Consider the following 142,727-nt stretch of genomic DNA (forward strand, 5'->3'; position numbering starts at 1 on the left):
CACAACAACTGTGGAGTATGTATTTTTCATATTAATTCAAGTTTCAGAGCAAGTTCATGCTAAGTCAAGTTTCAGAGCAAGTTCATGCTAAGTCAAGTTCACTTCATGATTCAATTTAAGCTATGTCAATTATGCTATGTTGTACACTAAGTTATGCTTTAATTACTTATGAATTTGATTATGCATTTATGCTTTTACTGTCATCCATGAATCATTAGTCTGTATGGAAGTTTTTTGTTAACTTGCTGAGATTTGTAATCAAATCTCACTGTGGTAGTCCCAACTACCATTCCCCCCGAATGGTAGATCTTGTTACAGGACCTGAAGGAGGATCAGGAGCTGACCAACTAGACACAGTCGACTGAACGACGGTGCGTCGTTAATGTTAATATAGTAGTTAAATTACTACTTGTACGATGGAGTTGCATCTCCAGTACTATTGGATCATAACTATTTTGGAATAGTGCTGTGATCTTAGTTATTCAATGGATCTTTATGTATGAAGTATGTTTTAAGTATTGAGATATTTTCAGTTCGGTGCATAGTATTGCTAAAGAAAAAAAAAATTATCCGCTGCGAATATTGCATAATGTTAGATGCATGTTAGGATTATTGCATCTTATATGTCATGAACGGGGGCAGGTAACCTTGTGTTGCATGTCTCGACGCTTCAAATGTCCGTCCAATCCCAAACGGAATTTGGGGGCGTCACACAAATAATAGTAAAATAGTTTAAGTTATAGCATTTTATCTAGTTTTGAGAAATGAAAGAGGAAAAATTGAATAAAAGAATTATAAAGTTTAAAAAAAACTGAATATAATTTTTTAATATAATTTTTATTTTAAAATTTGTAAAAGTAATATTATTTTTTGTGTCTTATGTTGTTTGTTTTGTTTGTGAGTTTGAAAAAATTATAATGATTAGATTAAAAAGTTAAAGAAATTAAAAATGTACTTTTTTGTTTGAGTGATATTTGAAAAAGAAATATATGAAAATACTTTATAACAATTATGTTACCAAACAAACCCTTAGTTTCTATAGATCAGGATCAATTCCTCATTCTATTTAATTACTAACCAATTACTCGAGCATGCAAAAGTAACAAAGAATGGTATTAATTTTGTGAAAAAAGAAATGTTATTTCTCGACTTTAATTGTGATATCTCAATCAAACCTACCATATGGCACATTTAGAAAGTAGCTAGCAATATTGCTGCATAAGTAATGTTATTTGTTATAACACTCCACAGTTCCATGATATGATAGTTGGCTAGAATGCTCTATATTTGTACCATGTTTGTATATATTTAAATGTGTACCGATATGGTAACTTTTCAGGATTTACCCTAGTCCAATCATTATCCATAAGCGCTCTTGTTGTACAGTTTGGAATTTTAAAGTCTCTACACCACACATCATTTATATGGTATAATTTGATTTGTATAATATTAACTTAACTTGAAAGTACTGAAAGAGAAGAGCTAGAGATATAAAAAGCCTCCTTAGGGAATGAGCAATAGCAATAAACTTTGGACGTACATGTATTCAATTCTCATGAGAAGTTCTAATCTATTTATTTCCAACCAATCCGTTTTCATGATTTTCTTTCATAAGTTATTTTTCTGAACACAAATATTCATGTTGATGGTTTTTGCGTTTAATTAAGAAAAAACTGGTGATAAAGTATTTTGCAAATAGAAACTCGAATGAAACAGTATCTTACCTGTCGAAAAGATAACATGAGGTAAGCAATTTGGTGTCGTATGTGTGAATAGACTGTATGATATAAGTGTTAAAATATAAATTAAATAATAAAATTTACATCTTTCTTATCGATCGGTTTAAATTTTTGAGATGATAATTTTATATGATATCAAAGTAGATGTCCTAAATTTAAATTCTAATTTTACACTTTACTCTATTTAATAAACATTACACGTATTGAGTTCACTATAAAAAAATGTGAAAAAATTATGTTAAGATATAATTAAATAAGATAATTTTTTTATTAAGTTAACTTTTGGGGTAAGGGGTACGGATAAATCGTAATTTTACAAGAAGAAAGATCAACGTCGTCGTCTGTACATCCAGCTGTGTCCGAGAAAGAGATGTTGGAATGTGAATGCCATAATGAATAGGAGGTGGATTATTGTTATTGTGGGATGGACGTGCGGATGATATTGAACGCCGCAGCTTTGCTTGCGCGGACCCAATTATAGCACAATTAATTAATTGTGTAAATACATTATACATAGATCCTTAAGTTTTTTTTTTTTTTTTTAAAGTAGACTTTTATATAAGCTGCCACACTTTCCTTTAGATATCAACGAAATGATGCACTCGACAAGAAGTCTTATAATTATACTCTGTAAAGAATGAAACAGCATCTATCCCATTGCAAAACATTGTAATCATGCAGCTGCGATATTGAAGCACGACTAGTCTAGTACCTTATCACAATAACACGGCCCATTACAAGCACTCTAGCTATAAAGTGGCCGTAGCTAGGAAATTAACATTTTTGCCTTTGTATTTCCTACCAAAACTGGTGATGACGTTACTAACATTAATTTAAATTCTAAATGTGATATTAGAAATTTAGAATTGAATTTGTAGTTTTCTTTGACGTCAATTGAAAATGTAGGGTAGAAGTTATATATTTTTCTCGGTGGTGAAAGCTGCTTAGTTCCTCCATGCGAATTTATTTCTCGTTTTTGAAAGTTGAAGCTAGGCTTGAATTAATTAAGCACGTACGGTCGGCGTTGTTTGACTTGAGGCAAGGGCCGGCTAGAGCGCAGTAATTTGACTCAACACATCAAATAATTCATCAGAACATTATAAATATTGTAAATACATGATGGGAATGACCGACATAGCTGGTGTATGAACACCACACAACCATTTGGTCATCATTCATTATTTTGTATTGGGAAAATCCCACAGACCATTATCGAAAGAGAAATCAGCCCCAGTGCAAATCGAGTCATCCTCGTCAAAAGTGGACCCAACAAAGTGTGCTTCGGGCAGTAAAGTTCTGTTCGCCCAAATATTCAGTTCTTGATCATCAAACCCACTTATGGTGCTACATGCGGCTCTTTGGATATCACCTTCGCAGTCATTTAAAAGATTTTTCTCCCAAATATTTGGCTCTTGATCATCAAACCCACTCATGCTCCATGCGGCTCTTTGGATATCACCTCCACCGTCATTTAAAACATTTTTCTCCCAATGATTCGGCTCTTTATCAAGCTCACTAGTTATGGTGCATGTGGCTCTTTGAACATCACTAATCTCAGAGTCATCTAACATGTTTTTCCACCAAAGATCTGGCTCTTCATCAAGCTCACTTATTCTACATGCAGTTCTTTCGTTGCCTTGGAAGTTATCTAACTGCGCTGTCCACCTTTTACATGTATTGATCACCGTCGACGATGCCATTGTTGGAGAAGTGTTTCTAATTACATCATCCTTTGGTCGAAAGCTGGTTTCTTTGATTGTAGGTTTCCCACTTAACACGGTAAAATTTTTAGGCAGGACCCGAGGTTGAGGTTTTATTACGCTCACTTCCTTCAGGTCAAGTATTGGCTTTTCTTTCATGTATTTGTGCATGTTTATATTCCAATAGTTCTTCACGTCATTAGATGTTCTTCCTGGAAGCCTTCCGGCAATCAACGACCATCTATATATACAAACAAATTAAGACTTCAAATATAAATTAATTAAACAAAATATTCATGTAGTACTTACGAGATAATGCCATGGATTAACTTCTTTTTCTTTTCTACGAAAGGAATATTGAAGTTGTAAAAATTAGAAATTAAAAAATATATATATAAAAAAAAATGGCCGTAGAACGAGAGTGCGTGTGAAAGAAAAAATCATGTATATATTAGCCTTAAAAAAAAGAAATATTTAATAGATGGTGCTACTCGGCCGCCCTGCGTCCACCACTGGACATACTCATGCTAGTGCTAAAAAATAAACTTTATCTTTCATATGGATATATTTATGTATTTTTTGAAGTGTTATATATTATATATATCCAAGAAATATAATAAAATAAAATTTCTATGAAATATAAACTCTATTTGTGTTAAAAAATATGTAAAATATTTAATAATAAAAAATTTATACTTTTTAGAAAATAATAGATAAAAATGATTGGGGCTTGGGATCAGGCACCTAGCTGGTTATTACTGTTATGTCTATATAAGTCTCTTACAAAACGTAAGTTATACTAACTTGATAATATATAACAATTTCATTTTTCACTCAACAAAAGATTAAATAAAAAATTCAACTCAAAATCAAATTGACTTACACGTCAACGTATAAAATCACTTTTGCAGGATTCACGTATAGACAATATTGTTGGGCTCTATGTTTGGAGTCTAATTGTGTCAATTCGGTTTGATGACCCGATTTGATATGGATCCGTTGTCATTTTTAATGGATTGTCAATGAGATTTGGGTCATGGAGTGGACGCTTGAGGTGATACATCCAAGCTAGAGCGATATAATTCCTTGCCAAACATATTGATCTTTTAGAGTAATTGGATAAGAAGAATGAGGATTATGCTCTTTACAATGACAATTAGAGTGTCAAATTGTTCACCAAAAATCTAACATTTCATTCCAGTACTAAACATAACTAGATTAGATATCATTTGGAGTCTAATTGTGGCAATTCGGTTGACCCGATTTGATGAGGATCCGTTATGATTTTTAATAGATTCTCAATAAGACTTACGCCATGGAATAGACGCTAGCTTGAGCTGATACATCCAAGCTAGAGCGATATAATTCCTTGCCAAATATATTCTTTGGAGTAATTGGGTAAGAAGAATGAGAATTATGCTCTTTACAATGACAATCAGAGTGTCATATTATTTATCAAGAATCCAACATTCCATTCCAGAACTAAACATAGTTAGATTAGTTATCATTTTTATGGATCTCTTTTAGGTGATAGACAATTGATACTTGAGAATATTTATGAAAATAATAACCTTCATTTAGATATGTTGACTAAGGGTGTTACACTTGACAAATTGAAATCATGCACAATTGCAAAACTTCATTTGGTTTTCTAGCTTGCTAACATGAGCTACGAACTATAGGGAAGGAGATTTCAATTTTTGAGACATGTGGCTAATACGTGTGGTTGGACTAGTTTCCAAGTAGGAGAATTGTTGGGCTTCTTTGAATGGAGTTTGATTGTGTTTATGGCAACTCGGTTTGATGACTAGACTCGATAAGGAATTATTGTAGTTTTTGGTGGATTTTGAATGAAACTCTTTATCTAACTTCAACCCTTGGAAAAATTCTTTTTACCCCTTTTTTACTCTTAATCCTCCTTGATCCGCTAAGTAAGGCATATTAGATATTGTATTAAATCCTTATACGGCCATTGCACAATATTTTTTATTTTTATCCAAATAAAATTATATGCAACTTTGTGAACATGAACACGTCAAATTTTGTAAACCTTGTGTCGTGTATGATAAATTCTAATTTTACTTCTCTTTTGTTCCTCTTATCGTTCCTAACAAAGATATCATCATGATCATCCATTTTAAAAGCGAGAAGAAGATAATGCAACATGAGCGGGACTGGAGCCGCTCCCCTTGGGGGAAATTCCAGGACCCTAAACTTTCTGTGGCACAATCACAATCACACGAGTATGCATTTTTTGAGTTATATTTGGATCAGTTTTCAATCTTTGACCAGCTGGAGTTATGTACGTATCTATGAGACACTTACCTGTTTCCTAAGAGATTATGGAGCCTGATTATTAGGTCCACTTCATCTGTTGAGAAGTTCCCTCTCTTGATATTGGGTCGTAGATAGTTCAACCACCTCTGCCTACAGCTTTTTCGGCATCTATTTAAACCTGCAAAATTAGTACTTCTCCATTTTCTAGGATTACTGGTCAAGGATGAATATTATAGAAGACAACTTTTCTTAGCCATATTCCAGAGAAAAAGGAAAACTAAATAGTTGGGCTTTCTCTTTCTCTTAATACCTGCTTTGAGAGAAACTAGGTGCCAGTTTCCTTCTCCATGCTCGCCAATGCACTTCCTCAGACGGATATCTTCTTCTGCAGTCCATGCGCCTTTTCTCAAACCCAAATTAGTGACCATGATGTAGCAGACCATAGCTAGCAGTACTGCCTAACCGATCGTTCGTCCATTTTTAGAGGCGCTAAAAAGTACGTGGGCCCACACGTACAGTTTTTTTGGTTTTGATAATGAGCTTATGATTGTCCCGTGTGGGTCATCGATACTAATAGGCCAACAATCCATTTATAATTTATAAATAATTTTAAATATAATAATATTTAAACACATCAAATTAAAAATTAAAATAAAATTTAAAATAATATTATTTTATTACATATATATATATACAAGTTGTTAATTAGTAGGAAGTTTATCATTTTTCCGTGGACATATAGTTACCTCGTATCCAATACCCAACATGGTTCACTACATGTCGGGGGTGATACTGGCATGTGCCGAGCGGAGTGGATCTTTTTCCGTACGGGTGATAATAGCATATGTGGGGCCGGAGTTACCCCGCACCCCATCTCCACATATGCTGGAGGCAGTGTTTCCATCTACGTACCCCGCCCTAGGAGGTGGGGGAGGGGGCCCCCACCCTAGTGTTAGGAGGTGGGAGCAAACACTCTATACGCCCTGCCCCCAGCTACTTCAAAGGTACTGTTATTTTATTGAGTTTAAAAATTATTTTTTTACATTCAAATTATTATATAATTTAAATATTAAATTAAAATTTTTATATATAACAACAATTTAAAAACTGATAATATAAAATTTATATTACTAATTTTCAAATTTATTAGACTTGTTTATAAATATATGAGATTTATTCATAAGATTGTACGTAGCATTGACCTCCTAGACTAATCTTTACTTAGGACTCTAGAGTGATACAAGAGTATTACTTGAATATTGTAGAACTCACTGTTAGATATACCATCAACACTTCAATTGGTCCTCCACCCCGACCAAGTACCTAGCTAAGTCTCTTTAATAAATTTGCCAACATCGAAACAAGAACTTACATTTGCAGCGTGACATGACTTCCTAGTTCTTGAATTTATAAAATTATTTCTGTTGTAAGCTACATTTTAACCAGATGACGAACTTTTTGAGTGCTTTAATGAAACTTAATTAGACGCCAATTTCATTAGCCATGACTTAAAAGAAAAATGACAGTCAACTAGTTGGATTAATTTGACCGTTAGATAGGCTTTGGGAGTGTCGGTAGCACAGTAGAAGCTGTAAGATTGAATCATCCTGCACTATATAAATGACTCGCCATGTGTTACATTCCTTATATATATATATATATATATATTTAATTTCACCTAAGAAACCAGGCGTACATTAAAGGCATACCTTAATTTCTCGAACTTTTCTGCTGGAAACTTTATGCCAACAATATTTAAGAGCCAGTAATTAATTAAAGAAAACTCGCTCAAAGCAAGCAGATGGAGATTCTCAAGATGGAAACTTTTCTTTTGAGTCTCACGTTAGTTAAATTTGATTATTGTATTGCATTAATCTTTTAGATCTCTTATGTAAAAGTTAGTTTAGGAGATTTAGCCAATCTAATAACTTAAATGTAATTTTAAATCTTCAACAAATTGTATATATCTATATATAATATATTTATTTATATAAATATATTAAATATTTTTTTAATATATATTGTAGAGATGGGACGGCGCCGGAAGCTTGTACCTAACATTATTTTTTTTCATTTTAAAGACATATATATATATATATATATATATATATATATATAGAGGACTGGTTACGATACTCTATCCCAAAACAGGCAAAACCAAACAGATAAGGGTGCCTCTATAGTCATCGCTGGGACTCTCGTTAGTTTATTTTGTAGTTTTTCTTTTTGTTTTTTTTTCACATGTTTTTTTTTTGACACTTTTAAATATTATTTTAAGAAAATTACAATATTATAAAAAAATATTTACTTAATCATTAAATAAAAATAAATTAGCCAACGATACTCCCTATATATATACATATATATATATATGTGTGTGTGTGTATTTATATGTTACAATACCCTACCCCAAAACAAGCAAAACTAAATAGATAAGGTATAGCCACCGTTGGGAGCTCTTGCTATAGGCTCCCGTTAATTTGTTTTGTATTTTTTTTTTTACATGTCTTTTTTTAATATTTTAAAATAATTTTTTGAAGAAAATAACAACATTATTAAAAAATATTTATTTAATCATTTACTTAAAAAAAAGCCAACGATAGTCCCCATCCTTTCTATATCACCCGAACCAAAACACAATAGACCATGCACACGCAATAATAGACCAACAATAGTCTCCGTTGTATCATTTCTGAATCCAAGATGTTGCAGTTACCCGTTACAAGTTATCGCTAGATTAAAATCAGTTTTTCATTTGTTTTTAATTTTTTAATTTATATATTTTTATCATTTTAAAATATTTTTAAAAAATATATAAAAAATATTCATATACTAATAATCATTTCTTTAATTATTAAGTAAAAAAATATTAAAAAATATATAAAATTAATGAGCATTCATTTAAAGCGATACATTTAAAACGGCATATTATCATTTCTGAATCTTAAAACCCTAGACAATTCTAAATTCTAATCACGCATAGTAGCTTTATTACAATCAAATATAAATTAAAGAATTTTTTAATTTTAGTTAAAAATTAAATAAAATATTATTTTTAATATTAATATCATTTTATAATTTAAAAAATTAAATTATTTATTATATTTTATATAAAAATCTTAAAAAATTATAATAATAAAATAAAATAAAATAACAGAAAATAGAAAATTTTAATCTCATCTATACAAGATTCGAATCTTGCATGCACAGTGGTGAATATACTCTCTTTCCTGCTTTCAATGGCTCCAAACTAAAGGACAATGCTGTTACCGCTCTCTACCATTAATGTAAAATAAAAAATATTTTTTTATATTTATTTTGATGTATTTTTTTAACACTATTAAATAATTATTTTTAAAAAAAATTTACAGCATCATTTAAAAACATTTACTTAATCATTAATTAAAAAAAAAAAAATTTGCAGCGGTGGGGCTGCATACCATTTTCCCAAACTAAAAGCTAGCCAGCTGATTACCAGCACCAACGTTGTCAGTCTGTCAGATCAATCCCTGACCATTCACGCACCTGTAGTTTTCGAGAATTCTTCGGCTCCTTTAAAATGATGGGTCCGATATAAAATTTTATTTTTATTTTTTTTATTGAGTAATTAAAAAATACTTTTTTAATAAAGTTATGATATTTTTAAATGTTAAAGATAATTAAAAAAATAAATGAAAAAAGCAAACAAGAATTGTACCAATTGGAAGAATCTTTTAGAAAAATACTTCTATGTCCCTTCAAATGTCCCTTTTATTTGCCTCTTCAAAGTGAACGTTGGTCATAAAATTTTTTTATTTAATGATTAAAAAAATAATTTTAAGTATATTGATATTTTTTTTAACTTTTTTAAAATATTTAAAAATATTATAAAAATGTAAAATAAAAAAAAATTTACAAAGAGCGGCACGGCACGGCACGGCCAGAGTTTACCGCTGGGCGGCATAGTAACATCGTCCATCTCTTTAAGTCCATCATTTGCCGGTCTGTACGTTCGGTCTCACACCAGGTACATCCATCATTTGTTCTACTTTTTAATTTACTTCTCTCTTTTGTAAAATTTTAATATCACTTAAATTTTAAGTCTATGATGTTTTGCTGGGAATTAGGTGAGGGCAACGGCCGCCACCTTCTTTTGATTTTTAGGCTCAATTGGATTGAGAATCTCGATTTGGAGGGGTTTTCAGTCTATTTTATTTTATTATTATAAATTTTATAAATTTTCACATAAAATTTAATAAATAATTTAATTTTTTTAAATTTCAACTTATTAAATCTTTAACTTTCATTTCAACTCCTCTAATCTTAACTTACCATCCAAATCTAATCTTATTATTTCCCCCTTAAATATAGGTTGAAACTTGGTTGGATTATTTTAAAATTAATAAATCAATTAATTAATTAAATTCATGATTAGTAATCATTAGTTTATCAAAATGATCTTCAGATATTAGGATATTCATGAACTCGTCCCTAAAGCCATTGAGATCAAATTGAGTACCATGTAATATCTGCATTAATTATCATGTAGTTTTTTTCCCTCTCTAAGCAAGCAATATTATATATAAAACTATACAGTTATAAGATACAAGATTTTAAAGGGGAGTCCCTAACAATCATCTCAAAACAAACAAAAGCAACGCCAACAAAAATAAAAAAGGGGGTTTCAGAACAAAAATTTTGGCTCTATCCAATCCCACTAAGGGAATGCCGTTTGAAACGATTCTAAAATAATGATGAACAAACTATTAAACTACGACTTAAAGCGCAGTTGAGAAAGATGTGCTACTTTTTGTTGATCAGATCTGGTTAAAAGAGATTCTCACGACTACTTTATCTTGATCATTGATTAAGGAAAACAGGAATATTGAGACGTAATAATCGGAAGATGTGCCAATACACCGGCAAAAGATCGTCACCGATTGTGGTGGCTCGTGAGGCACACGCACCACTCTAAGAGCATTGGCATTGGCTTCATCAAAAGCCAAGCCAAATACAAAAATAGATGAATATGTGAAAAAAATGCTGCATTGGATTAGTCAAACCCAGAAATGGATAGCTTTGACCTACAGTAAATGCACCGGGTCTTTCATATTTGAAATGCTACTGTGCACTCATCTTCATATTATTGTACTCTATTTTATTTATCTACCGGTCAATTTTCGTTTCCCTCTCTCCCCGTTTCCTCCCCGCGTTTTCTCTCCCCATTTCTCTCATTTTCATTTCTCCCAATCCCTTCGGCTCTACACTTCGATTCTTCGCAGCAATTCGATTCTTCAACAAGCAGAACACTCGGCTCTACACGAGCTTCTTCTCCAAAGGAAGCCGGTTTCTTTTCTCTCCCAGTTTCTCTCTTTCTCTCGTTTTTAAGCTTTTTTTGATTCTTCCTTGGATTCTTGGTGCAAAATCATTCGGGGGTTTCTTCTACTAGTTTCAAGCAGATCAGATTCGTGCGGAATGCATCCGATTCCAGGTTCGGCCTATTGCTTTTCTCCTGCAACCCTAATCTTGGATCAGTTTTTGATTTCCATTCAGCCCCGATTAGGGCTTTTGCTTTCGGATGTTTGGGTGGAAAAAATAAATGGTTAATGAGCATTCGACTGATGTTGGGTCATTGATTTTGTGAATTTCTTGCAGATTTTCTAAGGTGCAGTCAGTCCCTTCGGTTCAAGCAACCACACTCATTCTGGTATTGTAGTTGTTGGATCTGATGTATTGTTGCCTATAGGAAGATTTGTGTGGCTGTGTGTGAATTGGTTTTGTATGCACTCGGTTATATGGAGTTCTTCCCTAGCAATTGATGAATATGGTTATGTGTTTGTTGGTATATTTGCTTCGGGATGATGAGCAAGTGATATTGTTGAGTCTGTTGTTCATAAATTTTTATTTTTCTCATTGATGAATATTTTTTAGTCTGTTGTTCTTGTGTGTGAGTGGGTAGATTTGACTATCATCTTTGGTTTGTTATTATTGGAAACTACATCCAACATGCAGATCAATTAGATGTAACTGATTTGAATTGGACACTATTATTTGATAATGTAAAGAATGACATGCTTGTGTTCTTGTTTGTGTTTGTTTGGAAGAATTTGGTTTGTTCTTGTTTGTATTTGGAGTTTTTCCTCATGAACAATGACATGCAGCATCTATTTTTAAAACTTGGTGAGGTTGGTAATGTAAAGAATGCCATGATGCATGATTAGTATAAAACATCCAATATGTTAGTTCAAAGAGGTCGATTAAATTATAAGGACCCATTTGGAAAAGTGCTTGTGGATCTACTGTTTTTGTAAGGACCCATTTGAAAAACTGCTTGTGGATCTACTGTTTTAGAACTTAGAGGTTCCTAATAAGCTTTTGTAATATTGTGTGAAGGACGGTTAGCTACATCTACAAGTTGGTTTGAAGAATTATGGATATGAATGTTGGGTATTGTGTATGATGGAATGAATGTGTTTGACCAATGATAGAATTGTAGATGTAAAGTTTAGGTAGAGAAGAATGGTGGTTTGTAGTTAGTTTCAAACATAATATTTTAAGTTGGATGAACAAATTGTATATGTGTTTGTTGTTCCTTAAATTATTATATATTTGATTGTTAGGTAGAAGAAGGATTGGCAAAATGTGTTTGTTGGTAATTAGGTTGAGAAAAAAAATTAGTGCTTGTAAATCAATAATTTAAATATCAAATTAAATTATTAATGTACATATAGTAGGTTTAATTGCAAAATATGAAAAAAAAAATTATTATTAAAAATATAATATTATATTATTATTTTGATGAATCCAATGGCTAATCTAATGTGGGATTATGGATATGAAGATTTTAAAATTATGAAAAACATGTATTTTTCATTAAAATTTGAAGATAGCTTTGATGAAGCCAATGCCAATACTCTAAGTATAGAAAAGGTAGTCGAATCTGAAAGGTTTTGAGGCCGCTATCTTCGAAGCGTGGCGGTAGGAGACTCGTCTTGGCACGGTGGCAAGTTGGGTTTCACGTGCATTGACAACCACATATGAGAGACACGCACTACCCTTTTTTGGTAGTTTTCCCCTTTCGTCCGACAAATTGGTGGATGGAGAGTCCAAAGGTAGGGCACGTGGCCGTCTTCGATATCTAGTGAGCAGAAGATCGAAACACCATGGTGCCATGGACAAAAGTTTAGGAAAAAAATAGAATAAAAAAAAAACCAAATAGAAATAGCTGGAGGTGGTTAGACTGGAGGGAGGGAGAAGCCAAACCTCCACCCCTAGGTAGATAGCGGCTATGGCAAGCTGGGTGCTGGCTTGAGGAAAAAATCGCTTGAGAGAAAAGAGAGAGAGCAACGTCTCCTTCAGCTATTTCAATGTTTGATGTAGCTGTAGTACTAGTATTAATTTATCATTTAAGTGACATATGTACACGCCAATAATTAATGTCCACGCAAGGCTATGTAAGTACTAATTTTTATTTTTTTGCTATATAAGTACTAATTACTAACTCATATCAATAATTTCTGGGTTAAGTTTTTCAAACTGAAATCCACTTTTTCAACCTGAAACAGCATGCATATGTACATTGATTGTTTTACTAACTAGTTAAATGTATGAGAAAAGATTGTATGCGGCCATGGTTAACCGCTATAGTGTACTATTGGACAAAATTTTTTTATTTAATAATTAAGAAAATGATTTTAAATATATTAGCATAATTTTTTATTTTTTAAAAATATTTAAGAAATAATTATTTTAAAAAAAAAAGAAAAAAGAGGGACTTACGACAGAGTAGTACCGCTCTAAATGTATACGCCCTCAGGCGAGATCAAATCATATTGAAAGGGTCGGTCGGGCATGCAGAACCAACCAATTTCCACAATGGCCCAACAGTACTATTACTATTTGTCTAAAATAAATAAAAAAAATAATTAATTGATTACGTGTTTAATGTTTATGCATGCATTATTTTCTATGGAAGGCTATTAAGAAATCCACTTTTTCAACCCGAAACAGCATGGATGTCGCATGATGTACATTGATTGTTGTTATTAGGTAGTTAAATGTACATGTCCTCACTTGCAGGCAGGCCAGGTCAAATTATATTGAAAGGGCCGGTCGGGCATGCGGAACCAATCAATTTCCACATTACTATTTGTCTAAAATAAATTGAAAATAATTAATTGATCACTTCTTTAATATTTATGCATGCATTATTAACTATATACAAATGTTTGATTTTATTATTTTAAGACATGAGAGTGGATGATATAATTAGTTAATTGTACTAATTGAAAGACAATACAGCCACATAATTATAAACACCGAGTAAAAAAATATAAAATGAGAATTTAATATATACTATAATTATATTTCTCAGTTTTTGATTATACATTCGTAGGTTACTGGATTAATTCTTGTCAACTCGCTCGACTCGAAGAAGCACGTCAGGTTTATCTAGCTTCTTATCAAGATATAAAAATCTCTCAATTACTTTTTATATAGATCATTAATTTTAAATAATTTTTTTTATATTTTTATATTTAATTTTAAATTAAAAAGTCTAATATTATATAACAAAACAATTTGGAATCTATATTAATAAATTTATTATTTATCCTAAATTTAATTTAAATTAATATTAGAGAAAATAAACAATATATAAAAATTATACAAAATTTTAAAATTATAGAAAAAAATTCTAAAGAGATATTTCTAAGTATATTAAAATTTTAGAGAATGGAGATTACAATTTTGAGAAACATTCTCTTAATTTATAGAATTATAAATAAAATTTGGTTTTGCTTGACTACTGAAAATTCTCATATGAAAATTTTGAGTTTTAAGATTAAATATTAAAATATTATATTTTAATATTATTATTATTTTAAAATTTAAAATAATATGAAAAAAGTTAAATTATTTATTATATTTTATATGAGATTTAAAAAAATTATAATAATAAAATAAAAATTTTATATTTAAAATAAAAATTTTGTATGATCAAACTTAAAAGACATATTGAAATTTCGAAAAATTGTGGCGGTCCAAAGCCAACGTGGGTACGCCAGTACCGCATCCACGAATTTTAAAAAATAAAGATTGTAAACTTTTGAAAGTATTCTCTTTATTTATAAAACTATAAATAAAATTTAAGATACATATTAAAATTTTAAAAAATTGTCGGGGTCCAAGACTCCAAAGCCAACGTGGGTCCGCCAGTAGTACACCCAGATGTCAAATTGAAAACACATTTGTCTCGTGCGAACAAACAAACAGTCGAGTTACGTATAGATATCATTTGATTTGAGTGAACAGACGATTTTGGGGTCTCTTATAACTGTTTTGACATGAAACATCGGCCATGGGCTCATTCGATAATTTAGGAATGAAATCCATTTGCCCAAAAATAACGTTCTCCTTTTTTAGTAGGTTTGAAAGCGTATCTGCGCACTGACACACATGAAATATTTATATAGATATACATATATATAATATTTATATTAAAAAGGAAATTAATTAAATACCCTACTTATATATTTTGTAGCTGAATACTTTGATATGCAAAGAAGAAATTTTGGGCATGTTTGAGAATATAAGTTATTAGTTATTCTTAAAATATTTTATTACTATTTACAGAATTTTCATTTCATATGACTCTCAAACCATTTTCTCAAATTCTGTTTAGATATTAAGAGATGATTTGTAAATAATAGTAAAATAATTTATCATATTATTTCATTCTTTAAGAATCTCTTAATGTTCTGTTTGGATGTTAAAAATATCTCATATGATCTGTAAATAATAATGAAATGGTTTGAGTTAATATATATGTTTTATTGAGTTTTGAAAAATAAAAAAGAAAAAGTTGAATAAAAATATTATAAAGTTAAAATTTAATTTTTAAATATTGTTTTTATTTTAAAATTTTAAATTATTTTTACGTTTTTTTTTTAAGTTTAAAAAAATTATAATAGTTACATGATAATTAAAAAATATGAAAATTTTGTAATTGATAAATATTTATATATTTAAACTATGTTGGTAAAGAAAAGAATCAAAAGATAATTTTGACAGGGACTACAGGAACTAGAGCATGCAACAGCTAGCTAGCTTTATGTACGATTCCTTTTGAGTCATGCTAGTGGCTCTTGCTGGAGTCCCAGTTAGGTTCTAGAATTTCTTTTATATTTAATTTTTTTTAAATTAGTTTTTAATAATTTTAAATATTTTAAAAAAATATAAAAAACTTATAATAATATTTAAAAAAATTTCTTAATCATTAAAAAAAGGTAAAAAAAAAAAAAAAAAAAAAGGGCCAGCAGTGGCCTAAGATAATATCCTTTAGTTTTTACGCTTCTTTGACGATGAATTCAAGTTAATTATTTGAGACATCACTTCAGTATTTAATGTTAGTAAAAATGTACTTAAAAAGGACTCTTTTCACATGGAAGGCAACTCATAGTACATTTTTTATCTTATTTTTTAAAATATATCATTAAATTTCACTTTTTTATTTTATATATTATTTTTACAATACATTATACATCAATTTATTTATTTTTTCTTCATATCATTTTAATATTATACTTTTTAATATTTTATAAGAAAAAAAAGTACAATAAAAAAAATTAATTTTAGAGAAAAAGTATAATAAAAAATAGAAAACAATTAAAATATGTTTACATTTATGTACAGTTGCTTCTACATCTAGAGGCAGTACTGTACACAAATGTAAAATAGAAAAAAAATAAAACATCCGTTGGATGCATGTTTTAAACTATTTTTCTTTAAATTTTACATAATAATGGATTTTATAAAATCCATTGTGAGTGCTCTGATAATGCCGTGGGCGTATTTGAAAATTGCATCTATTTGATAGAAAGATATACTACCTTCTTGATTAAGTCCGCAGATTCAATATACTGTTTGATGAGTACAATTTAAACAAAGAGGGAGTATATAGATTCTGTACAGGAAAGTACTCCCTAGGTAACAATAAGATAAATGGCAAATCCAAAAAAGCAAGTATAGTGACCATATATCCACCTACCAACATCTAAAAAGGAAATATGCTATTGTTCTATATTAGATGGTGGCAGATAAATATGAGCTATTATGCTTTGTTAGATGTGGGGCTGTGCATGGTAATGGATAATCTAACAGGGCTACAAGATGATAAGTTAGTGCATCTTTTGAAAGTCATAGTCTCAAAAATCATAATAAATATGTCAGTACAGATCTGACCTATAAAAATATTTCCTTAAATTTTTTACATTCAAACATTATTATCAAAATATATCTAAATTAACAAAGTAACAATAGGAAAAAACCTTAAAATATCTGAAGAAAGATGCAATAGATCTAACCTGAACAAAAGTTACACAAGTCGTAGTAGAGAACAAAAGCTAAACAGACCCAAATAAGAAAAAAAGGATTCAATTTGCAGAGAACAAACCTTTGGGTCACGAGGATGACAGCGATAGCAAGGGTTTCAGCATCAAAACAGAGGGATCATCTTCTTCCCATATATACTTTCCTTTCCATCAGTTAACCATTGAGATAGTGAAAAACTTGTGAGACATGGTGATGGTTAGGGTTTCTAAGCTAGGTTTCATGTGAAAGAGAGAGGGAGAGAGATATGGTGGGTCAAGACTCGAGGGGAGGGAGACGGCCGTGTGAGACAAGGCGGTGACTGGGATCTCGTAGCTAGATTTTGAGAGAGAGAGAGAGAGAGGAGGGGGTCGGGACCTGGGGGAGGGAGGGGCAGATTCTTTTCATTTTATACAAACTCAATAGTACCGAATATTAAATACGAAATCCGAATTTGAATCTGATGTACCGATTATTACAATTGCGGGCTTCAACATGAGTTTGCGGCCGAAAATCGTAATTGGAAGTCTTATTATACTCTGTAAAGAATGAAACAGTATCTATCCCATTGCAAAACATTGTAATCAGCTGCGATATTGAAGCACGACTAGTCTAGTACCTCGTCACAATAACAAGGCCCATTACAAGCACTCTAGCTATAAAGTGGCCGTAGCTAGGAAATTAACATTTTTGCCTTTGTATTTCCTACCAAAACTGGTGATGACGTTACTAACATTAATTTAAATTCTAAATGTGATATTAGAAATTTAAAATTGAATTTGTAGTTTTCTTTGACGTCAATTGAAAATGTAGCGTAGAAGTTATATATTTTTCTGGGTGGTGAAAGAATATTAGTTCCTCCATGAGAATTTATTTATCGTCTTTGAAAGTTGAAGCTAGGCTTGAATTAATTAAGCACGTACGGTCGGCGCTGTTTCACTTGAGGCAAGTGCTAGAGCGCAGTACTTGGACTCAACACGTCACATTCATCAGAACATTATAAATATTGTAAATACACGATGGGAAAGACCGACATAGCTGGAGCATGAACACCACACAACCATTTGGTCATGATCATCCATTATTTTGTATTGGACAGACCATTATCGAAAGAGAAATCAGCCCCTGTGCAAATCGAGTCATCCTCGTCAAAAGTGGCCCCAACAAAATGTGCTTCGGGCAGTAAAGTTTTGTTCGCGCAAATATTCAGCTCTTGATCCTCAAACCCACTTACGGTATCACATGCGGCTTTTTGGAGATCACCTTCGCAGTCATTTCAAAGATTTTTCTCCCAAAGATTCGGCTCTTGATCATCAAACCCACTTATGCTCCATGAAGCTCTTTGGATATCACCTCCACGGTCATTTAAAACATTTTTCTCCCAAAGATTCGGCTCTTTATCAAGCTCACTAGTTATGGTGCATGTGGCTCTTTGAACATCACTAATTTCACAGCCATCTAACATGTTTTTCCACCAAAGATCTGGCTCTTCATCAAGCTCACTTATTCTACATGCAGTTCTTTCGTTGCCTTTGAAGTTATCTAACTGCGCTGTCCATCTTTTACATGTATTCACCGTCGACGACGTCATTGTTGGAGAAATGTTTCTAATTACATCATCCTTTGGTCGAAAGCTGGTTTCTAATTTCGTCATTGAGGTTTTATTACGCTCAATTCCTTCAGGTCAAGTATTGGCTTTTCTTTCATGTATTTGTGCATGTGTGTATTCCAATAGTACTTCACATCATTAGATGTTCTTCCTGGAAGCCTTCCGGCAATCAACGACCATTTACACAAACAAATTAAGACTTCAAATATAAACAAAATATTCATATAGTACTTATGAGTTAATGTCATGAATTAAACTTTTTCTTTTCTACAAAAGGAATATTGAAGTTTTATAAATTAGAAATTTAAATAATAATAATAATAAAAATAAAAGAAGTGGCCGGAGATCGAGAGTGTAAAAGAAAAATCATGTATATATTAGCCTTAAAAAAAAAGAAATATTAATAGATAATGCTAGTTGGGTGCCCAGCGTTTACCAGTGCAAAATAAAAAATAAAAAATCATCCTCTTTCATATAGATATATTTATGTATTTTTTGAAGTGTTATATATATTACCAATAAATATAATAAAATAAAATGTCTATGAAATATAAACTCTCTGTTAAAAAATATGTAAAATATTTAATAATAAAAATTTTATACTTTTTAGAAAATAATAGATAAAAATGGTTGGGGCTTGGAATCAGGCACCTAGCTAGTTATTACTGTTATGTCTGTATAAGTTATATATAAGTCTCTTACAAAACGTAAGTTATAACGTATACACAACAAAAAATTAAATAAAAAATTCAACTCAAAATAAAATTGACTGACACATCAACCTGTAAAATCACTTTTGCAGGATTCACGTATACATAACATTGTTAGGCTCTATGTTTGGAGTCTAATTGTGGCAATTCGGCTTGATGACCCAACTTGGTAAGAAGCGTTGTGATTTTTAATTGGATTCTCGATGAGACTTGGGCATGGAGTGAACGCTTTAGCTGATACGTCCAAGCCAGATCGATATAATTCCCTGCTAAACATATTCCTTGGAGTAATTGGGTAAGAAGAATGAGAATAATGCTCTTTATAATAATATTGAGAGTGACATATTCTTTATCAAGAATCTAGTATTTCATTTCAAGACCAAACATAACTAGATTAGATATCATTTTATTGGATCTCTTTTTGGTGATGGACAAGTGATAATTGAGAAGATTTGAGAAGATAATAACCTCCATTCAAATATGTTGACTAAGGGTATTACACTTGATAAATTGAAGTTGTTCACAGTTTCAGTTGGTTTTCCAACTTGATGACATGAGCTACGAACTACAGGTTGGAAGGAGATTTCAATTTTGTAAACATGTAGTTGTATTAGTTTCTAAGTAGGAAAATTGTTGGGCTTTCTTAAGTAGAGTTTTCATTGTGTTTGTGGAGACTCAGTTTGATGACCTGACCCGATAAGGATCTATTGTAGTTTTGGTGGATTTTCAATGAGACTTGGGCTCTTTATCCCACCTCGACCTTCGGAAAAGTTTTTTTTATCCACTTTTTACTCTTAATCCGCATCGGTTCTAATTAAGACATATCATATATTGTATTAAATCCTTATACGACCGTTGCACAATATATTTAATTTTTCATCTGAATAAAATTATCTGCTACTCTGTGAAGATAGGCATGTTGTCGAATTACATAAACCTCATGTCATGTGTGATTGATTATAATTTTACTTACTCTTTTATTCCTCTTATCGTTCCTAACAAAGGATCATCATGATCATCCATTTTAAAAGCGAGAAGGAGATAATGCAACATGAGCGGGACTGGAGCCGCTCCCCTTGGGGAAAAATTCCAGGACCCTAAACTTTCTGTGGGCCACAATCACACAAGCATGCATTTTTTTAGTTATATTTGGTTCAGTTTTCAATCTTTGATCAGTTGAAGTTATACTTATGTACGTATCTATGAGACACTTACCTGTTTCTTAAGAGACTATGGAGCCTGATTGTTATGTCCACTTCATCTATTGAGAAGCTCCCTCTCTTGATATTGGGTCGTAGATAGTTCAACCACCTCTGTCTACAGCTTTTTCGGCATCTATTTAAACCTGCAAAATTGGTACTTCTCCATTTTCTAGGATTACTGGTCAAGGATGAATATTATAGAAGAAAACTTTTCTTAGCCATATTCCCAGAGAAAAAGGCAAACTAAATGCTTGGGCTCTCTCTCTCTCTCTCTCTCTCTCTCTCTCTCGTAATACCTGCTCTGAGAGAAACTAGGTGCCAGTTTCCTTCTCCATGCTCGCCAATGCACTTCCTCAGACGCATCTCTACTTCTGCAGTCCATGCGCCTTTTCTCAAACCCAAATTAGTGGCCATGATGCAGCAGACTAGCAGTACTGCCTTCCACGTTGGATTAACCGAACGATCGTCCATTTTTATCGGCGCTAAAAACTATATGGGCCCTCACGTACAGTTGTTTTGTTTTGTTAATGAGTCTGTCATTACAAGTGTGGGCTCAAATTCTACCTGGCACAGCCCAATTCCCAACATGGTTCTTGCCCCCACATGTCAAGAAAGGTTATAAGAAATTCTTTTAATCACAAAGTAAATATATAAAAATAAAATATATAATTTAATACAGTATGTCAGATTATAAAATAAATTTAATAGATCATATTATTTCACATCAATTTATAAATTTATTTTTATATATTATTTTTATATAGATTTTTGCTACGTACGAACAAAGTCGCGTACTAATTCTGGGTACCAATACTGATTGATTCATATTTAAAATTTAAATTAGCATTATTTTCAATAAAATTTACTTTTTGATTAATTACATTAAATTGGTGCACATATTAATATGCAGTTATGCTTATAACTAGATTTTTCCTTTTATACATGTAACATTTTTCTATATAGATACTGTACGGTACTGCGGTTATTTCCATTTTTTTTTTTTTTTTGAAATCAACAATCAAACCTTTATTGAAAGAAACTTAATACAACTCAGCCATTACAGTATTTTTCCTTTTGTATATCCTGTATGATATCTACTGGACATTCTTCTATCCATACCCTTTCATCAGTAAAAGTAAAAGCTAGTTTAGCTAGCTTGTGTGTTATACCATTTGATTCCCTATACACAAATTTAACCCCCCAATTTGGTCTTTCAAGCAACACCTTTCGGACATCCTCAATAATATTCCCATACTCAGCCCAAATTTCTTTATCACTGTTTACTGCATTAACAATCAACTGAGAGTCCCCTTCAAGTATTACTGAAGAAAAACTCATTTCTACACTTAGAATTGCAGCTCTCCTTAAAGCCAAGGCTTCAGCCACCAACGGATTCTGTACATGATCACAGATGGAGCAGAGGCAAGCCAATAACTCACCCTCTGAATCTCTGATAACCACACCAGCACCCACCCTTCTATTCTTTGCATCTACAGCCGCATCCCAATTAACCTTAACTGTCCAACCTGCAGGTTTTTCCCATTTTGTTATCCTTCTATCATTCGACCCCTTCACAACTGCCTTCTGTTGATCCCTTTGAGCAGAGACAAACTCCCTTAATCCATAGCTTGCAGCTTTTATAATATTTCTCGGGTCATCAAACTTTTTTTCAAACAGCAATGAGTTTCTTCTAAGCCAAATCTTCCTCATAATGCAAGCCACCAACTCAACCTCCTCCCCTTTCAACTGTGAATTCAGCTTATCCCAAACAACCATGAAATCAGTTTCAAGACAACTCTATTTCTGCACAGGGCTTCCTTCTTCTGCCCAAACATCTGTTGTGGCAGGACAACCCCCAATTACATGCATAGTTGTTTCAGGCACCAGTTCACAGATAGGACATTTATCATTCTCCACAACATGCTTCTTATACAGATTCTGTCTAGTGGGAAGTATGTCATGGCTTACCTTCCACAGGAAATGTTTTACCACACTTGGAACATTCAAACCCCATATCATATTCCATCCATTTCCTGGATTACATCCTACTGAGGTTTCCCCTATTCTCCTCATGTTCTAGATGGTAAGCATTCTTCACAGAAAATTTACCATCTTGTGAACTACCCCACACCAGTTTATCTACAGCACCCCACTTACTCAGAGGAATGCAACAAATAGCCTCAGCTTCATCTGCATTGAAAGTGTCGGCAATGAGTTCTTTCTTCCATCCCCTTGTGTCATTATCAATAAGCTGCTGTACTTTCGCATCACTTGACAGGTTTTTAATTTGGGATTGGACACTGTGAGTAATTCTGGTTGGTAACCACTTGCCCTTCCAGATTTTTATACTGCTGCCATCCCCCACTCTCCATAACATCCCTTCTTTAATTAAATCTAGAGAGGACCACAAGCTTCTCCATACAAGAGAAGGACCATACCCCAACTTTGCTTCTAAGAGGCCCTCATTTTTAAAATACTTCTCTTTCAAAACTTTTGTCACCAAAGCATTTGGATCTGTTAACAATCTCCAACATTGCTTAGCAAGCATAGCCTTATTAAAACCGTCAAGGTCTCGGAAACCCAACCCTCCATTCTTTTTTGATTCTCCCATTTTAAACCAACTCCTCCACTGAATTTTCTTATCATCCTACTTATGTCCCCACCAACATCTAGCCAAAAGAGATGAGATCTCCTTACACAACCTTCTAGGGAGACTGAAGACACTCATAGCAAAGGTAGGAATTGCTTGAGCTACTGCCTTTAACAAGATCTCTTTTCCCGCCTGTGAAAGAAAAGAATTCTTCCAACTATTAATTTTCGACCAGATCCTTTCCTTTAGATTTCTGAATGTAAAGTATCTTGATCTCCCTACAATAGCTGGAAGACCAAGATATTTTTCATAACTCCCACAAATTGGAACTCTAGCAACCCTTTGGATCTGTGTTCTAGTAGCAGCAGCAGTATTTGAGCTAAAGAAAATAGTGGTCTTCTGCAGATTTAGGCATTGACCCGAGGCCTCTTCATATACTGTCAATAAACCCTGAATCTTCAGCCATTCAGTAATCTTTGCCCTTCCAAAAATCACACAATCATCCGCAAAGAGTAAGTGGTTTATCCTCATTCCTCCTCTAACTATAGCCACCCCCCTTATGTCCCCTTTTGATTCAGCTGAGTTTATCAAGGCACTAAGACCTTCTGCACAGATAATAAAGAGGTAAGGGGAGATGGGATCCCCTTGCCTAATTCCTCTAGTAGGTTTAATAATCTTTCCAAGTTCCCCATTAACAAGTATTGAGTAAGAAACTGTTGTCACGCATCTCATGATCAAAGAGCTCCATTTTTCACCAAACCCCATCCTTCTCATCACAGCCTCCAAATAGGATCACTCTACCCTATCATATGCCTTTGACATATCAAGTTTGAGAGCCATACTACCAACCTTACTTCTTTGTCTTGTCTTCATTGTGTGCAAGGTTTCATAGGCAATCATAACATTATCAGTTATGAGTCTTCCCGGGATAAATGCACTTTGATTGCTAGAGATAATAGCAGGGAGCACTTTCTTCAGCCTGTTTGCAAGTATCTTTGAAACAAGTTTATAAAGCACGTTACAAAGACTAATGGGTCTAAACTCACTAGCAGCTAGAGGATTTTTTATTTTAGGAATCAAAGCTACATGAGTACAGTTTAAACCCCTTTCTAAATTGCCCTCCCCATTAAGAAAGCTTAGGACAGCCTTACTTACCTCCTCCCCCACGATGCTCCAGTAAGCTTGATAGAAACAAGCTCCATACCCATCCGGACCTGGAGACTTCAGTGGGCCCATCTGTTTCAAAGCTTCCTCCACCTCCCTTCTTGTGAACTCTCTTTGAAGATCTGCATTCATCTCGCTAGACACCCTAGGTTCCACCTCTCTGATACAGGCTTCTATGGCTGCCCTTGAAGGTTGTGTTGAGCAGAAAAGACCATTAAAATACTCATAAAAAACCTCTTCTATCTCTTCTTTTTTAGTCACCCTGCTTCCCTGAGAGTTCAATACTTCCTTAATTTGGTTTTTTTTTCTTCTCTGGCTAGCACAGGAATGAAAGAATTTTGTATTCTTGTCACCTAGCTGGTACCAATTTCTCTTTGCCCATTGTCTCCATTTTAAATCTTCTTGCTCTAACAGGAGCCCCATTTCTCCTTGTAGCTGCTTGATCAACTCAATATTATGAGAGCCTTCATTTTCTAGCTCAATCTTTAACCTTTCAGTTTTCTGTTTCATAGCAGCCCCAAAGTCCTTATCTCTTCTTGAACTCCATCGAATCAAGTCCCCTTGACAGCTCAACAGCTTTCCTTGTACTCTTTTTAAGAAACTATCACCTACTACCCATCTCTTCCATGCTCCATCTACCACAAGCTCTCCTTCTTCATCTCGAATCCACTTTGCTTCAAATCTGAAAACTTTCCTTCTCATCCTTTGCACTGTCAATTCATGCCTCATATTAAGCAGGAGGGCTTTATGGTCAGATTGTGCTACTGGTAAAACCTCAACTTCTCTAAATCTGAAGGATTCAGACCATTGAGGGTTTGCAACTACTCTGTCCAGCCTTTCTTTTGTAAAAGTATTATCACCATGTTTATTACTCCAAGTATACATACTGCCCTTCCACCCCAAATCAAAAATACTATTTTCTTCCAAAACTTTTCTGAAATCTTCCATTTGGGCTTCTGGTCTAAGTTTCCCTCCCACCTTCTCTGCTTGACAAACAACTTCATTGAAATCTCCAATGATGCACCAGGGCTGCTCTGGTGAAGGCTTTAGTAATGACAAAAGCTTCCACGACCCTCTTCTCTTACTTGCTTCAGGATGCCCATAGAAACCAGTAAAAATCCATGATAGATTCTTTTCCTCACTTTTAACTATAGCATTAATATGGTAAAGGGAGAAATTAAGAATCTCCACTTCTACCTCTTGGTTCCACATCAAAACCAATCCCCCTTTTCTACCCAAAGCCTCTACCACAAAACACCCCTCCATACACAACCTCTTCTTTATACCTTCAAACCTGCTTGCTCCTAACTTAGTTTCCATTAGAAAGACCATTTTGGGTTTATTTTCATTCACCAATAGGTGAAGATTTTGAATTGTCCGAGGATTCCCAAGCCCTCGACAGTTCCAACTTAGTATTTTCATAATGGTTGGCGGGGCTGGCAAGCAGCCTCCGCCAATCCCAAATCCACACTTTCATCCCCTACATTAGCAGCCCTTCTACTCTTTTTTGAGATGCCCTCACTGCTGTCATCAGAAAAATCACCTCTCAGACTACGTTTGCCCCCAACTGAGGCCTCCTTTACATTACTTTTTCCTACAATACGTGCCCTCCTCTTCCACCTCCCCTTTTCTAACACCCCCTTCCCTCCACCCATTCCTTTATCATTCTGAAGAAGCAACTGAGAATTGGACTCAAGTTAAGCATACAAGAGACCCTCATCAGGAGTTGTCATAAATCGAGCATCATCCATCCCATCCCTACTTGCATTTTCAATTATCTCTTTTCTCTCAGTTTTTTCTACAAACACCTTATCCACCCCTTCCTTCTTTGCTACATCCGGCCCCTTATTTCTTTTTAAAACATCCACCAACTCATCCTCAAAAGCCTCATCCACTGGTGTGGTTGAAAAACCTGCATTTGACATCCCGCCCTCACCCATACTACCACAATTGAACTCTCTTACTTCCTCAGCATTTTTTTCTTTGGACTTATTTCTATTATATTCTGTAGTATTCCCCCTATCCGTGTGGTAAGTTCGAAGCCAAGTACCATATTGAGATCCACCACCCCTCCCATCCAATCTTGCACATCCTTCTGCTCCATGCACTAATCTTCCGCATTTAAAACAAATTTTAGGAAGTTTTTCATAGCTCAAACGCACCCAAATTCTGGATCCTAGCACATTCGCAGTTCTTCCCGAGCTATTGATTTCCTCAGGTCTAATTCAATCTTCACTCTCAAATACCTTCCCCATCCTATCCCATCTTCACGTACGTCTACTTCTTTTACATTTCCAATAGTTTTTCCAATCTGAGCTCCAACTTCTAAATTCATACAGGCCAAAGGTAAATTACTCAGATGCACCCAAAAGGCTTCATAGTCAAAATTCATCTGCTGCGGAGGGGTAAAACCATCAAATGGTTTCAGTAATAGTAGTTGATTGTCAAACAACCAAGGTTTTCCGTCTAGAACACGCTGTCAATCCTTCTGATTGTCAAAAGTTACTACAAATAGATTTGGAAGAATATCATGAAAAGTGAACGAACCTGCCAATCTCCAAACCTTATTCATCGTAGATCTAATCACTTCCTCGTTAACTTTACGATCTGAGATCAGTTTTCCTACAAGACTCTTATCTCCCTCTGCCTTCACCCTCCCCAAGTGTACTGCATTAAGATCAATCACAGCATTCTCCTCCTCCGTAAGTTGCAGTTTATCCCACATATCCTCTAGATCATCCATCTCTGCCTGAAAGTAGACTCCTCCTCCCCCACTCTAAGAGCAGTCGAGACTATCCCTTCACCCAACTTTTCTCTCCAGAGAAAGCTCAGAGAAGACTAAAAATATATTTATACCTTGTTGAATAGGAACAAGGCGGTTATTTCCATTTAAATGTTTAAAACTATGTCATTTGGAAAATGACTTGCAGCTAGCCATGTTGTATAAAATAATTTGTACAAATAATCAAATCTCATAAACTTTTGTAAAAAAAGTAGAATTCATTTTTAAAAAAGTATAAAATAAATTATTTTTACAAAAAGACTTGTATAAAACTTACATATTTGAAAGTTATACCTAATATTACTTTTTCTTATTTTAAATGCCTATGTATATATATAGGTTATACTCTACTCCAAAATAGGCCAAACCAAATAGATAAGGGTGGCCCTTCAACTACTGCGGAGGGCTTCCGCTTGTTTATTTTGTGTGTTTTTTTTTTTTTTTCCCATGTATTTTTTTAAATACTTTTAAATATTTTTTAAAAAATATTTATAATATTATTAAAAAATATTTATTTAATCATTAAGTAAAAAAAATTACTCAGTGGTAATTCCCAAGTTCCCAAGAATCCCAACAAGAAGAGTAGCATGTTCTTTCTATTTCACCGAACTAAAACACAATAGACCATGCACACGCAATAACAGAAAATCCTAAAACCCACAATTCTAAGTTCTAACATAGTACCTTTATTACAATCATATATAAATCGAAGAAATTAAGACAAACTACCCAAGTAAAAATGCTGGGATCTTAATAATGGGTCCCGAATACATTATTTTTCGTTTGTTTTTTAAAAATTAAGTTTGTTTTTTCTTTTTATGAATGTTGTGAATTTTTTTAAATATTTAAGAATATTAAAAAAAAATGTATTTACACTAGTCGGAACCAAATTTGTGTCCCGGGCAGTAGAGCCACTCGACATATCTTGCATTCGCAGAGGTGAATACAGCCTGTTCTTGCTTTCAATGTCTACAAACTAAAATCTAGCCAGCTGGTAACAGCACCTACGTTGTCAAATCAATCCCTTCAAGATCATTCAGCCATATGTACTTTTCGAAAAGAAAAATGATGATGAAATCTGTTACACACAAAGTGAATAAAGTTCCGACAAAAAAGTTTCCTCCTTTTATTGTTTTCGTTTTTTTCTTATTTTGGCTAAGTAAAAGAGGAGCGAGTGAATGACGCTTTGTCCACCTAGCGAAAAGGTCCATTCATCTGCTCAGTAAAAAGTTCTCTCATCTTCTCCAAAATTAGATCCAGAACATGAAACACATCTAAAGATTGCTTAAGTTTTAATAGTGATAAATGCTGAAATGATTTATATATTTTCAAATATTCAAATGCTGAGTGCTCGCCAATCAAGATGTATACCTGATCCGATCTTGCAAAGCTTGAAGAAATATGAGCTTACATAATAATTATCTATGCAGTTTCTATATTTTCATGTATTTTAATGATAATGTGTATTATGTTCATCAATTTTTAGGCTTTTGAAATGAGTCCAGTGTCTCCGTTTACAGAAAGAATTGGAAGACAAAATCCAAGTTCAACATAATGAAAAAAGTGCTACCATTTCCTTATTTATCTTTTTCATTTTTTTTTTTTCATTTTCTTGACTGAGAGAGAGGAACCACAAATGTAAATGAGGTTGTTTTTTATCTTATATGTTAAGAACGTGTTTTACACCACCAACTATATGGATGGAGGTTGTCTCCACGACCAATCGAGGAATAAGTCTTCTTGCCTAATCGAGAAATATGTCGTTACTCGCTCAAATTCGACAAATACTGCTTCTTGTCCAAATCCTAAGAATACTCATCTCTTCTTGCCAGTTTTGCACTGGCCTACCTTCTCTAAGTAATCCAATACTTTTAACATCACATATGTTAGCAAAGCCTCATTGAACTCGAATGTAAACTTGGATCTATCTGCATCAAAAGGGGAAAGGGATGGGATGCCCCAACCTTCTTTTGGTCAACCTGTGTTTTGTTATGGTAGTTTTCTTCCTCATATAGTATTTTGAAAATAGTTAATTAATTTCAACTAAAAATCATTAATTTGTCAGAATTTTTGGAGATTAGGTTTGGATTCATCCTAGAAAACAATAACGAAATATTATGATAATACGATATATTACATTATTGAAAAACTAGTACTGCATGCTAATAGTTGAGCTAGTAATGCATTCATCATACATGAGTTGTTAATGTTTGCAAAATTATAAAAGGTGCCGAAAGATATTTTAATTCTTGGTTGTTGATGAAAAATGCATCACAAGCCGTAAACCAGCATAATAAACACTAGTCTATCTTTGTCCAAAGGACAAAGGCTGGATTGAGAGTGGTGGTAGGAAGGCCATGATCATCCAAGCAGTACTTCAGAGGGCAAGGTTCTGATCCATCCACAATATCAAAAAGATCATTACTTCTAATAATAGGAAGGAACTGAGACAACTAACGAAGGTAGTTGGTATTGTCAAGCTTGATTGTAGGCAAGTGGAAAATTTTCGGAGCAATGAAGGTGGGAGATAATATAGAAGTAGAGTTAGTAGAAGCATTGGTATTAGCAAGAGCAAAGGTAGGCCCATAGTAGGATCGAGAAATGACGATTAGCCTTGAAGAAATTGATACCATGTAAAATTATTCACAAAATAGGATTTGGCAACTTAAAATTGAGCTGACCATGCATGTATTAATATAGACGAGTTTGTTACATATAATATAAGCTCTCTCTCTCTCTCTCTCTCTCTCTCTCTCTCTCTCTCTCTCTCTCTCTCTCTGCACGCGCACGTACTTGGTGCCACTTTCCTTCTCCGAACATGTCAATGCATTTGGTAAGAAGGATATCTTCGTCTTCAGTCCATGCTCCTTTTCTCACAACTAATGAGCCCTCTATATATAGATAGAGCTTGAGAGTTTTGGTAGTGATCTAACCAAAATTTGGTCAAAATTTAAGTAGAAAATTCATTTTTACAAATTTAACTAACCACTTTTCAATAACGCCAAATAACAAACTCTTCAAATCTATACTATTCTATTAAAATATTAATTTTCACGTTTTTATTTATTTTACAAGTGCACACCCCTATGTTTCCAAGTCTAAATTTACAAGTGCGTAGAGAAAATTGTAGAGAAGTCAATGGAGACAACTTCAACGAACAAGATGGAGCCGCTAAAATATTAGAGCTACCTGAAATCCAAAGAAGGAATCATCAAAACATATACTAAAACCACCATTTGAAGCATAACTCAGAAAAAATCCCACGGAAAACTTGATGAAGTTTTGGATAACTGGCTGAGAAGAAGAGAAAATATTTGCTAATTTGAAGCGACGATAGTGTGGCTTACCGGGAGGCGTTCAACGACAACAATGGGAGATGATGATGGTGTGTGATTTGGGCGAAATGGTTCAGCTACTGGTATTTCAGCTACTGGTAAAAAGATGAGATCGTGGGGTTTGGATGAAATGAGATCATGTTTTTAAGAAGAAGATGAATTTTCTAAAGTTATGGATCGTGTGAAATGAATAGCATGCAGGAACTTAAATTTTTTATATCAACATAATAATTGGTGAGCAACTTGAGCTGACCATATTTAATCAGTAAAAATGATCAAAAGTTAAAAATATTGTAAATTTATTGACTCCATTTTAATAAATTTTTATGCAAACTAATTAAATTCAGGTCAAAATATAGCTAAATTAATTCCACTGCTAGTGCTATGATTGTCGACGGAATATGTCCTTTTTATATCCCCGAATTAGAAGTTTTCCAAAAGTTGGGAGCCACGAGCAGTACTAGGTACTTTGTTTATGTCTTTTTTATTTTATTTTTTATTATTTTTTTAATTTCCTTTTTGGAAAGTCAGATCGGGGGGCCCTAAAGTCAGATCCGGGTGCTCTTACAACATGGTACATTTTGATTCGGCAATGAGCAAGCTCCAGACACGAACAGCCCGATTTGAGTAGTGTTACTGTGCTAGCCTGCCGTCAAGCAGTCAGCTTTGATAGTTAGAACATTTTTAATAGATTATGTACATGTAAAATATAATTTTGATAAATATTAGATAAATTTTAATTTTAATTATTTTATTTATAAAAGTTTTTATATTGGAATATTTATTTTTTTATTATATAACAATAAAATAATATAAGATGAATTTAATTTGAACTATTCACATCAAATCTTCATATTGAATATTCATTTATTTATTATATAGTAATGAGTAATGAATAATTTAAAAAATATTTAGTTATTATTTTATTTTATTTTAATTATTAATTATTATTTTATTTTATTACATTTTACTATTTAATTTTAAAAAAAACTTATGGAAGTTTGTGGATGTAGATGAAGAGAAGAGTGTTATAAAAAACATAAAATAAGTATTTGGTATATGTACAGTAGATATCAAATTTGATATTTTCTTTATAATTACTGTAGCTAAAACTAATAAATTTGTTAATAGCTAATCCATTACAAGTAAATATTCTATTAAAAAGTACATTTACTTTTAGATATAGATAATCCAATAAGACTGTTTTTAGGGTTACCTGTTATTAAATTTTTTTAATATATTTAAAATTATTTTCTTAATCATTTAACAAAGAAAAATATTTTTAAAAAATAACAGTCAAAATGAGGAAACAAATTAAAGCCGCATATTAACATTTTCCTTTAAGAAATTACTTTCTAAAGCTTTTGTTGTGCTTATTGCTTAATTCGTGGCAATGTCACGGTACCGTTAGTATGTTTGTAAGATGAAAATAGATTTACCACACTTTTCACAATTTTTTATGTTGCTATATTTTAAAAATGAGAGCATTTTTACAACACTTATCATTACAAGTATAATTACACACTAATACGTACACCAATCTAATATAATTGATCAAAAAATAAATTTTATTAAAAATAATACTAATTTAAATTTTAAATATGAAGGAATTAGTATTAATACACATATTATTATGCGACTTTTCTTGTATATAGCAAAACTTGCTAGATAAATGTTAGTATCAACTCTTGTTCTCGAGACATCGATATCATCCATATATATAGACCGATATTGTTATCAATCATAGAAAAAACGAACAACTTCTAGAAATAATTAGTATCGATATATTTTATTTCGCAGTGTGTCCTAAATCTAGCACAAAAACTTATGCAGGCTAAGATGGATTAACATATGTAGAGCAGATTTGTACTACAAGCCCAGCGAACCAGAAACGTCTATCCACTGCAGCTGGAGTTCCACCTCCCCGCACTCCACGTTTTGCAGTCTAAGAATCATATTTTGAACAAGTTTGCCGCGGGTCCAGACAATATGGCTCTCTTCTGCAAGACAATTTTGCCCGTTTGGTACTACCCTATGAATTATGGTTCCACTTGGGAGGCCTTTCAAGGGGAACTTCAAGGCTTCAAAAAATGGGCCAATCTCAAACTCAGCATCCCCCATTTTATCATCCAGAGAAAATGTGTCTTTGTCATACACTGACTGCAACCACAAGGAATTCACAGGTCTAAACATCAATCGGTTGAAATGTTATATTCAAATTAGGATGTTGTGCACTATAGGCTATTTGATCCCTGAGGATAACTAGGGAAAATTCCTTCTAGCATTTCTTCCTGCATTCAAAAGGGTGCTTACGTGCTGACAATATTTGAATATCATTACATAATGAAGCAATTGTAGATATGTTTTCTGTAGTGAAAAGTGTACTTCATTAGTTCATTTCCTTCAATGCTAACATGTAATGGAGCTAAGCCTCCAATGTCACAACAACTATAACACTCACAAGTTTGATTGGTAGACTCGGATCTGCAACAGAAAGAGTTAAATCTTCATTCCACTCTGGATTGGTATTCTTCTTCACCACTCGAGTCTTCACTTTCTGCATCATAAAGCTATGATAATCAGTTGAAATAACTAGGGATGGGAATACACTTGGTCAATAGGCCCGCTCTTGAAACCCACCACACGAAGAACGAATGCCCAAGCCCATTTTCTAGAATATAATTATTACCATTGATTAAACAGCTACACGCCACCCACATGGAATCATAAATTCATCATTCAGGAGAAATTCAATAAAAGGGAGGATTCACATATAGTATGGGATTTTCCTCCTTGCTCTCTCTATTTTATTTTTCTCTGTGAATTCTGGTGACGAGTTTTTTTTCTTCCAGGAGGCAAAATTCACTTGTCCAGCCATTCACTAGATAAGGGTCTCTAAGCTGTTTTCAGGCATCATCAATAGCATTGAAGTCTAAAAATACAAACGAAAATTTTTGTGTAAGGTTTTAATTATTGATTATCGATTAGGGGATAACCAAGCTAATAAATTGTTAATCAAGCTTTTAATTATTTGGGTTCCAGATTTTTTGTATAAGCTATTGTGTTCCAGATTTGACCATGTAAGGAAAGAGTCTTGTTCGTTAGCACTACTTGGGAGAGACAACGAAACAAAGCCTGCATATAGATCTTCGAAAGGGAATAAATTGCCAATGTTTTGACTGATTTTTAGAGGGAGCTTGGCTAGCCATGGACGAAAATGGTTCAAATAACAGAAATTGCAGCATTTTGAAATATTAGGAAACGAAGTATATCGTTTGGGAATCAAATTACTGATCTTAGAAACCAAAGTGAGTAAGGTAAAGACAAAATCCTCTGTTATATTAGAAGATAATTAGGGGAGGAGGTGTTGATGATGGAGAGTGTCTGCCAACGATGAATCAGATTAAATGGAACAACAAGAAGTAGGAAGGCATGTACAAGATCGAGAACAAAATTAACAATCTGAAAAACCTAAGAGCACAGTCAACGGGACGTGCAGGGCGGTTTGCCTTTCATCTAGACAAGAAAAGAAAGGAAAATCTGTGATCCTACCGCTAAAATGCTTCGAGTTTCAACACCAAATGCCAAGCGAATAACGTATAAATTTTATAACCTTTTTCCAATCATAAAAGGGCGACTGCAAAGTAAAACAAGAATCTCCGGACAAATCAAGTACCAAATAAGCAACGAATTCAAATTCTAGAACATAAGATCACAAACACACAAACCCAAAACCAAACTGCGTATGTATAAGCAAGAAAAGGACACCGAAACAGCTTTTACCTGTCTTCCCATTTTGATAACAACATAAGGGTCACTGCTTCTCACATCCCTAACTGCAAGGTTCACCCCTCTCTGAATATGAACTCTCAGCAGTCCCGTCTTGTTCTCCATTTCAAAGAGGAAGAAAAAGCCAGAAAATTTGCACAACTTAGCAGGGAACCAAGGATGGGAAAGACTCGTTCAGCTTATAGCTATGGACACGCTTGTTCTCTATTATTCTGGTGAAGTATGTGACAGAGGTTTGATAATCATCAAAGGCCAAACCCTCTCGTGTGTATATATACATCACACCTATCCAGAAAAGGAAAAAAAAAAATATATATATATATATATATCTTCAACACGCGCTTGAAAGACTTTTTCTCTTGGATTGCCGGTTTATTCAAACCTTACTTATTGAGGTCCGCGCTTTAGAAATACAGTTTGATCTGCGAAGAATGGGTCCCCAGGGGGGAGTTCGTGGATGGTGGGTCGGTTTCCGTGACTGATTTGATTTATTGGAACACGGAGGCACCGTTGGCAAAGGCCGGCATTTTATTTTAAAATAATCTTATAATTTAAGAGTGACAATATATGACACGATCTGTTAATTCAACACGAACACGATACGATAAAAGCAGATTAGAGTTTAGCCTTAACGGGTTCGAATCAAAATAAATTGACCTATTAAAACACAATTATTTAACGGGTCACTAACGAATCAACCCGTTATAATCCGTTAAAAAAAATTAAATTTACCTTTATACCCTTATATCTAAAATTCAAAAAACCATGACATTTCCTAACCCACGCCGCCCCCCACTTCACTCTTCAGTTTTTTTTTTCTTTAGTGTTCTCACTCTCAGTTCTTCCTTCTCTTCTCAGTTCTCACGCCCGTCTTTGACTTCAACTCAGAAATCCGTCACCCACGGCGTCGCCAGGCCCACACCCCTTTGCCCACGGCTCACTAGTTTCTCTGTCTCAGATTCACTGTGGCCCAAACCATCGTATTCCTCCTCACACAGGCATAGATCTGCGACGTCCCAGCCTACGGGCCATCGGTCTCTCCCTCTCCTCTTCTTCTAGAGATTCGTGGCTTAGCCTCTTCATCGGTAAGCATTCTCTTCCCCAAGGCACTCTTCCTGTTGAGTTGGCTTCTGGTTTTTTTTTCCTTTGTTTTGCAGTTTTCACTTGAAAGGGAAATCAGTTTTAATCATAGCTTCATTAGCAACCATTTGAGGTTTCAGAGCATAGAGACCAGTAGGATCCGAAAGTGAGAGTCTGTCAATATGTTATTTGTTCTTTCATGTCTTTTTATTTTATTATATATATATACAAGATTATGGTGGTTATTTGTAATATTTGATTATTGTATTGCTGGGTTTCTTTGAAGTTAAGAGTGTTATCGTTATCGTTGATCTATTGATTAAAAACTTTTGATAGTATATATACTCGTTGATTTGCCACTATAACATGAAAATCTTTATTTACTTTTACAATTTGGAGAGATGAGAGAGATTGGGGCTGAAATGATGATGGGTGAGAGGGATGAATGATGTGCCAAATTTTCATGTTTGGCACTTTGTTCAAATGTTGGGCTGTTCAAATGTAAGTCGTAAGTTGTGTCACTTGTAACCCGGATTTGTTTTTTTATTTTTTATTTTGTAGTACTTTGATTTATTTGTTTGTGCATGATTTTCTTTCTTCCTTGATATTGGAAATGTAAAGTTTTGTTTCTTCTTGTTCAAATATATTGTCATTTATATGTGGTTTATCCAAATTACAGTTCAAGCTCTGAGGAAGGAAAAAGAAATAGTATTTCTGGGTATGATTTTTCTGTGTACTGGTTAGTTTGTAAATGTTGATGGAATTGTAGTATTGTAACAAGGAACTGATGAAATGTAAATGGAAGTCTCTGTGATGAAAGGAAAGTAATGCAATGAAGGTGTTTGATGAAAACCTTCAAAGAGTCATACGGCTCATACCCTTTGCTCACCTCCCTCTCATATAGGCAGCTTCCCTATAACTAACTATAGAAAATCAAGGTGCATGAACTATCGCAGACTTCCCTCTTCAATTTCCATTTTTTATGTTTTGGTTTTTTGGTAAAATCATCTAAGGAACTTATCAAAAAAATCATCTAAGGAAAATACAAGAAGTCAAGTCTTCAACACAAGCATTTCTAAAGAAGTGCTCTCAGTCAACCAACCAACCAACCATCAGAACCTATTGTGATGTTATATATGTCGTTTCACTCATTTTTAACATTGCTAGTATGGATGTTTTTGTTCTCTCTATCATCAGTTTTAGATAATGAAGTAAATGCTGTTTATTGAATGAATAATATATATATGTATATTTATTTTGACATTTTTTTTTCATTCTTCATGATCAGATCCCAAATACACTTGTGATCATTTCCCTTAAACATTAGAACAGAAGGGCAAGAAGAAAAGTGGAGACAGATTCTTGCAACAGCAAGTGGAGCCTTTCAATACTCTTTGTTTGATATATTGTATACAGATCCTCACATTTGAGATTGTAACATTAATATTATTACAATATGTGTTTATCAAATTTGGTGCTGTTGGAATTTTAATTTCGATATATTTATTATTTGGATTGTAATTTTATATTTGTAGTTAAGTTTTATTTTATTTTTATAGGTATTATAATTTTAATATTTATATAAAATTAATCTGGTCAAATGAGTTAATGGGTCGTGTTCGTATCCAAATGGGTTGTGTCGTGTTAACATAAACGGGTTGAAACGGGTCATGTCGTGTTAACATAAACTGGTTGAAATGGGTTGGATCGTGTCGTATCGTGTTAATATATTTCGTATGATTTACTAGCGGGTCTTAACGGGTCGTGTTGTATCAACCCGTTATCTTAATGGGTCGTGTTAGAGTTTAGAATTTTGATACGAAATCCTTAACGGGTCGTGTTCGTGTTGACCTATTAAGTGTAATGTACATGCTTTGACACGACACGAATACGATCCGTTAACACGATTTACCACCCCATGAGTCTACATATTATACATTATATTTATTTTAATTTTTTTATAGTAAATATGTAATATATAGATAATAAATAGGATAAATCAATTAGTTTAACTAAAATAAAAAATGATAAAAATAAAAAATAAAAAATTAATTTTAAAATATATAATGAGTATATCTCTTTATTTTAACAGATGATTCAACCCTAAATTTTGCTATTAAATGAGTACAAATAAATTTAATACTCATGGTTCATGGATCATCGATGTTTGACTGGAGATGTGCAAGTGAAAAACGGCGATTGAATTCTGTGGGTATTTGTCCATCAAGAAATCCACCAAACTCTTTGAGTATATAAATGGAATATTCTTCTTCTGGAATATGTCACGATCGTCCATACATGTTAGTAGAGGTTACATATATATGGAATAAAGTTGACTTTTCTATTAGTGCTAAAGTGGACCTAGCCCCGCTTTCTCGGGCATGATCTCTTTGATCAAGTTCGCGAGCAGCAAATACAATACATGTAGCTAAGCTAATTGCTATATTTTAGATTTCTTGATCGAATTTTAAGATTAAGATAAATGTTAGAAAGCGTTTTTCTCTCTCACATTCCATATCTTAAAATTCTTCGCCATGAAAATAAAATACCATGAAAATGAAATCCCAGTTAAGCTCTAGGGTCTGGAAAATAGGCTTCTTTTGATTGGCGACACAGATTGAATGAACACTCGAATGTTGTAGCATGGAGCCTCTTTATTATCTTAATCAAGATAATGCTAATGAGGGGGGAAGTTTCATACCATGTTTGCAGAAAAAGAAAACCCAATAACGAAGTATCCACGAGAACATGAGAAACTAGAATGGGCCACCTGCAAAACAAGGAAATAGCAGGCCATAACGACAGTATATATATATATATATATATGAACTAGTATGGCATCATGGGTTTCTGCTTTCTCTTTCCTTGGATGCCTTCGACATTTTTGACTTTAAGATTGATCCATTTATGAACTTTAGTTACGTTTAGTCATTTGTGTTGTTGTGTCAAGTTCGATCGTGTCCTGATCCATTTAATAAAGCATGTCATCTCCCTCAATTTTAACAAGTTTTTATATAGAATTTTGTGGCGGATTTCCGAGTTGTGACAAAAACTTGTGTGTCATGTTTGAGTTGTGGCACATTTGGGTTTCGGATTATATATAAGTCAATCTAAATAGTAACAATTACCTTGTATAGGATAACTCTCCTAATAAACACCTATTTCAATCTTAGGGAAATTGCTTTGTACAACCCTTAATAGATAATACAACTATTCTTTCTTTCTATTCAAGCCGAGATAATGGGTTTTCAAACATTAAGATCTCATTTGATTATGGATGAGATGAAAAAGCAGGTCTCATGTCTCACCATAAAGTTTCACTCTTCAAAAAATTTTCACTCTTAGGAGTTCTAGTTTTAGGCCCCTTTTTTTTTTCTACACCACACACCGGGTGAGGTGGATTTTTTTTTTAATTGTATTTTTAAAACGTGCGTTTTACCCTCCCACCCCACCCCCCGTGCGTTTTACCCAGCCCTCCCCTCCCCCCTCCAAAATCCCGAATCACTCTTTAAATACGATCATCCCCAGACTCTAATCGCAAATGCTTGGACGTCAATCAGAGATTCATATAAGCTATTGAACAAAAACACAAATTAACATCTGAAATCTTCTTCTGATTCCATCAGGGCTGGACCCAGATGAAACTAAAGCATGGACAGGACGGGGTCCAGACCTGCATTCCCAGATAAGTAATGCTGCCAAACCTCTATGAACCGCTGCTTCATTTGCCAGAGGCAAAACGAAAGAGTCTTCTAATACCATGACTACCACCCAAATCAATATTCATCCACAATCCTCTATCCAAAGCCAACAAGGCAGCAGTCAAATCAAGAAGATACTCCAAGTACTCTTCTACCAAATCAAAGAAAAATAGAATGTGTGTTGGGGGATAAAAAGCACAGAAATTCAGTTGTGATCAAGACCGAATTTTGAAGTCCCAGTTGGTATAAAGACAAAGCATGGCCAGGTCCAAATCAATATGCTTCTTCGGGGAGTGATGATGCATATGATAGTTGTCCCCCAAGCAATGGTAATAAAAAAAACCCAGGAATCCTCTGTAACTGGGATTGGGCAGAGGAGGGAGAATGTAGGCGGGGGAGGGGGAAATTTTTGAATGGATATTTTCTGGGATGGGATGATTCGGGCTTTGGGAGGGGGAGGCCAGGTAAAATGCACGGGGGCGGGGTGGGAGGGTAAAACGCACGTTTTTAAAAAATAATTAAAATAAATCCACCTCTGGTGTGTGATGTTGAAGAAAAAGGAACCTAAAAGTAGAATTACTCTTTCGTAAATTAGATTCATGGTTCATTTCTGAAATGTGTGTAGCCCCCAGAAGTCCCGTGTCTCAAAAGGAGGAGAAGAGAGGCTGTTGATTGTTGAATGAAGCTGTAGTTTGGGTTTGGCTCCTGTCCAAGATTTTTTACACCAACTGAACGCAATCAAGTGTGTATATTTTTCCCTTCAAAAGGATTTCATGAACCATAAAACAAACAAACCAACCAAAAAAACAATAACCCAACCTTGCTGAGAATCATGCTGGCCATTTATTATTAGAAGTTAATTATAGATACACATTCTCTTGATCAAAACAAAACACAAAACAAATAAAAAAAAAATTCTAAGAAGTTACATTGACTAAAAATAACAAAAAACAAAATGGTTAAGACTTGAAGAGTCGGGTAGAAAGTGGAATTAAACTGCTTGAATGGTTTTAATTTCTCTACCACCTCGCTCACTCGTCTAACTCCGTAGTTTCCCATCACTAAACTGAGTTGACTTATTATGGTGAATCGGAGACGATGAGCTGCCAAGCCGAGGTGGCGATGAGAGGCCGGGTGTGCCAGCCAAGCATGAGACACCCATTGTTCTCCTCCACTCTGTACCCATTCCCGCCGGCAAACAAGGCTAACAGCATGCTCGCCTGCCTGAATGCGTTCGATCCGAGGTGGACCGGCTCGAACCCCGCCATTCCCATTCGTGCCCGCCACTGAGTCAACGTCTCGTGCCGCTCGACTCGGTCCGCCCCATCAGACGCCACCACGTTACATATCTGCTCCCCCAAATACACCTCCGACATCAGCAGGTCCTGAGTTGGCGGCACCAACCCGGACCCCTCCAACGAGTCGAACAGGCTCGAGTAGTAATGCAAGGCCTCATTGAAGCGTTCCACGAAGAACGGTCCGTTGTGGTTCGCTTCTTGCTCGACTATTGTGAAGATCTTGGGCTTCATGGACTTGATCGAGGACAGCACCTTGTCGATCGCGCCTGGTCGAGCTAACATGGGGTGAAGCTCGAAGACGGAGTTCACCGCAACGGCCTCGTCGGGACGGACATCGACCATGGAAGGGTCGATGTCCGCCAAACTATTGGCCACGAATCCTCGGAACTGGAATTCCACGCCAATGGCTTCGGCCAATTGAGCCAGCTTCCACCCAACTTGCTGCAAAGCATCCATGTTGTCCGCCTGGGGCGGACCAATACCAGTTAACCGAAACGCCGGAGGCCCCCCAGGCCTTAATGCGAGCGCTTGAATTAGTGCCGGCCACTGCATCCCCTGCTTTAACCCGAAATCAATAACGTGAACTTTGCTGGCGGTGGCAAATGCTTCTAGTATCGCTTGGTTAGCAGTAAAATGTGCAAACTTGAGGTAAGGACAGGTTTCGTAGAAGTGCATCTGCAAGATATCAGAGGACGAAGCATCGAGGCAATCTTGTGGGTAAATTTTGTAAATTCGGCGCGCTAATGCTTCGGCAAAGTATGTGGCGACCTTTCCCATCGCGCCGGCCTGCGAGGCAGCTAGCAACTCGACGCGTTTGACGAGAGCATCTGCAAGCTTCAGGTTGTCTTGTTGGACTGCTTCAGCGCAAGCCATGAGAGTATGGACGAGTTGGACACCGGTCTCGTGCGAATCAACCAGAACAATAGACCGAGTCGGTTCAGACACAGTTCCGGCAGCAGCAACCCCAACTATGGGCGACGAAGATGGCAAAAGCGGAGGCGCAGAATTGGATCCACCTGACGTTTTCAATCGCTTTCGGTTAAGTTCCCCGTCTTGGGTCTGCGGGTAGGCAGCAGAACCAGGAATAGCTCTCAGATCGTACTCAGAGTCGTCGTCATAAATCCGGGCGGACTGGGTCGTCTCAAACTGTTGCTGTTGGGGATTCGTGGTGACGGAGGAGGATTCAGCACGAACGTGAAGAGGGTCATCGATATGGTGGCTCTGAAGCATTCGGTAATTAAGAGTATTGGGCGGATTATTGAGTTCGGAGAGCATGCTCTGGAGCCACCCAGAAAGATCGGAGGGATTATAATGGACGGTGTCACACAAGAGATTTGGGGCAGCGCCCATGACCATTTCCAGCTGCTCCAGCTTATCGGCCACGTCGTTCATCTCGGAACACTTGACCTTGTAACCCAACACCGCCAGTAGTTCATCCACGCCTCCGCCTCCTCCAGCGTCCTGCTCTTCCTCCCATATCTTCGCCTTACCAGAGGACATTGATTGAAAATCACTTTTTCTGATGCCTCCATTGCCAGCTCCACCGGAGATATCTCGGCGGTTCCTCTTGTTCATCTTTACCTGATTCTCACAAGGAGAAGAAAGAAGAAGAAGAAGCAGCAGCCTAAAGCGCTTTAAAAGTCGTCCATGGGGACCAAATGGGTCTTTTCGGCAGATTACTCTCTTTTTTTCTTCGTTTATTCTTATCACTTACTATAAGGGAAAAGCGAGGACACTGAAGCGGAGGAGGAGGAGGAGCTGTGGACTCCTCACTGGACTGTATGAGATGAGATAAAACGGAAGTCATAATAATGCTATTTTTCCTTTAGATAATAAAATAAACTGAATAATAATATACGAATAATTATTTTTATTTAATTATATTTTAATTTAAAATTATTTTTATAAATGATTTTATAAAAGCATTCTCTAATTAAAATTAGATTGTGTAAATAATTATATGCATATACTACCTTTTAAATAAAATAGCGATTCGATTAGGAGGAAAATGGAATGACTATATTACATAATTTAAAAGAAAAAATTATAAATTTTCAAAGTTGTAATATGCAAGGATGATGCGATGCTTATTAAATATTTGGTAAGAAGAAAATAGTTTGATTGACATCTAGTGGATTTTTCTCCAAACATGTTCAATTAAAAATTAAATAGAGGAAATTTACTTATTCCCTTTATTTGTTACAATTAAAGAAATTTATTAAAAAAATATCACAAGATATAAATTAAAGGAAAATACTTTAATATAAAAATAATTTTATAAATTAATTTAAAATAAATCTAAAAATTTAAATAAATTATATCAATTTATAAAATTATTTTTATATATTTATCACTCCTCTGAGCTAAATTAAGGGAAAAAGAAATCTCCGTGGCAGCACGGCGTTGTTAAAAAGGATTCTGGAAGGAAGTGGACAGGTCAAGTTTTTCGAGGACCCCACACACAGAAACAAAGAGGGGAGAGAGAGATATGGCCGTCCGCTCGACTGCACAAATCATTTCTCATGGAAGATTTTGGGGACCGAGAACGAGGTTGTGGGGTCCATTTAGTATGAGAAATTTGCTTTAGCACGAGAAATTTCGTATGTTGTACACTCTCCTGAGGTGGAATGAGAGTGTTTTCCCTCGTACACGGACCACCTGGCAGGAAGTGAGAGAAATCGAGGTGGATGGGGGGTCAACTTTAAAGTCCAACGCACACTCGCGGCAAGTGGCAGGCTATAACCAATGGCAATGAAGGAGAGGTCAATCCCCCTTACGATGCCATGTGGCGTCATGGTATCCAACACGCGCCTTGCATGCGAACCCTAACATCCCAACATATACAGAGAAGTACATAAATTTGTTACCGCGGGACCCCACGAAGTGGGAGCGTGGGGACTCAGAGTCAGACGTCAACATCGGTTCTCTAGCAATTTCACACACCCCCAAAATATTAATATTACGTAATTAATAAAACGGATAAAAAAAATTGCATCAACGAAAAGTTAACGGCGTGAAAAATAAACGGTTGTCCCCCCTTCCCTAATATCTATCTGGACGTGACGTTAGAATAATTCTTTAATTTTTCTAACCGAAAAGAAAAAAAAAATTTTTTGAAAGACATGAGGCGATCACTGACACATGTCATCGTCCCTTGTAAGTTTATCATTTTCCTTGGTCCATCGCCATGTGATTCTGCCATGTTTCTGAGATTCCCTCGTTTGTATGGTCCCCACTGTCTAGTTCTTTCCTATTTCCTATTATTAGAAGATTGATATTTTTATTTAAGAAAAATTTTATGTACTATATTATTATTTTATTTATATTTTATTAAATAAAATATAGTATATTTATTATTATTAAATAATTATTTATTTCAGATTTTTTTATTATAAAATTGTGTTAAATGTATTATATTAGATAAAATAAGATATAAATGAGATAATAATATATAATATAATATATAACCTTGCTTTTTATTTAATATTTATTATTATTATTATTTTTTCTTTTAAGGCGGTGCCGAGTGCGGCTAGACTGTTTGTGGGGGCAGCTAATAGATGTGACAGCGCCCTGCAGCGAGTAAACATTTACCTCCCAAGTCCCAACGAAACCAATCCTAATTCAATCGATTGAATTTGGTAGCTTCCCAGTTTCGTGTAGTTTTTTCATTTTTAAGAAAATAAAGTTTCATTAGCAGTTTTTTTTTAACACATTTTATCTTACATTTTTTTACTTCTTACAAGCACACATTTATTATTAATGAATGATAAAAAATTATTTAATAAAAAATATTCAATAATAATATAATAATATGGTATATAAATTTTATAAAAAATAGATTTAAATAAAAAGATGAGAGGAGAAACATTTAATTTCTATTTATAAAGCACAAATACTCTATTAGCTACAATGATTTAATTTCTATTTATAAAGTACAAAAACATGAATGATTTGATCTCGATCTAAGGCAGTACCAGAATATAAAGAGTAGTCGTGCTAGCTACAATCTGTAGTTGTACACTATTATTTATTATTTAATTATTATTATTTACTTATTTTTTATTATTTTTTATTACTATTCAATAGTCTATTATTATTTTATTTTATTTTTTCATTATTATTCACAAAACTTTGCACTATCCAAATCCAATCAAATGCCTTTCTTTCATTTATATTTTTATCATTAAATATTTAAAAAACAATTACAATATTATAAAAAAAATAATTTTTTAATCACCGAGTTAAAAAATATATATATATATATATAGTGAGACCGGACAACTACCTAATCTAATAATTATCAAAAATTACTTAAATATAAAACACTTTTAGTTTTCAATTTTAATTTTTTAAACTTTTTCATCTAATAATTACTTAATCTAATTATAACAATTTTTTAAAACTTTTAAATAGAACACAAAAAATAATATAACTTTTTTAAATTTTAAAATTAAAATAATATTAAAGTAATTTTTTTAATTTTATAATATTTATATTCAACTTTATCTATCTCATGTTTTAAAATCAAATAAAACATTATAACTCAAATCATTTTACTATGAGAATATCTTTAAACCGATGCCTCCTATCAATTCTATTTATCAGAGTCCAATAGCCAAGCGACATGTAAGGCTACAATTTCACATCCAAGAGTTGCGCTATAGGGGATCGACAGGTAGAGGGAGGCCTTTTAGAACTCTCTCTCTCTCTCCGCCCTCTCTCTCATTTCGTTTCTCTTATTCCCTATACAAAAATCATCCCTAACCCAAAAACACTTCTCTACCCCTTCCGTCTCTCTCCTTCCCTCTTCTTCACGAAAACTTCTCTCTGTCTCTCATTCATGATAGACTTTGGTCAGCCTACTCCGTATGTGCCCAACACTATCGATCTATGTTTTCATCGAGCCTCCTCCATGTTCTGCACTGAACCACTCCACCCCTACATCATGTGATGCTCCGTTGAAACCACCCCAACCCCAAGTCTTAAGGAAGCCACCACGGATTTATATCGGCAACTTAGAAAAGTCGATAGGTCCAAGACGTTGCCACCCTCACCCCAGCCCATAACCACCCTCCATGTGAAATTTCCTGGCACTTCCCATATCTTTCACCTCTATTTTTGGTAATGAAGATAGAGCTTGCCACGGTAATATCACTCCGCACTACCACCCTCCACATGAAGTGCCTCCTGGCACTCAGTTATAACCCATCCATTCCCATGAAATCCACCTCTATTTTTATGGAAGAAAATAGAGTTTGAACCTGAACTAGTAAGAACCATGAATTAACATAGATTATGCACACAAGATTATACCATGATTTCGGACAGTCGGTGTGCGAAATCGGTGTACGCATACAGAGAGGAGCGACAGAATATACACCAATAGTGGAAAATCAGAAATCATTTTCACCACATTCACAAAGTCGGTTTCTTGAGAGAGAATGAGAGCAGAGAAAGGGGAGAGAGAGGTTATAGAGGTTAGAGATTTCGAACCAAGAGAGAATGAGAGCAGAGAGAGGGAAGGAGAGAGAAAGGGAATGAATTTTTTTCAGGTGAGAAAGTTTCAGAGTGTGAGGAGGAAAGAAGATCCTTCACGTGAGATAATGAGAGCAGAGAGAAGGGGGGAGAGGGAGTTCGGATCACCTTTTTCCTTTGCATGAGAGAATGAAAGCAGAGAGAAAGGGGAGGCATTGATCACCTATTGCGCCTTCAACCGTACTTTTGCATATGCCCCCTACGTGGCCACTCCTTATTGGTCTCTGATAATTAGAGAAAAAATGTGGCACCAGTTAAAGGTGTTTCTCTTTTACTATTATTTACATAATTATAATCTCGTTATCTCATTTCTTAAACATCCCCAAGTCCCACGAAAGATTCCAACAACAAAACAAAATATATTTGAGACTTTAAGAATTCCTTCTCTCTCTCTTTTTTCCCTTTTGTCTGAGCATAAATAACAAGAATATTTTGGAGATGAATGCAAACCATTACTTAACCTATATATCACATGCCATGTTTTTTTTTTAATTTTTTATAATCCTATTTGAGATCATGACATCCTAATACCGATATTCTACATCGATCGTTTCTCCTTAATTCCCATTTGCAATGAATTCCTGGTTAAAATAGAAGTCAATAAGATTCCCAAAGTCTTAAGATCAAGATACCATGTTGTCTCATACTCTTTGTTACGAAAACCCACAATTATTTTGAAAACGAAATGCACTTACTTCCAAATCTCGGTGCTGACGCTGCACCCTGCAATTGTTGTATGTATTATGAATAAATAAATAAATAAAAACAGCAAAAGCTTCTGCTAATTGACTAATATACGAGTGCATCTTAATCTTATCGTCCATAATTATTCACACTTGTCGTTTAAAAATCAATTATTATATATTATTAAGTTAATCATTGTTGGTATTAATATTAATGACATGAAAAGAATAGTGAAAACGACCCTTAGTAATTAGGAGATTAATTAATGAGACAAAGAAGCCGGTTTCACAGGAGGGAGTACTGTACGTCTTGACCAGGCTAATTATCAGTAATTAGATTAATTAAGCTAGCTAATTTTTCTCAAACGATAAACTTAATTACTACTCACTTCATAATTTTAACATCATTATTTTTAAAAATATAATATTTTTTCACTTTAATTCAGTTCAAAAGTATTGAAAATTTTGTTTTTTTTGTTTTTATTACTAATTGCCATGTTAGAGTTAAATAAATATAAATAGTAATTTTCTAATTATTTTCAAACTTTGCCGCTCATAGTGATTGGAATGATAATATTCCTTCCAGGCGATGGAATTGGATGCAATAGAGTACATGCGCGAGGCAACGATACAAACTTTTTTTTTTTAATTTTTTTTTTTACTTTGATTCATGAATGGAAAATGAGACTTAATTTGATTAGCAACGAGAGAAGTGAAAGGAAAGTGATATCTTGAAAAACATTAGTAGACTAAGGTACGTGGAGCCCCCAATATTAATATAAGGGATACGGTGTTGATTTAAGGGCTCATTTGAATTAAGAGAGTGTTTCACAATATAAGAAATTTGGTCTTCTCCTATGTGTTTTTTTTTTTTTTTTTCCAAACTCTACATTCATGACAAATACTTAGCTTATGACACGAAAATTGTCCGTGAAAAAAAAAAATCTTTTTTTACGAGATCATGTCCGACAAGCAAGACTTTGTGGCCGGGGAAAGTGATTTTTTGTGGCGATTCCGATAAATTAACCATATAAGATGAGATAATTTTATCATTAAAATTTTTCTAAATTTTTTTTATAAAATATAATAAATAATTTAAATTATCTCGTCTCATCTCTAAATTTAAACAAGCCGGCCTAAATCTATTGCAAAATGGACCAAGACTGATCGGTGATCGATTCTTTTGGTCATAAAATGCATGCCTTCTGTTTTATTTTCATTCCGTCAACCTCTTTCTCTTATTATTTTATAGAAATAATAATTTGGTGTGTAAACACATTACGATTCAATATAGATAATAAAACCATGCATGCACCAATATTTTGTAAGTACTCCACCTTAGCAGTGCATTTGACACGTAAATAAATACTTAAAAATAAATATTTACAATTATATTTGACACAGGTTAATTTTGAGTTGATGAAGTTGAACCCAAAGCTTTTAACCATAAAAACTGAGACCTGCATCATCAATATGTCATATATATGTCATTTGCCAACTTAAAGCACGATCAAGATGATCATAACCGATATTTTATTTTACAAGATATTATATATTGTACGTAAGTAGTCCCAATATGACTTCATGTGACACGATTAACAGTAGGAGGAACTATCATCGTTCAAAGTCACTTCTTTTGGGACGTGTAGATTGGCCGGAAGGAGGAAGAGTCGGACGGTGGAGGGAAGCCACAAAAGTCCAAGACACAGAGAGCTAGAGAGAGAGAGAAGCAGATGACAAAGGGTTGTCAAATCAAAGTGCCTCGTCTTCGATCTCTGACGTAATACTGTTATATTACCCGGCCGGGAACACTTGCGGTTAATTGTTGGGGGGGGGGGGGGGGGAGTTGAAAGAGAGAGAGGCATGGTACAGACCTGGCTCTCGATGATCTCCTGCAACAAAACACAGCACAAAATGCCAACCACCCTTCAACACGATCCGTTCGTACAGCAGCAAACTTACTCCCCATCATGAAACTGTATGCATGCAATGCGATATCATACTGTTTATGAAAGATCAAATGTGCGTAAGTAGTCATTCACGTTCAATATTTTTATGCAAGACTTTTGTAATATACATATATGCTTCTGCAGTTAGGGGCGTAAGTATTTGATCCTTTGGAGGTACGTCGTGGGTCCGACGTGAAGGAAAGACATGGCCCTAGCTCGTGGAATCCCAAGACTTCCTTTTTACGATTTTTGGATTAAAAAAAAAACAAACAATAATATTTTCCTCTTTTTTTCTTATATGTTTATTAAATGCAGTAGGACTTGCCCTGGCTTGCTATGAAGGAGATGAATGGTTAAAGACGTGTTTTACGAAGTCTCAAGCAAGATCACATACAACCAAAGAGGAAAGGGGCTTGGGAGTTCAGAGGAATGCCTCCTATGCTTAAGTCAATGAAAGTAAAGAGATTTCTCTAACAATTCATTCAAATGAGTTCATAATCATACCTAAATGATATAAATAAACAGAAACGCTTCACGCTGGTCGGGTTGTTAATGAGATAAAAACAGCCCTCCATTCATGTAGTGCCACGTAGGAAAAAGCAGTGTTAGACAAATGGGGTCAACCACAGGGAATCATCAATTCATAACCTGATTTCTGTCTGTTTCTTCTTTGAGATAAGTCTGCCAAGCCCTTCTCGCATAGCCCTTCTCCCGGACGCCCCATCTCAGCACGACGCCGACGGACACCTCGCAGCACAACGCCGACGGACCAATGCATCTCAGCACCGTCCGCAGCTCAGCATGACCCCAAAAGTGTGGGATGTTGAGAAATCGACGTGAAGCCGACTGGGAGAAATCGACGTGAAAAGCTTTAGATGAGAAATTGCAGCCTTCCCAGTCTGAAGTTGACGCCGACGCCAACGCCGACGCCGGCTGGCTGACTGTTTTTATCTCATTTACAGCCCGACCGGTCTTAAGGTTATCTCCTCTGAAATCAAAAGCAAAAAAGGAATATAGGCCGATCCTCTGTGCTTCCAGTCTCTTTGCACCACCGCACGATAGCAAGTTGAGTTCCACCGCCACCAGTCGCTTCCCCCCTAATCTTGACCCTCTCCTGTCTACACGATTAAAAGCTCCACCCAATCCCTAACTTATTCCATAAACAACCACCACTGCAAATACAAAACTCCAATGCATCTCAAAGGCAAGCATTTAAAACCAACAGATTTGAATGCACAAACAACCACAAAAATCCGTTTGAGATATTTTTCCCTCTCGATACAACCAGATGCTTCTTCAAGATTCTCGTCTTCCACCATTATTCACTTCTTCTGATACAAACTTTGAGAAAACAATAAAAATCCAGTTCAAGAATCAATGTCTCCTGATTTGGAAATATTAAGTGATTCTCAAGAGAAGATTGAAAATAAAAGTTATGTTTCTTGAATTGGGCTTCTTCAGACCGATGGAAAAAGAAAAAGAAAACAGAGCCTAGAAATTAACTTTGTACATGACATTTTTAGACGAGAGGGGACGAAGGGGCAATCGTGCGAGAGGGGACGAAGTGGTTGAAGCCGTGCAAAGGGACATCAATGCGAGAGACGGATGCAAAGGAGCTGAGAGTGAGAGAGGAGTGGTGCAAAGAGGCTAAGAGTGGGGGCTGAGAGTGAGAGAGGAACGGTGCGAAGGGGCTGAGAGTTCGAAGGGGTAGACGAGTGGGGGCTGAGAGCCTTTCTGTAAATTTGAGAATCTGATATTGTGCATCTACATAATACTTGTCATGGGAAGGCTACGTGTCACTTAATTATTGGCAGGCTGTTAATTGGGTAAGGACAAACGGACCGGTGCTAAAGTTTTCTCATAAATAAAACTCACAATGCTTTATGTTGTTACACAATAATTATCTTTCTCGTTATTTAAAATTCAAACATTGGGATATTAGAGCTTAACTTAGCTCTAGATGAGTATACAACCCTTTTATCCTGAAATTCTTGAGCAATTATTCCTCCAACGCTAGCTAGAATACACTTGGATTGTATCAGGCCTTGGATAAGCTAGGTCATCAATTCCAATCTTGAAACCCAATCCCAAATTTTAAATAGATTTTTTCTTAAAGAATATATACTCTAACACACACAGAGTGTAGTAGTATACACATATATGTAGTGCTTAAGTTATATATAAAAAAGTACTACTAATTAAGATGTGGCTCCAATTACTAATATATATATATATATATATACACGAGTACTTGATGTAGTAATTATTAATTTGTATGTTGAAATTCAAATATATGATGAGTTTGGGAAACCCACACCAACAGTGCCGAACATGTAGTACTGGACTGGTCTGTCACTGGCCAACTGCCAAACCCTATAATATTTAAGGATCATGCATGCATCCCTTTCGAGGTGCATACATACATATACACGACAAAAAACACAATCCCTCCCACGTGCTCCATGTTCCCTATTAGATCTCTTCTGATCATCACTCATGATCTGAGCACCAAAAAAAAAATATATATATATATATAGAAGGATGGATTCGAATCTTAAAATCAAATCCCAGGCTTTCCCCATTTCCCATATCTGCATCGATCTATATAATTTTGGGGGTCAGGGTCAGAATTCAGAAATGGAAGGATCATCGTCTTGTTCTCGCGATACTATTTATATTGTTCAGACAGCTTTGGGGCATATGACAAATTAAGGGAAAGAGACATGGACGGTGGGTGGGGGGCCGGCTTATAAATTAATTTCCTCCAAGGCATGCGCAGGCCATGAGAAATTGGTTCTTAACCCGACGTACGTACTTACAACTCCCACCTGCGTTATCTCCTTTCCCTACAAACATTTGCTTTTGCATGGGAACACTACTGATCACCCGAAGTTTCTACGAAAGAATTTGATCAATGAAAGGCCAAAAGTAAAAGTGCCTTGCCTCGTATATACATGATCGTTTTTTAAATGTGCTATAAATGAGCCGATGATGTTGGACAATCTACTTGTCTTTGAGGTCCCACGTAAGCCATCACTCTCAACTGTCAAACAGTTTCTCTTATCTTAAAACACACACATAAAAATATATTGATGTAGGAAATCAAAATTTTTAAGGGCAGAGTTGGGTCTCAAATGAGATACAAAATTTTCATTTGATTTGATTTGATTTTATTTTATTTTATTTCATTTCTAAACATAATTCTTTTTTTTTAAGAGAAAAATATACTCCAAATTTATTGATAATCCTCATTTATGACGAAAGAATACCGTGATTACATATTAACACTTTGGGGTTACACATTCAAAAAGAAAAACAATCAAACCTAGGTATCCGAGCTAACTTTTCAAACTAATCATTACAATTTTTTCAAACTAATTATTACAATTTTTTTAAACTTTCAAATAAAAAAAAAATCAACTTCTTTAAATCTCTAAACAAAAATAATATTATAAAAATATATTCTTAAAATATTTTAACTTTATACTAATTTTTATTCAGCTTTTTTCTCTTTTCTTTCTCAAAATCTAAAAAATATTCAACTCAAATTATCTTACTATTATTCATAAATTATCTTACTACTATTCAAAATTACTGTTGTCACAATAATATCCATACTGTCATTGGTTGGTTTGGATTCAAATATGATTTTAGATGAAAGTTGAATAAAATATTTTTAGAATATTATTATTGTTTTTATATTTGAAAAAGTTAGATTATTTTTTATATTTTATGTAAAATTTTGATAAAATTATAATGATAAGATAAAATAAAATGAGATAAAACACTTTATAAATCCAAATGGGCCTAAAGATGATTTCGTCGAGGAGACAATTTGGGCCATTGAAATCAAAGCTTAAAATCTCCATGAGATAGGCTTCTCTCCCTCGTTAGAGAGGCGAGGCCCATATATTTTAAATACGTGGGGTGAAAAGTGAAAACAGAAAGAAAAAACAAAAGTGAGACTTTCTTCGGCCTGGAAGGCTTAATTAAGAATGATTCTATTTAGTTTTATCGTCCTCATCTATTGTATATCACACTTATTTTAATTTATTTTTTTATTTTTTTATAATAAATATGTGATATTTAAATAATAAGTAAAAAAATTTAATTAATTAATAAATTAATATTTTTTTAAATTTCAAACACATCAAATCAAGATCAAAACTAAAATAAAAATCTCAAAAATATTATTTTATTAGAAGGTTGTACAAAAATTGTAAAGAGGTAGTTGCTTTATCATTTTGAGAATATCTAATAATTTTTCTTTCACAAAATGACCTGACTCATTCCCATCTAGCCGAAATCATGATTTGTTCTTCGTTTTGGGGTCATTTAGATTGAAAAATACTCTCTATTTATCTCATCTCATTATTATAATTTTCTTAAATTTTTACATAAAATATAATAAATAATTTAATTTTTTTTAATTCTTATTTAATTTTTTTAATCTCAAAATAATAATAATATTAAAAATAATATTTTTTCAACATTCATTTAAAACTATCTCATCTTATTTTACTATCTAAACAAATACTTAATTTATACTTTTAGAGCATCCTCAATGGATAAGTTAAAAGCTAAATCCATTGAGTATTTAGTAATTAGATAACAAAATATGATCACAACGGATTAGCTAAATTCCAAATAATTAGACTTTAACTACAGTGACTTTCATAATATTTTCCAAACTTGAAGGTTACTGCAAATAGACTAAATATATATTTTATCAATTATTTCTCTTTACTATGTCTCATCAAATACATATTTAATCCCCTTTTGGTATGTTACAAAATTTTATCTACTTCATTGAAATATAATTAATTTAATTAGAATATGATTACTAATTTATATATAATAGGTAGAATGATAAAATATGATAAAATTAAATAAATTATTAATTAAAAAATTAAATTTTTTTAAACTAATATTATTTTATTACAATATAATAAATAAATGAATAATCCAATGTAAGAATTTGATGTGCATCAAATGGTTAAAATCAAATTCATCTCATATAATTTTATTATTATATAATAAAAAATCAGCTATTCTAATATAAAAATTAAAATAGCCAAAACTAAATTTACATCATAATAATTAAAAATATACTTTAATTTTAGCTAATTTATTCAGAGTGATTTAAATAATAGTACCAGTCCTACCATTTCCGCATGCTTCTTCGTTAATGAAACCTTCTGGAGACTGTATGTAACACCTATTGGTGAAAATATAATAAAAGATAAAAATTCAGAAAAAACTAAAACTTAAGATAACATAAAATAAATAAATATAATATATAATATAAATACTATTAAACTTTTCTAACTTTCAAACATTATATTTTTCAAAATTTTTTAAAGTTTTAATAATTTTTTAATTTATTTTTTTAAAATTAATTAAATTCTTCTATTCATTATATAGATATTATATATTTGATAAAAAATAATAAAAATTAAAAAAAAAAAAATGCAACGTGTAAAGATTGTATGAATGGGAAGTTGCCTAGCTTTTTATATAATATGTATATAGATGATATCAACACTGGCAAAAAAATTCAGGAGGACAAGCTTGGCCACGTGCACAGCAACAAAGGGTGGTACGTGGACATTGTACGGTAAAAGGCTGTCACTTCCTCACAAAAACAGAACCTCATCGCTTTCCGAACTGAAGTCTCTTACTTCTAAAGCAGAGGTCGTAAGCGAAAGAGAGATTCCCAGACCTCTGACAATGTCGACCGCCAGAATTCAACCCACAGCGTGTTCCCTGTCATCGACCGTCAGACACCTCGGCTTCTTCAATCTCCGGCTTCCCAGAAGCGCCGCAGTTTCGTTCAATAGCTTCGACCGGGTGAGACGCTACGGGATCAGAAAAGCCCTCACAGTGTCCATGTCTACTGCTTCTTCTTCTGACCCTCTCGAAATCTTAGTCAAAGCTTCCGTTACTACCCCCAACAAGCTCGGCGACTGTAAGAACTCTCTCGCTTTCTCATTTTAGTCCGTTCGGTTACTGAGAAAATGCCTGAAAGAAAAAACAAATGAACTTCTTTATCGAAATGTGTAGTTAATAAGGCGTTGCATCATGTTTGAAGTCATTTTCAAATGTTGAGAATGAGAACCTTGTGTTTAGACTGTTATTTTGTTTAGTTTACCATGGGTTGATTTCTGATGAATTCTTATCGATGCATCTATGTGTCGAGTATTTTGTACTTCGATTGTGCAACACAATTTTCTTCTGTAAAAGTAAAACCTGTTCATTTAAGGTCGGCGATTTGGAGCTTTTTTCCCCTTTTTCCTTTTTGTGTATTTTGGTACTTTCTCGTGTATAATTTTGAAAGGAAAAAAAAAAAAAAAAAAAAAAAAAAGAGACACAGATTCTGATTCTGACTCTAGGAACCTATATGTCTCTAGTTATACAAGCCTGCTTTTCAGCTTGATTTAAAAATATCATAATTATTAGTATTTGTTAGACATTCGCTCATCAAAATACATTGTTTGTATTCCTTTAATTTTTCATCTGCTTGAGTATTTAACTGCAGTGATTTGAAGAGAAATTGCTAGGATATATTGCTTAATATAAATTTAAAACCACGTGATGTATTTGATCTTGGAGGATTTCTATATAATTAAAATCCATATATTTTGAATTTGAGATGGCATCCTATTCTTTATTATTTCAAATACACCTATTATAAAATCTTAAATCAATCCACAAATTTAGTGAATAAAAAATAAATTGTACTTACCATTCATTATTCAAGCCATTTAAAAAAAAAATGAAATCGATAAAAAATGAAATCAAGCCAGCAGAAAAATGAGAAGGCAACATAAAAGGAAGAGTTCATTGTTGAAAACCAAAGGAAGAGGCATTTCAATGGGCCAAATTATACCATATTGAAAGGTGAGCATATAGAATTTTCCGTATGTAGTAACCCAAAATGCCTGTCTATAATGAACTGAAGAGAAACGAGGAATGCAAGATCGAGAAGATCAGGAAATAAAAGGTTTTGAAGTCCTAACCTGATACAAGAACGGGATCGTTTATTTTCAAGCCCATATATAACACAAAAACACAGTTTGTTTAAGCCTTCTTACTTTTATATACAAGATATGTAACATTAAGTTTTATTATTATATAATTGGTTCGGTACTGTCGCATTCAGTTACCAGTGATCTGAGTCAACTGAACCAGGATGACCAGTTCTTGTGGCTTTTGTTTGTGCATTTTGGGATTGAAGGCCGTCCAGATTCAGTGAAGAACCGGCCAGTACCTGTCGGTCGTGGTTTCAATCTGTAGACCCCTAATGAAATGAGTCCAATAATTACAACATGGTTGGTAGGAAGTTACTGATATTTCTATAATGTCTTGACAGGTCCTTTTTGCCAAAGGGTATTGCTGACTTTGGAGGAAAAGCATCTCCCTTATGACTTAAAGTTGGTAGATTTGACCAACAAGCCAGAATGGTAGTTATTTAATTTCATCGCTTTGAATCATTTCGAAAAACTTTTCTTCTTTAAAAAATCATGTGGTGGATAGAATCCATCTGTTTGGTCAAAATCCAGTCCTATGACCACAAACACACAGAAATTGATAAGCACATATTCTAGTAGCTCTTTAATATACATTAGATGCTTTTGTTTTATGATCTGTCTTGATCTTTTCATAACCAACTTTTCAATTTGTTTGCTTTGGCATCTAGGTTCTTAAAAATTAATTCAAAAGGTACAGTTCCTGTGATTAAACTTGATGAGAAGTGGATGCCAGACTCAGATGTCATCACACAAGCACTAGAAGAGAAGTATCCTAATCCACCCCTGGGAACCCCTCCAGAGAAGTCTTCAGTGTATGTTTTATATGCAGCGGTTTATGCTTAAGCATTTGATGATACATAATCATCACAAGATAATACTTAAAAGCTTGAATGCTTTTCACCCATCCATAGTGCATAATGGGAATTTTATGGAACCTGTGTTTGATTTCCTAGCTTCAAAAAGCAAATGTAGAAATGTCCCAACTGATTGTCGGATTTTGTTTTGGTTTCAAGATTCGTGCAACTTTGTGATAGACTCTATCCGTTAGTAGATAGCCCTTCCATATTTTATGCACTGCCTCTTAGATGTGGGTATTTTGTGGCTCTAGATGTTCCCACTTATAATTAGATCCTTTATCTTGATTTTCACATAGAAGTGGTTCTTGTGCTGGAACACTAAAGCGAAATGAGATTGCAGGCCCCATCAATATAATCCCTTTCTTCTCCAGTAAAATTTCTCTTTCACACTCTTTTGGTTCTGGGTTTCATTAATTGCAGTCTTTCTCGATTCTCACTAACTTTGGTAATAGTGCATATTTGGAGTTCACAATTCTTCAATCTCAAGTTAACTTTAGTAAGGGCATGATTCATTTTCAACTGATGATGTGTTCATCACCTTTGGTGAGAGGAATATTTTGCAGTGAGGCATTTCGATGAATGGTTTTAAGGGAAAAGTTTGGTTTTCCAAAGGAAAAGCAACAAAAAGGAGTGGTTACATAGCATGTGTGTGTCTAAACATTTGTGATTTTCATTAAAACTGTTGGTGCCATGGTCAATATTCATTTGTGATTTGAATTGGAAGCCATGTTGCAGATTTTAATTGAATTATCTTCATCAATTAGCTTGTCTAGAGATATTCTTTAATTGAGGATTTTCGGCTACATGCACAACTCTGATGGATGTTGCTATCATGACTGTAATGCTGAAACTCATATTAGTTTGCAATTGATTAATGTGCCATTTGATGATGTAATCATAATGTTATTTTCAATAAGAGCCCCTATTTCTTTTTGGTCATAAGTTCACAGTTGTGTGTGTGCGCGCGTGGGCATCCGTGTTTGTGTTATTTAGAGAAAGTAATTTTTGAGTAATTTGTAGTGGGTCAAAGATCTTCTCCACATTCATTGGTTTCCTCAAAAGCAAAGACGCCAGTGATGGAACAGAGCAAGCATTGATCGAGGAGCTACGTTCTTTTAATGATTATATAAAAGAAAATGTGAGTGCTCTCCATCCTTATTTTTTCCTATGTATCTGGTTATAATTTCTTGGCGGTTAGGTCAAGAGACTGTCAATGAAATTTTATGAAAATAATTGCCACGTGGTGTTTGTATCAGCTTCCATTTAGCAGATTATATTGCCCGTAGTGTAGTTGAAAAGTAAAAGAAATGTCTAGCAATGTCTGGAACAGAACTTTTTTACAAATAGAAAAGACTGATTACACAAGTACCATGAAATAGACTTTCTAAATTTCTAGGAAACCAAAATACTGAAAATAGGACTCTCAATAGGCATGTGAATCAAAGTGGCACAGTTTCAGTTCCATGGATATCAACACCTTCTAAGCACTTTCAAGCATGCCTGCAAATTTTGACCAGCAGAAATAAATAAATAAATAAATAAAAATAAATACTGTTTCTGTGTGGAGGAACCACCTTCAATACAATCTCTATTGTGAAATTTGATCATGTTTTGGTTGTGTGTGTACATAAGCCAAATTTAATTAATAAACGATATCTTCTGACATTACTGTAATTGGTTTTTACTCTTGAAGGGTCCTTTTGTCAATGGGAAAGAAGTTTCTGCTGTAGATTTGTCACTTGGACCCAAGCTGCATCATCTGGAGATTGCTTTGGGGCATTACAAGAATTGGTCAGTTCCAGATTCTCTTCCCTACACGAAGGCTTACATGAAGGTATGTCCAATATGAGCAAAACTGTAGATGTATCTGTCACTAGCAGTCGTGTTTCTTATTTTTGGTAGTTTGCATATGAGTTCTCGAATCCTAATGATGCCGAGTTCTTGCCATGCAGTCTATTTTCTCAAGAGATTCATTTATTAAAACACGTGCACAGCCAGAGGATGTAATTGCAGGTTGGCGTCCAAAAGTCTTGGGTTAAATTGCCCTTAGCTTTTCTGTATGGGACTCCACAGTCCACAGGTCTAGACCCATATCCTCGTTTACTAGCCTCGAATGCAAGCAAAACACTTCGTTTAGTATTTAATCTTACTTAAACTGTGGAGAATGGAACATGATGACTATAATAAAAACTTGAGGAGTATTGCAGGCCTTGTAAAGTCAAATAACTGTGCATTCCTTTAGTCGGGGACTCGGGATGGTCGCCAACCTCACTTCGGAAGGATGGTGGGGATTGGTTTCCGTTAACGACTACCCGTCATGGGGGGTTGAACTCTGACCGAAACCGACTTGGGGACAGTGATCAGCCAGAGTGATGGAAAACATCACCATGAGAGAGAGAGAGAGAGAGAGAGAGAGAGAGAGAGAGAGAGAGAGAGGTTGTGCTTGTGTTAAAGAGAGATTATCAGCTACATGGGCTTTCCAAGTTCTATAAAACTGTTGCAGCAACTACCTTATCGTTGTTTACGAGATTCTGAAATGTCTAAACACAATAATAATGCAAATTAGTGGCATCCCCGGTGGTCCAGATAAATAGAATATAAATCTACAGATTAAATTGTGTGCTTAGGGGGAAGTTTGGTCCGATCTCGAGAGGTTTTATGAACCGGATTGGAACTATTCGACTTGGACTAGACCAAACAACCTAATGATCGGGTCGGTTCGAGTATACCGTTCAGTGTAACCCTATTCCAAAAGGGCCAATAGTCTAATCTTTATATTTCATATTTTTCGATCTAACAGTGAAAATTTACTAACAGTTTATCCAATTTTAAGCCAAAAATATCAAAAAATAACTTAAAAGAAAAATAAAAATAATCATAAAAGAAAAATTTTCTATATACAATAAATTTGAATAGGAAAACACTATGGCCACCGCTGGCCCAAAATTTTTTTTTTTAATTTTTTCTTTTTCTTAATGATTAAGAAATTTTTTTTTAATATTATTATAATTTATTTATATTTTTTTTAAATGTTTAAAACTATTAAAAAATGATTTAAAAAAAAAACAAAAAAAATAAAAAAAATTTTTCACCTGACGGTGGCTCCCAGCGGGAGCACCAACGGTGACTGTAGCAGCATCCATTTGAATAAAAGATTTTACTACCAAAAAAAAAATTTTTTTTTTCTATATCCATCCAAATAATTTAAACAAGGTTATCAACTGTAGTATTTAATATTTATCATATAGCAAAGTTCAAACTAGCAACCTAGTTGCAACTTGCACTAAGAAGCTCTTTAAAAGATATTACATTCTATGCATAATGCACATCATGTAAGTAACATACATCAAATTTGCTTTCTAAAAGAAAGAAAGAAAAAATAAATAAAAATAAAAAACCATTCTCAAGCATAGATAATGAAAACTGAAAATTATACAAATTTCAAAAATTAAAAATTAAAAAGTCTTAAAAAAATAATAGTAGAAAACTAGAAGACTAAAAGTCATATTTAGTAATTTACATCAAAAGATCTAAAAAAAACATAACTCTCAAATATGAAATTTAAATAACACTATAACAGTATCTTAAATTACTTATGAAAAAAAAAATAACAATAGCATAAAACAACATCAATACAAATTATATAATTATTCTCTTGAACCTTAGCAGCTCTGCATCTTTTGGCTTGTCATACCTTTCACTTTTCACAATATTTTGTAAAGTGTGAACAGAGAAATTATTAGTAAAAGTTCTCATCATCAAACACATGAACATAGTTTAAACTTTAAACCATCTTATTCTAATCTTAACACAATCAAAATTAATTCAAGGGGCTCATTGATTAAAGAGGATGGCAAACTATAATATTGAGAGTAATCATGAAGGCTCATCCAATAACTCAATACATAACCTTTTTTTAATGACGTGTAACCTCATGAAGAAAGGAACCATCAAACCCACCCATGGAGTAAGCCCCTAATACACAATCCCATTATATTGGGTGTAGCATTATCCATTTAAAAATGAGTCATTATTATATGAAAGATATAGCACAAGAAGGTATCCAATGTTAAGACTACTTAACAACAGTACCCGTGAAGGGAGTAATCCCAAAAGAATGCATATATCTGTATAATTAAATTACTGGTAGTTGTCACAGTAAGTTCAAATTATTGAAGATGAAACTTCCATTTGCAGGACCTTTCATAAAGAACCTTTTGCTTTTGCTGTCCAATTTACAATTAATGATCTCTCGGGTGTCAATATATGTTAATTCACTGTCACCTCACTGTCTTCGTCTCATTAATCCACTTACTACTAAAACAGTTGGATATAATGGGATTTAGAAAATCACCAGCACAATCTTCTCATCTTTTTAATCTTTAATCAGTATTGGATATAGAGTCGGTAGGCATTGAATTTAATCCCTACACAGAATTAACAAATTTTTCAACAAGTTCTATTAAAAAAAGATTAAAACAAAACAAGTTAAATAAAGTCAAATAACATAGAAGATAAAGCAAAGATACCACAAAAGATATCAAAAGTAAATTTATTATATATCCATATCTAGCTGCTTCTCAAATTTCTCAATTTCATCAATTAAAGTCTTAAGGTTTATTGAAGTAGAAAAAGAACGAAACCAATTTTTGTGCACATATGAAACCCTCAACCATCATTAGATTTAAACTATTTCAGAAATGGTCAAGTACACGACTCGCAGTGCTAAATATAGATTTATAGGTCACAGCAGATACCGGTATTACAAGTACATAATGTGCAACCTTTGTAAGTACACGATATCTAATTGAATTCACTTTCCACCGCTTTAGAAGGTCAAAAATATCACCTTGATCCTCGCATTTTTCAGATGAATATTTATCAACCTCTGACTTGTTTTTCAAAGACTCTTTTAACTGTAACTCTTGCTTAAATTGAGTCATCAATTGTGCCTTTCTATTCGTAGACTAGTCTGTTGAAGGACTTACATTTTCATGTGGAAAACTTGTGTGCTGAGGGGAACTCCCTTCTACATTTTTCATATATGTCTCATACATGTGGATAAATGCATTTTTCACCCTAAACTCAAATCAGTGATTTTTGCATGATCATGTGCATACATTTTTCTAAACCCAAAGTCAATATATCATATCTTGTAATGAGGATCAAGAAGAATCCTAACATACAGTAACACATTCTGATGGCCATAATCCCACCATGTGGCTTCCTTCTTCACACTCCATGTTGATGACATTTTTAATAATAACCAACTTTGTAAAAAAAAAATATATATTACAAGTTAAACCTCCTGAGAAGCGTAAAGTTGCATCATGAAATAATTCAAGAAACCTCACAAACAATTGTACCTTCTTCTAATCGGATGCATTGGAAGGCCCTAACTTCTTTGACTTTCTCCTATTCACCGTATCATCTTTATCATCATCATCTCCAATAATATTTAAAAAGTCCATATCTTCTTCCTCCAATCGATCAAAAAACTTTTTAAATTTTGAAACCCTCTCTAACATAGAAAATGTGGAGTTCCACCTAGTCGGTACATCTAGGCAAACATAGTTTTTGGATTGAATCTCTTCTAACCTCAAGCATTTTTTAAATGTACTCTACCTTTGAAGGGAAGATTTAACGTACCTCACAATACCTCTTACATTTGCAATAGACTTCTCATGTTCTTTCTATCACTCACAGACGATTAAGTTCAAAATGTGGGCACAACATCGAACATGTAAGAATTTATGTTCCAAGACCGTGTCCCTCCTGTATTTGATTTTTTTTTTCATATAAGAAAAGACTTCATTATTAAAACTTGCATTATCAAGAGTGATTGCAAGTAATTTCAGTCGCCCCCAATCATACAAACACAACTCTATGTCCTTACCAAATATATCACTTTTGTGATTTTCAACTAAAGAAAATAAAAGAATCGTCTTATGCAACTTCAAGTCATAATCAATAAAGTGTGTTGTGTGACACATATAGTATTAGTAACACACTAATACTATTAGTCTACTAGTATATAGTAAATTAGTAATAGTTATTAACTTATTAACTATAACTAATAATACACTAGTACTAATACTATAACTAATAACTATATATAATAATAGTAATACTCTTATTACTAATACTGTATATAGTTATAGTGATTTGATAATAACATATTACATATTAAGTTAACTATATTAACACTTGACCGGTGCAAAACTGCAAGTGCACAGTATCGTAGTTTTATAGTAAAATAATAAGTAGAGTATCGTCCTCAGGGATTGGTACCTTACTCTTGCCAAATACCAAAATTATGCTAATCTCAATTTTATCTAGAGGAATCGCTAAGGTTTTTGTAGTTGCAAATAAACTTAGATCAACTCAAAGAGGAATAAGCAAAGAAAATAAAACTGACTTTCAAAGATCAAATTCAATGGGGAAGAAACCTTCTAGGAAATCGATTTCACCATAATTCTTCACTATACTTTTCTCATCCAGCTAATTTAACTTAAACCTCTTTTGTCTATTAGCAAATCTCTAATTCATCCAAAAGCCTCTTTCGATAGTCAATTGGAAGTGATTCTAGTTTATCAATTCACACAAGAGTATGCAAATTAAATAATCAAGAACGCAATAAGACCAATGATTTAATTACTACACAGGTTCATACAAGTCTTTCGATCTCTATACTTACCTATGCTGAAATATCCAAGATCTACCCTATGATTCCCTCTTTCGATAGCAAATCACAAGATTAATAATCATCTAATCAATGGCCAGTTAATTAGAAGCATTAAACTCAGAATAAATCAGATAAACAAATAGAGAATTGCATTAAATTAGCATGGACAAACAAGCATAGTTCGGAATTAGGTTACATCGTTTTCCTAGAAAGAAGAAAATTTAGCTCATGCTAGAATTGGAATTCAACATAAACGAATTCACCATAATTGTTCTGAGAAGATGGGAAGAAGAAAATAAACACTGAAAAATCCTCCTTGCAGCCTCAACTGGTCGTCAAAAGCTCAAGGGAACGATTCAACGCCTTTCTCCCGTCCGTGCTCGTGTATGAATCCAACGTACGTGCAATAAATTGGAATTCCGTCTCCAAAACAAATGATTTGAATCCCTCTAGCTATGTTTTTCTCTCCCAAAGAGTGTTCTCCAGTCAAAAACCGCGGCTCTAGAGTGAAGAATGGCCTTTTATATGGTCCCACGGCGGAAAACCTAAAATCTGTCAAAATACGATGTTCGCTCGAGCGGGGTGTCGAGCGCGCGTCGAGCGTTCGACTCTGCCTGATTTCGCTCGAGCGTCCTATCGAGCGCACATCGAGCGTTCGACTCTGCCTGATTTCGCTCGAGCGATCAATGTCTCCGCTCGAGCGATCTTCGTTTTTCAGCAACCTGCTCGAGCTCCCTGTCGAGCGGCAGTCGAGCGTTTGAATCTGCCTGAATTCGCTCGAGCGGCCAAAAGCCTCCGCTCGAGCGAACTTGTAAAATCTGCAATATGAAATTTTGCAAGCCATCAAATACCCCCAAACTTACAACTTTGTTTGTCCTCAAACAAAAAGAAAAATGAATGATAGTTTAGGCAATATCAACTCGACCCCAAAGAGAAGTATCATCATTCACCAAGCTTTTATGAATTTAGATTTCATCTCTAGTATCTTACTCTTTTAACATCAAAGATAGCAAGAAAATCAATCAAAAATTTTGCAATTTGTCAAGCAAGAGTTAGGCGTTTACTTCAGCCTAAAGCTAAGACCTTGAGTGTGTGTGTGATATAGTCAATTTAACCTCAAACCACCTGCAAACTCAGATAAAAGTAGAACAACCAAAATCAGAAGAATTCTCTTAAAACTTAACCCCATAAGTCCAATTTTCAGAAATCCTCTCCACTAATGTAGTCAACACCAAAATCAAAGATCAAAAGGTCTTTATTAAGGTTGTAATGATAGGCCACAGGGTGAGGGTTAAGAAAGAACTGGATATGGGAAATTAAATCAAACTGGGAAAATACTTAGTGAAAAGAACATTAAAAGAGAAACTCACATGATTCAAATCATAGCTCTTTCTTGGCAATATGCTCATACTTGTGGCATTATAATTGCTGTAATCACTGATGTAATACTAACACTTCCCTTAACAAAATTTGAGGTAATTCACTTTCCGCTTGGCGACTTCTTTTTTTTCTTTTCTTTTCTTTCTTTCTTTTTTTTTTTTTTTTTTTTTCAATCACTTCCTTTCTTCTTCTTCTTTTTCTTTGATCAAACAGAGCAAACATAATACGTTTCATCATGTAACCAATTTTCTCTTTTAAATGTAACTCTCCACCAAAGTATTTTCTCAAACTATCAACGGTAGATTCATTGTTTTTCAGGCTTAGAGCGGGCATGGTTTATGTAGTTTAAAGAATCAATAAAGGCTCAAGGGGGTTGACTATGGAAACACACCATGTAATGATGGCATGACATTTAGGACGGCTGGGAAAGCTTTTTGGTTATGCCAAAGAAATGCCTAGATCATTTCTCTAATATTTGGTCTCAACTAGGATTTCGCCTCAAGGACCCATCAACGGATTCTAGAGCAAAGCAAAATCGAACCTTCCTCTTTCAATTAATTCAACTTCTTCTCTTCATAAGCAAAATGGAATAAGAGAAAAATGACTATGTGCTCAATTGTGTTCAAGGTCAAAGATTTAAACCAAAGTACCCACAAAACTTCACTTGACATAAAAGGAATTTTTGAAAATTTTTCTCAAAACCATCTTCAATCACAAATTTCAGAGTCATAGAGAATTCAATCTTACTCCAATGCATGCTTGGTAAAAGAATCAAACAACCCATCAACAACCCAAAGCTTAGAAAACAAGAGGATCAAATAATTATAGGAGTTTACACCCCCAAACTTAAACTAAACAATGTCCTCATTGTGATGCAGAAGTAAAAAGGATTGAAGAAATAAAGGAACTTCCCTGGTTTCATGGTGAACCTTCCGAGGTTTTAAAATTTTCCAGCTCTTTATTCTTGCTAAATAAACCTGCATCAAAAACCAATTTATTAAAACTTAAATAAATAAAGATAAAAAAAATAAATGAAAGAAAGAAAGATAGATTTATGGGTTGCCTCCCATAAGCGCTTGTTTTAAAGTCTACAGCCAGACTTTTCAATCTTCCTCAATCGGGATCTCTAAGAGGAATAAGAGTACAGTTCCTCTCCACTTCATTGCTAAGTGATGTATCCTGCTGCAGGGCTCGTTCTAGGTGATTGGCTGGTGCATCTTCTTTAAAGGCCTTTTCTTCACATTGCTTAATGTCATCAATCCGAAAACAAGTGCTTGGCTCTTCTGGAATTCTCATGGCTTGGTAAATTTTGAACAAAACCTCTTCCTTGTTCACTCTCAATGTTAACTCACCCTTTTGAACATCAATCAAAGCTCTTCCCGTAGCCAAGAATGGTCGGCCAAGAATTAGTGGGACTTCTTCATCTTCTTCCATGTCTAACACCACAAAATCAGCAGGGAAGATAAATTTATCCACTTTTACCAATACGTCTTCTATGATTCCACGTGGATACTTGATGGACCGATCCGCTAGTTGCAAAGAAATTGTTGTAGGTTTCATCTCTTCAAGTCCTAATTTCCTGCAAACAGAAAGTGGCATAAGATTAATGCTAGCACTAAGATCACATAAAACTTTATCAAAAAATGAATTTTCAATAGTGCAAGGCAAAGTGAAACTCCCCGGATCTTTCAATTTTTGAGGCAATTTCTTTTGAAGAATAGCACTGCATTCTTCAGAAAGCTTCACTGTTTCAAACTCTTCCAATCTTCTCTTCTTGGAAATGATGTCCTTTAGGAATTTGACATAATTTGGCATTTGTTCCAAGGCATCTGCAAAAGGAATATTAATGTGAATTTTCTTAAAAATATCCAAAAACTTAGAAAATTGCTTATCTAGTTTTTGCTTTTGAAAGCGCTGAGGGTAAGGAAGTGGAGGAGCAAGAATAGGAGGATTGTCAGGAAATGAAATTGTAGGAGCAAAGTCGGTCTCCTCTAGTGTATCATTGACAATCTCCTCTTCTTCTACTTTATTCTTGCTTTGGCCAATGTTCACAGCTGTAGGGGTGGACTTGCTCTCCTTCAATGGTGACCTCTCTATTTCTTTTCCACTCCTAAGTGTGATGGCCTTGCATTGTTCCTTTGGATTCACTTCAGTGTTGCTGGGAAAAGCTCCTCTTTGTTGGGCATTGATGGTAGTGGCTAGTTGCCCAATTTGCACTTCAATATTCTTTATAGCAGCTCCCATATTGCTACAATGAGTCTCAATGTTGTCCAACCGTGAATCAGTCTTTTTAAACCTTGCATTGGTCTCTTGAACAAAGGAAACCATGGCATCCTCAAGTGACATCTTCCTCTCGCTTGGTTGGCTATCAAATCCTGGAGGATGCTGAGGTTGTAACACATTCTTGGTATTTCCATATGACAAATTCTCATGATTTCTAAGCCCTGGATGATAATAATTTGGCATAGGATTACCACGATAGTTGTAGTTCCGATTGTTGACATATTGAACTTGTTCTTGACTCGCCTCATTGCTTGGAACTATCATGCTTGTGGATGCAACATATTCTGTACTTTGTGGTATCCTTTGTGTTGTCAAGGCTGAAATCTGATGAGATAGAGTAGCTACTTGAGCGGAAAGAGCTGCTATCGGCTCCAATTCATGAATTCCAGCTACCTTCTTAGCCAAAGTCCTCTCAGTTGGCCATTGATAGTTGTTTGAGGCCATTTCCTCCAAAAGTGCAGTAGCACCTTCAGCTGTCTTCGACATCAAAGTTCCACCAGAAGCAGCATCAACTATAGTTCGAGTTTGCCCATTTAACCCATTATAGAACATCTGAACTTGCAACCAATCTGGCAATCCATGTTGTGGGCAACGTCGAATCAAGTCCTTATACCTTTCCCATGCTTCATAGAGTGACTCAAAATCATTTTGCTTGAATTGGCCAATCTCACTCCTGAGTTGGGCTGTTTTGGCAGGAGGAAAGAATTTAGCAAGAAACCTCTCAGCCATGTCCTGCCAACTAACGATGCTTCCCGGTTGTAGAGATTGTAGCCAACCTCTAGCCTTGTCCCTCAAAGAGAAGGGAAACAATCTAAGTCTAATGGTGTCTTCAGTAACACCATTAATCTTCACAGTATCACAAATCTCCAAGAACATAGCCAGGTGAATATTGGGATCATCAAGTGGTGATCCACTGAATTGAGCCTGCTGCACCATGCTAATCAAAGCTGGTTTGAGCTCAAAGTTGTTGGCATTGATTGGCTGGCGCATTATGCTCGAGTAATTTCCATTCACAACTGGCCGTACATAGTCCTTCAAGGTGCGTGGTAGTACCTCACGATCTTCTTCAGCCATGACTAGTATCTTATTTCTTCTTAGTGATCTAAGAGTTCTTTCAATCTCCGGATCAACAGGAATAATGTCACGAGATCTAGTACGGCGCATCCAATGTCAAAAACACACCTGTAGAACAAATTAAAACAAAATTCTAAATTAAAACCAAGATTACTTTGTATCGATATTGACAAAAAGAATAAGAATAAACCAATCCCCGGCAACGGCGCCAAAAACTTGACCGGTGCAAAACTGCAAGTGCACAGTATCGTAGTTTTATAGTAAAATAATAAGTAGAGTATCGTCCTCAGGGATTGGTACCTTACTCTTGCCAAATACCAAAATTATGCTAATCTCAATTTTATCTAGAGGAATCGCTAAGGTTTTTGTAGTTGCAAATAAACTTAGATCAACTCAAAGAGGAATAAGCAAAGAAAATAAAACTGACTTTCAAAGATCAAATTCAATGGGGAAGAAACCTTCTAGGAAATCGATTTCACCATAATTCTTCACTATACTTTTCTCATCCAGCTAATTTAACTTAAACCTCTTTTGTCTATTAGCAAATCTCTAATTCATCCAAAAGCCTCTTTCGATAGTCAATTGGAAGTGATTCTAGTTTATCAATTCACACAAGAGTATGCAAATTAAATAATCAAGAACGCAATAAGACCAATGATTTAATTACTACACAGGTTCATACAAGTCTTTCGATCTCTATACTTACCTATGCTGAAATATCCAAGATCTACCCTATGATTCCCTCTTTCGATAGCAAATCACAAGATTAATAATCATCTAATCAATGACCAGTTAATTAGAAGCATTAAACTCAGAATAAATCAGATAAACAAATAGAGAATTGCATTAAATTAGCATGGACAAACAAGCATAGTTCGGAATTAGGTTACATCGTTTTCCTAGAAAGAAGAAAATTTAGCTCATGCTAGAATTGGAATTCAACATAAACGAATTCACCATAATTGTTCTGAGAAGATGGGAAGAAGAAAATAAACACTGAAAAATCCTCCTTGCAGCCTCAACTGGTCGTCAAAAGCTCAAGGGAACGATTCAACGCCTTTCTCCCGTCCGTGCTCGTGTATGAATCCAACGTACGTGCAATAAATTGGAATTCCGTCTCCAAAACAAATGATTTGAATCCCTCTAGCTATGTTTTTCTCTCCCAAAGAGTGTTCTCCAGTCAAAAACCGCGGCTCTAGAGTGAAGAATGGCCTTTTATATGGTCCCACGGCGGAAAACCTAAAATCTGTCAAAATACGATGTTCGCTCGAGCGGGGTGTCGAGCGCGCGTCGAGCGTTCGACTCTGCCTGATTTCGCTCGAGCGTCCTATCGAGCGCACATCGAGCGTTCGACTCTGCCTGATTTCGCTCGAGCGATCAATGTCTCCGCTCGAGCGATCTTCGTTTTTCAGCAACCTGCTCGAGCTCCCTGTCGAGCGGCAGTCGAGCGTTTGAATCTGCCTGAATTCGCTCGAGCGGCCAAAAGCCTCCGCTCGAGCGAACTTGTAAAATCTGCAATATGAAATTTTGCAAGCCATCAACACTATTATAAATTTGTACATATATGATATATTATGATTTATACTATAACTCTTATAATATTTTAATATATTAATATATACTAGTACTATATATTGTAGTTAATAGTTATACATTAAAGAATATAATAATACATTGATACTAAATATATATAGTTATAGACTTATAATGATTTAATTATTATGAATTTATGATTAGTATAACTATATAATAGTATTAGTATTAGACTATTAGTAATTTAGTATAAATATATATTAGTAATATTAGTTATGTTGAATAAGTTATTTAGTATAACTATATTCTACATTATTAGTATTAATATAAATATTAGTATTAATTATAACAATATAGCTTATATTCGAATTTAGAGTCTTAGACTATATAATAGATTAATAGTATTAGTACAACTGTATAAGTATATTGTATAGTTATATATTAGTATTAATTATAGTGATTAGTATAACTATATGATAGTATTAATAGTAGACTATTAGTATAGCTATATATTAGTATTAGTTACACTGTTATAATGATTTAGTATAACCATATTAGTATAAGCATAGCCTATATTAGACTATTAGTATTTTTTATTTTTTTGAGACCATATTAGACTATTCGTTTTTGTATAAATATTAGTATTAGGGTAAAATTATAAATATTGGTATTAGTTAATAATTACTTAATGGTGAGTTAGTGATAGGATTAAGTTAGATCAAAATTATGATTAATTATATATAATTATTAAATAAATAATAAAATATATTATTATTCATTCAGTCTGATCCGGTGTGAAAAACCTTTGAATAGGGATCGGACCGAAAGTATTCGATCAACTAAAATTAAGATCAAGACCAACCAGACTTAGCGCTGATCCCGACCAAAATGGCTGATTTGGTCAGTTTTTTGGATCCGAACCGGCCGAATTTCACCTCTATGTGTGCCACTCCTTTTTTAAGAATTCTTTAATTTTCTTTTCAATGTCGAATGAAAGGTATTAAAACTTCCACTATATCCTTAGTGGGTAAGTAATGAGTAAATGAGTAAGTGTGTTTTGTGTTATGTTTAATGTGAAAAAAGAATTACATTAATTGTTGTCATCGTTTTCTTCTGTGGTAACTTATATATATATAAATGATATTCCCACGTACAAAATTATACAAAAAAAACGTATATATATAATCATTATCGGATGAGAGTCTACGTGGGTGTAACATCACTCATATTTTTATCTTTATATATATAAAGTGGCTATCTAACGGTCACTAATGGAAATTCTTATTTTTTCTTCAAATTTATTGTCTTACTTAACACCGTTTGTCTTGTAAATCGGTGAGATCGATGTCGTGCGATACTTTTCTTTCATTCTATCCTCCCGTTTGTGCACTTGAAGCAGCGGGCAGCATGAGAACTCAACTTTCAATGTTTTGAGAAGGAATGCCTCAGAACCGACTCGAATAAAATTTCATTTGACGGTATTTCTGAACGGGTGAGAGATCCTAGAAAGGGAGTCTTCTGGTTGCTGGATCTCCGGCATAAGCTTTTTGCAGCACATTTTTCGAAACAAAAAGAGTGTAACAACAAATGCGAGATTGCAAGAGATGAAGTAAGCGGAATCATTTTTCGATCTATTGTGAAAATGGAAAGAAATCGAGATAGATCTAGAATATGGATTATGAGGGAGAGAGATTGTTCTCATAAAATGGGGATGATGTCGGCACAAGAGTAAGAAGAAGATAGAAGAAAGGGCAAAAAAAAAAAAAATACTAAACTTTGGTGGGTTCAATTTTTGTGTGGCAACTCTGATTTGCAAAAGAAAAGAGACGAAACTGAGAAGAGGAAGAAGAAGGAGGGTAGCAATGCGCAGGAGAAGAAGAAAACCTAAGGGATGGCCAAAGCGTCGCCGTTTGATGAAAGAGGACTGGGCTGAAAGCAATCCCACGGGCTGGGCTTCATAAAGCCAAACGGATTGGGCCCAAAGCAAAGAAAATCCACTGAAAACAACTCCTATCAGAGAAATACAAGTCCAATAAAATAAAAAGACACAAAAAATAGAAAAAGCACTTCAAAATTAATTTTATAACTTAATAATCACAAAATAATATAACGAAAATCACGCTAAATTTAAAACAAGAGAACCAATATTACTAATAAATAAAATAATTATTTAATTAAAATATATAAAAATACGAGATACCACAAACATGTTAGAAATTGTATTATTTAGAATACTAAAAACTAATATTGATATAGTGATAAGGATGAAAACCACGTGTATTCAAAACGTGTATTCAAAAGTCAAGGAGTCTGAAAATCACGATATGCATCTTACAATTTTAATTTAAAGTTGATGTCTGATTTAATTTAGAGTTTAACATTATTCAAATTGAAATTAATATATTCAATGCATTTAAAGTGCTAGGGCATATGTTGAATTGGACGATAATATTAGAAAGCTAGCTGCTACTATGTTTGATGAAGTAGCAGAACATGCACTTGGTTGTTTAGCAGTTGAGTTGATAGAACATGATGGAGAGGTATTTTTAAAATTTGTATTCAAAAGTTGAGTTTGGTTATAATGAGTTAATTAAAAAAAGGGTTTTTATTAATTATGTAAAACTATTCAAAATTTATTTTGTAGGAACATCAACCATATGTTAAAAGTGTTGCAGAAAAATTATCAAAAAAAATTTGAAAGATTCAAGTTTATGTAGATTTAGAAAAATTGAAGGAGAAAAAATATAGGCATTTTAATGTCTTCTCTATTGAAGTAATGTAAGATGAGGAAAATGCTGGATCGTTATCCTAGAATCAAAATTATTTCTAACAACTTTTATAAAACTATGGACAATGTTTATTTATAAGACCATGCTATAGATTCTATTAATGCTATTCTTTTATAATATATCACAAGGTATAATTATTTATTAATTACATAAACATTACATCGTTAGTTATTTAATTAATAAAAAACATTACATTTTTATTAATAAAAAAAATTAGTTCTTAACCAAAAAATAATTAAATATAAACTAAACAAACTTTGCTTTATTTCACCTAATGTGTGTGTGTGTGTGTGTATATATATATATATGTATGTATATAGAAAGGAGTAATGCCTAAGAGGGTCTCTATGTCGTACTATTAAGACTTTTTTTCCACATAAATAAAAACTAATAAAGGACTTTGGTAGAGATTTTATGGGAAACTAGCAAGTATTTAATGGTACAAAGGATTAGCCTAGACGTTAGAGTATGGGTAATGCTCTTTTACCCAACTTGTTGTGGGGAATATAATCACCAACCAAACATTTTTTTATTTGTCCCTCTATACGATCTGCCCCTGATAAAAAATTAACCCCATATTGATCTTATTTTATCAGTAATTAACTTTGATCATATGTTATATATATATACACAAATATATTCCCTACCCTTGATCTATTTTTATTTTCTATAATCTCTTGATTGGACCTTATTATCCGAACGAACTAGAAAGACAAAAATCTCCGACGCGAGAAACAAAAAGAAAACAAAGTACGAAGCTGAAAAGGATCACAACACATACAACATGGCTTGTCATCCAAAAAGGCCTTCCATTTTCCTTTTTGTTTTGGTGTTTCCCAAAGCAGTAGGTAACTTCCCAAAAATACCCAACTGCCCACGCAAAATGCCAAAAACCCACAGCCTTTTTTTTTTTTTTCCATCTTTTTATTTTTAATAATTTATTATATATAATATTATATGTCCCTCTCACCACACCAACCATCTGTTCCCGTAGCTCTTTACTCTCAATTTCACGTGACAATTTCATATAAGTGATTTGAACAAATTTTCAATAAATAAATTCAATTAAAAAATTATTTTTTATTAATAGAATTATTTTTATAAAAAAGTTATCTATTTAAAATTTGTACCATTAATCTTCATTAAACGACACCATCTTCCCATCCTCAATAATGTAAATAAACAACTGGTAACGCATTTTTAGAACCGTTGGATTGAATATCATAATCACGTCCTGATTCGTAGATCGAACGGCGATCTGTGTAGAGTGGACGTGGGCCCAAGCAAGGAAGGGAATTAGGGACAGCACAGGTAATCGTCGGATTGATCTGAGGGAAAGAAAGAGAGGGAGAGTGCATGATCCAACTGAAAAAATAAAAAAGTCTATTCCTGTGGGCACTGTCATAGGTGGGGTCCACATAGAAACCATTACTAAATAATAGAATACTCTTCCATATCTGGTGTGCTTCTATCCCTCTTTTACCCTTCGTGCTTCTTCACTTATTCAATTTCATAATTCAAAATGAAATAAAAAATATAGTTGATTTGTTCGAGATCATACTTAGAAAATGGGAGAAAATTATTGATTGCCGTGATAAATAAATAAACATATATAGCCATTCTATTTTGACGTAAATAAATCACAAATGGCTCTTACATTATATTTATATACCTATATGGATATATATCTATATTTGTAGATCCCACCGAATCATTAAATTTGAGAATTATTTACATGGCGTTGACTGCTAGAGATGTTTCTAGACTAAATACTACTTTTATTTTTTTCACATTTTTTAAACATATTTAAATATTTTAAAAAATAAAAAATATACTAATAATAGTTACTTTTTTAATTATTAAATAAAAAATTTTAAAAAAATAATTACACAAGCAATCGAAATGAAGAAATTAAATCATGAACTTACTATCATTTTCCTATTTTTATTTAGTAGGAAAAGGAAGATACCCAAAAATAAAAAAAAATAAATTAATTTCTTTATCATATAGGCCGAAAAAATACACTAAAAAAAATCAAGCTTGTTCCTTTCGTTTTACAAATAATCCAGTAATGGTATTTGTGTTATTTAACAAAAACGATAAGGTGAAACGGGTCTAAAAGGAAAGTAGAACTCCACGTGTTGTTTTACAAGGAGAGTCCCTTTCTATACCTCTCCTTCAAAACCCGACTCGCACCCCTGAAATCTCTATTTCCTTGATCTCTCGCTCACTCGCTCTCATCACCGTCGACGCAAGGACGAGACCTTTATCAAACCAGAAGGCAACGTTTCGGATAGCGAAACAGTGTCCGTTTACTGTGTTTTTGAAGCTATGGACGAGAATACAGCTGCCATCGAAGCGATTCTAAGAGAGCAAGAGGAAGAAGAAGAGCAAGCTGAGAGGAGTAACAACAATTACAGGAACAAGGAGACCCAAAACGGCAAAGATTTCGGCTGGCAAACGGTCTCCTATCCGAAACGCAATAAGAAGGCGTCCAGGCCGCAACAGGGGGAGAATTCAGCAGATCTCCTGACCCGCCGGCCGAACGGCGCTGCCCCCGCCGCATCCCCCAATGTCTTCCTCTCGATCGAGCAGCATTCCGAGGAACGCCGTCGGCGCGCTCTCGAGAATCAGCTCGCCGCCGCATCCGGAGAGGGATCGAAGCGACATTCCGACGAAGATGAAGACAGCGACACTGAGGTGCCTGGCGCCGCCGCCGACGCCCTCGAGAACGGCGATGTTAAGCCTAAGAAGCCGAAAAAGCCGAAGAAACCCAAGGTGACCGTGGGTGAAGCTGCGTCGAAGATCGATGCCGCTGATCTTTGCGCTTTCCTCATTGATATCACCGTAAGCGATATTATACCTTCAAATTTCATTCCTTACACTCTAATCTGTTCGTTTCTTTATAAATTAGGATTCAGTTTTGCGCATGAGATGGTAAACAAATCGTGATTCGTGTTTTTTTCTTTTTAATTTTTTCCCGGTATTTGCTTAGGCTTCGTACGAAGCGCAGCAAGATATACAGCTAATGCGATTCGCGGATTATTTTGGCCGGGCATTCGCGTCGGTGAGTGCGGCTCAATTTCCGTGGTCTAAGACATTCAAAGAGTCCAGTGTTGCAAAGACCGTTGATGTGAGTTTTCGCTTCCATTTTCAATGTATCTAATTCACTCTGAATATTCTTTGCGGTAAAAAGAATTGACTTTTTGTGGATGCATTTGGGCTTTATTTTAGCACGTGATATATACATTGATATTCTGTGTCTCTCTGTCTCTGTTTTTTTGGTCCCAATTTTAAGCCGTTTTCAAGCTATGATGTTTGAGTCTCTGATGGCTGCTCCTTGATATGTTTTGATGTTCGATAAATGATTAATAACGAGCCTAATCTGTTTTCTTGATTTCGAGTATGCTGGATATTCATTCTTTATCCATTTTCTACGATTCTGCTCCCAGAATCTCAGCTTTTACTGCTTGCGTTTACTTTTTTTTTTTTTTTTAATAAGTACTATAAAAATGCTTGCATTTACTTCTGGACTGTCATCATTGTTTTTTGTACCTTTGTGTACTTTGGAATTTATTTCTAGAGAATATCTTCATTTTTAATCCTTATTTGGCACTCCTACAGATTCCTCTTTCCAGTATATCCGAAGATGTTTATAAGACATCTGTTGACTGGATTGGAAAGCGGTCTTCTGAAGCACTTGGGTCCTTTGTGCTATGGTCTTTGGATAGCATTCTTGCTGACCTTGCAAGTCATCAAGCAGCTGCCAAGGGATCCAAAAAGGTGGTTCAGCAAGCATCTTCAAAGTCTCAGGTAGCTTTCCAGCTTGCTACATGATTCATTATGTTGGTTGCAATGTATGAGAGCCTGGTGTTTTGTAGTTCATTTAACTCTTGCATGCCCGATGTTTGGTTTGCGCAAAATTGTAGGAGAAATAATGTTGTAAATGGTAAGTAGTGGAGTTGCAAAGCGCTACTGTTTGTCGAGGTTCATGTGCACAGACATGAGTCATCTCTACTCAAATGAATGAATTGTCGAACCTGAAAATCTCCGAGCTTGTGTGAAGTTTTGCTAGATGCACCATTGATATTGGCCCATATACAAGCAATTTCCATGGGCATCAACTGGTTGTCAATTAGTGAGGCATACTGATAGCTTTCTCATAGGCACTTTTTTCTTTTTATAAGTAAATGATTGTATTAATAAGAACAAGGATAGCCCAAGTACACAAAATGGTATACGAGAGGTTACACCTATCTAGGAAGAAGAAATAGAAACAAGATAGTCATGAATACCAAGGCCATTAAAATCTACAGCTATGGCCCATAGAAATAAAGTTCTAACAAAAAGACATTTAAGTTCCTCTAATGAGGCTCCTTGTCTTCGAACATCAAGTCATTTCACTCTTTCCATAAGCACCATAGAATACAGATAGGAACCATCTTCTACACAACTGTGATTGTTCACCAAATCCTTCTTTATGGAAATTGATTGTTCTGCGACTGTGTGAGAGACTTATAGAAAAAGGGAACCGAGAATGTACCTTTACCTATGGGTACCCACCACAACATGTCAGCTCCTTGAGTGCTCAATCTCGTGGAATACAAAAGACTACAAAAGTCTTCAAAGATGCCAACTTCCCAATCTTGGGCCGCCCTACTGAAGTTGATGTTCCATTGGACTTGATCCCTAGATATCATCATTAAACCAGCCACTGAAGCTTCTTCCTCGGATGCAACCTAGAAAACTGAAGGGAATTAGTCCTTTATGGCATTACTTCCACACCATAGGCCGCTTTAGAATTTTATTTTAGAGCCATCTCTCAACACGAGTCTAGTATGACGAGTAAAAACACTCCATTCTCGTCTAATGTGCTTCTAGACTTCCGCTTCATAAGCCCCACTTACCTCTCTAGTACACCAACCCCCCTTCCCCCCACAAACCTTCATATTTGCAATCAATCACTGACTTCCATAAGGCTTCCGGTTCCATATTATATCGTGACAACCATTTTCAAAGTAAAGCCCAATTGAAAATCCTCAGATTTCTAATTCCCAACCCACCAGAAGATATTGGGGAGCATACCTTATCCCACTTGACTAGGTGGAATTTGAAGTTATCCCCCACATCCAAAAGGAAGTTTCAATGAAGTTTCTCAATCTGGGTTGCCACACTTGTTGGAATTTGGAATAGAGATTAGAAGTACGTTTGTAAATTAGACAGAGTATTTTTTATTAAGGTGATTCTGCCACTTTTCGACAAGTACAGTCTCTTCCAATTTGCCAATCTACGTTCTATTTTCTCAAGCACTGTATACCAGATTGATTTAGCCCATGAGGCAGCCCCCAACAGAAGACTAAGGTAATTCATGGGAAGAGAGGAAACCTTACATACAAGAGTGTTAGCCAACTGTCGGATGTTGTGAATGTTACCAATTGGCACCAATTTTAATTTGTCAAAGCTCACATTCAAACCTGATGCTGCTTCAAAACTGAGTAGAAGTGCCCGGATATGGTTTTGTTATGCCTCACAAAATATTAGTGTATCATCTATAAAAAAACAAGTGAGAAATGTTAAGAGTACCCTTATTGGGGCCACCAAACGAGAATCCAGCCACCAAGCCATTGTTAACTAAAGTCGAGATTATTCTACTAAGCACCTCCATAACAATAACAAAGATGAGTGAGGACAACGGATCCCCTTGTCTTAGGCCTTAGGAATTGTTAAAGAAGCCAACTGGACTGCCATTCACCAAAACTGAAAACTTTACTGTTGATATGCAACATCTAATCCACAAGCACCATCTCTCACCAAATCCACACTTCCCAAGCAAATAAAGTAGTAAACCCCAGTTAATATGATCATAAGCCTTCTCCATGTCCAACTTACATAGGATCCCCGTATTGCTAGATTTTATTAGTCTACTATCTAGGCATCTATTGGTGATGATAACTGAGTCCAGAATTTGCCTATCCCTTACAAATGCATTTTGGGGTTTTGTAATGATCTTCCCCAATACCTACCCTAGGCGGTTTGAAAGCACCTTGAAAATAATCTTATACACCCCATTCCTAAGACTAATGGGCCGATAATCTTTTACCTATGATGCCTCGATCTTCTTAGGAATCAGTGCAATAAAAGTGGCATTGAGGTTTTTCTCAAATTTTCCAACCAAGCAAAATTCCTGGAACACCTTCATTAGATCCTCCTTCACCACATCCCAATATGATTGGAAGAATTCCATAGAAAATTCGTCTAGACCCGGTGATTTGTCTTTAACCATTCTCTTCACCACACCATGAACCTCCATTTTCTCAAAGGGCTTCTCCAACCAAGAGACACTTTGTGGCTCAATAAACTCAAAACGTAATCCATCAAGCTTTGGTTGCCAACCCACTTGCTCAGTAAGCAAATGTTCAGAAAAATCAACAACATGTTCTCGAATCACAGGGGCCTCCGTACAAGCCACACCAACTATATTCAATGGTATTGGTTCTCCTATGAGAGTTAGCCACTCTATGAAAGAACTTCGTACTTTGATCCCCTTCATTCAGTCACAATGCTCTAGATTTTTGGCTCCAAGTGATCTCTTCCAATAAGATAACCCTCTCTAATTCTGTGACCAACTTTGACTTCCGAGACAACTCTTCTAAGGAAAGAACTTGGCCCTCCTATATCCTCTTTAACTCCTGTAGCTCCTCCAACAAGGACTTCTTATGATCACCTATGTCACCAAATGATTGATTATTCCAAGGCTTTAAATCTATTTTTAAAACTTTCAATTTACTTGCAACGATGAAGTTAAGGGTGCCATGAATCTGATATAAGCACCACCATTGCCTAACCTTGTCCACAAAATCATCAATTTTCAGCCATATATTTTCAAATTTACTGAACCTTTCAATTAAAATAGGAGCTAGGTGCTTGTCTTAATGAGTTATCAGAGAGGGATGGCTTTCGGAGTGCGGAAGGCTGTGTATAACTTGTCTTCTTCAGCCATCTTGATTTGATTATAGCTGGAGGAACCATCCATGAACGTGAGAAAAGTATCGACGCCCTCCTTGGATACCACCACAATCCAGCAGGATAGAAAAATGATAAGAACAAAGGTGAGGTAGCCTTTTTTGACATACGTATGGATAATGAGTTTTTCACTTTGATGAGACTAAGGCTGCGTTTGGATGTTGAGCTAAGTTGAGTTGAGATGAAAGTTGAATAAAATATTATTAGAATATTATTTTTTAAAATTATTATTATTTTGGAATTTAAAAAAGTTGAATTATTTATTATATTTTGTGTTGGAATTTATAAAAATTGTAATGATTAGATGAGATGAGTTTGAGATCCAAACTGACCCTTAAACTTTGTCCAATTTAGACCACGTCTGATTATTGGATCATGTGAATGCTCCACCCGTGATAGGGATATCCACCAAACTCAAGTAAAAAATACACTCCGAGAATCCTATCATTGCTGGTTGCATCGTAGTTTCTCCTAAACGTTCACTTGGGAACTTATAACATTAAAATCACCACCTACGCACCATGTTAGGTCCCACTATTTGTGTACTCCAGCTATTTCTTCCCATAAAAGTCTTCTACTGCTGTCCAAATTTGGCCTATAAATACCAGCAAAAGCCCACAAGAAATTGTTTTCCATACTCTTAAAGAAACATGCCACGGTGTACTCCCTTATGAATTCCTCCAATTTCTCCACCACCCTTCTATCCCACATAACTAGAACACCTCCTAAAGTTCTATCAGATGCAAGACAAGCCCAATCCACATATGAATTGCTCCATATACTTTGAACAATTTTTCTTGGAATAGATTTCAACTTAGTTTCCTGTAAGCATATGGTGTTTGCCTTACACTCATGAAGCAATTTTTTTATTCAAAGACGCTTATTGGCCTCGTTGAGCCCTCGGATATTCCAAGAATCAATTTTGGGCTTACTTAAAAAAAAAAGGGCTTCATCAAGGAGGTGTTCTTCCCTTTGGATCTTTCTCAGCTTGGGCTGCTCTCATAATTAAGAGACCAAGTTAGTCTCTTTAGCTCCCTCTATTTTTTGGAACGAGATTTCTTGGGCCTTGACCAACTTCAATGGTAGTAGGTAAAGCCATAAATTGTTTCTCAAAACCCTCACACTCCATCCCCACACAAAGTTGAATTTCCTTCACTTTATGTAGAACCGAATTAGAAACACTAAACTAATTTGATAACATACAGTTTTGGGGCATGGCCTCCCCATATCTAGTGGCCCATAGCGAATTCATCAGCATTTCCCCATCATCTCCTTCGCGAAGAGATTCCTACACCAATTTAGAGAAGTCATGCATCGGAATTAGCATATGTGAGGGCTTTCAACAACTCCCTCGTCACTTCCAGCCACTATGTACAAATCGTGACCCACCTCTGTCTGTTGTGGAGCCTTCACTAGAAGGGATACCATCGGAGGGTCAATGGCAACCACTTCCCTGCTTCTCGTCAGCATTGTCTGGCTGTGATGCGCTGGAGATCCGGTGCTTAGTGGTAGGGAAAAGTCTAAAGCCCTTTCGAATACTACTGTCGTCAACTTGCCCACTGTTGCCGTCACCCTCTGGGACTCCGTTGAGGGTTCCTCGGCTGGTCGTGAAAGGGTTGGAGCCTTTTCCAGTGAGGATGCCAGATTTTTGCCGATAGAGGGCCCTGGATCACCTCCGTCTCTAATTCTCCACACAAGTTGGGTCTCGAGCCTTACTTGTCATCCAGTTTGCCTCACGAGCGAAGGCCCCAAGGAGCGGCCCACTTGCTTTGCCCTTTGTCTCCTAATTAACTACCCATTTCCTATAACTCTATTGGGTCTAGCAACCTTCGAGCCCAGGCCCACTTGTCCCCTTTTGAGCTGCCTGTCTATAAATATGCGGAGTCCACTTTCCTCCAAGCTGGGGCCCATACCGAGCCCGCTCATATCCAATCCCAAGCCTGTGTCCTTTTTTTCCTCTTCACCCCATATTAGAAAATGCACTTTTTCTTGAAGTTCCTTTAATTGTGCCTTCACATCCAACAGCGTACTATGGACACCCCCCTCTGCTAGGCCAATAGCAAGCCTACCACCGCCACCCTTCAGCTGGGCACTAATTGTACCTGCGGTAAGAGGAGCTCTGCCAGTCCCATGCCCGTTACCTTGTCGCAAAGTCTTTTTGAGCTTCCATGGCACCGCTATCTCCACGCCTATTCCTTTCACGGGGTTGCACAAGCTTCATTATCGACTCCAAGACCTCCCTATACGAGTGTTTTTGTAGCTGAAGCATCGCCACTGATGGCCTCATAGGTGCCCCTCCTCTGTTATGACTTATGCCTCTCCCTTCGCTTGCAAACTCTCATAGCGCCTCCGCCATCCTCCTCCATCCCTTACCCTCCATCTCTTCAGGTATGAAGATAAAACTACACCTGCTACCACCACCATTTTCCACAAGTTGCATGTAGCGACCGTGAGCATCTGAACACCGTTGCGCTATGAAGCTGCTACTTCCTTCCCTTACCATGGTGTAGTTGTTCTTTTTTTCTCCCTTTAGACAGTCCTCCAGTGTTTTAGCAGTGTTTTAAGAACCATATCATAATCACACCTAACAACTCTACACTCAATTGTATTCTTGCCGTTACAAACCACCAAATATCATCGGAGAGAAAAATTCTCACTTTTCATCATCAGAGTTTTGGTGGTACGGAGAGCAAAAACCACCTTCTCAAGTCTACTAAAAAAACAATTTTTACTGCTTATGGACACTCTTACGAAATGAATGGTGCTTATCCTACATTTTTAGTAGTAATCAATGGTGGAAACCATTATAAGTGACTGAACATGTTGCATTTTAATTTTTTTACAGGGAGACATGCCCTGGTATTTTAGTGTTTTGGGGCTATTACCAGGGAAGATAACTTGGTTTTATGAGAACTCCAAAAAGACCTGAAAGTTTGGATGGGGATTCCTCTCTCTGTATCACAGTTTTCCTTCATCTGAATTCCATATTTATCATTGTTATAAGGTGTCAGACTAAATGGAATTATCAGGCAATACAAAGATTTGAACAGTTGTGTTGCAACTTGCATATGTAATTGCCATGCAAGAGAATGATGGTAGCCTTTTATGTTGATTTTCTGGTTTTCTGATTTTGATTGCTTCAGCTTCAGTTATACTGAACAGGGAGGAAGAAAGTAGACAAAAGGAAGAAAGTAGCCAACAAGTTTTGTTATTTCTTCTGTATATGTTGTTTGCAAACCAAAAGTTGGTTCACTCACACAAGGGGTTGGGGTTGGGGTTTGGCTTTGGGTATTAGTTCTACGGGAAACAAGGAGTTGAGGTTCAGTGTAATTTTTTGGGTATTTTGGTTAGTTTTGGGATTAGTGTATTTTAGGTTGTTTTCACGGGCTTTTTTGGGTCATTAGTGGCGCTTTATTATGGGCTAGGTGTTTTCTTGTATACGTTTAGTGTACTTGGTTACTCCTTTTGATATATAAAATATTTTTACTTATAAAAAAAAAAGGGTTGGTTCACTCGCTTTGACCTTCGCATGTTTCTCTTTTGAATTAACATTCCCATTTTTTTGGAAGGAATGATGATGGCATTGGCCCTTCTGAATAATGAGTGAAATGGTGTCCCATTCTCCTGTTTTTGAGTTATGTCATTGCTAGTGAAATGATGTGATGTTGGAACTGCAGGTTGCCATATTTGTTGTTTTAGCAATGGCACTACGAAGGAAACCTGATGTGTTGATCAGTTTATTGCCTATTATTAAGGAAAATCCAAAATATCAAGGACAGGATAAGCTTCCAGTCACTATTTGGGTGATTGCTCAGGTGAATGTTGGCAACACTGATAATCTAATGTTCCCAGTATAGATAATTCATCTGATAGGTAATCTTTTCTATAAATTGGTATACATTTAATTCTGAAATTGGATTTTGGTTTGTATAGGCATCTCAAGGAGATTTAGTTGTTGGGTTGTACATGTGGGTTTATCTTCTCTTGCCTATGCTGGCTAGCAAGTCAAGCTGTAATCCACTATCTAGAGACTTGATTTTACAGTTGGTGGAGAGGTTAGTCATTTTTTGAGATTGAACATAAGTTTTATTTGTTATCTTCACATGTTTTCCTTTACTCTTGGATCTACTTGTTAAAAAAAAAAAAGTGGAGCTAAACCATATCTCCCTTCCTTTTTTTTCCCTGATAGCCTGATAGGTAACCAATCTTCCTTCCTTATTGCAGAACTCTATCTTCTCCTCTTTCTCACTTTTGTTTCTTTGTTTATTTTTTGGTTTTTTTGTATAATTCTTCATCCCTTGAAATTAGAATTTTGTCTTCCCCAAAAGCTCGGACCATCCTGTTAAATGGTGTTGTCAGAAAGGGGGAGCGTGTGGTGCCACCATTAGGTCTTGAGCTTTTGCTGAGAATTACCTATCCCGCACCATCGGATCGGCTAAAGGTGGGTATCAGTGGGATTATTCACTGTATATTTCCTTATGATATGTACTTTTTCGGTGTATTTATAATGTGCTTTGCTTAGGTTACCGAAAAATTTGAAGCTATATATCCGAATTTAAAAGAGGTCGCCCTTGCTGGTTCCCCGGGAAGCAGATCGATGAAGCAAGTTGCACAACAGATTTTGAACATTACAATCAAAGCTGCTGGAGAAGGTAGTGGCATATTGCAAATTCCTGTCTCCTTTTATTACTGTGACAGAGCTTGACTTAAAAATTCATTTGCAGGCAACCCTGGCCTGTCAGGGGAAGCAAGCGACATTTTTCTTTGGTGTTTGAGCCAAAACCCTGAATGTTACAAGCAATGGGTAAGCATTTTGGACGGTTTATTTTATATTTTTACTTTTTATTTGAGACTATTATCCCCAATCATCTACACAGCATTGAATTTTATATTTGATTTGGGAACAGGACATGCTTTATCTTGATAATCTTGAAGCGAGTGTTGTTATTCTGAGAAAGCTTTCTGATGAATGGAAGGAGTGCTCTAAAAAGCTTTCTAATTTGGACATTTTGAGGGAAACTCTTCAGAGTTTCAAGCAGAAGGTAAACGTTTTCCAGATATTCTAGACAAGATAATATGTTGGTTTGAGGACATTGAAATCCCTGTCACTGGATCTGCTCGTAGAAAAGTTGCAAACTGCTCAGGAATATTGCTCTAGAATGGCAGCATCTCTTATCTTCTCCTTCTGCCACCAAGCACCCCTCTACTGCCCCTCTCCCCTCATTTTCCTAAGGGGCTGTGAAAAGGCATTTTAAGCTTTTGCACCCCTGTTATGGTGATCAATATGTTAAGCATATTCTTGAATAGTTTCAAATTTTCGCTGCCAAATGATTTCATATATCGAATCCATTTGCTATGATATATTGACCCAAAAATTCACTTATACATCTGATTCGAATTTGGAAGTCAACATAACTTCTGATCATCTGCGAGTGGAAATATACTGTTTCTCACTTAGTTTCATTTTTGTGTTTATTTAGAATGAGAAAGCATTGGCAAACGGAGATGCTGGTGCTCACCATACATCATTGAAGGATGCAGACAAATACTGCAAGTTGATTGTGAGGCAATCATCGCAGGGTCATGGATGCATGAAGGGCATGGTCCTTGTATCTGTTGCACTGGCTGTTGGTGCGGCAATTATGTCCCAAGACTTGCAATCTTGGGACTATAGGAAACTCACTGAAATGTTGAACTTCCCCTGAAACTTTCCAAGCTCGGACTCGCCTGCAGTAAACGGTGCTCTCTACTGCAATATAGATTTAGTTATGTTCGGGCGTGCTCTCTACTGCAATATAGATTAAGTAGTCAAAAAAAAAAAAATTCTGCAGGATGGCCTGTTAAAAAACAAAATGGGCCAATGATGAGTAAATCTATTTCAATGTTGTGGCCAAATTCTACTTGCTTTTTAGTGAGATTAGAATAGGAGAGCAGAAGCCGCAGCCGCAGCAGCAGCACTGGGTCAATGTGTCCTGTTTTCAAATGTGGGTCAGCTCAATGACTTGGTTTCGTTTTCATATTTACTGTTTTATAGCATGTTTGTCCCTTCAATTTTGGATGTGCAAAATTGCTATACAGAGAAGGAATGACCATTCCATCTAATAGCATTAAAGAATAATGTTCTATCCAAACTCCTGCTCTCGGGGGAGCAATTCTTCCTGTATCCCATCCAGAGAATAACATGCCTAGAAGACCAATCAAATTTTATTTTGATCTTTTGTTCTAATTCTGAAAGGCAACGCATGTAATGGCCAAAATCTTCCTTTAAGGCAGTGGGCCTAATTCAATCTCCCTTTCCAAGCTGTTTTCGATCCAATGTTTTACTGGTCGACCTACAGTCTACAGTTTCTATCCAATATAAGTATGTTCGACATGGATCAAAATCACCGGATTTCATAAGTAGTAGGTCTCTTTTCCGAAGGTCCATACGGCTGTGCATTTACATGATTAGGCAGCAAAGGTCCATAAAAAAGGGGAAGAAGACGGCCAGAGGATGAATCTGCACAGAGATCTCAGTATCGGAAACCATCGCTTTTTGAAGGAAGGGCCCCATGTTATATGCCAAGAGCTGATCATAATATATTTACCAACGAGATGATATCCAATTGAATCTGGTGGTCAGCTTTGGATGCCATGGTCAGAAGAACGGAGGTCTCTACTTCATCTAAGACCCCCTAAAGTGCTGCACCTAAAATTCATGAAAGGATAAAGGAACAACCCAATCTCTCTCTAAAGAATCTCTACTGTGTCGAGATTAACCTTCCGTGATTGTTGTCACCAACTCTCTTTTTGGTAATTTTTTCTTTATTTCGAGATTTACTCGTTTATTTTTTCAGATGAGATGAATTGAGGTAATAGTTGAAAGTTGAATAAAATATTATTAGAATATATTTTTTAATATTATTTTTTTAAGAATTTAAAAAAAATGAATTGCTTACTTTATTTTGTGTAAGTATTTGAGAAAGTTATAAAAATTAGATGAGATGAGAATAGTTGTGAAAACAAACTAGACTTGGGGCAAGCATTAAGAATAAGCGTTAGATATATTCTTTGATTAAAATTCTGCGTTTCTCAAATTCCAGGAATGTTATTTCCAAAAGCCAAAGCTGGAGTCTTAAAAAAGCAAAAGCAAAGCAAGGAGGGAGACCACAAACATTATCATCATCTTTATTCATAGACAGGGTCCCAAGTCACTCTCACACTGCCCCAATTTGATCCATCTACTCTCCTTTTTCTGCTCACTTTTTCTTTCTTCTTAGACTTTCCATCATTCCTGCTCCTGTTTGACTACCTTGTTTCATCATTCCGTCCCAGCCACTTTAATTTTTTTATTGGTATTACAACCTAATTGATATAACTATGCATTCATTAAATTCAAAACAAATGAAATATTTTGGAGAGAAACAAGTATGAGATGTTTGAAGGCAGCAGTGCAGAGTAGAAAATTAATTACAGGGTTCAGTTTTTAAGAGCGTGAGTCTCAATTCTGCAATTGGCCACAGACTCGTTTATGTGGATGGTGGTGGGCCACTTTTGGTGCGAGATGTCCCCCAAATCCAAGTTGGGTGGACTTCCGGGGCATTAGAGTATGCTTTCTGCAACATTTCCTTTTGTTAAGGAACAATAACCTCCTTCTACTAGATTTGTGGGTGTAGAACAATAAAGTAATTAAAGTAACAAACGAGCATTGTTACACTGTGTGATCTATTGATCTTCCTGTTTCTGAGTACAATTATCATAATTATTATCATCTCGAGCATGAATGAAGATGTCTATATTAATGGGAGTATTTTATAAAGAGATTAACATTAAGCTAATTCTGGTAAGAGTAACTAGTACCACATCCAGATAAGCATCATCTCTACTTCTCTCTGCATCCTCTCACCTTTACTTCTGTCAAAACTACAATAACATTCTTCCATTGACACCTCTCTCTCTCTCTCTCTCTCTCTCTCTCTCTCTCCCCCTTCACGAGTGCGTAATAGTGTGGAAATAACAAGGAAACATAGCAAAACCATGGCTGCCAACAAGTTTGCAACCATGTTGCATAGAAACACCCACAAAGTCATCGTCATTCTAGTCTATGTAATCCTTGAATGGGTCTTGATAATCCTCCTCCTCCTCAACTCTTTTTTCAGTTATTTGATCACGAAATTTTCTAATTACGTTGGCCTTAAACCACCGTGCCTATGGTGTTCTAGAGTCGATCACATCTTGGAGCCTAGCAAGAACACAAGCGCTTACAGGGATCTTATATGTGACACTCATGCCACTGAAATTTCCAAATTGAGCTACTGTTCAACTCATCAGAACTTGGCTGAATCAAATAATATATGTGAGGACTGCTTGGCCTCTCGACCAAGTTACAACGACAGCTCCATTGGAAGCACAAAGAGAATTGCTTTTGTTTCATGGATGAGTGAGAACCAAAGTGAAACTAATGGTGAAAAGAGTTTAAGGTGTTCATGCTGCAACGAGAGCTTAAGCTGCGAACCGCATTCTCCAAAGCCTTCTTCTTGGGATGCTTTGAATCATACCCGGAAAGACGATTTGATTATAGAAGCAGTGGATGATGATGACAACGAAGGTAAGTACAAAGAACCAAGCAAACCTAATTCTCCGTCAAAACACAAGGAAAAGGACAATGAGATCCAAAAAACCAAGATGGAAGAAAATCACAGTGACAAAGGGATTGCAGACGAGTATCGGATACTTCCTGATGTTGGAGGTTTTAGCTTCAAAGACGTGGCACAGGAGGATTGTTCAACGTTCCTGATTGACTCGACCAAGCAGGAATCCGATTATACCAATTTTGTTCATCTATCTTTTGACAATTGTCAGTGTTGCCCTGGACAAGATCACTCACTTGAAACCATCAATATGCATTTAACGAATTATATTGCTTGTGAGTTCAATCGTCTAATCCCGATCGAGTTAATTGATTCTTCAACTACAGCAAACCAAGGATCATGCAACTTGAAAGATGAAGATCTGAGAGAGCAGGATCAGCAGGATAGAGCTTCTGATCCAGAGGTATGGATTGAAACACAGCTCAACGGCTCAACAGAGGCAATATTACTCATGATAAAGGAGAGTGAAGAGAGGGCAATTGAAGGACAACTTAAAAGCTTGGAGATCGATGAAGGTGATACTCAGACTTTACAGGTGGTAGAAAGGAAACAAGATGTAGTCAGCGAGGAATGTAGCCAAGTTGCTAATACTCGACGACCTCAAACTTTATTCCTCATAGAAGAAGTATCCACGAAACAAAAACAACCAGATGATCTACCAGGTACACAGTAATTCCTGGTATTTAACAAAATCTTCCATTATAATCTATTTTTCCCCCAACATGGACCTTATATTCATGTCGGCCGTTTCAATTTTTTGATACAAAAATCAGCACGTGGAGCAGTAATAGACAGCATAAATCTGTTGTCTGATGAATGCTCAGCCAATACCCTGATAGGCACAGAGGAGTCAGACCATGCAGCCGATCGGCCTCAAGCTGAAGAACCAATTTATTCATCGGGATGCGTAAAAGAAGATCCGTCTTCCGCTAACGATAATGGTGCTAAATTCTGTATCGCCCCTGATTCATTAATGCCTCAGGATGACCTTGGTAAGCCTCACATTTATTTCCAATCATCAGTTACTCGATTGTAAGAAGCATAAAAGTTAGTTCAAGATAGTTTCTAAAGTGAAATTGGCTTTACTAGGTTCAAAGCCCATGAAGAAAAATATCCAGCACGAAAAAACATTTTTGATTGAAAATACTCGAGAGTCAGGAGCTGAAGAACCTTTCGATGGAAGTGCTGTTGGGAAGATGGAAGGTGGTGATGCAGCTACTACCACTGAACCTCTGGAAGCAGCACTAAAAGCCGAACGAAAAGCTTTAAATGCTGTTTATGCAGAACTAGAAGAAGAGAGGAGCGCATCTGCAATAGCTGCTAACCAGACTATGGCTATGATAACCAGGCTTCAAGAAGAGAAAGCAACAATGCAGATGGAAGCGTTACAATATCAGAGGATGATGGAAGAACAAGCTGAATATGACCAGGAAGCCTTGCAACTTTTGAATGAGCTCATGACCAAGAAAGAGAAGGAGAAGCAAGAACTAGAGAAAGACTTGGACATGTATCGTGAGAAGGTCTTAGATTATGAGGCAAAAGAGAAGATGAGAATGACAAGAAGAATTAAAGATGGAAGTTTAAGAAGCAGAAACTCTTCAGCTTCTTGCAGCATTGCAGATGAAAGTGATAAATTATCAATTGATCTGAATCGTGAAGCTAGAGATGATGGTAACTATTCCGGCCATGAAGATACCACTCAAAACACTAGTGCTGGCAATGCAGATTTGAATTTGGAGGAAATGGCTCTGGACTGTGTGAGGCATATGAGTGCCCTTGATGGATCATTGGCAGAGTTCGAGGAAGAGAGGCTGTCCATTCTAGATCAGCTCCAAGCACTGGAGGAGAAGCTTATCACATTGGCTGAAGATGGAGGATTTCTTGAAGATGGAAAATCCATTGAGCATTCCTCGATGTATGGTGCCAAAGAGTTTGACGATCATGACTTTACTAGTCCGGAAGTAAATGGGATTTCAGTGAATCGTTCCTCAATGTATGGTGTAAAAGAGCTTGACAATCATGAGTTTACTAGTCCAGAAGAAAATGGAATTTCAAAGGATAAACTTTATCCAGAGAGAAAAACAATGAATTCAATGGCAAAGAGGCTCCTTCCTCTCTTCGATGCCGCCAATAACAAAAGTGAAGAAGGGTTGTTAGTCGAAGAAAAAGGCGAATCCGAATATGTTGAAATGCAAAAATCCTTGGAATCCAATTTTGAACTTGAAGTAAAAAAACTACCCATTGAAGATGAGGTGGATCATGTTAATGAGAAGCTGCGAGCTCTCAAATCAGATAGGGAGTTTCTAAGGCATTGTATGAGCTCCATAAAGAAGGGAGACAAGGGAGTCGATCTAGTTCAAGAAGTTTTACAACATCTTCGCGATCTGAAGGCTGTTGAAGTTCGTGTGAACAACGTGAGTGACGATGTGAAATTCCAGTAGACTGCCACAACCCACAAATGAAAATACGATAGGTAAAATACTTTTTCTGCTTGCATCCATTAATTCTACCTGATCAATTCTGAGCTGCAATAAAATATTACTCCATAAAGACCAGACATGAATTTATGGGTGATAAATTCGACTGACAAATGCAGATTGCTTTCTCAGAGGTGAGCGGTCTGAGTCTGCAGATGCAAAATTGCTTAACTTCATACCGAGCACGAAAAAAATGCTCATCGAAGTCTATGCTTTTCTAGTGCCAGGAAATCTCTTGATGGAGATAGAGTTTCCCGGGATGGTTCGTTTGGATTGGTTCATGGGAGTCAAGACTGTAGATTTGAAGTCTTCCTCCATTTTCTTATTGCTCGTTCGGAATTTGGCCTACTACAAGAATGCAAAGCGTAAGATATTGTGGGACGTCCTCACTACGACCTTGATTGCCTAAGGGACTGGGAAAGATGTAGAGGAGTGTGTCTTCTCTACCTGACCTCAATGTTGTAGGTCAGGCTGCTTCGGTTCTTTTTTTGTTTCTCCTGTTTTATAGTTTTCATTCGTGTTTTCTTTCTTAGAGAAATGTGGGAGGGGAGATCCTCAAGAAGTGTTGAAAATTTTTTTTCTGATCTTTTGGATTGTTCGATTTGATATGGGTTTTCAGTATCTACGAGCTAGCCGAAAGTTACTTGTATACACATGTATCAGCTTTGTCTATATTTATGAGTGAGAGGGTTGTCACTGTTCTATTGTGTAGTTGTTTATATCTTTCCATTTCTTAACAAGTTCGTCTTACTAGTAATGCTATTTATCATTTTTTTTAAAATTTTATGATATAGTATTAATAATTAGAGATTATTTATTTTATTTTATTTGTGAACCTATCATAATACATTAAAAACATCAAAAGATGTTAAGGAAATGATAATAAATAAATATTTTCTACTAATAAATTAGGTTTCCTTGAGATGTTATTAATATCAGTATCTACATCCAAACACATGATCATGAGAGAGACATGTATGTTATTGCAATTTAGGGACGAATTAATTAGGATCATGGAATACATTTCATCTGAAATTTTAGGATATGGATAAGCTAGCCTGCATGGAATCTTCCATTACTGCAATCAGGCACTTGATAAAGTAGTTCTACTTTTAAGGTTCCAAGTGCAGCTTCGACAGTGACGACTACGAGACCAATTTTTTTCTTTTTTCTTTTTTCGTTGGGAGTTGATATTTGTAAACATGTCCCATCTACTTGGCACGAACAAGTTAATAATTTGGCGTCATCAAAGATTCAAAGCAATACACTTTGGTGAGAAAATATAGATAAACATGAGAGAAATAGATACAATATATAAATTTTATTATAGTTCATACTCTTTACTTATAGTATTTAATGGTATATATATATCTCAATATGACTTCTTAGATCAAGAAAATTGTATAGAATCTTAATTTTTTGCTAAGATATTTTTTAAATAAAAAATTATTTATACAAATTTCAAATAGATAAATTTCATGCAAGTACTTATAAAAAAAAAAATGGACATCACCTTAAAAAGTGTCAAAAAACCATTTTTTATTAGGGAGATCCACTATTTTACAAAAGGTTTATATATGACTTGTTTATTTAGGACTTGCAACTAGCATTACTTTATTCAAATGTCATATACTTTTGCAGTAGCATTACAATGCAGAAAGAAAATTATGAGAATAGGGTTTATTGATCAAAGTTGAACATTAATTTTGAAACCCACGAGCGGTGCTCAAAATACCAAAGGAAAATCAAGATAATGAAAATTTTGCTCGAAAAATGTAAAATCTCAATTATTACCTAAAAATAAAATATAGAAATAAAATAAGATTCTAGCAAAATCTGAAGAATTATAATTTCTAAATGACAATGAAATATTACAATAAAAGTTAAAAAATTTAAGTCGACGATTTATAAGAAAAAACTACTAATTTCAAAGTCGAAACGGAAACTACCAAACGTAACTGGTGATTAGTTTAACACTATTAACTTAAAAGTTGTCACCTCATCATTATTAGACCCAAATCTTAATCGGACGCAGTCTAAGTTATATTTATTTTGTGAGAAATTTTATTTGTAATCATAAATAAAAAAATTGTGTGTACAGTCTCATTGATAAATAAAAATAAAAAAAAATATTTAAAAAAAATATTATTAAAATTTTAAAATTCTTTTAAACATAATTATATGAACATGAACAGTTTTTAAATAAGAATTATATATAGACTAATTCATCTGTATACTTTCTTTTTAAATCCATGGTGGCAGTCTAGCAATAATTGTTGTGCGTGTTGTCTAGCATAATTTTGAGTTTTTATTTTCAGATTTTTTTTAAAAATATATTTATATATTTAAATATATTTTTAAAAATATATCAATATTTAATCATTAAAAAAAATTTAAATTAATGAGCGATCATTTCAACCAGTACACTTTCGGGACGGCATATTATCATATTTATGTTCTTTTTATCCGTCCATTCGATACCACCCAAACTTTATGGGAGATGATAGAGAAATCTACGGTCTACGGAACGTACTCGTAAAGTGGATCTCAAGCCAAACAATCCGCACGTGTGGAATTTCATGTTCAGGCCGACATACGAAGCCCCAGTTTCAATTCTGTTTAACCCGATCGGACCCACAAATGTTTTTTTTTTTTTTTTTAATCTTTATCATATAATATTGTTGGTGGGTAGGGGACCACGCAACACAGTCCATATAATGGTAAGGATATCTTTACCTTCTTTATTACTTCTTTATTATTAAGTTTTTTTTTCCCTTTTATTATTTGAATTTTGTTCATGATCTTTTTATATAAATATGTAGTGTTTGAGATTTTTAATCTAAATTTAAAGAAGAAAATGAAAAAGAAAAATAAATAGTAAGAATATGTGAGGTATATTACCAACCCCAAAAACCATCATTCCAAACGGAAGAGGGATATTTCAGTAACTTCGTAATTTAACGAAATTCAAATTAATTAGAAAAAGGTATCCCACGTCATAGATCCGTGCGTACCACCCTGATCTATCTTTATCCGTTCGATCATTATCCACTTTAGGATTCCCGGCCGTCCAATTAAGAAAAGAAAAAGAAAAACTTTTTTAAAAAAAGAAAAAAGAAATATATATTTATTAAATCGAAACTTAATAAAATCTTTGCAATCGCTCGCTGGCTTCCCAAATCAAACAGTTGTGTTGAAAGCAGCGTTGTTGTAGTTGGGAGCTGTATATAGCTTCCTGCTTAATCCTGCAAAAGCGAAAGCAAAAGCGAAAGCGAAAGCTGCTCTCTTCCTCTCTCTGGAACTCAACTTTCATGGCGGCTGAAGAGACTAATAAACCTAAATCAATCCCTCCTTACCCAGAGGTACATCACTCTATCCCTACAAATCGCTGGGAAAGAACAAAAAACCTTCTCTTCTAGCACTTGTTTCTTTGTTCCCTCATCATGGTTGAGCTCTGCTTGATCTTTTTCTTTTGGGTTTCCAGTGATTTGGTTGTTGCTAATTTTCTCCCAGTGCTTATATTATATAGAAAAGGTGTTTTTGAAGACTTTTTAAATAAAAAAGACCTTTCCTTTCAATCCTCATTGTTCTGCTGCTGACGAGTTCTAATGGATCTAAATTTATTTGTTTGGGTTTTGCTCCTTGTGCTTAATCTTTGAGGTTTTCTTTTATTAGCAAATGGATTCTCTTTATAATTCAATGAAAAAATAACAATTATTTTTGTTTTTAACCCTCCTAAACTCTCATTTCCTACCTTCTTCTCAACACAATGCGCTCCTGTTTATCTGTTTTTCTTGTTCTTTTACTTCCCTGGTTTATGTCACTTCAATCGATTTTTTATTTTTTGTTGAAAAGAAAACTGGGGTTCCTGAATCCTCACTTGCCCAGATAAAAAAAAAAATAGAAAAAGAAAAGAAAAGAAAAGAAAAGAAAAACTGGGGTCCTCACTTTACATTTTCCTAACCACAATTAAGCCACAATTCTTCCAAATTCTCTATCTCGAACTGCTTTTGTTCTTGTTAATTCAGTTCAGTTTTTCAGTATTTCGAGAAAAAAATTTGGTACTTGGTAATCCAAAAACTTTTTTTTTTTTTTTTAAAAAATTAAAAAATAACCCTAGTTTCTCAACATTACCCACTTCCGATTTCGCAGTTCTTTTTCCTAATCAATCTGGATTTGTATCGGTTTTTTAACCCTCGAAACTAATAACGCTAAGAATAAGCATTTCCTTATGATCTTCGAGTCGTGGGATTCTTGATTATTTTGAAAGTCCTTAAAGCAGTCAAGTAAATTTTTAGTCATGCTCAGTTCTTCTTAATGCTAACCCTTCAGCTAATAAGACTGACGTTTTCTTTTCAACACTCGGGACAAGAGAGAAATAACAGAAAGAGGGAGTAGTCATTTCTGACAATGCTTGAGTAGCAATTCTGTGGAATTCCGATTCCAGATATTTTTTAAAGCAATTGAAACATTGATTGACAAGAATGGCTCGAAAAAATCGTCAATACCAAAGCCTTCTTGATTTTTGATACAAAGCTTGATCTAATAAACACTCTTTTTTTGGGGGAAAGAACATTTTAGACCATCAAAATTGCCCTTTTGCACTCCCAAACTATCGCCTTCTGTAAATTTTACGGATGTTTACGGTTTTGATAATCTGGTGTAAGTTGAAAAAATAGGTGGTATGTATTTTCTATCGCCAAAGACAGAGAAATGAAAGAGATGAATGATAACCACTTCTGATAATGATTGAGCTTTGGAATTCCAGATGATTTTGAAAGCAATCGAAGCATTGAACGACAAGAATGGCTCCAACAAATCCTCAATAGCAAAGCATATTGAATCCACGTACGGAGACTTGCCTACTGGGCACTCAGCACTACTCACGCACCACCTCAACAGAATGAAAGAGAGTGGAGAGCTGGTCTTCTGGAAAAACAACTACATGAAGCGGGACCCGAGTGCGCCTCCTAGGCGGGGCCGTGGCAGGCCACCTAAGCCGAAGGTTGCACTGCCACAGGCCATGGATTTGACTCCAAAACCAACAAGGCCTAGGGGCCGCCCACCTAAGGACCCAAATGCGCCTCCAAAGCCACCGAAGGTGAAGGTCTCAACAGGTAGTGGGAAGCCAAGAGGGCGGCCAAGGAAGATGGCAAGGCCTAGTGGAGGATTGGGAGGACCGCCACCAATGGCATCAACAACTACTGGCAAACCAAGGGGTCGGGGTCGGCCACCAAAGGCGAAGGCTCCAGTGTCTGAAGGGAGTGTTCAACAATAAACTCTTTGATGGTGGCAGTGGTGTTCTACGTCTTCATGTCTCTCCTTTGTAGAATTGGGTAATGTTAGCTCTAATTTGTGTTCCATGTAATTGCATGTACAAGGTAATGTAGCTGTTATTGAGGCTTTGTTGATTTCTAATTGTAATAGAGGATATGGCTAGTTCTAATGATGCTCTTAGGAGTTGTTTATTCCTTGAGTCTATGATTCCATTGCATTTATTTCTTCTTTGTTTTTGGGGCTAGAACTTGGGAATGTGAACGGTGGTTCTTGTTGCATGGAGCTGGTTTTGGAAGGTAAATTTGGGGCAGTCAACCTGGACATGTGATTATTGGGTTGATGACTCGGAGGGAACCGTTTTTTTCTTTGGTAAGACCACATGTTGTACGATAGAATTGCCTCTATGATAGGGTCTTATCGATAGCCATAGGCGTGTCTGTCTGTTTGTTATAGGCCCTTTGGCCCACTCGTGAATTGATGAATGAGCTGGTTGATGACAATGGCTTTTGAGTGGCGGCTCCATTTGATCGACAAATGGGTGCGAGGGGCTGTCGATTTTTTCAATTGGCTAAGTTAGTTAGCTTGTATTAACTTCTACAAAGCTATCAAAAGGTATTTAGTTTCGTTCGGATCATTGGATGAGTTAAATTCTGTTTTAGATTTATTTTAATATTTAAATATATTATTTTTAAATTACTAAATATCATTTAACTTAAAATATTTTTACACGTGAAATTTATAGTATTTTTTAATTCAATGCTTTTTTATCACATGGTATTTATAATTTTTTTTAATTTTTTCTTAAATATATATAAATTTATTTTAACATTTAAATATATTTAAATTTATTTTAAATAGACTCTATAAAATTTATTTTATTATTTTAATTCATTATTATTTATAAAAAAAAACTTCATCTAAATTTAATTCAACATTCTGAACTTAAAAAAGGACAAGGAGCTTGGATTTCAGCCGGGAATGAACTCTGACGGGCTGACCCGTCTACGTGACTTGATTGCTCCACGACAGATGGGCCATCGTCTGAAACCTGATGCCATCACTTATGATTTTATTTGATTAGAGTGTAACTTTTTGGGCTAAGTTAGGTTGCATTAACGGATCCAAGGCACACTATTTAGGGGCATATCTCTTCTAAATGAATGTCCAAAAACGTAATTTAAATAGTTAGATTCATCACTTTTATTTCTTTTATAATCCTGATATCAGTCAAACAGAAGGTCCATTTCATGACCCATTTGGGGCCCTTTTGAAAAACTATTAACGCTTTTGGAGTCTACCACACGGCGCAAAAATATTCAAAGGTTGGGGTTTGTCCGCTACGAACCATGTATAATTTACTTTCTCTAACGTTTCTGTTACGTTATTGAGATTAAAGTTAGAAAAATACTATTTATATTTATATTTATAATTTTATTTATATAATGTGTTAACTATTGAAAATAAGTTAAATTTTAAATTAAAAAAATGATAGAGACTATCACTCAATATATATAATATTATACGTAATATTTTTATTTGATTATATAATAATAATAATAATAATAATAACATTCATTAAAAAAAAGAGTTTTTCTATATGAAAATCGTGTCCAAAGCGCACTCTATTTTATTGAAATGGACTTCGTGTGTGCTGATTGGCTGGGTGCGAGGGGACAACACTGGAATACGGCCCTTTTCTTTACCCCGAACCCGACCACGCAATGGAAAAGTCGTCCTCAAGCTTTTTCCGATATAAACCCTAACCCCTCTCCCTCATCATTCACAACGCTTCTCTTCTGTGCTTTATTCTTTTCATGGATATTTCATCCTCGCTCCCTTCATAACCCTACAAATCCCGCTGGTCTTTTTGCTTCTTGCCCCCCTCACCGCCATTATCTCTGAAGCCCTAATTATTCCGCGGTCGTTTTCTTCTTTTGCTTGTCCACCTGCTTTTCGTGATAATCTCTAGGTATTACTCTTTCTCTCTCTGTCTCTCTATATCGATGTGTACGCTTTCTTCGGGTTATGTTTATATGCTCTATGTTGTTTTGATTTTCTAAAATTTGTAATATTGGGGTCTGCTGAGCGAACGTTACATCTGTTTTTTCTTTCCACTTTGTGTTTGAAAGCGAGCAGGGCATGGGTCGTATCAAAATTTTTTGGGCAATTGATTGTGGCTTGGTTCTAGGATTATTTCTTCGTTTGGTTTGGTTGGAAAGGTTCATGGGTGGTGATAGTTCCCCCGTCTTTGTTTGGGTTGTGCGGAAATGAGTGCAGGGTTGGAACCCCATTATTTAGATTCATGTCCAAGTGTGTGTTAGCGTGCTGATCTAGTGTAACGGGTGGAATCGCTAAGAAGCTAGAATGGTATTCTGGAAAGGATGTACTAATAAAAAAAAAAAAAAGTATTCTGGAAAGGATGTGATCTCTTTTCCAGTTTAGGAGCGTTATTTCGAAGACTGCAAGAAAATGGCGTTGGACTTCAAGTCCTCCTTTCTCAATACTCCTCATTAATGGATAGTGGTCCACAATAGTTTAGAGTCTTCTATTTCTACTTTTCATGAATTTTTATCACCTTTCCCTTTTCTAGGTAGGTGGGTCTCTTGTATGCTTCCTGGGTATTGTAGTTTCATTCTCTTCAACTATTTTTTTTTATTGGCACTGGTGTTTGAGAACAGCATCCCAACTAATCTCGGGAGTGCACAGGCCCTCAGCAAAGATTTTTCTACAAGTGCATCTTGGGTAATTCAAGAGAAAATCCCCCTGTCTGATGGCCATAAGAGATTTTTTTTTTTTTATAAGTAATAAAATTTTATTCATTGAATGCAAGAGGCGGAAGCCAATGTACACAGTAAGTATACAAAAGATACACCTAATTACATTCTAAGATTATGAAATGATAACAAAAACTCATGAATAGTCTCTCCATTAAGTACAATAGTTGAAAACCATTCAACCAATGAAAATACAAAAAGTTTCCAGATTTCCTCTACAGTACACTCCCTGTTATTAAAACTCTGCTCATTCCTTTCCAACCAAATATACCACATAATGCAGAAAGGAATCGTCATTCACGCAGCTGCCACTTGAGAACAACCATGAGGCCTCTTCCAACGTGCAAGTAAGTCCACTTTTTAAAGCGTTACCCAAACCAGCCCTACTCTACTAAACACACCATCCCATAACACCTTAACCACCTAACAATGTAAAAGTAAATGGTCCACTGATGCACCATATTTCTTACACATGAAGTACCACTCCATAACAATCATACCACGCTTTCTCAAATTATCAATTGTCTGAAGATTCCCAAGTGATGTTGTCCAAATAAAAAAGGCAACCTTTGACGGCACATGAACTCTCCAAATACTCTTCCATGGAAAAGAAAAGTGATGCTGAACGGTCTAACATCTTATAGTATGATCTAACAGAAAACTTTTTACTCGCTGTTTGCTTCCATAACATTCGATCCCTCTCATTTCCTCCAAAATCTAGAGAATAAAACAAAATGAAAAAATTCGCAACCTCGTCAAGTTCCCAATCCTGAACAGCTCTAATAAAACTAACATCCCATTGCACAACCCCCTTAGCTCGGATCAACAAATCTGAAACGGAAGCCTGCTGATTTACAGCCATTCTAAAAATAGCCGCAAAAGCTCTAAAAGGAGCACACCCACCACACCAAACATCAAACCATAAACAAATTCTTGAAACCTTTCCAACCTCGAACTTGACTTGTTTCCCAAATTTGGCTCATCCCTTTCTAATAAATTTCCAAAGACTCACACCATATGTCCCCCTAATCTCCTTAGAACACCAGCCCCCCGATCAATAACCTCCCTCCACATCGATCCCTCTTCCCTTTGATACCTCTACAACCACTTCACCAACAAAGCCTCATTAAAACTACTCAAATTATGAGCCCCTGCACCCAAGGGGATTTGAACCTTAGACTAGGGGGGAGCATACCCCCAAGCCTAAGACCTTTACCATTTGAGGCAACCCCTAGAGGTTCTCTTTAGCTATTAATAAAACCTTATCTTATCTCATCTTACCTTGTTAAAAAAAGGTGAAAGGGATTTCAATCCACATTTAGTGCGATGCAAACCAACGATTCCTATAGATTAGGAAGTACGTTCTGGATTGTTCATGCTGAACATTGGATGGACTCAAGGGATTTGACTTCTTGATCGATTCATTCCCTACTGTATAGCTTCCTTACTCATCATTAACTGCTTGTTGTAGTTTCTTTCGTCAAAGTTTTTTTATTATGTTCATGTTGTCAGATAAGATCAAATTTGCACAAGCACACCCCATACTGAGTGGTTCATTATGTTTTAACAAAGCACAAGTAACTTTTTAAGAGGCACATGAATTGGCAATTTGGTGGGGGTGGGTTAAGTGATCTTTACAATGTTCGTAGTGTGGAAATAATGAACATTTGATTTTTCAATTTGTATGTATATATATACACTGCAAAAACAACAAACACAGACACATTGTACATTAGTCTACAGTATGGATGTGCCTAATGTTTTACAGTGACATTATCTATTTAATAATATTAATTTCTTTCTCTCTACTGTTTTTCCCTGGTAAATTGCAGGTTCACTCTTCTCTAAGATTATTACTTGTACTGCTGATATTATGGCTACTGCTTTGGATCTGTCCCTCGATGATCTTATAAAGAATAGAGGATCCCGTGAGAGAGGTAGAGGAAGAGGTAGGGCCCGCCGTGGCCGTGGACCGGGCAGGGCATATAATGGTGGAAGAATGCCTGGGGCAGTTCGAAGAGGTCCCCTTGCAGTGAATGCTCGGCCATCATCTTATACAATTGCCAAGGCAAGATCAAAACTGTGGATGTCTATGCATATGCTTGAGAGTCTGACATGCTTAAACAACCCAAATACAAGGGGTTCTTTCATTTAAAAATGGGGACTCAAAACAAGAGGATCTATAATATTATATTTATTCTTGGAGAAGCTCATTATGACTCAGCCACTAAAGTACTTTCGGCGATGTTGCATTTGTACCATTATATCTTCAATTGATATGTACATGTGGTTTGTTGGGTTATGCTTTGGGGACTTTGCTACAGATCACGATGATTACACGTGGAATCTCTATTATGGTGTGTGAGTTAGCATGCTACTTCCTAGCGATGTATCAAAAGGAGCCTTGTTTTGAATGAAGTTCACACTGGTTGCATAAAAATGCTTTTCGGTTATTGGGGTTGATGTTGAGTCCTCTAGAAACATCTGATTCGTAATATATAGTTCCAATCACTTTTGTACTTGATGACTGGTTCTTTTCACTGGAAGTTTGTGATGGATTCTCTTGATATGTGGGAACCTTCTTCGGTGCAAGATCTCAGTTCATATCGTAGTCCATGGTCTTTTTTCAAAGGAGCTTCCTTCGCTTAACTTCAGAACGGGAGTTCTCAATCTTATCATAGCACTGGTTTGTATGCAATGGGTCAAATCCTGTACTTCCCATTTACTGTCAACTGGCTTAGTTTACTGAATTCTGATTTTGGGTTGTTTGAGTATGTTAAGTATTACTTGATTCTACTCTACTAGCAGTTCCTTTTATGATTTGTGGGAATTTTTCTGATCTCCTGTTGATCTTGAAGAATGGTGAATTTTATATTCTGGTCATAAGCTGATGTGTCCTTTTTACCCCCATCTGGATTTTTTTTTGTCTGCTTTCATCAGTCTATCCGCAGACCCAGGACTTTCCCATGGCAGCATGATTTGTTTGAAGAGAGCCTTAGAGCTGCAGGGATACCAGGGATAGGAATTGGCACAAAATTATATGTTTCTAACTTGGATTATGGAGTGACTAATGAAGATATAAGGGTACAAATCAAGTCACACACTTTCATCTTAAGTGCTATATGTAGAGGATTTTCTTGAACATCACTGAAACTTGATGTGCAAACTCAGGAACTTTTCTGCGAAATTGGAGACCTGAAACGATATGCAGTTCATTATGACAAAAGTGGGCGCCCAAATGTAAGCATTTATGTTTAATAGTTGTGATTTCATTTATAAGCTAATTTGGAACGTGCTGTAGATTTCTTTTATGTACAAGTGCAGAATATGTTTTTATATTAGGACTTACAAAAAAAAAGTTTTTATATTTGGTGTAACTAGAATTTTAATATTACTTTCTACTGGAATCTCAGAGATAGGATGGCAAAGGAATGTTCTCTTTGCATTTAGGTTTCCTGGCTTTTTGGCAGACTGCATTAGACTTCAATCATAAGTTGGTCCCATATTCTTTTCCTATGGTTTTCTGCTATTGTATTGAAGGGTGGGAATGTTCATGAGTTTTTATCTTCTTTTTAGCTCACTAGAATGTAATTAGGTGTCTCACTTTGTATACTTCCTGTGTACTTGGGCACTGCCTAGTTTCTTTCTAATCAATAAAGATTATTACTTATAAAAAAAAGGTTGGTCCCATATTGTGTGAGCAACTCATTTGAAATATTTGTTTTCTTTAGATTAGTGTGGGCAATTATAAAATGACTAGACACGCTTAATATGGTTAATGTTTCTGTGAGAAGCTTATGGTCATCAACAGTTCTGAATTACGTTTCTTTAATTGTCCAGACAATGTCCTTTATATATCTGAGCTCATTCCTTCATCTCTCTGGGCTGCTTTACTATATTCCTAGGTGTGCTACTCTTCTTACAAATTGCTTTAACCTATCTGTCTTGGATTTCCACTCATTGGCTCAGCACACTCTCCCAGAGATGTGAGTACTATATGAATTATTATTTAAAAGATTGGCACTGGACCTGCTCTTGAGGAAAGTAACATTGATGTCACTGTTGCCTAATCCAGACTCAATTATTCTTGTTGGATAGAAGGAATGAGAAACAAACCAAGCAACCATGTGTCCTGTCAACTAGAACTCTCATTTTCATTTATTGAACCTCATAATTTTATAGTGTACTTTTTTTAATCGGCTTCTGGAGTCTCTTAATCTAGTACAACCGAAGACACTAATTTGGAGACTCAGGTTTTAGAAAGCATTTTGTTATTTATATTCTACCTTTGGTGTTTATAATTCATTGGTTGGTTATACATTGGGAAGATGTAATTTTTTTTTTACTTGGTTACAGGGCTCAGCTGAAGTTGTGTATACCAGAAGAAGTGATGCAGTTGCTGCTCTTAAGCGGTATAATAATGTTCTCTTGGATGGTAAACCCATGAGAATTGAAATTGTAGGTGCCAATGCAGAAATGCCTGTTTCAGCTCGTGTGAATGTCACTGGAGTAAACGGAAGGAGGAGAAGGACCGTTGTTATGACGTAAGTTTTTTATTTTGTCCCTTCTCTCTCTCAACACTTGAAGCCCAATGACTGAATGTCTAGATGACCTCATATTTGATTGTAATTACATATGATGTGTATAAGTTTTGAATTTGTTTAAATTGTCTTGTTGAAGAGTTATCAATGGAGGTTTAGTTTCGACCACGTCTCTTTAATGCTTGGAGCTATAGTCATCGGATGTTATTTTTCCTTTACTTGTCTAATGATAGAATGTCTCTCAACACTTGAAGCCCAATGACAGCGTCTTGATGACATCATATTTGATTGTAATTACATATGATGTCTATCAGTTTTGAATTTGTTTAAATTGTCTTGTTGAAGAGTTATTGATGGAGGTTTTGTTTCGACCACATCCCTATAATACTTGGAGCTAGAGTCATCGGATGTTATTTTCCTTTAGTTGTCTAATGGTTGATTTTTTTCCCTATCAAAGACTCAATAAATTTTCAATGATATTTTTCGGTCAAGAAATTATGGAGCCTGCTGCCTGAAGATTATTGTCTGAACTTGTGGATATTGTATTGCGGTTTTATCTTATATTTGTGGATCTTTTGTACGTGAGATGCTATTCTTGTTGAGCTCGCCATGATGGATAAATTTTTCAAGGTTTTATAACATAATTTTTGTTTTAGTTTTTATCTTCTAGTTATTATCTTCTAGAGAAATGATATAGCCATTAAAAATTTTACAAAAGCAAACTAACATGGCTTCATATGATACATTAGATTTACTTTACAATAAAAGTAGTTTTACAATTTCACGTGTTACATTAAGCCACGTCAGTTTATAGGTTTACTTTTGTGTGATCAATTTGTGGCCAAAGCATTTCTCTGTCTTCTAACACAGTTGCAACTTGCAAGTACTCTACTGATGCTTGATGTTATGCAGGCCTGGAGCTGGTCCAATTGGAGGCTCTGCTGCTGTCAAGCGTGGCTCTGGGTAAATCTTTTGTATGCTAATACATTTTTCTTCCTTACAGGCATGTTTTTGTCTGTTAATATAAATTTGTGTAGAAAATTATGGAGAACACCATTTCAGCATTTATTAATAATTTGTTATTCTTTCATCATATATGATTGGCATGTTTACTTTATTTTCTATGATCTATGATACCTTATGCTTTTCATATTTCATACCTTGCTCAAATTGCAATGAAGTGTCAAGGCTGTGTTACTTATTAGCTAAGAACTTATATCTTACAAACTTGTCTGGGAGGAAAATAGGCCTAGCTCAGCTGAGTACCAGGGTGTTTGCCTGTTGAAGTGATTAGTTGTGACTAAACTTGAGTTTGACGATTGTCAGTCCAGCCAACCATTCACGTTTGAAAGAAGATATCATAGGCTATGCTGTTTGTGTGTTTGAGAACGTCAACTACGATGGGGGGAGAAGAAGCTTAATCTCAGTATGATCAATTATATATAGGCTTTGGATTAGATCATTTTCATTAAATTCTTTTCATGGAAGAACTGGTGAGTTTAGTCTAACTTTGATGCCAATTATTTTGCTATTACTGGGATCACAGTTATTGACTGCTTCCATATCAGCAGCTAGTATAGAGATTTGCTACGCTACTTACATGTTTCTGATCTTCTTGCAGTCGTAATCGTTTTGGGGGTACAAGTAGCCGTGGCCGTGGCAGTGGCAGTGCCCGTGCTCAGGTACAGGATCTGGGTCGAGGTCGGGGTGGGAGCCGGGGCTGGGGCCGTGGCCGAGGCCGAGTCCGGGGACGCGGTCGTGGATCTGAAAATAATCAACCTGTTGATATGTCTGTTGATGAACTTAACGAAGACCTGGAGAACTATCATGCTGTAGCCAAACATACTTGAATTTTCAAGCCGTGATGGCTGGGGGAACTGCTCCGGAATTAAGCATATCAGTAGTAGCCAAGATTAGCTATGGGAGATGTACAAATTGTATCTTTCTTTGTTGGCTTATGTCCTTTTTGTTTCTTGGTGCTGTAGATTGCCATGTGTTTAAGCGTTAATTAATCTGTTTGAAGGTTTTTTTTTTTTTTTTAAAAAAAAAATCTTAAAAATTTTCGTATTTTAAGAGTTTTTTTGTGCTTCTGCAAGCCTTATTTAGTTGCTTATATATTATCAACTTCTTGTAGATGATTGAATTTTTGTTTGCCATTCAGACTGAATATGCTGTCGAATGCTATTGTAACTTGGGCCTTCCAACTCCAACATTCAATCGAGCAATGATGACATGGCCGATGGTGCCAAGCATGACTCTTGGGAGCTTTTTTTTAACAGTTCGACCTTTCGTCTTCTTTTTTTCTTTTCTTTTCTTTTTTTTTTCCTAATTTGTTGATGGATCATATGAAACGCTTAATCCAGATTAAGTTTGTAGTTCTGGGATTGGCATCAATGGATCAGAAGAAGAAAGATATTATAAGAGTTACTCTTTGGGTAGGTCCGGCTGATGTTGGGTGTTCAACAGCCTCCAATCACATGTCACGTATGAAGTTTTCCATTAGACACAATAAATCTTATTTTACCGTATTAAGTTGCACGCATTAAATACTCTCTCTCATGGTGCCTCAGCTTCCGCTCTCTGTTGGGAGTGTTAAAGCAAATTCTATAGAATTCCCGCTTCCTGAAGTAGCCTGGAAAATCACATTCCTTTCTAGACCGAGAAATATAACGAGAAGGAACGGTAATATGTAGAAGAAGAAAACGACTTGTAGACTGCCCTGCTTTCTTGGATTTTTTTTTTTTCCTTTGTGAAGTCATCGTGACTTGTTGCGGTATAAGAAACAACTCTCTCTCTGTCACAGCTCAGGGAAAAACAAGAGTCAATTATGAACCAATTGGGATGAGTCAGAGAAGCAAAGAGATGGGGTTGATCAATCACCTTTAAACCTAGTAGTAAAAGAAGACCCCTCAAACCCCACCCCCACCAAATGGAACAAACATATTTGCAAAGCAACAAGCAAGACCATCATCATCATCATCACCCACAACAGAACCAAGACAGAACACTGAAAAAATAAAGATCAATCTGGATTCGACCACAAAACTATAAACTAATTACTGAACCAAATTCCGACAAACAAAAAATTGAAACAACAAGAAGAAATGACTCAGAAGAGGGGAAAAAAAACTACCAACTAGGAAATACAATGAAAACGAAAAGATCGGGAAAAAGTGTGGAAGGGGTAGCTCAGCCTATAGAATGGAAACTAACCCTGAAAACTCTTACACTCAAACAGAGTTGCTAGAGACTTTATACCCAGATCTAACCTGCCACAGGGAGAGGGGAAGGGGATTTTTTGCACGGGAGGGAGAGAATTTCACAGTGTTATCTATTGTAAACAGGTATATGGCCCATATAATATGGGATGAGAAATAGAAGAGTTACGTGGCACAAATTTATTGGTGGGCTGTTGTGTGAGGAAAAACCAATGGACCGGTTGAAAGTTTTACTCTTAAGAGAACTCTATTTTTTCAAATTTCTATATCAAATAAAGAACTAAAACAATAGTCTCATTAATTTTTCACTCTATATAATATTGGTACATAGCGAATAGTTTGCATTTTCTATTCCTCATACGGCATTTTTCTAACCTTGTAGTTTGCATTTTGAAAGTCTAAAATGGAATCTCCATACAACTCAACCCATCGGAACTTGGGCTGTCCCCCCACGTGTGTTTTTGTTTTAGCAAAATAATGTGCTTTTTCCAAGTGACACCAATTGCCCATGTGTCGCTTAGAATAAAATATGAAAGAAAAAATCTAATTATAAGTATAATTATATATTAATATGTGTACTAATTTATTATGATTGATAAAAAGTAAATTTTATTGAAAACAGTACTAATTTAAATTTTAAATATGAAGGAATCAATATTAGTACGCAGATTAATGCACGACTTTACTGTATGTAGTAAAATTCAATATGAAAACAACTTCAGTCTACTGGAGTTGTTAATGAGAGCACATATAGTGTGTTTGTTTGCATTTACTACAACATTTATAGCAAAGAAAAAGGTTCTCCCAATCTTGAGAAGCTGTGTAAGAATGTTTTTGATATTCTTCTTTGACAAATACTTATAAAGGAGCCGGATGAGAATGCTAGGGATAGAAAATTAAGCCTTGTTTACTTTTATAAAATTTTTCATCTCATCTTTATTCATCTAATCATTATAATTTTTTTTAAATTTTCATACAAAATAAAATAAACAATTCAATTTTTTAAATTACAAAATAAAAATAATATTAAAGATATATATTATAATAATATTTTATTTTATTTTTAATTTTTATTTCAATTAATCTTATCTCATCTCTGAAAATAAACGAGACCGAAATGTACTTTTAATCGCCCACAATCTTGACCAAATTTCATAAAAAAATGATTTATACAAGAAAAAATTTAATTGCAAGCACACTTGTGCACTAATATGTGCACTAATTTATTGTAATCAGTCAAAAAATAGATTTTATTGAAAACAATGCTAGTTTAAATTTTAAGTATGAAAGAATAAGTATTGGTATGCAGATTAGTAACGACTTTGATTGTATGTAATAAAACTCCTAAATAAATAATCCTACACATTTTTTTTTTAAAATAACGTGGACCCCACCTCAAAGTACATAAAAACCAATTATATTTTAGTGAGACTTACTTTTTACTGAATTTCTGAACTGCTTAGATCATAAACTCCAAATAACTTTCACTCGAAAACAAAAATAAAAATAATTAAAAAACCTTAAAAGTAATATATATCATCCAAATTTAAAATCCCTTGGCAATTTATTCTGTCAAATAAAGCGTATGTATTTTTCAGAGAATGGATTATATCTTTTCGAAACCAAAAATTATCGAAGGGTGCTGAAGGGAAAACACGCCAGAACACTTATTTCAACACGTAGTAGAGAAAAAAAAAATTGAGAAACCTCTGCATTCAGAGACAACGGGTTGTATTCCGGATTTTGAAAAAGAACAAAAATTCAATTGCAATGAATATCGATGTAGATGAAGTCCAATACATTCATGCCCTTTCTTCAGCTTGTTTTGTACAAAATTGAATGGAACATTTTCTCTAAACTAACCTACTCATTAACCGAACAAGAAAAAGCCAGCCCCTCCGAGCACCATCTACCAAAATTTCTGACACAGAGCTGCTATAGATTCCGGCATATACCACCCATCTACGAGAATGGTGCACTCCATATTAGAACTCCCACAATAATGAGGACCCTTGTTAAACCGCTGCTGTAAATGCTGTGGCCTGAAGAATCCGAACTTGTGGAATTCATGGATGGGGCTGTGATGTTTACCAGGGAGCCATTCTTGCCAACACTGCATCCACATATCAATATAACATATAAAACATTTCAATTCCTCTCATCTATGACTTTGCTCTACATGAATTGCTTTACACTTGAAAATATGTTAAGGCTGGTCATCAAGTAATTAGAAATTTACCTTCCTGGAAATATACAAGAACCATGACCTACAATCATTTTAACAACAATTGTTAGAACTTAAAAACACATTATTACGTTGCATGATCCGAGACCCAGATAGAAATCAACTGAAGAAACAATGAGAAGAGACATGTTATGTTGCCTTCTTTACAGGTGTGATCTTACTTGGATCTGTGGTTGTGATTGCAGCAACCCCATTGAAGTCACATGACCTGGAATCCTTCCCCATCTGATGATAGTAAGTGTCAAAAGCATACGTTGCATGCGCAAGCACATTGTCTGGTTCATAGCATGGTTTTCCCTGCAACAGTGGTGAGCAATCCACCTTGCCTGGTCCACAAGCCCAATCTAATGCAGCCTGCAGCATCTTTGAGTCAGCACCTTCCCTGGCAGCACAGTAAGTTTGGTTCGACGTATCATTTGCTAATACCATTCCTGATCCCGTCAAGTGTAAAATGTAAATGGGTGATCCATTTGCATCGAACAATCCCCAGTTCTTCTCTGATACCGGTCCAAGTTTCATGTCCTCATTATAGAGCTCGTAAATATAGGTACTAACAGCCATTCCAGGGTGTTTGGGAGTTCCAGTTTTGTTAAGCACATGCCTTATCAAATTGCTGTTATAAGCATTGGCATTTTCTACTGTTGCATCAGGTTCATTAGAATCGCCTTTTGAGGGCCAGCCGGATTCTGTCACCATCACAGGAATGTTGGTAAAATTTAGAAAAGCCATTGCAAAGTATGCTGCATCCACCATTGCATCAAAGACATTGGAGTAATGGAGAAGAGTATTAGCATCGACAGCTTCTTTATTTGAAGGGAGAGGCTTGAAGAGTGCATAATCTAAGGGAATTACTCCGTTTGATTGCATATATTCATAATAAGGGTATATGTTGAGCATGAAAAACGAGCCAGTGGACTGCAAGAAATTGAACATAGGTACCAAAACTGGATTCCATGTGCGATTAAAGAAGGCTTGGGAAGGAGGGAATGAATCAAGGATAATAGATGAAGAAAGAGGCGTTGAAACTTTAATTTGACGGTCAAGATTGGACGCCACAAGTGCAGAATGAATGAACTTGAGGGCATTGACAAGAACTGTGGCAGCATTTGGAATGGCCGTTAGCACCTCAGAACCAACAGATATGGTTGTGATATTGGTGGCTGGGTAATGTGCTACAACATTGTGGGAAACCCAGTTAGCTGCAGTGGAATTTGATTGGCCAATTCCAAGGAGCTGTTCATTAGGGACAGAGACCATGACTTGGATGCCCGAGTTTGCAAGTGCAAGGAGCATGGCACGGTCGGCATTGTACAGGCGGACATGTCGGATTTGCTGCGCTTTGAGGAGGGCTACAACTTGAGTTGGATGAGGCATGTCGGAGAGGTCTGTTCCAATGTTCACACCAATAAATGCATCTGCATAATGAAACAAAACCATTGTAATCTTGCATTTATTTCAAACATAAATCTCTCATAGGTAGTACAAATAACATGATTTGATCATGCATATACAAACAACTTTTGAGAGGGCAAAGGTTCTGGAAATTAGAGCCAACCACCCCCAACTAGACCAAATCAAAGTTCAAACTGTTAAATCAATGGTTTGCCTTTTTCTAAATGATGAGATAAACAAGGCTTTCAAAAAATGAAGTAGGCAAAATACATGTAAGCACAAAATTCAACAGAACTTGCAGCTTCTGAACCTATGGATTAAAACCTAAAGCAGAAAATCATTGCAGTATTAAAGACCACAACCCCAACCAATGTAGAAAAGAGACCATTTCAAGGAAAGCATCCATAAAAATATTTTTTTATTATATTTGTAAAATTTAGTTCAAAGGATCAGGTTGGACTGCTATTATTTTATTTTATTTAATTTTTTGTGACCATTTATAATTGGCAAAAAACCATAAAATTTTTGTTTTCTTTTTCTTTTTTATTTTTTTCTTCCATTTGAGCTGGTGGGGGAAATTGGTCCCCCCCCCAGATTCACCCCCTGGACTGGAAAAATAGACATCATACTCTGGGAAGCAGTATGATATGGTCACAAAATGCAGCACCCATTCCTCCAATAACTTCTAGGTCCTAGCTCATAAAAACCAAGTTCTAAGCCCTAGCAAAAGTGCCTAAATTCTGCAACCTTTGACCATTTGCACTACCAAGGGACAGGCTACCAATAGTATGATATGGTCACAAAATGCAGCACCCATTCCTCCAATAACTTCTAGGTCCTAGCTCAGAAAAACCAAGTTCTAAGTCCTAGCAGAAGTGCCTAAATTCTGCAACCTTGACCATTTGCACTACCAAGGGACAGGCTACCAATAAAGAAAATATATATAGCGGTAGGAATAGGATGAAATGACCCATTAGCTGGCAGGCAATTAGACAAAAAAACAATGCTGATCTCTCTGTTTTTTATAAATCGTTTACTTCATAAAAAGAAGGAAAGGGACATCATCTCATAGGGGGCCATGGCATTCATGTTCACCAGACTCTGTTCTACATATATACGGATATGTATAGAACATATTTTTTAGGAAATTGCTTAGGCCACATATGGTGCTCACCGATTTATTTTTTAAATTTTTTTAAAGAATTTAAAAATATAATTAAAAAAAAAAAGATAAAATTAAACTTGCCTATTCGGTGGAGCTTTCGGTGGACTCCCGAGGAAGTTGCACCGTCCTATTTTATAACATATTTTATTACTGTTATTACTAGTAAAAGAGAAATAAAAATTCTATTCATCCTCTCCCCACTCGATATTTTTTTTTTATTTTTTTTATCAAATGTTTAATATATGAATAATAAGTACAAGAATTCAATTAGTTTAAAAAAAAAATTGTGGTGTAAGGAGAAATTAGTTCATAAACAACCCCCCCCAAAAAAAAAACTCCCCTATTCTTTATTGGAAAATACTAGTTCCACAGAAATTTTCCACCGAAAATTTCTACCGAAATGTTTTCTATTTTTATTTTTTTTTACTTTATTAAGTAAGTGTTTTTAAATGAATATATGATTTTTTTTATTTTTTAAAAATATTTAAATAGTTTAAAAAAATGGGGAAAGAAAAAATGAAAAAAAAAAAGCTTTACACTGATCGGTAGAGATTTTCCGTGGAAAATCTGTGTGTATGTAGCCCGGTCCTTTCCCTCTTTTATGTCTTACCTACCAAACCACCAACGCACACACATCCCAGTAACAGGGAGAGTGAGTGAGAGATCAGAGAAGCCATCGTTCTTTCTCCATTTTTTTTTTTTTCAAACATCCGCCCATGCCTATCTAGTATATATGCCCTTACAATTATCTCCAACAAATAAATATACAGGCCCTTAATATTGAAATCCTCAAAAGGCTCAACGAAAGGAGGGGTGACTAAGATCTCAAAGAGAATACACATGCAGGCAATGTAAAATATATCACGAACTACAAGAAACAACCGGTTGGGTACCGCGACCATAAGCGAAGTCTAAAATCAAAACTATTAAAAAAGTCACCTTCATCAGCTGCTACTGCAGAAGCTGCTAACAGAAGAAGAAGAAGGATAGGCACAGCCATCGATTCCTCAGTGGGTAAGTTGGGAATTCCTGAAGATGAGTGAAGAGTTGAATCTGAAGAAATCCAATAGAGAAGAAGAGAGATAGATAGAGAGATTCAGTTAGAGCATGAGAGTGGAAGAGAAGGGCTAATAAATGAACAAAATAAAGTGGGGCAAAGGTGTGGGAAATATAAGAAAGAAAGAATAATAGTGGTGCCCACAAAACACGTGGAAAGTTCTTTCTTCCTGGTGGATCTGACGGCTTAATGAATCATCTGAAGGGTTTTTACAGTACACAAGATTGAGCAGTTCTGAAAGGTAAGGAATAGAGAAACGTACCCAATGCCCAAGGAATGGGTCTGGCTGGGGTGGATAGCCGTTGCAAGCTTTTACTCAGTTTTGTTGGGTACATTGATTACCTTGGAGCATTGTGTTTGCGCATAAATATGATGCGTTTTTTACGAGGATAAAAACTGGGGAAGTGGGGCTCGCGCAGCGTGCAAACAGACAAGGAACAGCTTCAGTAGGGACAACGAAATGATCCAGATCGCTTCAACGGTCATATTTACCGTCCTTTTCTTTTCTTTTATTATGTCCTTATTATTATCATTGGTACTTAAAATAAAGTAAAATAAGTACTTAACAATTTTTCAAGATTTGTTTGAGATCAGACCACTCGTAATTGCAATATCCTAAATGCATCATGTTACCCTCACCGCTCCTGCTTGGAGCTACATTAGTGGCTTTTAATGTTATATATATATATATATATATTTAATACTTTTAATTTTTTATAAAAAAATTACACAATTTTATTAAAAAGTACTTTCTTAATTATAAAAGAAAAAATAAATAAACTAGTCACAGCAATAACTCCCAGTGAGCTGGGACTAGTATTATCCTATCTTAAATATTTATACACGCATAATTCCCCTAAAATTAAGAAAATAAATCATATTTCATTATTTTAAGATAAACAGTAAGAATGTTTTAGAACATTATTTTTTTCCTTAAAATATGTGTTTCCCTTTTAAAATTTGTTGGGCATGGAACTAGTGACTACTTTTAGGTTTTATTTTATTTTTTAAAGCATAACTAGTGATTATTTTCTAGGAGTTTCTTGGGGATTTAACCCCGAGTCATGGGCTCATGGCACATCGTCCCATGCCAAGGTAAGTGTGGAGAGTACTTTTTTTTTTTCTTTTAAATATTGGCAAATATATATGATATATTTTGAAAGGAATTAGTTGGAAAATGTGGGGTGGAGGTACAAAAATCAGAAATACAATTTTTGAATTGCATAAAATAATAAAAATAATAAAAAATAATTTTAAAATATATAAAATATATCTTGTAAGATGATGATTAGCATTCAAAACAAGTCATTCATTTTCTCATTAATACCATAAATATGAAGAGGAAGAGGGTGCGAAATGAGGATTGGATGGAAAAGAGAATAGGTGTGATTTCATGAAATTCAAACTCATTTTTTTAAGGGCTGAGAAATTAATTGGTACTTGCGATTTAACTTAAACTCAATTTGTTTAATGTGCTTTTCGATTTAACTTTTTATTATTCCTTGTGCTTTAATGATCAAATTGATCATGCTTTGAAGGAAAAAAAAAATGTTATTAAATCCCTTGAGATGTGGGCTTGGCATGTCACGCATATAAGAATATTAGAAAAACTTTAAACAGCTTTATAAATTTCTTTTTTTTTAGAATTTTCTTTTTAGAATTATAGTCTATTTCATATCCGCAAAACTTTCCTACGTAAAAAAACCTTTCCTTATACGCTCTGCTAGGGTTCTTTCACTTTGGCCTTGCTAGGTTCTTTCATATGGCTGCATGGCGGCCTCTAATGGCCCGCCGCCCATGGCAGTCTTGTTCAAGTCCTTCGCCGATCTAGTCTTTGCGGTGCCTCAACCACTGCTGAAGATGGAGGTCCCTTTCCGTCAGCCAAAAACCATAGATGGTGAACTGGTCTTTACGTTTTCAATGGAGGAGATTGAAAAACTTGCCCAACCATTTCGTTTTTCCATTGTTCTGAAATTCCTTCGACAAAGGCCCTCATTAGATGCGGTGAGATCCTTCATTCGCAGTCGGTGGGGGTTGTCTAGCATGCCCATAGTGTCAGCTATGCAGCGTCCACGCCATGTTTTTGTTCGGATGGCTAATGAGATGGATTTTAATAATGCCTTGTCTAGAGAATTATGTGAGGTTAATGGCATCTTCTACAGGCCTTTTGCATGGACACCAGATTTCGATGAAAACTACAAACCACTGTGTGTATCGATTTGGGTGTTTTTGCTTGGACTTCCACCGAGTTTTTACCAGCCTTCAGTGTTAAAGATGATCATAGCTCCTATTGGCAGGTACATTCCATGTGATAACTCCACTGCTTGTGCTATGTGTACAGATCGTGCTTGGTATGCCTAGAAGTCAATTCTTCAAAGGCCCCGATTAATTATTTTTGGATCGGTAAGCCTAGGGTCCTGGGAAGTAGAAGGCAGGAGATAATATTTGAGACTTTGCCGGTATACTGCTCCAAGTCTAAGTGTCAGGGACATAACGCTCAAACATGCCGCAAGGAAACTGACCAGAAGAAGCAGATGAAAGGATCAAAGAAATGGGTAAAAATAGATGTGAAGCCTATGGATGAAAGGGTGGCCGATCTAGAGACTTCGGGCAATCCTGAGAAAGATGTGCAATAAGAAGGCTTGGTGCATCATGAAATTGCTGTAGTGGTCAAGCATCCTTCTACATTGAAGGCTGATATTGTTGGGAAGGAGATCCTAGCAGATGAAACTGGAACTGGGCACGTTGCTAACACAGAGATGCAAATTGCTCAGTTCCCTCAGCATGAAACAGCTCAGGATTGTGTAGGGAACCGAGTTCCTTTAATGGATACTCGGGTCAGGAGATTGAACATGGTGTGGCGTTGATGAGTGAAACGTATGTGGAGAAAGGTACTGATTCGGTGTTGGGTCTCATAGATAAGGAAATGAGGTCTAACAATATTCCTTCTTTTCAAGTCACTGCACTTATGGAGGATGGGTCCTACTTGAATGATGAGATGATGATACCGGATAATGACAGTGAGCATGTGGAACATCTGAATTCTACAGGATGTAAGGATGGGGGTAATAAAGAGTTGGCTGATGAAACACAATCGGATCATGAAGTTGAGAGAGCTAGTATGAAAGAGGATATGCAAAAAGACTATTGTACGGACTCGAAAGGCATTACCAAAAAAGTCGGTAAGTTTATGAAAAGAAATTCCACACGGGCTATTACTTGTCCTAATAAGCTGAATTTATGATTAGTTCAATTCTCTTTTGGAACATACGAGGAGTTCGCTCTTCCAAGTTGAGGTTGAGGAATATTCTTAAAAAATTCAACCCTAATATTATTGCTTTGGCTGAGCCTTTTTTGAGGGAAGATAAAATTCCAACCCTTTTGGGGAAGTATAATTGTAATAGTTTTGTTACAAATGAGAGGCATAGTGGGAAAATCTGGTTGTTGTGGAACTCTAAGATTTCTATACAGTGGTTGAATGGGTCGAATCAATTTGTTTCTGTGAAAGTTGAGGAGAATGGGTTTGTATTTATTCTTACTATAGTCTATGCTAAATGCAACCCTGTCGAAAGGAAGAATCTTTGGGAAGAATTGTTTGAGATGAGTAATGAAAATCTTTTGTGGATTCTTTGCGGTGACTTCAACATTATTATAGAGGACTCGGAATGACAGGGGGGACATCCCCGACGTTTTAATGCTATGGGGGACTTTAACATGTGCCTTTAAAATTACGGTGTGATGGATATGAGATACAAGGCGCATTGATGACTTGGTGTAATGGTCAAAGCGGACTGACTCGTAGTTGGGCAAGGTTAGATCATTACTTTCTTAATTCTATTTTTTTAATTGTTTTCCTAACTTTTTTTCTCAGGTTTTGCTTCATTCTACTTCTGATCACTCTTCTTTAGTGATTTAGATGGGTGAAGACCTGTCTAGGTATGGGCCTAGTCTTTTTCGCTTCCAATTTGTGTGGACTGACCATGCAGATTTCCTTAACTTCGTGGAGGGGATTTGGAATCAAGTTGGGTTTGGTACTGGTCTTTTTAAGTTATCATTTAAGCTTAAAAGACTTAAGGTGGCGCTTCGGGAATGGAATCAACATATTTTTGGGAGGACAAATGTGATTATTAAGGAGATTGAGCAGCGTATAGATCGCCTGGATAATAGCCTTTGGAATTCTTACTCTATTGAGGATGATAATGATCTCTTGGTTGCTAATTTAGAACTCTTAACTTGGAAGGGTCAGGAAAACATTCGCCTGTCTCATATGGCTAAGAAAAGATGGTTGAAAGATGGGGATAATAATTTTAAATTTTTCCATGCGTATTTGAATGCTAAAAATCAAAAAATCAAAAGAGGGTTACTGACATGTTTCTTGCAGATGGTACTCATTTAAATAACCCTCTTGAGATTCATAAGGCCGCAGTTGAGCATTTCAAGCAATTTTTGAGTGAGAATATTAGTTGTGAGTTTATGGGATTTGATTTCCCCAGTGATTACTGTGGATGAGAATTTGATGCTTTGTAGTACCCCTTCGATTGGTGATATTAAGGATGCTTTGTTCAATATTCCTATTGATAGTAGCTCAGGTCTAAATGGTTTTGGTTCCGATTTCTTTAGGTTTTGCTGGGAGATTGTTAAAGCGGACCTTCTAGAGGCGATTTCTGAGTTCTTTCAACATCAGCTGTTCCCTAGATATTATTTTGCGTCTTTTATTGTTCTGATCCCCAAGGTTGATTCTCCTACGGGTTTTGATAAGTTTAGGCCTCTCAGTTTGTGCTCAGTGGTTATAAGATCTGTGCAAAAAATTTTGGTGGGTCATCTTATGAATGTGCTTCCTAAGATGACTTCCCAAGAACAATGGGCCTTTATTCTTGGTCACAACATTTTTGAAAATATTAGTCTTACTCAGGAAATTATCCATTTTATTAATAAAACTACTAATAGGGAAATGTCTTAGTTAAGCTTGATATGTCCAAGACTTATGATAGAGTGAATTTGAGGTTTCTTATTCACGTTTTGGAATCTTTTGGGTTTTCTTCTCAGTTTTGTGTTTTGATGAACCTTTGTATCTACTCACCTTGGTATTCTATTATGATGAATGGTACCTCTTTGAATTTCTTTAAGGGCGAGTGTGGTTTGAGGCAAGGCGACCCACTTTCTCCTTATTTATTTGTCATTATACAAGAGACGCTATCTCGGCTGCTTAAGAATGCTTTTGAGAATGGTAAAATTGGCAGGTTTTCTCAAGCTAGAGGTACTTCCCTTATTTCTCACCTTATGTATGCGGATGATATTGTTATTTTTGCTAATGGTGGAAAAAAGTCTATGAGAGGGTTGATGGAGGTGCTTAATCTTTATGAGAATTGGACAGGTCAGATCCTTAATAAAAATAAAAGTGCTATTTTGTTTTCTAAAAAGATATCTGACCCTAGAAAGTCTTCTACCCTTTGTATGACTGGTTTTTCAGAAAGATCTTTTCCCTTTAAATATCTGGGTGTTCCTATTGTAATGGGTCATTTGAAAGTTTGTGATTTTGGTGATCTGATTGGTAAATTTAATAAGAAAATTACAGGGTGAAAAATGAAACTACTATCTACTAGGGGCCGTGTTATTGTTTTACGTCATGTTTTATCGAATATGGCCACTCATCTCATGGTCGTTCTTCATATTCCCCATGGTGTTTACATGGCGCTAAACAAGATTATGAGTTCATTTTTTTGGGATGATTTTGAAGGGAAAGGCAAGAGGAAGTGAGTGGCTTGGAAACATATTTGTCATCCTACGGAGGAAGACGGTTTGGGTATCCGGGACTTTGAGGCAGTGTTTTTAATACCGTACCGTACCGACCGGTACATATCGTACCGGTATCTAGACCGGTACAGAAAAATATGTATTTCGTACCGGTCAAAATACCGGGTGTACCGGCCGGTATGTGACTGTACCGGCCGGTATTCCGGATTTCAGCCGGAATAGATGTTTCGGCCGGTACACAATTTTAAATTCCTGAAGAAAGTTTCAGGCTTTCAGCCGGTTTTGTTATTATGGCAATTTTGTAATTTATGTGAAAGGCCAAGGTTATTTATGTCATTTAGGCATTTAGGTTTACTTTTAGACTTTAGTTGCTTTTACTTTGTCTTTACTAATTCATCCTCATCTTTCTCGTGGATTGCTTCTCTTTGCGCCGTGCAGCTGCAGCCCGTCTCCTGGAGTCCATTTGCATCATCTCCAATTTTTCATTACAGGTAGCAATAGCATAGATAAAAAGATAATAAATTAATAATTACTACTCATTAAATTAATTAGTTGTTTTTGATATTTTGGCCTATTTATCTTTTTTTTTTTTTCTTCTCTGATGATCTGTTTGTTGCCGGCACTGTAAATTTTTTTTTTTTCCTTCTCTTCTTGGCTTTTTATTCTAATCTTTATTTCTGCAATTGATAAAAAGTTCATGCTTTTGGTTTTGTGACTTTTGTCTCTTTTTTTTTTGTTATCAGTAAAATAAGGATTTTATTGATATAAATAGACATAGCCCAAGTCCACTGGACATATACCAGAGCTTTGGTTTTGGCTCTGTTATTCAAAGTTTTCAAGTGTTTACTCGAGTAATTGGATAAATGGGTCAGATTGAATTTTGAGTTTAGTAAATGCTCTACAGTAAAATGGGCAGTCAAGAAATAGCATGTTTTGGTGTTGGGCTGTAGGAAGGGATTGTGGGCATTACAGGGAAGGATAAAAAAAATGATTTTATATAGTTCACCTATAAAAAAAATGATTTTATATAGTTCACTGCAGCGAATGATTGGTCGTAAGATGTCTCTTAAAATGTCTAACATGGGTTATATGTTCATGTGGAGGCTAGAAACTTGAGTTGAAGGAATTGCACATTGATAAAAAGTAATTGAGAAGATATATGGGCCTATAATATTTCATGATTTAGCAATAAGAATTAGCAATAAGTATATAAATTTGATATTTAAAAACAAATTATTTTTTAATGACAAATCTTTTTAAAAAAAAAAAGAGTGCAAAATTTACATGTATTAGAATTATAATTTATATCTAAGTCTAACATTATTCTTATAAAATATAATTTAAATATTAAATTTATTTCTAAAATCAATCGTTAATATCTCTATGATGGATCAAACTAGCCTATTTTATATTTGCATGCAATGCCAATATATAAAAGAATGTTTAGGAAAAGCTCTGTACGTGTTAAAAAAAGAAAGCATATATTATAGTTGACTAAACTACATCAGACAAACAAAAAGAGTAGGTTTAATTTTGTTATTTAAATATCAAATAACAAAAAAAAATTATTGTTACTCTTTTAGGTTTTACAACTATATAAATCTATAAGTTATAACAATTATATTGGTATTCATATGCAGAAATCATGATCATCACCACTCTCATGATCACAGTCATGATCCTAGCGTTTCTTCTGTCAACATAGTTTGTGAAGGGAGCTTAGACTTTGAAAAGGTTGGATCTCTCTCTCTCTCTCTCTCTCTCTCTCTCTCTCTCTCTCTCTCTCTCTATATATATATATATATATACACACACGCATGCATGCATGTATAGAAACTTGAATTTATTGAGGCTAATTAATTTACAAATGACAATAATATTTTTTAATCCATTTGATAAATTATGTTAAGTTTCAATCTATTAAGTGTTGAACACTTAAATTTGAATAAGTGTTGAATTATGAGGTTGTTTTATAGGAGTATAAAAATGTCTAGTTGTCAATCAACCGGTGCTACATCTACAACACTTGCTCCTGTAAGATCAGAAGATCCAGCATGGGCCCATGCACGTGCAGTGCCAGGGGCAAGAAATAATACTGAATGTTTATACTATAATAAAGTAATTAGAGGTGGCGGGATCACTCGATTGAAGTATCATCTAGCTGGGATTCCAGGCAATGTAGAGGCATGTAAAAAGGTCTCTGAAGATGTAAAATGGCAAATGAATGAGTTGCTTGATGAAATTAAAAGAAGCAAAGAGAAGAAAAGAAAATTAAGCTCAGAGATTGGAGGTGATATAGATTTAACATCTGATGATATTGATGATAGTAATAGTATGGAAGGACAATCTCAGCTTTCAAAAGGTAAGGGGAAGTCAGGAGAATCTGGAACTGGAAAGTCAGTGGGGGGATTAAGTAGATTTTTTGCTCCAAGAACAACTCCTGGGCCTAACCTTCAATTAAGAGTTCTATGTGTTCGAATGAGATGCTTGTACAAGCAAAGATGGATGTAGCACGCTGGTGGTATGATTCTAATCTGCCTTTCAATGCGGCTCAATCCAAGTTTTATCAACCAGCTATCGATGCCATGACTGCTATCGGGCTAGGATTTAAGGACCCTTCTTTATATGAGTTGAGAGGAAATTTGTTAAAGATGACTGTGAATGAGGTTCAAGATTATTTGCAACAAATTAAGAAGGTTTGGAATGACACCGGTTGTACACTAATGGCAGATGGTTGGACAAATCAGAAGCAACAATCAATAATCAACTTTTTAGTTTATTGTCCAAAAGGTACAATGTTCTTGAAGTCTGTTGATACATCTGGCCTTAGAAAAGATGCTGAAACATTGTTTAATATCTTTGATGAGGTTGTTCAAGAAATTGGAGTTGAGAATCTTGTGCAGTTCATAACGGACAATGATGCAAGTTATAAAGCTGCAGGAAAAAAGTTACAGCAGAAGTATGGCTCTTTCTACTGGTCCCCTTGTGCAGCTCATTGCATAGACTTGATGTTGGAGAATTTTTCTGATCCAAGATATTTTCCCCTTATTGATGATACTATAAAAAAGGCAAAAAAGATAACAAAGTTCATCTATAACCATGGTTGGGTTTTGGCATTGATGAGACAAGAGTTCACCAAAGGTCATGATTTGTGTCGTCCTGCAATTACAAGGTTTGCGACAAATTTTTTAAGTATCCAATGCTTGCTCTTGTTTAAGAAAGAACTGAGACAAATGTTTACTTGTGATAAATGGATTGCATCAAACCATTCTAAAAGTATCATAGGGAAATAGATAGCTGGGATTGTTTTAGAAGATAAAGAGTTTTGGGCTCAATGTCAATTTATTGTTAAAATTAGTGAGCCTTTGGTTCGTGTTCTACGACTTGTTGACGGGGATGAGAAGCCTGCAATGGGATACTTGTATGATGCAATGGAAAGAGCCAAAGAGAATATAAAAGCAAGATGTAATAACAAAGTTAGTATATTCAGTCCATTCACCAGGATCATTGATTCTAGATGGGATAAGCAGCTTCACAGTCCATTACATGCGGCGGGTTGTCTTCTTAACCCTGGAATTTTCTATAGCCCCAGCTTTAAAAAAAAAATGATGTTATAAAAGGCTTCAACAGTTGTGTTATGAAGATGGCACTTGATCCTGATGATCAAGACAAGATCATTAAAGAACTTGACTCGTATAATAATGCAGTAGGTGAGTTTGGACATGCTTTAGCAATCCGCCAGCGTGATAAGCTTAATCCAGGTATTATCATTTATTAATATCATTTGTTAAATACTGTGACTTTGTACTTTAAATTTTATCTTATTTTATTTTACTTGCATTTAATTAATAATTTATAATTGCATTATTGTTATAGTTGCATGGTGGACCCAATTTGGTTGCGAGGTTCCAACACTTCAAAGGTTTGCTGTTCGAGTACTAAGTCAATGTTGTAGTGCAACTGGATGTGAGAGAAACTGGAGTACATTTGATTTTATTCATTCGAAGAAGAGAAATAGATTAGTACATAAACGTTTGAATGACTTAGTATTTGTTCGTTATAACTTGAAGCTGCGAGAGAGGTAAATTTTTTTAATATTAATGTCTTTCACTTTTGAAAATATATATAATATTTTCAATTATGTTTGATTTTATTTTGACAGGAGCATAAAAAAGGGAAGAGATGCTTTAAATCCAATCAATCTTGAAAATATTGACTTGATGGAAGAATGGGTGAGTGAAGAATCTGAGCTTCTTGATGGAGAAGATTGGGATTGGGCAAGTATTGAGGAGCCATTAATCTCACTAAATGAGGAAGACGTTGATAATGTTGGTGTTGATGTTGATGATGGTGGTGACATTGATGAAAATATTTTGATTAACATGTCGAATCTTGCTCCTTATTGTCTTTTTGATGAGGATGAGTGATTTTATTTTAATAGTTGGATTAAGAACTTATTTAGTTTGTAACTTAAAACTTAAAACTTGTATTGAGAAGTATTGAGTTTATGACTTATTTTGTTATTATTTTGAAATACAGTTAATGCTTATATATATATATAATTTATTCAGGTATAAACTAATCCGAAACGGTACACGAAACGGTATCGGTACCGAAATATTATTCCGAAACGGTACGAGAAACGGTACCAGTACCGAAATATTTCATTCCAGTGACTTGACCGGTACGACATCCGGTACGGTATTCAAAACTTTGCTTTGAGGAGGTTAAGAGGGCCTTACATATGAAATTTGCTTGGCGTCTTCTTCAGGGTCATTCTTTATGGGCAGATTTCTTTAGAGGCAAGTATGTGCAAGGTAGTCACTTATCCCTTTTGAACCCTACTAAAGGAATTAGGTTTTGGAAAGCTATTGTGCATTGCATTCCGGAGGTTTTAAATAATTCTAAGTGGCTTGTGAAAGAAGGAAATGTTTCTTTCTAGTATGATAATTGGGTGGATGGGGGTCCTATTGGTGGTCATTTTCTGGTTCTTGAGAGACCTTTGCTTAGAGTCAAAGAGTGTCGGCTTGATAATGGGTGTGATACTTCTCTCTTGGAAAGATTAGCGGGTCAACAAAAAGCCCAAGAATTGTTTCAGTTCTTGGCTACTAGGAAGGATGGACAGGATATCCTTATTTGGATGAGGGAAAACAATGGAAATTTTAATACGAAGAATGCTTGGGACTGTATCCATGTGAGAGCTCCTTCGTCACCTTGGGTAAATTGGATTTGGCATACTCATTTTCCCAAGAAAATATCTATTATGATGTGAAAGGCGTACTATGATTGTTTGAGTATGGATGAGAAGATCAAGAATATTGGCATTCCTGTTATTTCTAAATGTAATTGTTGTGCTAGGGGCCATATGAAAGATTTAAATCACGTACTCTGTACTGGTGATTTTGCCAGATGTATTTGGAGGTTGGCAACGACCCATCTAGGTGTTCATATGTGTGTTTTCCATACTTGGAAGGAGCAAACTAATTTCTTGTTTCGTCGTGCTCATAAGTCTTCTCAGTTAAGGTCTATCTTTGGTGTTCTCCCTTCTATTGTTTCTTGGCGACTTTGGGATAGGCGTTGTAAAGCTCAGGTTGAAGATAAAGTGGATTCAGTTCAGTTAGTTTGGCATGTTATCAAGTTGTGGATTCGAAGGATTATGTCGTTATTTATGAAAGTTTCTAGAATTTCTACCCATGATGAGGCTATTCTAAAAAGGTTGGATATCCCGGTTGTATATCCTAAGCCCAGGCAAACTCGTGTGATTAGGTGGAAGTGGCCACCTTAAGATTGGATGAAGTTTAATTCGGATGGTAGTAGTTTAGAGAATCCAGGGCCGGCTGGTGATAGGGGGGTTATTCGTGATAGTCTTATTAGGTTACATTCTACTTAGTTTTCTTGAGTCAAGGGTCTAATAATTTTGCTGAGTTGAGAAGTTTGTTGGAAGGGGTTAGGAGGTGCCATCAGTTTGGTTTTCGTCTAGTTGAGATTGAGGTTGATTCCCAAATGTTGGTTCGCTAGTATATTAAGGGTGAATATAATATTTGGTACCTAGAAGATTTTTGGGAGGAATTGTGGGGTCTTTTGGGCTGTGTGGAGTTTTGCCTGCATCATGTTTTTCGTGAAGATAATGTGGTTGCTAATTTTCTAGCCAAAAGGGGAGCTGAGGGTTTAAATATGGATTGGTCTGTTAATGATTCCTTACCCGAACAGTTCCGTGGTCTACTTCGTATGGACATAATTAGTCTCTCCTATTTGCGCATTTCGTAATCCTTGGTACGTTTCTCTTATTTGCTCTTGAAAATTTTATGTTGACTGCTTGTTTTGCAAGTGCTTTGGCTTTGGTCATGGTTTCTATTTTTTATGTCTAGCTAGTTTGTTTATTTAGGTCTGTTAGATTTGGTTTCTTTTTTGGTTGTTTTGTCTTTTGGATTGGTTAATTTGAACACTTGGTTTTAGGACATTTTTCTTAGTGCTTATCTTGTAAGCTCTCAAGTGTTACGATGTTACCACGGTATTCCTCCGTCATAAGTGAGAGCTTATTAATAAAATTAGGATAGAGCCACTATGTGGGTGGCTGCCTGCTCTTCTTTTAAAAAAAAAAAAAAAAACAACTTTTTAGAATTTAAAATATATAATAATTTAAATTATTTTCTAAAAGATTTTCCCCTTTGGCCTTGTACATCCCTTAGCAAGAAGGTAGTCACACATAAAAAAAATAAAAAAAATAAATAAAAAAAAATCAAATAATTTTATGGAGAAGTTATTTTTGAAAATTAGGTTGATTTTATTTTATTTATTTATTAGTCTAAAACTTTGGCGAACATTTGTTGAGCACGCGAGATGTATAAACATTTTAATAATCTAATTTAAAATATTACCACGTACGTGAGAAGTATATAATTTATAATTATATCAAAACAAAAAATGCTATTTATAAGCTGGCATAAATAACGCACATGATAAAATGCATGCATGCATCAAGCATACGTAAGGACAGTTCATAAAATTTTTGTAAAACTAAATCATCCACGTACAAGCATTAATTAGCACAATAACTAGCTTTTCCAACATTGACACATGTATAAGGTAGCTTTTAATAACTTATTATGGAGCCAGTTTAGACACTTCAGAACACAACATACATACGAGGATGAGCACACGGCGACATTATTACATATATACATGAAAAAACTTACAATTTCAGGGCCTACAGAGGTACTGAGGACAAAGGTAAGCATCCAGCCCTTGGTACATCTTAACTGTAAAGTCCACATAATGTTCACGATGGGGGGCATCTTCAGTTGCCTTCTCAAATTCTGAAGTCCATTTCGCAGAGCCAACATCATCACGCACTTTGATAACCTGAAGTTTCGCATTAAAGCTCTTGTAAAACCTCAAAGCATCACCTTCAACCACATTGAAAGTGATCGACAAATCTTCATCTTCTATATCTTCGATTTTCACTTTCGCTGTCATGGGACTCCCTATCCCAAATTCACAAAAACAAAGCATTACCATTAACACGTACTGCCCTAGACATAGAAAGTTGGAATATGGAATAGAGAGAGAGAGAGAGAGAGAGAGAGAGAGAGAGAGAGAGAGAGAGAGAGAGAGAGATGCCACTCTCAAGTACAGTGCAAAGTTATAATTCCTTGATCTAGAGCTATGAAAGAAGTATATGAAATGGCAAGAGCTCCACGGCAGCAACAATCACTTTTTCCCCAAAGTTTTGAAGATGTTTTTGACGAATTAAAGCAATCAGAAGTACTGGAGAAAATATTTCTAGCTTCATCTTTAGTTGTGCTTTCTAATCCCACTTGTGATGTCAAAAACAAGTATCAATTAAGAACATTATCGAATGACGTGAATGGATCTCATGCATCTTGAATGAATTCACCGCATTCCTTCGGTCCCTAAACTCAGTCCTTCATGAATCATGAATCGTTCGGCAACATTAATAATGGAGCCTTGCATGATTTATATACCCAATCTAATAATTTAATTTCAAAATTTGCAGTAGCGATTTAAAAATAATAGAGAGAATTTTTAGCTCACCAAGGTCATATTTTTCCAATGTGTCAGAGAGCCAGCCCTGATCTCATCTGCATCTAGTAACTGAAAGCTCTTAAGTTGTTCGGGGAACATTTCAACCATAGAACTCCTTGACATTACGACTTAAGCTACCAAAACCAGATTTTGGACGAATTGCATGCAATATTGCTATGTGGTACTTAAACCGAGTCTGTAATGGCCTATATAGAGAACGATTTGCTTCAAAGTTAGCAGAATATTTTCAAGTGGGTGTCAAGGTTTGTGACATGAGATACTTGGGAACCTTAATTTATTGTCTTAATTTTTTATTGGATCTGCAGTGTGTCACCTTCTCTAAGAAACACATCTAGGCTTCGATTCTATCACAAGTGAAGAATGAGAAGAATATGCAATATCTTATTCCCCGATGGAGTGGTGGGTGTCCTGTGGTTTCTTTAGAGAACCTCAAATTGAGTTAATAAAGATATGATGTTCGTGCAATATATAATTCTGATACTGATATGAGTTTTTGACATAATTCTTATTTTGTTATGGATTTACGTTTCAGGGAATAATTAGGATTTTTTCCTTTTCCGAAATTATTTTCATAATTTCGGATTTTCATAACTAGCTATTTGAGTCTAGATTGTGGGTATCAAAACCTTATTTTGAATTTTAAGAATCGAACCTATTTCAAAGTTTTTTTATTATATATTTTTATGTCTTTTTAAACTCTTAATATTACAATTTCTATTAATTAATTAGCCGCCACAATAATTTTAATTGACGTGAAAAGATAACAAGATGAGTGTTAAGTTTCGAAGAAAACTCACCCATTCAAGATAAGTTGGAAAAGGTCTTTTAAGGGGAAATAGTGGAGAAGAGTGTTGGTGCAAAAGGGGCTGTAAAATAAAAAATAATAAAAGAAAAGTTTGTTTCAACGAGTGTTACAATGTCACTTTCTTTAAGAAAATATTTGTCCCTACCAATAACGATATGCATACAAGTTATAGGTGAATTTGGTTTTAAGATACAATAAAATTCAGAATAAATCTATTTACCTAACTGCGTTATGCAGATACGAAATTAGATTCCGAATATTTTTAAATTTTATTATTCAAATAAAAAATTAGAAATATATTTTGTATAAGATAAATAGATTCTAACAAATTTTTAAAGAAATTAAATATTTGAAAGAGACAATTTCGAAATTGAATTCTGGGATTCTTCAATTCGTAGGCCGTTTATAACTTTTCATTTTTACGTAATCTAATCCAAATAAATATATTTATTATACCTCCTATCTAGTGACACAAATTGGACACAGTCCAGCGGTCTCCACCAACCAGCTGGGTACTAGTTTGATTCCAAGAAGATATGCCCCATGGTCATAATTTTTACATCACTTTAATTGGGTGCTTGGGTTTGAGGGCTCGCCGCACACCCTATAGGACTGCTGTTTGCCTTTTGCCTTGGGATGGACGCCTAGGCCCGTGTAGAGGGACCATCCTCTCAATGGTGTGGGTCCAGTCCTTGTCCTCTGGGTTAACCAAAGCCATCAATACCACTAAACCCATAAATGGTTTGTGTTATGCATAACGACCCAATTTATTATAACCATAAGCTATTGCTTATCAATTTTATTTAATTTCTCTCTCTCTTTTCAAAATTATTCATAGCTTCTAAGTAACCGAAAAAATTAATATTAATAATAAATATGATATATTATTTTGCAAATATTTCCAATAGAGTGGGTAGACCTATCTTTTAAAGTTGGGTGGATGTGGAAGAAAGAACCTTGTCATTGGGTTATAAGATATTAGCTTCCAATTGCTTGGGACAAAAAGGTTTTGGAAAAAGCTATTGTGGAATCCGCCTCAGCATCTAACTCTGAGTAGTTCGGTGCCTTTTCAATTGCTTGGGACAAGAGTTAACGGAAAATGCAGTGGAATCTGATTCAGCTGCCATTATATAAAAATTTTAGTACTAGGTTATCCTCATTGTCGATCTTTTAAACTGAGATCTAAGATCTGAACAGAACAGGACTACGGAACTCACTTCGACATAATTAGTCCTTGATTTCTCTATCCTCTAATGTGTCTTGGTTTTGTCAATTGCCACTGACCCTTGCCTACTTAACTCCCATCTAATTTGGGTTTTTTGGCATCCTCCTGATCTAGTGTAAGATACAAAAAAGGGAGGAAACAAAAGAGAGAAAAATTGCTTAGAGGCATGCATGGGATTAAAGGTTGCACTGAAAAGAAGATCCATGTGAACTATGACGACATTTATTTTGTTTTATTTTCAGTTTTTAGAACTTAGCATGATTGGTAAGTGATCGTATTTCTTGTGGGGTTAGTGACAGAAACTAATTTCGCTTTTTGAGTGACATGAAGGCCCCATGTTGGTGTCGTTGGAAAAGAAGATGGGCAATGTAGATCGATCGTCATACGTAATTCAGCATTGTTTGATGCATGCATGTTTGCGCTGGATTATCTATTTTTGAAAGAGATGAAACCACCTAGCGGCCTGTATGTACAGCTCGTTTCGGATACTGCCATTATCATTGTCTGCATAGATAGCTATTCGGGAAGCAGCTTGGCCTTTTTTTGGATGGCTTCTTGGTGGGTTTTCCTTTTCCCCCTGAAGATGTTTGTACTTAAGTACGGCTAAATACTTCAAGCAACAAAGAACACTTTACGCTTAACATGATTCTAGTGAGTAGTTTTGGGAGCTTTAAGCCGCTTGAAGAAGGCACAACATCTTGAGAGGCCCAACGAAATCTGAGCCGCTTAGCCGATTCTTGGCCCACTTTCCATAAGAACTCTGCCAGACCCCTGGGGCCCAGTCCATCCCTAATAACGACGAGATAACCTGCTGAAAATTATATTAGATAAGGGTGGTTGCCATTTGAGTTAAATATCAAATAAACCCCTCATCCACGAGTTAAATTTTGAATAGTAGATAAATTTATTTTTACATAATAACGGACATTTCATAGGCTCTATATAAACGAAGAACTCAGGTGTGTAACGATTAGTTGATTCATTGGTATTTAAAATGGTTTACTCACTATAATCAATGATTTAGACATAAGAAGCGTTCCCATGAATCCCCCAAACCATTTTACTCTTTAGTTGCAGGTGATCGTACGTTCGTGACGGTGAACATAGAGTAATCGTATAATCTTGTAAACCACCCATCACTTGCCTCTAATCTAATGCATCAGATACAAGTATATTCTCGGGAAGAGAGAGAGAGGCGTTCGGCAGAAGATAACTCTGAGCTGAAGGTACCCGGAGCAGGATAAGGTTTGAAAGCGCATGGGCTAAGTCTTGAAAGCACATGGGCTAAGGCCGGACCCAATATGCTTTTGTACAAAAGTCGAAATTATGCATGGGCTTAGCTTTAGCCTAAGCTGAAGCTCTATGGATGTCAATCAACCCAATGATCCAGTATACCTTTAACGGGATCAAAAAAGAAAAGCCCCTAAAAATCACCCCCAATCTGAGTTCTTTTCTTTTTTCTCGGGTCCGTTTCTTTCCTTCCGCAAACAATTCGATAATCACACTTTTCAGGGGAAAAAACAACGTTTATTTGATTCGACAATGATGTAATCTATGATTTTAAAAACATATTAGTCCAATTAATCATTCCCAACCTGCGACAAAAGAAACAGAAGAAGCTTTTGATCAGGAACCTTGAAGTCTTGAATCATCATTAAATTTGATAAACCATTTTTAAAACATTATAGTTTTTAGCTTTTCTTTTGGTGTGTTTCTGACATCGAAAAGAGTGGGAGCCAGGTAAGCCATGCTGCAGACCCATAAGAAATCCGTTTTTGGTAGCTTTGTCCCAACAGACAGACAGACAGACACTCTACTAAAAGAAAATGTGTTCGCGGACGTGTTAAAAATTGAGTGATACACCGACAAATCCAATCGATATTCTCAACGACTATGGAAATCCAAAACCAAAAATGTATGGGGTGCGAAGTGTCTCGACGCTATTCCCCAAATAACTTGCTAATGATGATATGGGTGCCGTCCAAAACCAATTGTCTCCCTCCTTCAATATTCTACAGTCTACACCTAATTGGCACGTCTCTCTGGAACTATGTAGAAGCCTAGCCAACGTGGTTGCAGAAGATAAGGTTTGTATAAAATGAATGACGCATGCGTCACCATGAAATATACAAAAGCTTTTGAATATCCACCATCATCACAAAATCCTCATCATGAGATGGGAAAGTCTTGTGTGTATAAAAAAATGTTCCCATATTTGTTGTTGTGGCGAGCAGCCAGTGATACACATGCTTAAAATTATGTACTTCAATTGACTTTTAATTCATATGTTGGACCCCATGAGAGCGGGATCCTGCCCTATATTAATAGTGAAAGACACCTCAATTCATCCAAAACCAAGTGGTCAAGAATTAATAAGCCAAAAAGGAACCATTGTTTACCACAAACCCAAAAGCAAGTAATGATATAGCAACTTAGTAGCCATTGGAAGAGCAAGTGGGCGTTAGCTGAAGTCATTTTAGTGTCATGTTCCATTAACGGCCCATCTAGTGCCTTTTCCCTCACCCGTCTCCCAAATCACTTGGACACCGCAAAATAAAATTTCCCTCAAGTTTCTTTTATAAATTCAATGACTTCAAATAGAAGAGAGTACTGTGACATAAAATGAGTCTTATTTCATTTATTATTTATTTAATACTGTAAGAAATATTTATACAAACAATAATAATATTGTGAAACCTCCATATAATAAATTTGAGGGTAAATGATGTATAAGATCTCATATTATTTAAAAATAAAAAGTTCTTGCTCTTTATAAGATTCTAATGAAGTTCCAATTATATCATTGACTGGTTATTTTGAAGTATAGATAATGTAATTTGGGTCCTCTATTGGGTTGTTACAAATTATATCAGAGCCTATCACAACTAAAAATATGAGACTTGAGTCGTGCCACTTACAACGGACAGGCCCAACTAGAAAATTGAAAATTTAATAAGGACAGATTGTGATACCTCTATATGATAAGATTAAGGGTAGGTGATGTATAAGATCCCACATTATTTAGAAATGAGAAGTTCTTGTTCTTTATAAGGTTTCAATGAGATTCTAATTATATTATTGATTAGTTTTTTTAGAATATAGATAATGTAGTTTGAATCTTCTATTAAGACGTTATTTGTAACTGTACAACCCACTTTAAATGTCACAATCTCTCTCACTTGAAGTAATTCAAACTCAAACAAGAACTTGAGAGGTACTTGATTTAGCGCTGGAATAGGATTCTCCATCTGAAACCCTACTTGTGGTCACTTGATCTCTCTACCTCTAATTAAATCTCAATTCGATATTCCATTGCTACTTCTAATTCCGTGCCCTCAGTTTGACACGTGCATCGACTGATCGATCAACTGCGTCATCAAAGTGTAAGTGTAACACAGCAAACGTAAACGTTTTCCCTCTATCACGAGATAACAAAAGCCATTGCAAATGGCCATGTTTCGCGTTATCATTGGTCGCTAATTCTAATTTAAAATTATTGCAGGAAGGAATACCATAGATATTAGGTATGAACATCGATCCAGTACTCATGACCATGCACTCATTGGCACATTGATTCTGATTATTGTATTCACGATGAACTGTCATCATGTACAAATGAATCACAGGAAATTTAAGGAGAGGGCCCCAAAATCCCACTAAATTAGAAACCGACGTGAGTGGGGCGACGAAGCGGCCTATGATTCGGCGACCGCCCCAATCAAGTAGCCATTGATCCAAGCATGCTCATATCATATAGACTGCATGGTCCTAATTTGCCACATTGTCCTATCCCTTTAAAGAAAGAAAAGGGTCGATAAAGTGACTGACATATTATCGGCCTGATCTGCCTCCTTAAAAAAAATGGATAATAGTACATGTTCTGCCGACCTCTGGCTTCCTCTCCTCCTGATCTCATCTCTTCTTCCCTGTCCATTTTCTCTTCCACCACTTCACCCTTTTATCTATACTTTTTCCTGTTACAGTACCTTACATCATGTTGGTTTGGATAAGTAATAATTGGTATAAATTTTTAAAATTATTCTATTATTAAGTTTACGCGTAGAACACACAATTCAAATCACATTATTATAAAAAATAATTTATAAAATTTAAACTTTAAAATTTATTTTTTAAATTAAATTAACACACCGACATGTGAATAAAATATTTCTAATTTCTAATTAAAATTATAATAACAAACTTTGTTCACATTGATCTTAACAGGGTCCACAAAGGAAGCAAATGGCAACATAAAATCGCGAGAATATATTAATACAAAAGATTCAAATGACTGCTATTGTAGTTAGGTGAAAAAGTGGGAGAAGAGATTACTTCACTGTGACCTCAAGTACTGCGTCACCCAGTGTTTTGACTTCTGTTGGACACTTGGACTTTCCTTCTTTCAGATACTGCCTTTGTATTTTGTGCCCATGCGGCCATGCCCTCCTCCACTGCACTGTACCAACTCATGTGGCTATGTGGGGCCTTCTCTCGAATGCTTTCAGCATTTTTCTTCCCCGCGTTCTTTTTCTTCGCGTTTGTCGACGAGTGGACGTAAAAGGCTCCTACTTTGCGTTTGTTACGTGGGGACCCGCGTTTTGCTCTTTATGAATTCAAAGTTATCTGTAACCCCACGCGCTATGTTACATCTGCACGATGCGTCAAGCGCACTGTCTCCTTGGAAAAAAAAATAAAAATAAATCATTTCAATTTCTTATTCAAATTCAGAGTCTCAAAAGTCAAAAGCCAAATTCCACGTACAACAGTTGTGTATCGAGGAATATATCTTACGTTATCTATAAATAAGATTTAAGATATATTTATAAAGTTGAAATAAATTTTTATCTTTAAATCAGTTTTATTAAAAGAATTAATCTATAAATTTTTTTATATTATTAAAACATGTCACAAGCCAAATTATCCAATAACAAAGATCAGAAAAAATTAACCTCATGAGAAAAATTGGTAAGTAATAAATCTCAAATTACTTATAGATAATGTCTTGAGTATGTTTATAAAGTTGGAACAAATCTCTCTTTTTTAATCGATTTTATGATATAAGTTGGACTCATGAATTTCTTCATTATGAAATGTATAAATTTTGTAGATTTTTTTAAAAAAAATTGAAATCTATTATTAAAAAATTAATTTCTTTTATCTGAGTAATATATTTACTCACTTTTTTTAAAATAAAATTACATGATACTTACACAATTTACGACTATAAATAATTTCTTATAAAAAAATAACATTAAATAAAATTCACTTTATAAATTTATATTTTTCTAACGTTTAAAAAATAAAAATGAAAAGACCATTTGATTAATATATGTCTCAGGTTGGACCATGATTTCCATAGATTCTTTTAACAATAATTACTCTTAAACAACATATATAGTTTTGATCATGCTGAATCCCAATGTTAAGCACTTGTGGCACTCTCACGAGGATTGTGCGGTCAAGTCGGTCGTATGATCTAATCGAATCTGCGTTTGATTTTTTCGATTCTGGCTATGGATATTCAATTAAATTTAATTTATTTTAAATTAATTATTATTAAGATTCGCTTATTTTTTAATTTTTTATAAAAAATTAAATATATCTCAACCTAATTTATATATTTTAATTTAAAAAATTAAATTCCTCTCAATATTAAAAATTAAACTTATTTCAACAAGACTCTTAAAATATTTTTATTTATAACTCAAACCACCTCATCACATTTTTTAATTTGCGGAGATGGCTATGGAAGTTACGTGAGTACCGAGGCAACAAAAGTGATGGGCCAGCTCTGGACTTTGCTCTTACAAAAACTGTGTGCCCTCTGACCACGGTAATGCCGGTCGGAAATGTCAATAATAAAGCCTCTCTCTCTACCAAAGACAGAACAATTTTTCGAGAGACATTTCACTGACTGAAGATTTAGAAATTAAGGTTGTTAATATTCATAAATATTATATATAGATGCTCGTGGGGTAGTGGGGCTTGATTAAGAAGATGCTCCAAGTCATGCACCTCGTGAAAGAGAGAAGTCATTGCGATGATATCACGAGTGATTTCTTTTTCCATTTTCATTACTTTGTCATTCAGCTGATTATAGGAGTAAAGGACCCACCAAATAATGATGATGTTGATACACATATATATATATATATATATGCAAACTTGTATTAGGAGAAATTAAATATGATATAATAGGATGAATATTCATTCCTATCCATGATCTTATGGTGGAATAGGCGTTTGATTTATCGATCATTGCTTTGGAGCATGATGCATATGATTATATATACTTATCAATCATATTAATTATAGTATAATATGGTAATATTTCTATATATCTTTTAAAGAGGATGTTCAAACTTCGTCCATTAACTGATGACTGATAAGGTATGAATGACTCTTCTATAAATTTAAAAATTATTAAAATAAAATAAAATAAAGATGATTTTATATGCGTGAAGATAACCGCGGCTAATTCAATAAATGTATTGTTAGGGATGATTTTCGTCCTAAACTCATGAGAGCCCTCGAAACCCAAGCTTATTAAGGAGACTTTACTAGAGGACGAAATAGAAAAAAATGAGAGAATACAGGATAAGGAAATGAAGGGGATGGGAGAAAATAATGTCAGGCCTACGGACAAGAGATGAGAGAAAAGACATGAGAGATATAATGATGTAACATAAAGAATGAGAAATGAAGAGATAAAATAGGAGGGACAGACGATTATAAGGGACTTTTAAACTTTGGATTTGGGACTTCTTTTGGGATCTACGAGGGATTTTTCTGAAACGCTTCACGGGATGGCTTCTTCAACTTTCAAACTCGGTGTCCAATGATAGCGTCCAAACCAATAAAGTGATATGTTAATCTGCTGTACAGTGAGGATAAGAAATCTTGAGAGACTATAAATAAAGGTTATATAGTGGATTCTTCCCGTCCCAAACCCTCGTGGACGTAGGTCTAGTGTCGAACCACTTAAATTTGTATGTCTATCTCTCTCTATTTTCCCTACATTCATACGTAGTTTACCTCCATAGCCATATTCATGGACTCCGTATAGCCGCACCGGACCAACTAGGGGATTGCACCACCTCGTCCTAGCCCAGTTCCACTGGGTCCGCACATTGTCAACCTGGGTCCAACGCCAACATCGACGCACTGTCTGCAGATCGAGCAAAGGCTCAGACTAACTAAGGGACCAGGCCGAAAGACATACGAAGCACGACATTAACATGTATAATCAACTTTTGTACTATGAAATACAGAAATTAGTTTTGAAAATTTTTATTTTTTTATTGCAAAGTTTCTCATAATTAGTAAGTAGTCGACATATGAAGTAATTCAAAATGGGTAACAACAATGATAATCTTTAGTTTTCTCTTGTTGATTGATTGGGGTACAAATTGGATCAAAAGATCCACATGCTATTGTATTGGAAGTAAAGTGATCAAAGCATATATAATAACTGGGCATTAGCAATGGCCTAGGTAAAGTCATATTTTGGCTAAAATTTAGTTAATATTCATAAAACACATATACATTAAACTCAATATTTATACAATAAATTTAACCATATCTGTTTTGTTGGTCAAATAATTTTTTGGTTTTGAAAAATTTTTTCCACTCAAATCTTCAAAAACACATAAATCACACCAAATCACAAAACATCTCTTGGAGCATACTCCACATGCTCTTTTCACTTGCCATTGTCCAAATCACAAAGCACACTAGATTTCAAAGCCGAAAACATCAACCTTCGGTAAACCCATTCACTGGCCACCATCGCCTGTTCATTCCCCCCACCCTTTTTTTCTCTCTTTTTCGATTGTTTTTTCACTGGCCACTGTTGCCTATTCATCAACCTCTGATTGAAACAGATAGCATGTAAATACCCAGTGTCCCAGTTCAGCAATTCTATAAATTTTCCTACGATTGAATTTAAATTTTTCTTTACAAAACTTTGCCTTGCCAACTGATTTGAATTTTTTACTATGATTCTAATTTTTCTTGCAATTTAATTTTCTTTGAACTTTTCTACTATTTGAATTTTTCTTGGGATTTTAATTCGTAGAATTTTTCATACAATTGAATTTTTCCTACCATTGTATCCATGGAATGTTAAGTTATAAGTTGTTTTGTAATAATAAATCTCTTTTATTCAAATTACAATTAGAATTAAAATAAATAAAAATATAAAAATCAATTTAGAGAGTTTGTTAGTTGGTATTATTGAAAAGTGGTTAACTAAATTTATAAAAATAAATTTTCTAATCAAATTTTAGTCAAACTTTCATTAGATCACTACTAATGCTCTAATAATAAGATTGACATTTTTATTAAGAGTAGTGATACTTAGGGTGTCAGAGTAGCACCGCTCATTATTACCACTTTCATATTTTATTTTTTTTATTCTTTTCACTTTTTTTAATATTTTTAAAAAATAAAAAATACATCAATACAACTAAAATTTAATTAAGTAAAAAAACAATTGTCCAACCGCCAACTAGTTCGAGAAGTCTGGGACGGCATGGTAATTTTCTCTTTTACTAAATATTGCTAATTCCGAAGAGCCACGTACGATCGAGTAGTGTGAACGCAATGGTACAGGTCAGAAAGATTCACCACGATCGAGATGGGTGGCCCAAAAGATGAATTCAAACTCAGTGCTGGCGTTGAATAATTCCGCGGAGTGATGCAAATGAAGTGTGACGTACACCACATGAAGTTTCAACCATTAATTTATTTTAGGGATTCCGATCGATTCCTTACGTACGTCTCAGACTGGTCGGGAATACATATCATGTACATATTGCACAAACTTCTTGATCATCTGTTGAACAACAAAATTCGAATAATCATTTCCATTGTAAATATCTTAATAGCTTAATTGTTAAAGTTTATACAAATGAGTTTGGTTAAAGATGCAATCATGATGATGTGATACAATCTTTTATGCCGCGATATATCTCTCACACAACTGACCTTTGACTTACTTTTGCTTATATACTATATATATATACACATAATCACAAAACATGATGATCCATTAATCCATGAAGTATAATTTCTTGCGCACGATACTTCTATGATTAGACGTACACCTCAAGTTGGATCTAAAAATACTAGCTAGCCGGTGACCTGATCAAAGGACAAGAAAAGTATGTATATGGATGGGATCTAAAATGACAATGATCAACACAATGATTTCATGTGATGCTGATATGTCAGCCACTTTTTTATAGTCGAAATTTTAAGTTAAGTTTTTAATTACCGAGTCAAGATTGACCGCATTATTATTATCAAGTCAGTAGCACGTAGTTTATCTTTTATAATAATAATTATAAAAAAAAAAAAAAGACTTATGTAGACATATATAGCATGCATGTGCAGTTCTAGTAGGAGTACTCGATCCGGTCTCGATGATCTCATATGTATGAAATTATCAAATCTCATATATAGACTGATCTGCTTGCACGGTGTTTCTTGAATATTGCTTTGGTCGTTAACCAAAAATATATTTTATATATATATCTCGATCGGTGTGTGTCATTGCATGATGCCTAAATCTTCCTATTATTTTTTCAGTATTAATTTTAGCCATCGGCATAATTGGCTCCTAATGGCTAGGGTTAAACGGGCATCAAGCGCGACTGATCCTTTCATCAATTTAATTAGGACGTTGTTCAAAGCAACGCACGCCATATCAAAATTCAATATTTTTCCCAAATCTCATTGAATTTTTCACAGCCAAGTACATTATTTTAACGAAGCCGAGGGTTCGATCGACCTTAATTAAACTACAAGCTGCTAGCTAGGGTACGTACTTCACTTTGACTTGGTGTACGGACGAACTTGCTTTGTATTTTCCGGTTCCAATTAACATGAAAGTCAGCCCTTGAAATTGTATGTATCGACTTAATTTCGAAGCGTGAAAGAGTAGTACGTAATACGTATCAGGTTGGCGAATCAAATTATATATATCCATTAATTTATAAAAAGGATCAGAGTTTGTAACTTTCAAACTTTCATGGAAACAGTATTTGAGCTTCTATCTTATAATAACTATTCTTGATCCAAAAAATAATAATATTGATTTATGATCTCAAATACCACTTGACATGATCTTCGTGCATATCATGTGCATGGGAAGCAAGTATAATTTATTTAATTACAGCAACTTCCCCGGGTATTATTATATATATGATCGAATTTCAACATTGACTATATACATAACCTTATCGAATATATCTTAATTCGAGTAATACTAATACATATGTTTTTTAGCAATTTAATTATAAATGAACAGCTTCTCATCATGACCTATTTTGGAATTTATACTTAATTTCAAGATTCAGAGAAATTGCATGCGCTCTAGCTAGCTATATATAGCTTGGCTACTTGCATTCATGATCTCATCACATCTTTATAAATTATGACTATATGCCCCCAACGAAATAATAATTCAAGCCCTGGCCGGCCTAGATCAATTGAATGGTTCGTACGTAGAAAATTCACTCATCAGGACATCGTCAAAATGGTGGTTTATGGTGAAGTTATTAGTTATATATGAGTGAGCCATTTTGATATATTTATAATTATATGGCAAGGATTCCAGGCTCATGCATATATGTCTCTGTTACTCGTTGTCTACGAATTGAATTTGCACGACAAAGCAATCTTTCTTTATTGGAAAAACAAATAAAACAAAACGCAAAGGAAATATATTTATATATATATATACATATATGTATATATATATATATATAGAGCAAGCTAGCTTAATGTGTGAGTCCTGCATGCCAAGCAAACGATGCATTGAATTAGTTGTATACATACATGCATGCGTGCATATATATATATGCATACAAATTAATCACAATGATAATAAAGTTAATATGGCATTAATTAATTTAGCATGATGATTTCTTAGATGTACAAAGATTAGTATACTGAATTGGAATGTTATTCACGTGTGTGTGTATATATGGATCCTTTTCAGATCAAGAAGATTTTTATTTTTTTTTAAATGTCAGAGAAAACAAGATAAAAGTTACAAACGCGGTGTTCTATTTCATTAATAGTTTTTTCTACTTTACTGAAAAATCAGTTTCAAAAAATTGTTCTTATATTCATTGAAAACATGAAAGGACAGATCAAGCTAGCAAGCTAATTAATTTATGATTCTTGCTAAGTAAATCATTAAAGTATGTAATTAATGCATTATATATACTTATAAAACAGTAGACATATATATGATGATAATAAAGTTAATAAGCTTTTTGATTTCTTAGACAAGGAATATTTCATGAATTCAATTCACGTGTTTATTGTATGTACGGATCGATCTGCTTTCAGATTAAGAAGACTGAAAAAGTTGGCAGAGAACAAGATAAAAGTTACAAACATGATATGCTATAATATTTACATATATATATATATATATATATATATATATATATTATTTTATATATTTTTCTGAAAGCAAAGGACAAATTAAGTAAGCTTAATTTGTGATTCTTGCCAACTAAACCATTAAATTAATTGCATATATACGTATAAAAAGGATAGACACGTTCATAATAAATTAGTTATTATGAATTAATTAAGCTTTATGACTTTTTATACAAAAGGATCGGAATATTTGAGTTGTAATGTTGAAGATCGAAGACTTCAAAAAGAAATTGTCAATAGAACAAGTCGATCATATATAATTTATAAAAATTACGAACGGGATCATGTTTTAATTTTATTTAATTAGCAGTTAATTAATATTGTTTTTTTAAGGATTAATTAATATGGTTTTACTGTCTTTTAATTTATATTTTTGGTCATACCCCTCTGTGCTTAATTTGATTTTTGAGATCTAACCCCATTGCTTATAATTTCGTATTAATGGTCATGCATTTTTTTTCCCCCTTCCGTATCCACAGGAGATTAAGATCAGAATCCTCGATCAAAGAGTTAAGGCACAGGGAATATATATATATATATATATATATATATTTATGCAAGAGTCCAATCTATATGATCTTTATTTTATGAAAGTTGATCACCCCAAACTTGTTTAACAAGAATCCGAATCAATTTGTCTATATCATTATGATCACCTAATTAAAAAAATAATGAATAAAAAAAGTATCTCGTTCAAGTTATTGACAAAAAACTTGATTAATCCAGCTTGCATATATATATGCAGTATTAATATTTAAACTCTCAAATCTTGGTCTAAAAATATAGATTATTGTTAAGATATATAGATTAATTATATATTCATGCGTGCCTGCTAGCTATATATATATAGGTTACATATATATATATATATATATATATCACGTGAAGTACTTTTATGTTCAAACATGCATTCATTCGTATATATAACTACAAGTTACCTATTAAGTTGAAAGAGTCACAATTCAAGAAAAGCGGCAAAAGATTAAATAAACATATCCTTATGTATTTTATTTGAAGATTCCAGTGAATACACAAAAAGTCACCGAAAACATGAATAAATAAACTCATCATTAGTACTCTCATTATAATGACATGATGCCTAACTCACATCTACGCTTATATTTCAAAACGAGTAGTTAATAATATAATTAAATAAGCATTAAAACTATTATAAAAAGTAAAAATTTTTCATTTCCAAATAATATGTACCAGATCTTGTATGTACATCATCTATTTTTATCCTTTAAAATAAAGTATCGCACTCACTCAACGCAAATTTTTACGATGAACTTAGCTAGTTAGCCAGCATTGGACGTGGGAAAAATGGAATGCTAGACAATGATTTAGAAAATTTGCTAATTAACTAGAATTATATGTTTTGGTATCATCCATGTATTGCAAAAACATATAATAAAAAAGATGTCAACCAAAAAGCTTTCGACTTTTCCTAAAAATAAGTCTTTGGACTTTAGATGGTTTATCTCACAAAATATACAAGAGATCGAAATGCATGCTTCATCCAAAAATCAAAATTTGACTTTATTGTGATCAGTGACCTTTAATGAATTAGGTAATGTAATGCATGCATGGCATTTATATTCAACTCGTGAGGGGTTTGTCTGGAGATATAATTTTTATATCCCAAGTTTAATTATTAAGAAGAATGATTATAGAAAATAAGAAAAAACAAATCCAACTGACGCACGTCATATACCCCTCTCTGATCTTATCCAGTACTGTGGTCAATTTCTAGATTCCAGCAGACTGGGTCTAGTCAATCTGTAGGCTAGAATATTGAGCTTTACGTAAATGTTTGGATAACGAAACACATCGGAATCAAAGGGAAATTAAACAATGGGATCGAATTGGCAAATAGTTTTTAACTTGTCATGACTACTCGACCCAAAGGAAAAAAATGGAAAGAACAAGAAACCAAGAAAAATAAATCCCAAATCCACATTGAAAGAACAATCCAAAATACTTCCATTCTCATATATATACATAAATGTTTATTTTACGTAATTCACTTCGAAGTTATGAAAGTAAATTGCTAGTTCAGAGATGGGGTTTTCCCGGATCTTGATAATTCATTGCTAACAATCAAGTTACAGATAAGGCGCACAAGAAGATTCTCCAGTACTCACAATAGGCTATATATATGTGTATGCCCAAGATTCTTGATCCAAAACCATTATCGGGCAGTGAAGAGAAGGATCAACAATCTGCTTTTTGTCACCATTATCATTAATCAATAAATCCCAACGACTGAGGTCATCATCCCACAATCCCATGCTGTTGCTTATGTTAGAGTCACAAGGCCACTCAAAATCCGGGAACTGCAAGTCTTGCAAGAAGTTGGAGGAATTTGAAGAAGAAGAGGAGGATGATGAGGAGGAAGAACTTAATGAAGAATCTGCACATGGGACTAGTATCTCATGGGGTTCCATTAATGGAACTTCATCAGTGCAGAAGCTATTATTCATGAGCTCCATTGGGTCACATGGGCTTATTGAAGAAGATGAGGATAAGGAGGAGGAAGAACTTGATGAAGAATCTGCACATGGGACAAGAATCTCATGGGGTTCAATTAATGGAACTTCATCAGTGCAGAAGCTATCCAAGAGCTCCATTGGGTCACATGTGCTTGTCATGCTTTTGCCTTCCTCTCTGGCTTCAGTAATGGAGGATGACTCCAATGATGTCTCCGGTTCCTTGTTTTGATCAAAGTCAGGTTTAGTATCACTATCAGTTAGAGAAGTTTGTTTCTCTTTTTGCTCTTGTTCTTGCTGGGGTTGATTACTTGCTGTAGAGATTGGTTTGTGGGTGATTGGATCAATACCCATCTTTTTTAGTTTTTTCTTGATGTGGGTGTTCCAGTGATTCTTGATCTCATTATCAGTTCTTCCAGGGAGATGAGAAGCAATCTTAGACCATCTGCAAAATGTCAAAGTTTCTTAAACTTCATTACGGCAGTAACTACTAAAAAACTGATGTCTTTTGGAATTACTCAAAAGGAGGACCGACATTATGCATGGCCACTAGAAAGGTGCATGTAAGATGACAAGATTGCCCCTTCGTTTATCTATTTACTCAAGTTATAATTTCCCCAAGTTATTTGAAATGCTTTAATAGTCAAATCAATATACTTCATTGAATACTTGGGAAAAAAAAAAAATCAATGACCTACATTTAGAAACAAAGAAATTTAAACGTATGTGGGACTCGGTCTGGAAAACCTCCTGGCATCATGCAACGGGATTTGGTCTTCCATTATCGATGAATAAAAAAATACCATTATCATTTGATAGGTACAAAAATTAATAGATATTACACAACTTTAACTCTGTCACTCGCACGAGATAGTGATTGAAAGCCATTATAAACCTTAGTGTTTCTTTCAAGCATTTGTAGAGATGAAGCAATTATTAATGCAGAAGGCTACTTCACAAGTTTAGTACTAAAAACAACTTGACTTAAGAAGAATCCACGAGCCAAG

General features: G+C 35.0%; 13 protein-coding genes, 1 long non-coding RNA gene and 1 other non-coding gene across 21 annotated transcripts in view; 8 read left to right on the plus strand and 7 right to left on the minus strand.

Annotated features, from left to right (window-relative positions):
• Positions 1-2,917: 2,917 nt before the first annotated feature.
• LOC122307473 (transcription factor MYB113-like) lies at positions 2,918-6,144 on the minus strand. Its single transcript, XM_043120373.1, has 3 exons — positions 6,027-6,144; positions 5,765-5,894; positions 2,918-3,680 (listed from the first exon to the last, which is right to left on the minus strand). The coding sequence occupies exons 1-3, from the start codon at positions 6,142-6,144 to the stop codon at positions 2,918-2,920; spliced, it is 1,011 nt and encodes a 336-aa protein (XP_042976307.1).
• A 15,489-nt stretch (positions 6,145-21,633) lies between these two features.
• LOC122307474 lies at positions 21,634-22,359 on the minus strand. Its single transcript, XM_043120374.1, has one exon. It carries the CDS (start codon positions 22,357-22,359, stop codon positions 21,634-21,636), a length of 726 nt encoding a protein of 241 aa, XP_042976308.1.
• Positions 22,360-32,215: 9,856 nt separating this feature from the next.
• On the minus strand, positions 32,216-34,527 carry LOC122308391 (protein C2-DOMAIN ABA-RELATED 1-like). The gene is made up of 3 exons (XM_043121685.1): positions 34,238-34,527; positions 32,916-33,011; positions 32,216-32,614 (listed from the first exon to the last, which is right to left on the minus strand). The coding sequence occupies exons 1-3, from the start codon at positions 34,346-34,348 to the stop codon at positions 32,324-32,326; spliced, it is 498 nt and encodes a 165-aa protein (XP_042977619.1). The 5' UTR covers positions 34,349-34,527; the 3' UTR covers positions 32,216-32,323.
• Positions 34,528-34,579: 52 nt separating this feature from the next.
• LOC122308392 lies at positions 34,580-36,844 on the plus strand. The gene is made up of 2 exons (XR_006242038.1): positions 34,580-35,328; positions 36,612-36,844. It is a non-coding gene; the product is annotated as an uncharacterized LOC122308392 (long non-coding RNA).
• Positions 36,845-39,844: 3,000 nt separating this feature from the next.
• LOC122307938 (DELLA protein GAI-like) lies at positions 39,845-42,108 on the minus strand. The gene has a single exon (XM_043121071.1). The coding sequence runs from the start codon at positions 41,895-41,897 to the stop codon at positions 40,104-40,106; it is 1,794 nt and encodes a 597-aa protein (XP_042977005.1). The 5' UTR covers positions 41,898-42,108; the 3' UTR covers positions 39,845-40,103.
• A 12,031-nt stretch (positions 42,109-54,139) lies between these two features.
• LOC122308076 (glutathione S-transferase DHAR3, chloroplastic-like) lies at positions 54,140-58,603 on the plus strand. Its single transcript, XM_043121237.1, has 6 exons — positions 54,140-54,460; positions 55,865-55,955; positions 56,192-56,335; positions 57,401-57,518; positions 58,074-58,214; positions 58,333-58,603. The coding sequence occupies exons 1-6, from the start codon at positions 54,223-54,225 to the stop codon at positions 58,417-58,419; spliced, it is 819 nt and encodes a 272-aa protein (XP_042977171.1). The 5' UTR covers positions 54,140-54,222; the 3' UTR covers positions 58,420-58,603.
• Positions 58,604-67,302: 8,699 nt separating this feature from the next.
• On the plus strand, positions 67,303-67,409 carry LOC122308678. The gene has a single exon (XR_006242190.1). It is a non-coding gene; the product is annotated as a small nucleolar RNA R71 (small nucleolar RNA).
• A 6,900-nt stretch (positions 67,410-74,309) lies between these two features.
• LOC122307094 (transmembrane protein 214-like) lies at positions 74,310-85,198 on the plus strand. The gene is made up of 10 exons (XM_043119717.1): positions 74,310-74,971; positions 75,120-75,257; positions 75,749-75,937; positions 82,825-82,962; positions 83,081-83,202; positions 83,456-83,588; positions 83,670-83,799; positions 83,872-83,951; positions 84,055-84,189; positions 84,628-85,198. The coding sequence occupies exons 1-10, from the start codon at positions 74,456-74,458 to the stop codon at positions 84,850-84,852; spliced, it is 1,806 nt and encodes a 601-aa protein (XP_042975651.1). The 5' UTR covers positions 74,310-74,455; the 3' UTR covers positions 84,853-85,198.
• Positions 85,199-85,346: 148 nt separating this feature from the next.
• LOC122307092 (myosin-binding protein 3-like) lies at positions 85,347-90,965 on the plus strand. 3 transcript variants are annotated; one of them, XM_043119714.1, is made up of 5 exons: positions 85,347-85,939; positions 86,230-88,439; positions 88,551-88,769; positions 88,867-90,250; positions 90,374-90,965. In XM_043119714.1, the coding sequence occupies exons 2-4, from the start codon at positions 87,164-87,166 to the stop codon at positions 90,216-90,218; spliced, it is 2,847 nt and encodes a 948-aa protein (XP_042975648.1). In that variant the 5' UTR covers positions 85,347-85,939; positions 86,230-87,163; the 3' UTR covers positions 90,219-90,250; positions 90,374-90,965. The 3 variants fall into 3 exon arrangements, with proteins under 3 accessions (XP_042975648.1, XP_042975649.1, XP_042975650.1); XM_043119715.1 differs by having other exon boundaries at positions 90,387-90,965; XM_043119716.1 differs by having other exon boundaries at positions 90,476-90,965.
• A 2,449-nt stretch (positions 90,966-93,414) lies between these two features.
• On the plus strand, positions 93,415-95,722 carry LOC122308538 (HMG-Y-related protein A-like). Its single transcript, XM_043121914.1, has 2 exons — positions 93,415-93,616; positions 95,023-95,722. Exons 1-2 carry the CDS (start codon positions 93,566-93,568, stop codon positions 95,530-95,532), a joined length of 561 nt encoding a protein of 186 aa, XP_042977848.1. The 5' UTR covers positions 93,415-93,565; the 3' UTR covers positions 95,533-95,722.
• Positions 95,723-97,187: 1,465 nt separating this feature from the next.
• Positions 97,188-105,393, plus strand: LOC122307272 (THO complex subunit 4D-like). Of its 5 annotated transcripts, none has more exons than XR_006241721.1 (8): positions 97,188-97,500; positions 100,138-100,373; positions 101,246-101,389; positions 101,477-101,545; positions 102,662-102,849; positions 103,759-103,809; positions 104,173-104,339; positions 104,468-104,609. XR_006241721.1 is itself a non-coding variant. In XM_043120039.1 (7 exons), the coding sequence occupies exons 2-7, from the start codon at positions 100,179-100,181 to the stop codon at positions 104,276-104,278; spliced, it is 753 nt and encodes a 250-aa protein (XP_042975973.1). In that variant the 5' UTR covers positions 97,188-97,500; positions 100,138-100,178; the 3' UTR covers positions 104,279-104,442. The 5 variants fall into 5 exon arrangements, 2 of the variants coding, with proteins under 2 accessions (XP_042975973.1, XP_042975972.1); XR_006241719.1 differs by lacking the exon at positions 104,173-104,339 and adding an exon at positions 105,008-105,393 and having other exon boundaries at positions 97,189-97,500; positions 104,468-104,783; XR_006241720.1 differs by lacking the exon at positions 104,173-104,339 and adding an exon at positions 105,008-105,393 and having other exon boundaries at positions 97,189-97,500; positions 104,468-104,774.
• A 2,369-nt stretch (positions 105,394-107,762) lies between these two features.
• LOC122307927 (glucan endo-1,3-beta-glucosidase 2-like) lies at positions 107,763-112,027 on the minus strand. Its single transcript, XM_043121060.1, has 4 exons — positions 111,806-112,027; positions 108,471-109,724; positions 108,304-108,331; positions 107,763-108,177 (listed from the first exon to the last, which is right to left on the minus strand). The coding sequence occupies exons 1-4, from the start codon at positions 111,864-111,866 to the stop codon at positions 108,027-108,029; spliced, it is 1,494 nt and encodes a 497-aa protein (XP_042976994.1). The 5' UTR covers positions 111,867-112,027; the 3' UTR covers positions 107,763-108,026.
• An 8,235-nt stretch (positions 112,028-120,262) lies between these two features.
• Positions 120,263-123,077, plus strand: LOC122307475. The gene is made up of 7 exons (XM_043120375.1): positions 120,263-120,849; positions 121,036-121,153; positions 121,321-121,438; positions 121,554-121,758; positions 121,840-122,005; positions 122,620-122,895; positions 123,036-123,077. The coding sequence occupies exons 1-7, from the start codon at positions 120,263-120,265 to the stop codon at positions 123,075-123,077; spliced, it is 1,512 nt and encodes a 503-aa protein (XP_042976309.1).
• Positions 123,078-124,877: 1,800 nt separating this feature from the next.
• On the minus strand, positions 124,878-125,846 carry LOC122307476 (MLP-like protein 34). The gene is made up of 2 exons (XM_043120377.1): positions 125,733-125,846; positions 124,878-125,204 (listed from the first exon to the last, which is right to left on the minus strand). The coding sequence occupies exons 1-2, from the start codon at positions 125,844-125,846 to the stop codon at positions 124,878-124,880; spliced, it is 441 nt and encodes a 146-aa protein (XP_042976311.1).
• A 15,344-nt stretch (positions 125,847-141,190) lies between these two features.
• Positions 141,191-142,727, minus strand: part of LOC122306676 (transcription factor MYB20-like) — a 2,573-nt gene continuing 1,036 nt past the window's right edge. Inside the window, exon 3 of the mRNA XM_043119139.1 lies at positions 141,191-142,165. Coding sequence (XP_042975073.1) covers positions 141,382-142,165 — 784 coding nt within the window. The 3' untranslated portion in view covers positions 141,191-141,381. The remainder of the gene's footprint in view (positions 142,166-142,727) is intronic.

This window comes from Carya illinoinensis, chromosome 4 (assembly GCF_018687715.1).
Source record: "Carya illinoinensis cultivar Pawnee chromosome 4, C.illinoinensisPawnee_v1, whole genome shotgun sequence".
NCBI classification, from domain to species: domain Eukaryota; kingdom Viridiplantae; phylum Streptophyta; class Magnoliopsida; order Fagales; family Juglandaceae; genus Carya; species Carya illinoinensis.

What these genes read in the sequence shown, in the direction of transcription:
- LOC122307473 (XM_043120373.1), bottom strand. Translation starts at nt 6,144, where the DNA reads ATGGTCACTAATTTGGGTTTGAGAAAAGGCGCATGGACTGCAGAAGAA. An exon ending in CCTAGTTTCTCTCAAAGCAG is followed by an intron (nt 5,895 to 6,026) that starts GTATTAAGAGAA and finishes CTAATTTTGCAG; the next exon opens with GTTTAAATAGATGCCGAAAA. An exon ending in CATAATCTCTTAGGAAACAG is followed by an intron (nt 3,681 to 5,764) that starts GTAAGTGTCTCA and finishes TTGTATATATAG; the next exon opens with ATGGTCGTTGATTGCCGGAA.
- LOC122307474 (XM_043120374.1), bottom strand. Translation starts at nt 22,359, where the DNA reads ATGGTTGTTTGGGATAAGCTGAATTCACAGTTGAAAGGGGAGGAGGTT.
- LOC122308391 (XM_043121685.1), bottom strand. Translation starts at nt 34,348, where the DNA reads ATGGAGAACAAGACGGGACTGCTGAGAGTTCATATTCAGAGAGGGGTG. An exon ending in TTATCAAAATGGGAAGACAG is followed by an intron (nt 33,012 to 34,237) that starts GTAAAAGCTGTT and finishes TTTATGATGCAG; the next exon opens with AAAGTGAAGACTCGAGTGGT. An exon ending in CGAGTCTACCAATCAAACTT is followed by an intron (nt 32,615 to 32,915) that starts GTGAGTGTTATA and finishes TTGTGGTTGCAG; the next exon opens with TCAGTGTATGACAAAGACAC.
- LOC122307938 (XM_043121071.1), bottom strand. Translation starts at nt 41,897, where the DNA reads ATGAACAAGAGGAACCGCCGAGATATCTCCGGTGGAGCTGGCAATGGA.
- LOC122308076 (XM_043121237.1), top strand. Translation starts at nt 54,223, where the DNA reads ATGTCGACCGCCAGAATTCAACCCACAGCGTGTTCCCTGTCATCGACC. An exon ending in CCCCAACAAGCTCGGCGACT is followed by an intron (nt 54,461 to 55,864) that starts GTAAGAACTCTC and finishes ATGTCTTGACAG; the next exon opens with GTCCTTTTTGCCAAAGGGTA. An exon ending in CCTCCAGAGAAGTCTTCAGT is followed by an intron (nt 56,336 to 57,400) that starts GTATGTTTTATA and finishes AGTAATTTGTAG; the next exon opens with TGGGTCAAAGATCTTCTCCA.
- LOC122307094 (XM_043119717.1), top strand. Translation starts at nt 74,456, where the DNA reads ATGGACGAGAATACAGCTGCCATCGAAGCGATTCTAAGAGAGCAAGAG. An exon ending in GTGTTGCAAAGACCGTTGAT is followed by an intron (nt 75,258 to 75,748) that starts GTGAGTTTTCGC and finishes GCACTCCTACAG; the next exon opens with ATTCCTCTTTCCAGTATATC. An exon ending in ATTTTACAGTTGGTGGAGAG is followed by an intron (nt 83,203 to 83,455) that starts GTTAGTCATTTT and finishes CCTTGAAATTAG; the next exon opens with AATTTTGTCTTCCCCAAAAG.
- LOC122307092 (XM_043119714.1), top strand. Translation starts at nt 87,164, where the DNA reads ATGGCTGCCAACAAGTTTGCAACCATGTTGCATAGAAACACCCACAAA. An exon ending in ACAACCAGATGATCTACCAG is followed by an intron (nt 88,440 to 88,550) that starts GTACACAGTAAT and finishes TACAAAAATCAG; the next exon opens with CACGTGGAGCAGTAATAGAC. An exon ending in AATGCCTCAGGATGACCTTG is followed by an intron (nt 88,770 to 88,866) that starts GTAAGCCTCACA and finishes TGGCTTTACTAG; the next exon opens with GTTCAAAGCCCATGAAGAAA.
- LOC122308538 (XM_043121914.1), top strand. Translation starts at nt 93,566, where the DNA reads ATGGCGGCTGAAGAGACTAATAAACCTAAATCAATCCCTCCTTACCCA. An exon ending in CAATCCCTCCTTACCCAGAG is followed by an intron (nt 93,617 to 95,022) that starts GTACATCACTCT and finishes TTGGAATTCCAG; the next exon opens with ATGATTTTGAAAGCAATCGA.
- LOC122307272 (XM_043120038.1), top strand. Translation starts at nt 100,179, where the DNA reads ATGGCTACTGCTTTGGATCTGTCCCTCGATGATCTTATAAAGAATAGA. An exon ending in ACAAAAGTGGGCGCCCAAAT is followed by an intron (nt 101,546 to 102,661) that starts GTAAGCATTTAT and finishes ACTTGGTTACAG; the next exon opens with GGCTCAGCTGAAGTTGTGTA. An exon ending in GCTGTCAAGCGTGGCTCTGG is followed by an intron (nt 103,810 to 104,467) that starts GTAAATCTTTTG and finishes ATCTTCTTGCAG; the next exon opens with TCGTAATCGTTTTGGGGGTA.
- LOC122307927 (XM_043121060.1), bottom strand. Translation starts at nt 111,866, where the DNA reads ATGGCTGTGCCTATCCTTCTTCTTCTTCTGTTAGCAGCTTCTGCAGTA. An exon ending in TGCAGTAGCAGCTGATGAAG is followed by an intron (nt 109,725 to 111,805) that starts GTGACTTTTTTA and finishes TTCATTATGCAG; the next exon opens with ATGCATTTATTGGTGTGAAC. An exon ending in TCTTGTATATTTCCAGGAAG is followed by an intron (nt 108,178 to 108,303) that starts GTAAATTTCTAA and finishes ATGTGGATGCAG; the next exon opens with TGTTGGCAAGAATGGCTCCC.
- LOC122307475 (XM_043120375.1), top strand. Translation starts at nt 120,263, where the DNA reads ATGACTGCTATCGGGCTAGGATTTAAGGACCCTTCTTTATATGAGTTG. An exon ending in AAGCAAGATGTAATAACAAA is followed by an intron (nt 121,154 to 121,320) that starts GTTAGTATATTC and finishes TGTGTTATGAAG; the next exon opens with ATGGCACTTGATCCTGATGA. An exon ending in GAGCTCCTTCGTCACCTTGG is followed by an intron (nt 122,896 to 123,035) that starts GTAAATTGGATT and finishes TTGTTGTGCTAG; the next exon opens with GGGCCATATGAAAGATTTAA.
- LOC122307476 (XM_043120377.1), bottom strand. Translation starts at nt 125,846, where the DNA reads ATGTCAAGGAGTTCTATGGTTGAAATGTTCCCCGAACAACTTAAGAGC. An exon ending in ATTGGAAAAATATGACCTTG is followed by an intron (nt 125,205 to 125,732) that starts GTGAGCTAAAAA and finishes TGTCTAGGGCAG; the next exon opens with TACGTGTTAATGGTAATGCT.